The 135,696-nt window shown below is 42.9% G+C and overlaps 4 protein-coding genes across 5 annotated transcripts; 1 reads left to right on the top strand and 3 right to left on the bottom strand.

Moving 5' to 3' along the window:
• Positions 1-29,492: 29,492 nt before the first annotated feature.
• Positions 29,493-65,574, bottom strand: cfap221 (cilia and flagella associated protein 221; the record flags this gene model as incomplete). The annotated part of the gene is made up of 23 exons (XM_079734243.1): positions 29,493-30,004; positions 30,133-30,228; positions 45,531-45,637; positions 45,956-45,998; positions 47,328-47,413; positions 47,957-48,079; positions 48,373-48,480; positions 49,688-49,768; positions 51,735-51,826; positions 52,287-52,368; positions 54,446-54,541; positions 55,720-55,812; positions 56,503-56,590; positions 56,720-56,864; positions 57,147-57,252; positions 57,606-57,681; positions 60,981-61,140; positions 61,772-61,881; positions 62,216-62,316; positions 63,857-63,952; positions 64,058-64,144; positions 64,817-64,917; positions 65,451-65,574. The coding sequence occupies 23 exons, from the start codon at positions 65,572-65,574 to the stop codon at positions 29,920-29,922; spliced, it is 2,286 nt and encodes a 761-aa protein (XP_079590369.1). The 3' UTR covers positions 29,493-29,919.
• A 12,656-nt stretch (positions 65,575-78,230) lies between these two features.
• On the bottom strand, positions 78,231-80,259 carry LOC307075262 (acyl-CoA-binding protein-like). The gene is made up of 4 exons (XM_079735804.1): positions 80,229-80,259; positions 80,003-80,123; positions 79,183-79,245; positions 78,231-78,952 (listed from the first exon to the last, which is right to left on the bottom strand). The coding sequence occupies exons 1-4, from the start codon at positions 80,232-80,234 to the stop codon at positions 78,879-78,881; spliced, it is 264 nt and encodes an 87-aa protein (XP_079591930.1). The 5' UTR covers positions 80,235-80,259; the 3' UTR covers positions 78,231-78,878.
• A 351-nt stretch (positions 80,260-80,610) lies between these two features.
• Positions 80,611-96,012, bottom strand: LOC307075372 (metalloreductase STEAP3-like). 2 transcript variants are annotated; one of them, XM_079735948.1, is made up of 6 exons: positions 95,986-96,012; positions 94,935-95,169; positions 92,455-92,721; positions 91,593-92,126; positions 87,805-87,969; positions 80,611-81,755 (listed from the first exon to the last, which is right to left on the bottom strand). In XM_079735948.1, the coding sequence occupies exons 2-6, from the start codon at positions 95,157-95,159 to the stop codon at positions 81,453-81,455; spliced, it is 1,494 nt and encodes a 497-aa protein (XP_079592074.1). In that variant the 5' UTR covers positions 95,160-95,169; positions 95,986-96,012; the 3' UTR covers positions 80,611-81,452. The 2 variants fall into 2 exon arrangements, with proteins under 2 accessions (XP_079592074.1, XP_079592075.1); XM_079735949.1 differs by lacking the exon at positions 95,986-96,012 and adding an exon at positions 95,778-95,921.
• An 8,804-nt stretch (positions 96,013-104,816) lies between these two features.
• LOC307074222 (complement C1q-like protein 2) lies at positions 104,817-106,195 on the top strand (the record flags this gene model as incomplete). Its single annotated transcript, XM_079734242.1, has 2 exons — positions 104,817-105,401; positions 106,016-106,195. 2 exons carry the CDS (start codon positions 104,817-104,819, stop codon positions 106,193-106,195), a joined length of 765 nt encoding a protein of 254 aa, XP_079590368.1.
• Positions 106,196-135,696: the final 29,501 nt, after the last annotated feature.

Genomic DNA, 135,696 nt, shown 5'->3' with positions numbered 1-135,696 from the left:
AGATTGGGAGGTGAAGGAGTTAATTCCATACTATCGGATCCATCTGGAAGGCGAGGCAGCAGTCAGCCTCTGCTCGGTTATCGACCCCCTGCCTCCTATTTCAACAGGGGGAGATATGGTCCAATCAGTATCTGAGTTATAGAACAATACAGCACAGTAGAGGGGATCACTAGGTGCATTTGATTTTTGTTATTCTGAGGATTTAAAATAACTGAAAAGTCTGAAAGTCTGTTATGGTATGGATCTGGGGGCAGGATGTGTTGTGTTATTTGTTGTTATAGAAATGTTAAGGATAGTGTAGTGCTAGCAGTGGACAGAGTCTCTGCTCGATGCCCAATGTCAACAACTGTTCTTGTCACTGTAGGGAAGTCCTTGAGCACTAACCCTTACCTGTTCCTTCACTGCATGGATCTGATGTCAGCGCAAGTCGCTTGAGATAAAATTGTGGATGAATTATTCAAATAGCAGTATATACATACTATATACAGTGGGGCAAAAAAGTATTTAGTCAGCCACCAATTGTGCAAGTTCTCCCACTTAAAAAGACGAGAGAGAGGCCTGTAATTTTCATCATAGGTAAACCTCAGCTATGAGTGACAAAATGAAAATAAAAACCCAGAAAATCACATTGTCTGATTTTTTAAGAATTTATTTGCAAATTATGGTGGAAAATAAGTATTTGGTCACCTACAAACCAGCAAGATTTCTGACTATCACAGATCTGTAACTTCTTCTTCTTTAAGAGGCTGTTTACCTGTATTAATGGCACCTGTTTGAACTCCTTATCAGTATAAAAGACACCTGTCCACAACCTCAAACAGTCACACTCCAAACTCCACTATGGCCAAGACCAAAGAGCTGTCAAAGGACACCAGAAGCACAATTGTAGACCTGCACCAGGCTAGGAAGTCTGAATCTGCAATAGGTAAGCAGCTTGGTGTGAAGAAATCAACTGTGGGAGCAATTATTAGGAAATGGAATACATACAAAACCACTGATAATCTCCCTCGATCTGGGGCTCCACGCAAGATCTCACCCTGTGGGGTCAAAATGATCACAAGAACGGTGAACAAAAATCGCATAACCACACGGGGGGACCTAGTGAATGACCTCCAGAGAGCTGGGACCAAAGTAACAAAGGCTACCATCGCTAACACACTACGCCGCCAGGGACTCAAATCCTGCAGTGCCAGACGTGTCCCCCTGCTAAAGCCAGTGCATGTCCGGGCCTGTTACGCCCCCTGGTGGCTCGGAGTAGGACGCAACATAAGGGCAACAGGTTTGGGCAAGTGAGGGTGCAGTCACACAAAATCCAAGACAAAAGGTGAATTCAATATAAAGTGTTTACTTACAAAAAAAGGCAACACAGGGATCAACAAGGACTGTCAGTGACACCAAAGAAAAGAACATAACAAAACCCACCCCCCCATTGACAGGTGCTTTGCACCGGAAAAGTACAGTGGCTGGTGCTCACTCTAACCTGGGGTATTAACAACAGGTAAACCTACGTGTATGAAATATGTAAACCTCAGGGTATCTTACCTATCCTTATTGCCCCTGTGCGCACAACAAAATAATTAACAAAGGCAAAGACAAAACTAAAGTAGGCTGCTAACAACTAAAGTAATGAGGTTTAAACAAGTGTGTAATAACTAAAGACAATACACTAAACCAACAAAGAAACCAAGCACTCGCAACCACTAGTAAACACTAGCAAATACACTCCAAAAACAAGCCAACAGAGCTCAACTAAAGCTCTGCCACAGCTCAAACCAAAGCACTCCCTCCTGACAAACAAACACAGGACTATTTAAAGGGGAATGGTTGATGGGAGATCTGGAACAGGTGTGGTGATTTGGTGACTGGGACCAGGTGTGCACATCTGAGAATTTGGAGAATGAAAACAGGAGGAGGAGACAGAACAACACAAACATACTACACAAAACAGAACACAATACATGTAGGCCTATACCATGTATAACATATAAGACATACAAAACACTGTACGTAACAGGGCCCGTTTGAAGTTTGCTAGAGAGCATTTGGATGATCCAGAACAGGATTGGGAGAATGTCATATGGTCAGATAAAACCAAAATATAACTTTTTGGTAAAAACTCAACTCGTTGTGTTTGGAGGAGAAAGAATGCTGAGTTGCATCCAAAGATCACCATACCTACAGTGAAGCATGGGGGTGGAAACATCATGCTTTGGGGCTGTTTTTCTGCCAAGGGACCAGGACGTCTGATCCGTGTGACGGAAAGAATGAATGGGGCCATGTATCGTGAGATTTTGAGTGAAAGCCTCCTTCCATCAGCAAGGGCACTGAAGATGAAACGTGGCTGGGTCTTTCGGCATGACAATGACCCCAAACACAACGCCCGGGCAACGAAGGAGTGGCTTCGTAAGAAGCATTTCAAGGTCCTGGAGTGGCCTAGCCAGTCTCCAGATCTCAACCCCATAGAAAATCTTTGGAGGGAGTTGAAAGTCTGTGTTGCCCAGCGAAGGCCCAAAAACATCACTGCTCTAGAGGAGATCTGCATGGAGGAATGGGCCATAATACCAGCAGCAGTGTGTGAAAACCTTGTAGACACTTACAGAAAACGTTTGACCTCTGTCATTGCCAACAAAGGGCATGTAACAAAGTATTGAGATTACCTTTTGTTATTGACCAAATACTTATTTTCCACCATAATTTGCAAATAAATTCTTTAAAAATCAGACAATGTGATTTTCTAGATTTTTTTTTTTTCATTTTGTCTCACATAGCTGAGGTATACCTATGATGAAAATTACAGGCCTCTCTCATCTTTTTAAGTGGGAGAACTTGCACAATTGGTGGCTGACTAAATACTTTTTTGCCCCACTGTATATGCAAGACGGATTCCCCGATCCAATCAGAGAAAACATGCCCCAAACAACATTAGATAATAGCTCTTCGATATCTTCTCTACAGCACCTTTAAGTGCTGTGAGATAATTATTGTCTACCAGTACACTACAACCAAGATAAATCAATGAAAAACCCAACCAAATGGTGGTTTGGGTTTTTATTGACCTTTCCCTGAGTTACGAAACATTTGATTGCAAATATATAACTGCACCATATGAAGAAAAACTGAAACTATTGAAGATTCACTGTTATTTGCTTTTGTGAGTTTACATAGCGATGTATGCACTTAAGAAAGAAAGAAAGTGTTGTGGTTTTTGGCCAGAAATAGAGGGCAACAGGAAGGTGAAGAGGTATTTGATGGAGGTATAAATAGATGCGGTATATCTACATAACCTTCTCTCAGGTAATGAACTGCAGGAGTGCAACGGAATTAACAGAAATAAAAAGACGCTGAATAAACAGAAATAAAGTAAAGTAAAAGTAAAAATAAAGTACCATTAAAATACGTAACATAAATTAAGATTACTATTTTATATCATTGTGTACATATTCATTATCTTATTTCTTGTTTCCATATACGTATATATTTGCTAAAAAAAAATGTATAAAAAATGTTGTGTTATTATAATTGTCAGCATTATTATTGAGCATCATATAGAACAGTTTCATGTTGATTTAATATTTTAATTTACCCTTACAGTTCTGACTCTCTTTTTAACAAAATGATCCTATCTCAGGGGGCTCTTACCCCCCAGACAGATAGATAAAACGCTCCAACACGGCTAAAAAACGCATGGTTCCTTCCCCGCTAGCTAGCATGAAACAGGCTAAGCCGAGCGGCCCCCATGCCACAGAGTTCATCTGTTAAGCTCATCAGTTGAAGGCCGAAGACTGAGGTGATGTCTAGCAGGTCACAACTGGGCCTGATGGGAGGCTACATGTATCCAGAACACAGAGGGGAACCGTCAGGGCCCTCTCCTAAGATATTCTAGATATTCACATTTTATTTCATTAACTCTAACAATCAATAATCCCCAAAAAATGTTCAGTCTAAATCAACCCCTCAAACCGGCCTATTAAATTTGTGTTGGAATTTGAAGGGTTAAATGCTATGTATCTCGGTGACTGGTGGGCCCACTATAATTTCACAGAGGTCGAGTGAGCCTCTATAGCCTCTACTGCTGTAGAAAGTTTCATAAAAAGCGTGTGAGCCGTTTAGGCTGTGTAAGTCAAACGTGGCGGAATAATAATAATAAAACTAACAATTAAAATAGGTTGCCTCACACTTTGTGCTTGGCCCCTGATAAAAGTACTAATAAAAAAAGTATTAGAGAAATTGGATACTAGGGGAATACCCACTCATAAAAACATGTCAAGAACTAGGAATAGTCTTCATATTAAAGGTAATAGAAGAGTGTTTCTTGGAGGTCTATAAGTTGTTTCCATAAGATAAAAGCATTTAACTCTCCAAGGTGTTCGATCATATCGCAGCCCACTACACAGAGGTTAATGATGACACCGTCCACTGAGCTGAGGAATACATCACCCTCCTTGCAAGACTCGACTTCTATTTTGGCTTGAAAATCTTCCACGCCATTTATCGTACTCATAACCAGTGTTGGGCAAGTTATTTTAAATTAGTAACTTATTTCAAAAGTAACTCAGTTACTTTAAGTTACTCGTTACTTTCAAGGTAACTAGTTACTAGGGAAAGTAACTTTTTTTTTTTCTGAATTATCATATTAATGTGTTAATGTGGCAAAGGACCTCCCTAACTGGATAGTTAGGGAGGCTGCCAGTCCTCTGGCTTGCTTACATGTAAGTCCTATCCTACCACAAGCGCAATGCGCTACATAGTGACCTGAACGTGCCATAGCAGTGTAGTAGTGTGAGTGCAAATGAATGAAATATTTCCATTGTTTCCAACTGTTTCCAACCCTCTACAAATGCACACACCAATTATTTTGGGGTTGATGTGGCATAGTGTTCGACAAAACAACTGTAAAATTTGATCATTGTACCCAGTATCACTAGGATGAAGCAGTGGATCAACAAAACACAACATACAGTATGTTTTGAAACTTTTGATAGGCATATTTATTGTAGCCATTGAAACAGGTACAAAGTATAGTTTTGGCAGTGCAAAAATTAAACTGTGCCTCCGACCATTTAGCAACTGTAGGACTCAATAATAGTGCAAAACTGATACAATAGATGTTTACAATGTAAACACAGTGAGGTTTATCCGTTCTTTGTAACCTTAACTCAAAACAGCTAAACTCCACCAACTGGAGACCTCATAATCAATAATGATGGGCAAACTTAAAAGTATTTTCAGCCTCACAAAGAGAAACTAAATAAATAAAAAGTACTTTCAGCCTCACAAACATAGTTAATGTTTAACAAAAATAATATTTCCTCCACTCTGGCCATTTAGATAAATAAAACAACTGATGAAATCAATAATGGTGGATAAAGTGCTTTAGTAGTCTATGTTAGTATGTCTATGACTATATCCAGGGGCGCAACTGCCTACTTTTTGGGGGGTATGCAGACACATAGCAGGCGCCCCCCCCCCCCCCCCCCCCCCTTGATCTGGGCACAAATTTGACAAATTAGAGGCAGCCTTTCTAAGATGCTCTGCCAGTGTAACATCATACTGTGCTATGAGATCAAGGATACCCAGAAAATTTCCATTTCTAAGATTTCCTAACTGTGCATTTTTTCCCCTCAGTGGCAGGTTTCTTTCTGCAAGGAAGAGTATGCAGTCGATCACTCGAGTCAACAGTCTCTCTGCAATTCGCTATCAATAGTTTTACCTATGCTTCAGTATTTTTGAAAGACACTGCCAGTTATTATACCCCACCACAAGGCGCGTGTCAGCAACTCTAGCTTCACCAAAAGCTTACATGCAAAACAATAGACTCTTTTGGAGTACAGTAACCAATAGGGGTGGGAAAAATAATCGATTCTTCGATGCATCGCGATACTGTGTCGAACGATTCAGTCTGGATTCAGATTTTTTTTTTTGATTATTAATTCATCTGAATTGATTTTTTTGTATCAACTTTATAACTCTGTTTTTACTGGGTCTATTCACATAAAACTAAGATTTGCATAGAGATTGAAGCAAAACAAAATAACCACAAACAAGTTCCTTTCTTTTTCTTGTCATGATCTGTTATATTGTAGGCTCCATTCTGATCAGTACACAGCTGCAAGACAACAGTAACCTGTTGTTTTACTAGTAGTAGATTTAGCTAACCTGAAAATTTACAATCCTCCTCTTGATACACTGACATATAAAGTACTGTCTTTCAACCACTTTGAAAAGTTTTCTTTCATCCCTGCGCACTCTTTCTCCTTCCCAATCTTTCTTTTTCTATGTTGTGACCCGAGAGCTTTCTTCTATGCCTCTCCATATTGAGGTACGTGTCATCAGATGACAATACGGTTCAAATGAAAACACTCTGGCGCTCGCCTACAGGGCGCGTGCTCGATGGATTGCTCGAGGGCGCGCCCACTGGAGCGCCATGTGGGGAGGAGGGGGGAGGGAGGCGAAGGAGCGGGGGGCGCCTTATCAGTGACGGTCCTCTGTTATTGATCATCATATCATTTACACAAACGCTGTTAAATACAGAAAATGCTGACTTAAATAATTTTACTTCCATCGCTTTGGCGCCCCCTCTGGTGCGGCGCCCCTATGCGCCGCATATAGGGCATACCTACTTTTTGCGCCACTGTCTATATCAGTCTTTGTCCATACATCTCCATCATTTGTTTAGCTGTGTCTGGGTTATAGACTGTGCAATAGTCTTTGTAAAATCAAGCTTTCGTTGTTTGGCTGGAGTGGCTTCTCCTTTAGCGTCGGCGGAGCTGACGTTAGCAAGCAGCATCACCTGTGTTACCTTCAGGGTCTTTTTCAACTAGCTTGGTAGATGCGTGTTGTTTCTGAAGATGTTTCATCAGATTAGAATTGCTAGTTTTTGATGTGGCTAGAGTTTTCGAACCTCCACATAGATGACAGGTCACCAAAATATTCCTTATGTCTTTTACCGCCAGAAAGGAAAAATAATGTGCATATTTCCATGAGAAATACAACGCCTTTACTGTCGTCGACTGCCACCATTGTTTTAATTCATTTACTTGCGCGTCGCTGCGTCACATGACTCACGTCCGCTTCACGTCCACCACGGAAACTGTAGTCCTGGGTTATGCACGTGAAGTAACGAGTAACGAGCCTGTTTAAATCGCAGTAACGATTAACGCGTTACTGATTTTGACAAAGTAATTAGTTACAGTGCTCGTTACCGCAAAAGTAACGTAGTTACTGTAACGCGTTACTTAATAACGCGTTAGTCCCAACACTGCTCATAACCCTATCCAGTTCTGCCTGGCAATGTTACGCTACGTCCTGCTACGCGGCCCAACACTCCCATCTAGTGGCCGCTGGTGGCTTCTGGTCCTCATCCCCTTGACGCACCTGCCTACTTCAGTCGGGGATTTCCAGTTTGCCGGCGCCAGTTCGTCGTTTACTGCTACAAGTTAGCATCGCCCTACCAGCTGTTCCAGTCTTGCCCCGATTCCTTGCTCCCTTAGTAATCCCCTCTCCCCCTCTCTAGTTCTCCTTCTGCCTGCCTGCCTACCCGTTATCGGACCTTCGGCTGCCTGACTACCCGTCCATCGCTGAGCCCTTGCCTACCCGATCGCCCGCCCGGTACTTGACCCCCGCCTGCCGGACTACCCGTCCATCATCGAGCCGTTGCCTATCCAATCGCCCGCCCGGCACCAGACCCCCCACCTGCCTGACTACCCGCCTTGCTTGTGTCAATAAATCCCGTTGCCCTCGCCCTGTCTCCGCCTCCCTCTGTCCAGCACTTGGGTCTCCGCGTTCTGTTCCTTAACAGGCAAGAGGGAAAAAGAACAATTCAAAAGGAGAAAGAGAAGTTCGAAAGGGTCTATGAAGACTTTTTTTTTTTTAAGGCTTTTGTTTGCCCTCCACATAGCCGTTGGGCTCTAGGAAATTTCAGCATGAACTCTAAGAAATGCTGGGTTATTATATCAACCCAACCGCTGGGTTGACACTGCTGGGTCATTTTATTGGGTTACTTTTACTCATGTTGGGTAACTAAGTTCTACCCAGCTGCTGAGTTACTAGTTGGGTCAGGTTGGGTCAAATGAACTGGGTTGCAACAACCCAGTCACTGGATTACTTAAACCCAGACACTGGGCTGATAAGAATATATAAAGCTTTGACTTTCTTTGAACTGTCTTTTACATGGACTGGCAAAGGGGCAAGATCCAGGGGGAAATCTCATTAAGGTTGTTTTTTTTTTTTTTTTACTATTGTGTGCAGGGCTCTAAATTAACTTTTTTGATCACAAGCCAATGTGGCTGGTAAGTTTCTGAAGTTACCAGCCAATCAGAATTTCCACTAGCCACATTTTTTCCCGTGCAAAAAAGACAGATTATGAGAGCCACTGAATTCATTTGATCATTTTATTAACTAAAGCTTTAAATTCATCTTACAGTGAAGTTGGGAATGTATATCCAATTAAAATTAAATCCTAACCGCCAGAAGGTGGGGCTGGGGCCAGCGTTTTTAAACTTAAAACTTTAAACAACTCTAAACATGTTTTAGTGCAGATAATGTACAAAATTACACAAATGTATTATGTACAAAGAGACAGGTTAAACATCATCAGAGGCAGAGCTCTCTGAGGACTCTGACTCAGAGCCCCCATCTACATCAGTTCCATTTTTCTTCCTCACAAAGTGTGGCCGGCGTGTGCGCACACTGTCACCATGCCAGATTTCTATGGCTTTGCGTGGGTCGAAGTCTTTGATGTCCGGTGAGCACAACTGTGTTTTCAAAAGGTCAGCTAGTGTCTTCCCTTTCAGGCTTGAGCGCCAGTCACTCTTAACCTGCTTCATGACACTAAACCCCCTCTCACAGTCAGCTGTACTTGTCGGAATGGTGAGCAGGGCATCAAACAGGTGTAGGACATCAGGACACTCATGGCGCAGCATTCTGTTTACTGCAGGCCATGTCTTCTCAATGGTCCCTGTTGCAGGGTCAGACAGACAATACAAAATGAGATGTTTCGGTATGCACTTTCAGTGACTTTCAAGCACATGGAAAACAAATGCAAATTTAGTTAGTAAAAGATGGCATCACATTTGGATTGTACCTTTAACAAATGACCTACTCAAGACTATCTTTAAAGAGTCACATCAGACTTCATTTTCTTAAACTTCATTCAACAGTACCTTGGCTGAAACCTGCAGTGTAAAGTTGTGTTTTCAGAATGGTCCATTGATATGGAATCAAGTCAATATCCACTCCAGCTGTCAGTAGAAGAGGTCGGAAGTGACTAATAACCTGGTCTACATCATCATCACCAAAATCTGAGAACAAAGGGGAAAAACATTGATACAAAGTTAAAGCTGCAGCCTATAACTATTTTTGTGTTATATTTGTTATATTTATATCTGTGGAGAGGGTCTTAGAAAGCAGAGCTGCAGCACAGCAGAGAGGAAGGAGGAGGGACCTGGAGGTTGTACTTTTCTGGCTAAGTCCACTTTTTTCTCCAAACTACAGACTGCAGCTTTAAGGAGTTGTCTTAAAACATAAAATGGGAATATATTTGTTCATTACATTTTAATTATTACTGACCTGCACTTGTGTCTGTCTCTGGCCAGCACTGGAAATTTATCAGTCGCATTGCCTTCAGGACACCACTGTTTACATCGGCAAACCTAGAAGTGATGCACTGGCACATGGCATCTATGAGATCATTCTTGGACTTGTCATGCTGGTCAGGCTTTGTCGGTTTCAGAAGGACTCCCTCATAGATGTCCGTCTCCAGTGCTGCTCTCAGCTTAGGCCCGGGTCTACAGTTGTGCAGAGATGAATGGATGGATTTGATTTATTATCTATCTTTACATACATATTGTGAAAAAAGTGTGAAAACACACTAACACAACCTAAAATCAAATAATGAATTGTATGACATATGATACATATCTTATACATACATATACATAATACATACTCACCATATTTTAGATGGTGATTTTAATTAGTATTTATTGTTTTTATTTATCATTATACTGAGACCTGAGTTCTGCATTTTGTTCTTTTCATGTCTCATGGGCAGAATGAAAAAAAGTATTCTATTCTATACCTTGACTTGTACTTTTCTATGACAGCCTGAGTGGAGGACAGGCAGCTATGAGCCTCAGCCAGGGTTACTGCTGACTTCTGCAGTGACTTGGAAAGGTTGCTCAATTGAAAGATGATGTCATGGAGAAGACAGCAAAACCGTAGGACTCCGCCATCCTTTGCTATGTTAAGGAAGCCCTTGGCCTTTGCCCTCTGAACACTGACAGTGGTCTCCTCCTGGGCCTACAAACAAAACAACAGCATTAAATCACAGACAACATTTACACTGAATTCCAAATTATTATGCAAATATGATTTTAGTCTCATATTTATTTTGTTTTTCCAATGCAATTCTTGGCTTGTATTGTGTCTCCTACCTGTTTATATCACTGACAGACATGTGTTTGACATGTAAATGTATTAAGCAAGGCACAAATATTAAATTATCCACCTACACTGTTGGTTTTAGTAGGCTATAAATTATCATACCTTTTCCTGTAAGTGGCGTACAACAGCAGCATAGCCCCTGAGGAAATGGTCTAGTGCTTTGAGGAGATGTGGCAGCCACCTGGTTCCACCTACTCTGGTTGGCATCAAAGCCTTCATGTGGAGCTCCCCGAAGTGTTGCTTTAGGCTGGCCCTGTTTACTCCACTCTTGTGATACAAGGTGTAGAGTCCACTCAATAGGTCCTCAACCTTCTTGGCCATCACATTTTTCCTCACTGCATCTGAAAAGGCGAGCTCAAGTCTATGGGCCATGCAATGGATCCCCAGCACATACGATCGGTCTGCACGCAGCTTGGTAACTACACCATTGTTGACTCCTGTCATTACAGCTGCTCCATCTGTGGTGATGGCCACCAGCTTGCTCTTCCAATCAGTGCTGACTTCACTCTCCATTACATTACACACAGCTTCAGCTATGCTTGTAGCATCTGGCTTTGAAACAGCTTTTATCCCGACAAAATCTACTTTGATCTTCCCCTCACTGGCACTCCTGGCATAGACCATCTCTTCTTCAATCACTGCACTGTCCAGGGATCCGTCTGACATGACAGAGATGAACTTGACATCTGACAATCTTGCCCTCATCTTTCTCCTCACATCCTCCGCTTTGTAGTGAATGAACTCTTTTGCCTGATAGTCATTTGTGTATGTCTCTCCTATCTTCTGCCTTTCTTTCTATCAACCCTGAAATAAATAATAACCAAAAACACATACATAAAAATGCTTGTATTAGGGCAATCGTGGTGGCCACATGATATATTCATGTTAAACCTTTGCATGTTATGTGACTGATAAAGTGTGAGGCTGAACTTTAAAATAGTTACTAAAATAGTACTGTCAATATACCGTATAAAATGAAACATGTAAATAATAAAGTTAATCCACTTACTGACACATCCATGCGAAGTCGGTGAAAGGCCTGCCTTTTTTCCCGATGGCGTGGGCATTGCGAAAAAGTAGCTCCATCTTCTCGAACTCGGACGTCTTCATTAAGGCAAGGCTCCTTCCAGCTTCACTCTCTTCGATACGACACGTCTTGGCGGTTTTCGTCCTCAGGCTCTCCTGATGACTTCGGGCACTCTCATGATCCTTTACTGCTTCTACTTTGAAATTATTGGTTCCTACCACGAAATTATTCGTTTTGTGTTTTTCTTTAGCATACATTCGGCAATCCTGACAGAACATTACGCTGTTTTCGTGATCATACACGAGCCACTCACGACCAGTTAGCCATTTACAGTTAAATTTCCTTCTTTTTTTTTCGCGAGGTCCAATATCCTCCTCCTCCCCTACCTCTTTGGTAGGAATATCCTTTCTCTTGATGGCCGGCTGTCCCAACCATCGCCACATCTTGTTTGTGTTTGTGTCTGTATTTGTATTTGTACCGGCGTCTATCGTTTTTTCCAACCCAAGAGTGACCTACGCCCCCTCCCCTAGTACGGCAGCCTCGACGGATGCGTTCCCATAAAAACCGTGCTCACGCGTCTCGCGAAATACATGGTAAAGTAACTCATTTATCACCGGCCAAGCCGGCTAGTGAGTTTTTTTTAATACACGCCAAAATGAATTTTCACCCGCATTTGGCGGGTTGGCGGGTGTTAATTTAGAGCCCTGATTGTGTGTTTTATCTTAAGGAAAGAAACATAGACCTACAGTGTTGCTTTCCTTAAGATAACGTTTCTGTAATACAAAGTTTCTGTAATACGGGCCTGAAGAATAAGTCCCGGCTCCGAGGCTCCCGGTCCCCTTGGTTAAATGTCAATGGGAAATAACATGTACAAACTCTGTAAGTGGCGAAGTAAAAGCTGCGTCACGTTTTGAACTACACACTTTTTCCATCTAGTTTCCACTGGAGTTTTGGATTGTTAAAGTAGTTAACTATCATGAAGAAGCATTATGCTAACGCGATCTGCGCAGACTTAGGTCGCCACGACTCTCCAAGTCAAGGTTGCATAGCAACCGGTCTTACGTTTCCCGCCTCCGTTAACGCAGTGCCAGGGTTATACTGACCAGTCTTTAGTGGTGTATTAACCCAGAAGTGGTTGTTTTAACCCAACGTTGGGTTGATCTGTATGATATATAAGAGGTTTTTCGGTATTTTAGCGGTCTTTTTGACTCCACAAGCCGGCGAGACCTTTAAGGTTTGTTTCCTCCATCATGATTGTTTGAAGTAGGACTACAGATAAAGCATTACAAAATAATCATCGTTTTGATTTAGTTATCAAAAGACAGGATTGATTTAATTTAGGTGATTTTGACCACCCCAATATTGAATAAATAGCTGTTGATTATAATAATTACGATCAATCAATACCAATATCAATATACCATGATGTCAATTGCAATAATATAGTTAATTATAACAGTCCAGGTTTCCATTATAGCTGATACAAACGAAATTGTGTTTAGCTGTGACACCAACACCTCACAGCTAGTAGCAGCTAACTTTATCCTAGTCTATCTATAACACTAGTTATAACTGTAGGTAGCTCGCAAGCTACCTAGTTATAACTAACGTTACTTGGCCCGCTCTTTGACTAAACAAAATACATCGTTGGCTATTACAGCTTACAATCGGAACACAAAATCATAGTTAACAAAACCCCACTTACACACCGTCGAAATGTCAACAGTTTATTTTGGATTTAACATAGAAAATGTAACATTTAACATCAATACAACCCCCAGCTTTCCTCGCGAGTGCCTGGTTAGTTTACATGATGTGGGCACATCCGTCTGCGTCACACAAATACAGTGATGGGAATAACAGCGTCTGTAACGAGTAATCTAATGGATTACTATTCCCATTATAACGCCTTTAACGTTACTTCCAAAAAATGCAGCGCGTTACTATAATTGAAGCCGTTTTTCATCAGACCAACTAGTTCTCTCTCTCTCTGTTTACAGTTCTTCCTTAATGGGCAAGAGTCAATCGCATTAATGATAACGATTGGCTGAGGTAGAGTTAATCACGGTAAACCAATCAGAGGTAGAGTTGGGCGGGTGTTGTTTACACATTCGAAAGCACGCATAGTCTGACACACAACTACACAAGTGAGTCAGCGTGAAACAGGAATGCTGAGCCCAAATAATCCAAAAACAGCCTTGCCCAACACTGCACAAATATCAGTTTAGAAATGTTCAGTAGTGTCCGAACAAGATAGGTTTACACTTAAAATTCTATATGTGATTAACCATCAATTTAGACAAGTCTCATCTTCCTCCATGCCAGGCACAATACATAAACGTATATTGTATTAATGGAAACTGTTACGTTAGGCAAGGGTTAATGAAGTAGACAGAGACGGAGCTGCAAACAACGTGTTTACTCTTGAACCGCAAGTCATCTGTGTCCCCCCTAAACGGGTCCGTGCAACAACATACATATAGCTCTGCTATATTGTTTACACAACATCTCCCCCTTAAGTAATAAGTCCCTCCAACAACAAACAGGGTTCACTATTAACACTCAAACAGTTATCTCAACCTATATAACTATATATTACCTAAAGCTTAATATTGTAGGTTCCTTAGTAACACTCTTGTAAGGTATCACATAAAGCACAAAGCTGTAAACATAAACAAAACTTAAACCCTCTTACAGGTATCACATAAATCATAAAGCTGTAAACGTAAACAGAGAACTTAAACCCTCCTACAGGTATCACATAAAGCATAGAGCTGTAAACATAAACAGAGAACTTCAATCTAACAAGTGCACAACTTTCCGCTGTTTTTTCTCTTCACCAGCTCATACCACAGACCAACAGTCCTTAGAGGTCCAGACGCCGCGGCGGGCGTGAGACACGACCTGAAGAGGTCACATATGTGTTATTTGCCTCTGTATGTGTGTGGCTCTTTTGTTCCCTAGTAGTGTCAGTGGGTGTGTCTGTGTTACCTGGATTTTGGCCTGTATCAGGTGTTTCGTCTGTGTCTGGTGTTGTCTGGGGCTGTGTATTTTGTACTGGGCGCAAGTGGGTGCGATTACGCCTGAGCTGTCCTTCATCAGTGTGAATGAGGTAGGACCTAGGTGTTACCGCCTTCTGAATGACAGTGCCCTGCTTCCTCTCTCTTGTCAGCCACACGTCCTGACCTGGCTGCAGCTGTGGCAGGGAGCGAACTCTGTGACGCAAGTTGTAACGGCGTTGTTGGTCCTCCTTCGCCTGCTTTTCAGACCTTCTGAAGCTCTTGATGTTCGGCCACCGAGGACGGAGCGTTGCTGGATGTTGTGGTATGTCGGAGCGAATTTGTCTTCCCATAAGAAGTTGTGCTGGGGAGTAGCCACTCTCCAACGGTGTAGCCCGATATGTCTGTAGCGCTTTTGCTTTGTCACCTCCTCCTTTCCACAATCCTTTAACTGTGGCCACCGCCCGCTCTACCTCTCCGTTTGCCTGGGGGTATCTGGGGCTACTTGTGACATGAGTAAACCCATACTCCATGGCAAAGGACTCGAACAGTGAACAACTGTATTGCGGCCCATTGTCAGAAACAACAGTCTCTGGTGTTCCATGGCGACCAAAAACATCCTTGAGGGCAGCTACAACAGTCACAGCTGAAGCTACCTTGAGACGGGCTACCTCTATGTACCGTGAAAAATAGTCCACTACAAGAAGATATGTCTCATTTTCCCAGAAAAACAAGTCTGAGCCGACTCGTTTCCAGGGTCTATCTTGCACAGGTGTGGTCAGCAACGGTTCTCGCTGTTCTGCCCTATGCTGTGAGCATGTGCTGCAGTTTTCCACCATCTGACTGATTTGGACAGATAGTCCTGGCCACCAGACTGACTGGCGGGCCCCCGCTCTGCATTTTACGATCCCTTGGTGCCCAAAGTGGAGATTATGAAGAATCTCCCGTCTCATGTCACTTGGGATCACAATCCTTTGGCCTCTGAGAAGTAGCTGTCCAGTCAGTGTGATGTTACCCTTTTCAGGCCAGAAGGGGGCCAGCTCTGGGGGGAGCATATGTCTTTCTGGCCACCCCATCTCACAGTACCTGATCAGCTTCGCACAGACCGGGTCAGTTTTCTGTCTCTCTATAATTTCTTTCAATCTGGGCTCTGTGGCAGGAAGACTTTGAGTGACCGCATCCACAAACACGGTGACCGCAGCCTCGTTTTCGCTTTCCTCCTGTGTGAAAGTATGCTCTATAGGGGCCCTTGACAATGTGTCAGCAGTTATCAAGCTTTTACCCGGCACATGTACAATGTCATAAGTAAACCTCAGCAGCCTCAGTCTAAATCTCAGCACTCTCGGGGGAAGTTCGTCGAGAGCCTTGGTGCTTAGCAATCGCACTAGTGGCTTGTGGTCTGTCTCTAATCTGAATTTCAGTCCGATGAGATAGGAGGACAGACGCTCACATGCCCACGTAGCTGCCAGAGTTTCTTTCTCTATTTGTGCATAGTGTTTTTCGATATCAGACATACCTCTCGAGATGAACACAATGGGTCTCCATGTTCCATCTGGCTGCCGTTGAGTTAGGACCCCCCCTAGTCCAAATGATGAGGCAATGATTGGAATGAATGATTGGAATGATTAATCTTCCCTGGGTCAGGTGTCACCCCGTCCACAGTGACACAATGGCCCAGAAACATCATGCTGTCTTTTGCAAACTCACATTTTTCTCCATTTAGTGTCAGTCCCTCTTCCTTGAGTTTTCGTAGGACCTGACGCAGTCTGTCATTGTGCTGGGTCTCGTTCTCGCCATACACAAGTATGTCATCTGCGTGACACACTGCCCCTGCGCATCCTTCCAGCATCTGAAACATGCAACGCTGAAAGTGTTCGGGCGCCGAGCTGATTCCAAACGGTAGCCTATTGAATGCATACCGCCCGAACGGGGTAATGAAAGTCTGACAATGGGATCTGCCAGAAGCCCGACGTGGCATCCAGCTTTGAGAAGATTTGCGCCCCAGCGAGCATTCCCAGAGTATGATCTACGGCTGGGAGAATGTGTCTCTCTCTCAGAACCCACTTATTTAAGTGTGTTAAGTCCACGCACAGCCGTATTTTTCCATTGGGCTTGGGTATGACGACAAGGCCAGCACACCATGGTGTAGGTTGTGTCACTTTGGAAACCACCCCCATGCGTTGCATACGGTCAAGCTCTGTTCTCACCTTATCACGCAGTGGGAGAGGCACACGCCGTGGAGAAGACAGGGCGTATGGGACAGCATCCTGCTCCAATGCAATCGTGTAGGGCTCCTTTAATATTCCCAGACCCGAGAATACAGTGGGGAACTGAGCTTTGAAATCCTCCTGCTGCACTTCCACTGTATGGACACGCTTCACTAGCTTGAGAGCCATAATCGCTGGGAGACCTAAAAGAGGCTTTGTCAGTTCATCAACAACATACACTTGTTGTTTAGTTGCCTTCTCTTTACTGGTCAGGTACCCTTCAAAACATTCTTTAACGTCCAGTCGGTGATGCCCTGGTCCATACAACACCTTACTAGGCTGCCTGAGTGTTCCATGTATTTTACTGGAATAAGTGCTGCTCGGAATTGCAGTAACTGCAGCTCCTGTATCTAGTTTGAATGCAGTCTCCTCACCGTTCAGCTACAGCTCTCCCAACCATTCTTCCTCTTCACCCGAGCACACTTCTCCCAAAAACGCAAACTCCTCGTCTTCCGAACTAGTGTGCCCCTGTGTAATGTCATGCACACTCTTGGCTGACCTGCATTTATTAGCGAAATGTCCTTTTTTATGGCACTTCCTACATTCCTCATTACGGGCAGGGTAGTCTTTCCAGAGGTGTCCCTTGGCATAGCCACAGTTGCCACATTCTGTGGGCTGGCTATCCGCTGTGTCATGAAACCCTTTATGCCCTTTGATGTGTTTTTTGTGTATCGCTTCAACATGCCCTGCTGAAGACTCTGCCCCTCTCAGCACAGGCTGTTGCTTTTTTACTGCTGCACTTTGTCTGACTTTTGTCATTGCCTTAGCTAATGTCAGTTCTGCGTCTAGCTGTAGACTCTACGATAGCTTAGCATCTAGTATGCCGACCACTATTCGATCCCTTATGAGCTCTTCCCTCAGAGCCCCGAACTGACAATGTTCTGCAAGCGTGTGCACCGCTTGCAGAACAGAGACGGAAGTAGACAGAGACGGAGCTGCAAACAATGTGTTTACTCTTGAACCGCAAGTCATCTGTGTCCCCCCTAAACGGGTCCGTGCAACAACATACATATAGCTCCGCTATATTCTTTACACAACAGAAACCCAGTTGACACTATACATTTTCATGTCATTCTTTGTGGATCCTGCAGGCTTTTTACGGTTCCTGAATGGATAGTTTTGTGGCAGAAAAACTTGAAGCATGGCAGCTGGGAGAGCTCATAGACAGATTTAGAGGTAAATTAATTTTAACTAATGTAAAAATGGCATTTGCAAAACACAACAGTGTAATAAATGAACATTTATTTATTGAATAGGAACATAGTGACAATAAACAGTTATTTATCTGCAGTAAATTACAGGGCAGAGTACATTCAAACTAACCAAGAGCTGGCCGTAGGTGATAATGACCTGAAAGAGACAAACAGTACTTCACTTTCTTTGTCCTTGTGAATGTTTTGTCTTACAGATGAGGCGATAGACCAGGAAAGTTTCTCACTTTTAGACGAGGCGGCGATTCAGGCACTAATTCCCATGATTGGGCACAGGCTCAAGTTCCTGAAGTGCTTCAGAGAATTTGTGAGTATTATTAGATAAAGAGCAGTCACCCAATTTCCAAGTTACCTATGGTCCTGCTGCATGGACAGGCTATACAGGCAGGATGACACTTACTTGCTTCAAATGCAAACGTTGTATTGCTGGACATACAAAACAGCTATTTGTTCATTTACGTGCCGTTCATCACATCAATAGCTCTGCGACATACTTTCAATGTTGTGAGCAAGGTTGTGGGAGAACCTTTTCATTCATTAGGTCTTTTAGAAGACATTTGATTACACATGAGGGTGAGCATGATTTAATTGAGGTCCCTGAAGATCCAAGGGCTAGGCACTACCTGCAAGCTGAAAATGGGCCACCACTGGAGGCATCAGGTGGGGCGGGGTCATGTGAGGAGGGACCAGGTGAAGAGGGATACTGGGATGATCTTGATGAAGAAGGAATAAGTGGGAGGGTAGCGCTGTTCCTGGCGAATCTCAGATCAAGGTCAAACATAACATTCTCTCTTTTGAATTTCGTCGTCTGTAGAACTACAGACCTGATTGGTGACATTGTGGAGCGCCTCCAAAGTAAGACCATGGCTTTACTGAGTACATTAGGCCACGCACACAGTCCAGAGGTAGACAATCTCAAACAAGAATTCTTGTCTTGCTCTACTCCCTTCAAAGGCCTTGAAACGGAGTATAAGCAGATGGAGTATTTTTCCAACTGCGGCAGCTTTATTCAGCCTTTGGAGCAAAAGTTGCCTGGTCTTTCTTATGTACAGCACAGGGACACTGATTCTGGGTGTGTTAGACAGGTTGCTGTGACAGACACATATCAGCGCATTCCCTTGACACCACTTTTGAATATGATACTTACTTTGCCAGGAGTGCTCAAGGCCATGCTGTCATGGCAGCAGAGAAAGGATGAGGCTCTACAGGATTTCTTTGATGGCGAGTTCTGTAAAAGACACCCACTGTTCCTGAAAGAGATATCGATTCCACTTATTCTTTACAATGATGACTATGAGACTGTTAACCCTCTTGGGTCTAAGACTGGGACACATAAATTGGGCTTTCTCTATTTCACCATCAAAAGTTTGCCACCACAGTTGCTATCTAGCCTGAAATCACAGTTCCTTTTGGTAGTGTACAAGTCAGATGATAGCAAAACGTATGGTCTTGATGCCATCCTCAAGCCAATTGTTGAAGAACTAAAGACTTTGGAGAATCACGTAATTGTGATTAATTGTCCTGATTTTCAGGGTGTTGTTAAAATCACGATTGAACAGGTTATAGGGGATAATTTGGGCCTAAATGCCATTCTCGGCTACATCGAGAGCTTCTCTGGCCACCATTGTTGCCGCTGGTGCCATGTAGAAAAGAGTGTCTTAAAAACACAGACATCAGAAGATCTTGTACTGATGCGCAACAAAGGCAGCCACAAGAAAGATCTGGAAATACTGAACCCTTCACTCACGGGTCTAAAAAGGGACAGCTATTTAAATCAGCTGTCTTTCTACCATGTGACTGACAATGTAGCTCCAGACATAATGCACGACATCTTGGAGGGCATAGGGCCATACAAAGTGAAGTTGGTTTTGAACTCCCTTATTGAAAAGAAGCATGTGACATTAGACCAAATAAACTACAGAATCACAAGTTTTGACAATGGGTTTGCAGATCGGCGTAACAAGCCATCTGTACTCAGTAAAAATAACATGCGCAACATTGATTGGGCTATGCGTCAGTCTGCTGCCCAGACATGGTGCTTACTGAGGTTGCTGCCCCTCATGGTCGGTGACTTGGTCCCTGATGATTGTGAGGAGTGGCAGCTCCTTCTCCTGTTGCTGTCCTGTATGGAACTCATATTTTCCCCCTCGCTAACAACACCATTAACAACATATCTGGGTAAGATCATTGAGGAGCATCACACCATGCTTCTAGAACTGTTCCCCAACATCAGCCTGCGACCAAAGCACCACTTTATGTTACATTACACAACTGCCATACAAAAACTGGGCCCTTTGGAACAGTACTGGGCAATGCGGTTCGAAGCTAAACATGATTCTTTTTTAAAAGAATAAGTCATGTAACATGCAACTTCAGGAACATCTGCAGAACGATGGCCTTCAGACATCAGATGTTGCAGTGCTACAACGTCCTGTCTGGTACTATTCTGAAAGTCAATTTTGAGGTAGGGCCAGGACAAACCACATTCTTGGCATACATTGAAAGCATCAGAAAGGTCCAGTGTACCCTAGGCCCCTTTTTACTGAAGTTTTTATCCCAGCTTGGGTAATTTGCAATGGGTGTGAATACAGACCTGGCATGACCGTTTTCATGTCATGTGATACAGAGGGTGAGCCCCAGTTTAGTCTGATCCAAAGCATTCTGGTTCTGCAATCAGATGCAAAGGCATTAGTAAAGCTCATCGTTGAACAGTGGAATACTGTTGGCTTTGAAAGACATTTGTTTGCATACAGTGTAATGCACTCAGATTGTGTGGCAGCTATTGATGTTGAAGAGCTGCATGACTACCATCCACTACATGCAACAAGGTCATACAGAAAAGATGATCCGTGCCTCTACGTGTCATTAAGATACAGGCTCTTTTAGGAAGTAGACTTCCTATTTTTCCAATCATGCAACAGTATTCTTGAGAAGTTCTTCCAATCAAATCTTTTTCTTTGCATAAAAGCCCCTTTGCCTGAACATTTTTTTTTACTTGAGTATTTATCTGTAAGTATTAATGCATTTTCAACCCATTTCCAAGTCTATACAAAATTAATGTTATCAGTTCATATGTGTAACACGACTGTACTTCCTAGACTGGAAATGCCACACCAGCGTCCCTCACCCCAGTATGCCCTGATAAAACACCGGATCCTGCCGAGAATCCTTTTCCTCCCACAGATATTCCAATGGTCATACATCTTGTTCCAATGTTTGTAAGTTCCTATTCCTTAGTATGACCGATGCAATTGTTAAAATCTTATGTTATTTTTCCCATAGAGGGATCAGAGGTGGTTCAAGCTTAAGACAGAGGGGGGACTTAAGAGGTCTATTGTGAGAAATCAACACCTGTTCCATCTTCATCTGGAAGTATTGTTTTTTTAAGCAAAATCCACACACTGAGGGGTTTTTTTAGAAAACAAACAAACCAGGAACATTTCAATAGCTCAACACAAAATAAAATAACAAGTGGTTTCCCCAAATTCTCAGGAATGCTAACAGAGCTGACATCCGACTACCTTAGCAATGGATTAAAAGAAAGTGTGTTTTTACAAGTACAAAAAAGACTTGTTGCAAAGGATTTTAAGAGTTTTGCCAGTTTCCACTTCTTGCAGAACTGTGGTGTTTTTTTTGTGTTGATTTTAGGGAAACCAATTGTTGTTATAGTTGTGTTGAGCTACTGAAATGATCCTGATTTGGTAAATTTCTATCAAAAAACTCAGTGTGCGAATTTTGCTTGACAACCAACACTTCCAGAGGGGTGTCAATACTTTCTGACCTATTATTAATGGATAGCTAATTTAATTACCATAACCATACATTTTCTAAAAGGCTATGCCCTATAAATATGACTTAACATGTATGTCACACCTATCCTTCATGTCATATTTCAATGATTTACTTTCACGTCATTGAAACATGACATTGAAATAAAAAAAATAATTCTGCATTTTCTATATTATCCAGGATATACGCCAAGTGTTGTTGGAGACGATTGAGGGCAGGCCAATACTTGGGGCACTTGACAGCGGCAGCATTATCTCTCTGGCACAGAGAAGATGCATGGTGCGGATTTTGGTTTCCCACATGGTAAACAGATTTGGAGAAACGTAAGTAGAGTGAGGCGTACTTAAGCAATCACTATAACATCTGTCTATTTATCCATCCATGTACATATCTACTAACCCTATGTACATTGCATTTTGTGTTATAGGCCTACAGCAGACACCAAGATGGCCTTGGCGTCCTCTCTAATAGAGACATTTCCATCTCTCAGAGACATGTCTGAGAGTGGCTGTGTGAGTACTTGAAAAATACAGGGTCAAACAGCGTGATAGGGCTGCTAATCATGGGCACTGAACTTCTCCCCTGAATTCCTTGCAGGTCACCTGGTACTCGAAAGGAAGGCAACACCGCCCAGCTACCGGCTTCCTGGAGGAGCACCTCAGAAATATTCGGAAACGAATGCGGCGACTGAATTGATGCAGGGCCTCGGAGAGTGGAGCAGCCACCACTCCAGCGAACTATCCCAGGTAGCTGCAACTATGAATGTTTACACTGGATTATTTCTTTCATTTAAAATGACTTAATAACAGCATTTTGATACTCACTACTTTTTTTAAGACTCATCCATGCCGCTGGAGCAGGTAATGGAGATGGCCGAGTGGCTGAAGCATTATGATCAGCCACTCATCCAGGTGGAGGAGTTCATGCGGGACACAGCCCTCTACAGAGCACGATGGGTGAGGGAGAACTCTGGGAAGAGTGTCCATGATGTCCTCCAAGAGTTTCCACAACTCACCACCCCCGGGATGGTATGAAGACCAATGTTTTTCATCATTATAAAGAACCAAGTTCTGTAGAAATAAATAACAGTTTGCAAAGAATTGTGCATACAGTGCTTTTAGTGTCAAATTTACTAGATAATCTACTCCAAAACATTAACCTAACAAATTTCATGTCTCTATTACTTGGTATTATTTTACTTATTGAGACTGAGAAATTTAGAACAAGTTATTTGATTATTGACTTTATCACGCAATGCTACTTATTCTAACACAGCCGATTTATATTTCTCACCAGCACAGAGGTACGCTTTGTTTTGTTTTTTATTATGTTTGCGTGTGTTTAAGATTGCACAGGACTTTCAAGCCATCCACCCTGACTCCGCTATGCGGTTGTACCAGACGTGGACACCGCAACTGGAGGAGAAAGTCCTGAATCTGGCTGCGATTGAGAGGAAGCTTCAGGTGTCAACTGACGGATTAGGCCAAGGTAATGCATCATTTTCTCTTCTGACGTGTATACGATCTTTATTCAATCATTGCGCCGCAACCGAACTGACGGGGATATTCTCTGATATAATGAGTCTTAAAGACTGCGTCGGGTTCTCAGACTCTCTGGTACTTCCACAACAAAGACTCGTAGTGGGGGTTAACTCTGCCATGGTGGAGAAGGAATTGGGGGAAAGGAACTTTGGCTTTGACTCTCTGAAGTCCAGATTGAAACGCTACATGGAGGAGAAAGGGATTGCGTATCCGTATGGGGGACAGCTGTCCTCCCGCTGCTCCGCCGCCGGAGGGGTCCGCATACGACCGAGAGGTCGTAACAATGGAGAGTCGGAGAAATGACATGGAGCCGAAGTGAACTGACAGCTGTCTACTGAAAACATCTTTCTCGAATGCCGTCTGAGTTTGTTGTTGCTGGTGACGTAAAGCGGTTAGCCGGTGGCTCTACTACCACTACCGCTGCGCCGCCTAGGGTAGCCGATTCAGCCACGCTCTGGCCATTATTCGATTCTCTTAAAGGCCATGTACGTTCAGACAAGTGACATGGTCCGTTCGAGTAGAAAAATCGGTATAAGGCTTAATCCGAGCTAGCTGTCCCATGTAAAGGCACTGATTGACTCTGGGGTAGCCTACACTGAACATCCAAAATCTAAGGGGAACATTTAGGCTAGCCCTCATCCTGCATTCACCCGATCACACGGAGGCCAATATGTTTCACGCCCTTACGGCCTTCATTCATGAATCTCACTTCAATTAATGAAGTTAAATGAAGTTTGGGCTTGGTATCCGGACAGTTTTATGCGAATGGGGTTAGCTGCTATATGCACACACACATTGCAATCGATCGGAATAGGCTAAAAACTTACCTAGGCTCCGCGACATGATAGCCAGCCAGCTCCTACGGGTGGTAGGCTAGATCTGTTTCTTTTCTTCAAATGTTCAAATGCCTCTTCTTCTCCCTCTCATCCTTGAATTGTAACCGCAGCCGGCCATGTTCATGGAGTGTGCCCCCACCCCCGCATTGATCTTCGTCTCGTCTGATTCGCGTTTTGGCGTTTACCTTTTCGCACGTTATGAGTCACAAGCCTGGTTCAGCAGTTACAACTCTCGCACCCCTGATTTCCACCGGGGACGTAAGCGCCGCGGAACGGCTGCGCCGCGGTCACCGCTGTTGATCCCTGCCACTCTCAATGAAACCATCCCCACCGGGCGCGCTGCGGAACGTCTCAGCAGCGTCCCAGGAGCGGCGCACCGCGCCGCAGTGCAATCAATCCGCAGCACTTCTATTTTTGACGCGAGCCATTGCTGAACCCTGTCAATTTCAACCAAGCAGATCAAGCCGGGCAGGAAGTGAAAAAGTAAAAGCCATAGAGCATCCGGTCAATTTTCAAAATAAAACACAATACTCAGCTCATGTAGCCTATCACAACTTCACATCAACATTACGTCATGACCGGTGAAACCAGGTCAGTAGTCAATCAATCAAAGGGTCTCAGAGGGTCCGCAACATGGACGACGAGAGACTGATTGTCGAAGTGGAGCAACATAAAATAATTTATGAAGGTTTAGGAATATCGCGTGATGTCGTGTGAATACAGCTGGCTCGCAAGGCAGCGCTACACTGCCGTTACACGCCCGGTGGAAATTGACGCAGGGCAGAGAAACACACCGCACGACTACAAGAGTTACTTAGATGAGGCGCCAAAACACTCAATATAACTAATTAACATAAGCATCTCGGTGACGGTGTCGGGAATAATAACTCAGTAACAAAACGGTAGCACTAACCCACCCATAGAGACAAACCCCACACAATGTCTCTGACACAAAGGAGGGCGCTAGAGGTTCAACTTGCGATTGTACAAACCCTCCCCCCCCCAGGATCCCTTGCGGCACCATTGCACGGCGACGTTCGCCACAATGTGAAGCAGATTTGAAACACAAACACACACACACGCGTGCGTGCGCGCGCACACACACAAACACACACACACACAAAGCCATTGCCTCAGTCATTGCCTCAAAATCTTTTGAGGCAATCTTTTGAGGACGTTTTGTAACAATTTAACCTCAGTTAAACTCATAATACCGATAAGTATTTCATCCCAGAGGAAAGGATCAAACACATGTTGGCTAGTCTCTAAATAAATTGTTTATAACTTAATCTTTTTATCTGAGTTATAGACAACACTGTTGTAAATGTAGTAGCCTACTATATTATCCATGATTTTTCTTTTGTCCTGTCCAAGATTCTGTGACCATTATTTTCCTAGTTATTATGCTGTTGCATGTCTAAGCCAATATATGGCAGTGTGAGCTAAATAATGCAGTTCTGAGCTACTAAAGTGATGAAAGAAAAGAAGACTGTTTGGATGAAGGGAGGGTAATACTGTAATAACAAATTTGAGGTATATTCAATTTCTTTCTAAAACGAGCTAAAACGACGTCCGTTGATTGGTCGACAGAATCTCAAAAATGACCATATTTGCCCATTTCCTTTGTATTTACACAGTTACTGAAACACATTGGTTTTGAAAGTACACTATATATCAGTGTTTCCCGCAGGATTTTTTTCAGCAGCGGTGGTGTGGTCCCCGAACCCTCTCGGGGACCACACCGCATGCTCCCCCGGCGTAAATTTTTTTGTACCCTTTACATTGGAATGCATGAATCTGGTGCACTTTGAGAGAATATGCACTTAAATCCTATTCAAACAGTCCTGTGTATTACTGTAGATGGGATTATTGGTGTTGTAACTTTGCCTTTTGTGTCTTCATTTACAGATTTTTATATTTTTGTATAGTAATATTTAAACTAAAAATGCCACAACGCAAATATAATTTGCACAATTTATTTACAGATTTTTGCCTAATGCTTAAACACTAAACATGGTTGCTATCCCAAAAAGAGCGACAACACGCACACACACACATAGGCCTACAGACACACAATACTAGAGGAAAAACGGCACGGAGGTTGCGGTTTATAGATACAATAAAATGATTGGGCTCAGAGGGTTTTTAACACTGGTGGTCATGTAGCGACACATTTTAGCAACTTACTTACTCTCTCTCTCTCTGTCTGTCTCTCTCTCTCTCTGTCTGGCTCACTATTTCCTTCTTTCTTCGATCTTCCGCTTCACTCGCTACTGCTAGAATCAATGTAACTTTGCAACCGTGTAGGGTAGCCTACTGCCAACAACTGCCACACTCGCTGTGTATTTTTCTTCTTAGATGTTGGTTACGTGACGATGTGCCGCGTGCTGCGCAATTGACGTTACGCGCTGTACATTTTCTAAAAGGAGCTACGTAAAAAAAATTAAAAAAAATTAGGAGAAGGATTTTTATTGCAGCGGCGGAGAGGCGCGCCGCTGCTATGTGAACGTGGGGGAAACACTGTATATGGTATATATGGAAAATGGATAAAACAAATTGAAGACAAAGTAAAATGCGAATTTCAAAAGAAATAAATAATATTGGAATATTGTATCAACATACAAAAATACAACAAAAAAGTCAACAAGTACAACCTGTACTAGACTAATACTATTGGAGACAGACCACTATTTTGGGAGCACTAAACTATGTCGCCTCACTTTCAAGGAGGCAAATCTATCAATCACTCGTTCAGGATCTATTTTCTCCAGAACATCACTCTCAACAGACATCACTGCTAGGTGATGGAGTCTCTTTTGCTCCATGGTCCTTCTGAGCCAGGTATGGAGACGTCTTAAAGCACTGAAGGACCTTTCGCAACTGCAGCTGCTGACTGGTATGGTTATTGCAGCCTGAATAGTTGCCTTGAGAGAGGGGAACATTTATGTATCTAGCAGGTTATATACTGCAAGCATGTTCCCAACATCACCACCACCCTCTCTTCTGCGCCTCAAAAAAATTCTGGCTATCGCCACCTCTTCTGACTTAAGGTCAATGCGATAGTGAAGTGCCAGTGCTGTCAAATCTGGCTCAGAAAGGAATTTGTTAGACGTTGGACAGCACGCCATAATTCCTTCCAGCAATTCCTCATTCACATCAGAAAACCTTTTATCAATTTCTGAAATCATTCTATCTAAACAAGGAAAGAATAATTTTTGCGTTAGGTCTTCTAACCTTGAGGAATGACTAACCTCACTACCTGCCCCACGAGAAGACTCGACAACTAAGTCTTCCATCCGTTTTGCCTTCCTCTTCTGGAAAGAGGATGGCTCTGGCAATGATATGTCATTGGCCTCACATAGGGCCATAGCCTGAGCATGCAGATCAGCAGCAGTGGCATCGTTGCGTTTCTCCTTAAGGGAATCAGTCACTGCATTTTTGTAGGCCACTGCTTGGGCAAGATCAATGGTCTCCTTCTGCAGGTATCTATGCAAACCTTCTGTAACTGAGAGGAGAGACTGGAAAACAAACAGAGTTTTGCCTTCACTCCCACAGCAAGGGGTGTGTTAATAGTGGAGAGGCAGTCAATGATGGCAGGGAAGTTGGCAAGTACTGCGTTCACAGAACGCAGTTGACATGCCCAGCGTGTGTTGGATAACTGGACAAGTTCAGTTTGCTGCAACCCTAGATTTTTTTGAGTTTCTTCAAAAATGTGGTGGTTCACAAGAGAAGAATTGAAAAAAGTGTAGACATTTTCCAGCATGTCAAAAAAATCTTTGGCCTCAGAAACTGCTCTGCACGTGTGACATAAGACGAGATTTAATTAATGTGCATAACAATGCACATACATGGCTTCAGGGTGCTTCTTTCGAAAATGGGCATGTACGACCCCCAGTACCCCACTCATGACAGCTGCTCTATCATAAGTCTGTGCCACACATCTCAAGTCATCAATATTATTCACTAATAATTGATTCTCAATTGCAATGCATATTGACGCAGCATCAAAATATTTTAAGTCTGTAAGGGATAGGAGCCTTTCCCTTAGAGCACCATCTGCAACATATCTCACACAGAGTGACAGCTGTTCTGTTTTTCCGTCCCTGGCCTCATCGGCCATGATGGCATACATCTTTGATTTCCTTATCTCTCGAACAATAGTTGCTGTAACCTCTTGTGAACAACACTGTATCATTTGATTCTGAGTGTCAGATGAAAGATAGGTTGTGTTTGCTGGAGGCGTGTAGCTTTGGGCATGTCCACCAAGATGTGTGCTGGATAGATCAGTCTACCAGCCTACCCAGTGGACTGTAGCAAACGTTGCACATCTATCCGTCACACATCTAGGTGGACACGCCCACCTGTGATGTCATAAGGGGAAGATTTCCAAAACGGCTTGTAACGCTAATCACACCACACCTGGTGGCATGTCATGGGACCTTTAACACTTTAAACTTTAAACCACGCGGGAAATGGCAGGCAACACATTTCGTCATTTTCGTCCATACGTCATTTTAATCGTTAAAGACATATTTCCAAGAAAAACAAGAAATCATAAGGGCCAGTCGAAGTAGGAACGCTATCTGATCTGTTGAGGGAACATTTATTCCTCTTTTACAACCAGCCATGTGTTATCTTGGCAGAACGTTTGTAATGGGCTGGAGGGGAAAATGTAGCCTAACGGCATAGAGAAGTCCATATCAATGTTACAGCTGACATTTCTTTCTCTGACTTGAATGGAAAAAAACAACTAAACCATTCAATTAAATTAGAAAATTGTATTTCATTTAAATTTGTCAGACTACTTGCTAATGGTCATTGGCAAATAGCCCAAAAAAATCTTAAAAGAAAAGTAATTGTCCACCCTTTTAAATGTGTGCGTATTTATCTAAAAGACAATGAAAATGTTGAATGGCGAGGTGACGGCAGGTGCATTCTGGGAGCTCAAGATGAAGGGGCCATATTGGCCCCCTCCACTTGTCAATTGGAAACCAATGGCAACGGCGCCAACAACAACATCACTGATCAGGAGGATGAATTCTGGGCTTCTTTTCTTCTTTTTCTGTCCCAGAGCCTGTCGCCACGGCAATGACGACGAATCACGCAGGCAGGAAAATAGATTATCCTTCGCTGTTGTTGGAGATTAAGGAGGACTCCCGTCTCTTTCCTAACATGTCTTTTATCCAGACAAACACAACAGTAAGTGAAAAGGAAAGTTGACCTGCTCTCTGAGATGTATGTAATATATCTCTGGTTTAGCTTGAAGAATATAAAACATTGTTGTGTCAACTGAAAAGGGATTCAAATTATGTGGTCGTTCACCCCCTATAGCGGCCCGTTGTGGTTTACGCTCTAGGAGCTGGTCGGGTAAACCAAGCCACCATTTACCACCAAGATTTAGAGCAACCGTGAGGCTATTGATTGCGAACAAGCAAAGCCTTGCAGCTAAGTGGAGCCTCGGTCCCCGCAGCACGTTGTGAGGTGCTGCTGGAGGCTGAACCAGAGGTGGGAGGGGAGGGTAGGGGAGAGGTGGGAGGGTATGGGAGGGTATCGTGTAGCGGCACAGTCAGCCTCCGAAGGGAACCGTGCTAATGAACATGTTTTCTACATGCCTGGCAGTCAAATCTATTGGTTTTAATGGAAATCTTTATGGTTTATGTGTTTGTGTGTGCAGGTGTCTGTATTGCTCTAGGAGTGTGACTATGTGCCTCTTCGTATGTTTGTGTCTGTTATAATGTATGGGTTTGTGTATGTCTATGCGAGTGAGTGTTTAGTTAGGGTTAGCATCTCTGGTCCAGTCAGTGGGTCAGGTCCGGTCGCCGAGCTCTTCATCCCCCAAGAACTCTGCTCGGATCATCTCTTGCGTCAGACACACGCCCGGCTCCTCTGTACTGTGAAACACACGCACACGCACACGCACACACACACACACACACACACACACACTTGTCAAACCAATGTCTATGAAGCTGCTTTTCGGAAACAATTTAGGACTTAAGGCTTAATTAAGGGGTCTCACACTCTGTCAACCAGGGCAGGGTCAATGTCATCGGAGGGGCCAGTGAGGGGTTGGGGGACCCTCTCTGGGAACAAGTCTGTTTTCAGGTCCAAAGACCTTCAAAGCGGAAGAAGAAGAAGAAGAAGAAGAAGAAGAAGAAGAAGAAGAAGAAGAAGAAGAAGAAGAAGAAACCAATCATCAAAAAATAAAACATTGGAAGTACTATAAAGCATAGGAAAATTGACTTATTTTTTTCTTAACCACTGATAAAACAAGAATATACAAATCAGATTTTACTTCTCCCTCTCTAAGCCCTTTAGAGAAACATGAATATATGTACAACAAGGTTGCATGTTGGACTCTCCAAATCACTCAGAGGAACAAGGATATGACACTCATCTCTCTTAGAGAAACAGAGCTTTCTTTTTATGGACCAATGTTTTCTGTACTTATTTTGATACAGCAATCAAACACTAAAGTCATCAAAGTGGAATAAGAGTCATGGGGACTTCATACATGAGGTCTTCATGAAGAAGAGGATAGAACTAGAAAATGCATTTCCTGCAGAAAGTGCGGCGAGTGCTGTAGTACAAAGTGAGGTTGAAAATATTTTTTAATAAAGCCACATAGATTAAGACATAAAGAGACGTTAAATGGCTTAAATCAAGTGAAGAATTTGAACAAAATTTCAATAGTCTAAATTGAGTAAACAATGTACATGCACACCATTTAAGAAAATGTAAATGGTTAGAAACAAATAAAGTGACAGCTGAATGAAAAGCGCAAAGCATTGCTAAAAATGCAGAAATGTAAAATTAATTGAACTGAAGAATCTGAAAGGTCAAATGTATTGCCCTGCACTGTTGGTGTGTGTGTGTGTGTGTGTGTGTGTGTGTGTGTGTGTGTGTGTGTGTGTGTGTGTGTGTGTGTGTCTTTAAGAGAATAGTGAGCCGATGCGTGATTAAAAGAGGCCAAATAGAGCGAGAAAACAAGCCCAATCTGGCAACACCGGCTGAAACGTCCTCTCAAATTAGCCCAATCCGACGGGAAAAAACACCCAAATCTGGCAACACTGCTGAACGTCCTCACGCTCCAGCGTCAACGTGAATCAATGAGACTTGAAACTGAAAACGAAGCCGGTATGAAACTAAAAATGATTCTGAAGAAAGTATAAATTATTTCAAAATTCCATTGGATATTATAAGTGTGAAGATTTGTTAAATGGTTTGAACAAAGATAAACGGTTGAAAAATGATTTAGTTAGGTCGTAAACAGTTGAAGTAGCCGTCCTCCCATTGAATCCCATGTTTAAAAAAAGATAGTATTTTAAAAGTAGAATATCTTAAAAAGTATAAAATATTTTAAAAATCAGAAAAGAAGCGTGCGATTCAAAGCTATACTGAACATTTTAAAATTTGAATGGAGGTGAAAGGTGAAAAATTGAGGAAGGAGATAGGTCCCAAAGTTTGTAGAGAATAATGAAGAGGAAATAAATTTAGAATCAAACTTATGAAGAACAATAGTTGAGCGCTGCATGCAGCACTCACCTAATAAAACCTAAGAAGAACAATAGTTGAGCGCTGCATGCAGAACTCACCTAATAATGGCAGATGTTATGAGCTAAATGGATATCCGCATTTTAAAAATAAATATTCGTTTTGAAGTACGGTTTGGCAAAACATAAATATAACATAAATATATACAGAACAAAACTACAAGAATAAATGTAAAAGCTTTGATAGATAAGACGTTTTTAGTGTGTTCTTCAATAATGCAACTTTTAATGAAAAATGTATGATTTGTATTTTTATGGACAAAATTATCTCCTCAGAAAAAGAAGGTTGCAGGGTACTGCTCTCCTGAGAAGGTGCCACAGCTGCATGAGGAGGAACAGCAGCAGCAGATTACCTGGAAGAGTCAGCTAACCTTTCAGACGCTTCCCCAGAGGGGCTGCATTAAGAAATATCCCTGCACTGCAACAACATAATGCCACTAAATCGTATTGCGCCCGAAAAAACACCTTCTTAAAAAAAGGTTGGAAAACAAAAACGAATGCCGTTAATCAATTGAATCACGAGACTCAAAGATAAGTCAATGGGAAACATAAAGCAGTACCCTACACACACTACTACCCTACATACACTAGTACCTTACATACACTTACACCTTACATACAGTAGTACCCTACATACACCTATACCCTACACACACTAGTACCCTAGATACAGTAGTACCCTACATACACTAGTACCCTACACACACTAGTACCCTAGATACAGTAGTACCCTACATACAGTAGAACCCATGTGTACAAAAGTACCCTACATATTAAAGTACCCTAGATACAGTAGTACCTTACATAGAGAGGTACCCTACCTACACTAGTACATCAAGTAGAAACCCTGAATACAGAAGTACCCTAAATACAGTAGCACCCTACATACAGTAGGACCCTACATATAGAAGTACCCTAAATAGAGTAGTACCCTACATAGAGAGGTACACAACCTACACTAGTACCCTATATGCAGTAGTACCCAACATACACTAGTACCCTACACACGCTAGTACCCTGTATACAGTAGTACCCTAAATAGAGTAATACCCTACCTACACGTAGAAACCCTACACACAGAAGTACCCTAAATACAGTAGCACCATACATACAGAAGTACACTAAATACAGTAGTGCCCTACATGGAGAGGTACCCTACCTACATGAGTAACCTACATACATTAGTATCAGTACCATACTTACCCAAGTAGGTAACGCTTTATATTAAGGTCCCTGTAATAAGCCTTAGTTAATATGTAATGAGACTTTATTATATGCTTATTAACATTAATTTGTGTTAATAAGACTATCAATAAGTGTTAATAATAACATAATAAACACGTTTATTGTGAGATTATAAGACTTTTATAAGCACTTAGAAGAAACTTGTTAACTATTTATTGATTGCTTAATAACATTAATAATGGTCTATGTTTAATGAGATTCTTATAGTTTATTGAGCCTTACTAACTTACCTATTATGTCATTGTTAAACCTTTACTAAGCATTTTTTATGCTTATTAAGGTTAATAAATCCTTTATTAAACTGCCAATTATGCATTTTGCAGGTACGGGATCTAAAGTGGGAACCATGCTTATTAAGTTTAATAAGTCCTTTAATATACACTTAATAACAGTTAATGAGTACTATATATTATCAAGATTGATAAAAGGTAAAATAAAAAATACATATACCGTAAATACAATGGCAGTGAAGCACATCTTTTGAAAAATATTATTTTTTTTAATTTTAAAAACTTCAGAACGTATTCTTGAACATCAAAAATTTTCAGTTCAACTTTTGACCGTGTTAACTGGTGACCATCAGCCGAATGCATCGCTTGTTGTGGCTACGGCAGCTGTTGGAAATCGGGCAAAAAGCTGTCCTTGCGAATGCCTCTTTGATTTGATTTCAATAAAATGTCAAAAACATACCCATCTCATTCGTATTTGGAGTCTTATTGGGGGAAATTTGTCATGTAGAACCATTTTAAGCCAAAAATAAATGGAAAATGTGTGTTTTTTTAATAATAAATACGAATTCGAGCTCATACCATTTTGGGGGGGAAATATTTCAAGCTGAGATTCCATTCCGTTGTGCCGTTGAGTCAAGGACACTTTAGCTGCAGTACTAAAAGCCCAACTAGTCTTCTTGATAAGAGCATTAGGCAGCCAGATCAACTTGTGACCTGACTGTCCATGTTATGATAGACCATGGCATTTGTCTCGTTTCCAAAAAGAAGAGGCCATTACACCAATTATTCAAATCCTAATGTTTACAACCCAGCCAAAAAACTGTTATGCGCTCTTTCGGTATCATTTCGGTCGCCTGATGTGGCATAGTCTCTTGCTCTGGATAGTCTCTAAGCAAAGCAGTGAGCTCGAGAATCAATGTGACGCAAGGCAGTATCACTCTGAGAGACAACGTTTATTCAGATCAACAAAGCATGCCTACGGATCGTCCAAGGGATGATAACGCCCCTGACTAGATATTTCAGTAAAGTAGCCTATACGAGCAGAAAAGTGGCACACACGGTTAAAATAAGAATGTATACATTGTATGAAACAATCACTCATGGGGATTCATTAATAAAACGACATGGGAATGACATACATGCACATTTTCAGATATAGAAGCAGAGATTGTCCGAACACATTGATAAGTTACATGATATGGCACAAATCCCAACAAACAGAGAAACACTTTTGGAACAAACAATTGATTGCATTTATATAGCGCTTTTCTGAGTGGCCACTTACATTTAGGGCGTTTAGCAGACGGTTTTATCCAAAGCGACTTACAATAAGTACATTTGTCAGAAGAAAGAGAATCGAGAATATATCGCTGTCAGTACCCTAAAGTAAGGATGTTCATAGAACCTCTGAGATGCTACTTTCTCCAGTTTCCCTTTCCCCACAGAAACGGGTTCTGAAATGTTTTGGTAAGGTCGATATTGATTGAAGCTTACCAAAACAGTCTCCTTGGCCATTTCTATCCATTGCCGGTTGCTCGTATATTTTACTGAAATAACTAGGGCGTTATCATCCCTTGGACGATCTGGTATGCTTTGTTGATCTGAATAAACGTTGTGTCTCAGAGTGATACTGCCTTGCGTCACATTGATTCTCGAGCTCGCTGCTTTGCTTTGAGATGATCCAGAGCAAGAGACTATGCCACATCAGGCGACCAATGCCGTATTTGGGTTAATGAAGCGCACCTGTGTGTATTTAGGAGAGGAGCCACAGGTGAATAGGTAGCAGGAAGTTGTACAGTTTTTTAACCGCTCAGTGACAGCTCTTTTGATATATGTAAGAAAAGGTTTATGTTGATCCTTCATGTTTTCTTTTGCTTGAAATAAATACCGCAAAGCTGACGGACGATCCCTAACCTTTTATTTTTTTAACTGGTGTATTGCGAGCATGTCTAAAAGCCACAATCCCGAAAGAACGTGCCTATTTTTGATTAACAGCAAAAATAAGTCACGACATTTAGTTAGAAAACTATGCATTGTAGAGCTTTAGTTAAAATACTATGCTTTGTTGAGCTTTAGTTAACAAACTACGCATTGATGAGCATCAACTCTGCGGGACAAGCTCAAGACGGTGAGAGTTACAACTGCTTTCGAATGTAGTGGAGCCGTGAGTAAACCAAGCGCTGGCGATTCATGAATGGAGCGGTGGTGGTTAAAATAAAAACTAAAAACAAAAGGATCTTTTTGTCAAACAATGGAATAAATGCCTCCATTGAATGTTTTATAAAATGAAGAACTATGATGTCTATGCTTTTGGAAGTTTATATGACACAGGGAAATATATTTTCTGCATAATGAAATCAATAAAAGGAAACAATTGTTGAACGGATATTTGGATTGAAAAAATCAAGTAAATCAGTTCCTTAACGAATGACCTCAACTAAACAATTATAACCGAATTATCATGGACACGGATAGTGATAATCCTTACGTTGATGCTGCCATGGCAGATGAGAAATTAAAGTGACTCAGTGCATCACGGAGAGGAAAACTTGGCACATGCACACGCAAAATGAACAAAATAAAGATTCTACTGGTGCTTGGTGGAAATATTGATACGATAGATGAAGACGTTGCAGCATTTAAAAGGTCTCTGAAGGAATTTGAGGAAATTCATGCAAATGTTATTATCTGATGAAATAATGGAACATGAAAGAATGAACTGGTATGAGCCAAAGATCAATACATTTAGGAATTGTCTGTGGAATGGCTGTGGAAATTCTTGAAAAACAAAACGGACCCTCAATGGCATATTGGGCCACAGGACAGCATTTCTAATGCACCAAGAACCTCAGGAAAAACAAAATCAACGACTTCTTCAGTTTCCTCAGCCCACATTAAAGTGGCTGCACAAAGAGCTGCTATCCTAGCCCGGGCAGAAGGCCTTAAAGCAAAACATGAACTGGAAATGGAGGAGGCTCAATTAAAATCTAAAATGGAGTGAATGATACTGGAGATAAGCCTGGCCGAATCCGATGCAAATTGAGAGTTCTGGAAAATGGGGAGCCTTATGCAAAGCCTCCCCAATCGTATCAACCACAAACACAACATGATGCCATGAATGAATATCTGGAAAACTATGAGGGAAATCCTGACAGTGATCCCGAACCATCTCCAATTAAATTGGAGAATGCTGAAAAATGCTGAAATTGGAGCCATGGGAGGGAGGGACAATAATGACCATTTATTAACGGTAATGGAAAGACAAAATGATATTGCCAACCTATTGGTCCTTCCACACAAAGAGACCTCACTTCCTGCAAGGGAGATAAAAGTTTTTGATGGTAATCCTTTAAACTACCAAATATTTATAAGGGAATTTCAGCATGGCATTGAGGACAAGACCAGTAGTAACCAAGACAGGTTATACTACCTGGACCAATTCACCTCGGGGCCCTGCAGAGAGCTGGTTAGAAGCTGTTGGCATATGAACGACAATGTAGGGTTTGCAGAGGCTAAGACACTGCTGAAGACTAATTTTGGAGCTGAATTAAGGATAGCCAATGCATATATGGAAAAGGCCCTTACTTGGGACAACATAAAGGCTGAAGATGGAAATGCACTGCATTCTTATGCGCTCCTTCTTAGAGGCTGTTGTAATACAATGCAAGATCTGCGGGATATGGGGGAGCTTGACCTGCCCTCAAACTGGAGTCTCATTATATCAAAACTGCCTTATAAAATAAAAGAAAGATAGCAAATAAAAGCTTGTGACATTCTAGAGCAAAGCCAAAGGAGGGCAAGACTTGATGACCTTGCTGTATATATTGAAAGGCAAGCTAAACTATTACAGGATCCACTCTTTGGTGACATTCTTGAACCTCCCAAAGTAGAACATGTAAGACCATTCACTGAATCAAAACCCAGCACAATTAAGAGCAAGTAAAGCAGCTTTGCTACCACAGTAGCAATGGTGTCTGACAGCAGAGTTGAAGAAACGATACCAGAGAAGTCACCTGTTAAATACAAAATGTCTGCTGCTCCTTATGACCCATGTCCATTTTGTGCTGGCAAGCATTCGTTATCAGAATGCAAGAGGATGGATGCACAGCCACGTGAAACTAAAGTTGAGTTTCTTAAAAATAATGGATTCTGCTTTGGTTGTTTGAAAGTGTGACACATGAGTAAAAACTGTGTGAAAAGAATGACCTGTCAAACTTGGAATTGCAAACACCCTACCATTCTGCACATTAAAAGATCTCAGCCAACTACAGATGTTACTTCACCTCATAATGCACCGCAGAGACCAAAGCCTGAAGAGACATCGATCAGCAGTGCTCTCGTCACACTGGGAGAAGGTGAAGGAACTGGGGCTGGCAATGACTATATCCTGGCTATTGTGCCGGTGCAGGTAAAACTGTGCAATGGAAGTAAAAGTATACTTAACTATGTCTTCCTGGACCCGGGCAGTACAGGCACATTTTGTACAGAGAATCTAATGAGGAAGCTCAACGCTAGCGGCTGTAGAACTGAAGTCCTTCTGCAGAACATGGTTACAGAAAAAACGGTCAAGAGTTCTTCTAGGCCCAAATACTTCTAGTATATACGTCAAGAGTACTTCTAGGCCCAAATAATGGGCCTAGAAGTAAGCAATATTAATAGGATGTATACCTGAAACTGCCAAGGTATATACACAGAACAAGATTCCTATTACAAAGAGAAACATACTCCCCCAGCTGGACCTTGACAAGTGGCCTCATCTAAAGGAGATCAAGGTCAAAGAGATAAATGCTGATGTGGAACTTCTTATAGGAGTAAATGCACCAAAGACTATGGAACCATGGAAAATCATAAATTCACAAACGGATGGTCCATATGCAGTAAATACACTGCTGGGATGGGTGGTTAATGGTCCACTTAGGTCCCCTATCATGGAAGACGAACATCATGTGGCATTAGTGAATCGGATCTCAATTGTTCACCTTGAGCAACTTCTAGAGAAACAGTATGCACACGACTTCCCAGAGAAAGGATATTAGGAAAAACTGGAAATGTTAGCTGATGACTGAATGTACATGCAGATTGTATCAAGTTCTGTTACACTCAAAGACGGTCACTACAACTTACCTTTACCTCTCTGTGATCGGAAAATCATACTGCCAAATGGCTGAGCAGCGAACATTTCACCTGAAAAGGAAATTTCAAAGAGATCAAGTCTATGCTACTGAGTATAAAGGCTTCATGAGTGACATCATTGAAAAATGACATGCTGAAAAGGTTCCTCGAGAGGATCTACAACTGGAAAAGGGCAAGATATGGCATATACCACATCATGGTGTCTACCATAAACGTAAAAAATCGATCTGTGTGGTTTTTGAATGTGCATCATCCTATAAAGGCACCTCACTGAACAATGTACTCCTTCAGGGCCCAGACTTGACAAACTCGCTCATTGGAGTTCTGCTCAGATTCCGACAAGAGCCCATTGTCATTATGGCAGATATTGAGAGCATGTTTCACCAAGCACGTGTTCATGAAGTAGACACAAATCTGCTCAGCTGTCTGTGGTGGCCAGATGGAGACATTAGCAGGAATCTGGAGGAATACCGATGGAAGGGCCATCTCTTTGGTGCTGTATCCTCTCTAACCTGTGCAAACTTAGAACTGCGAAAAACTGCAGAAGACGACAGTGATCAATTTGATGGAGACATAGCTGGCAGAGTCAAGTCCAACTTCTACGTTGATGACTGCTAGAAGTCAGTAACAACAGAGAAACAAGCAATAGAACTGGTTAAAAGCCTAAGAGAAATCTTTTCTCTTGGTGGATTCCAGCTGACAAAATGGATTAGTAACAGTTGAGCTGTCCTGGCATCCATTCTTGAGGAAGACAAGGCTAAACAAGTAAAGAACTTGGATCTTGACAGGGAGAAGCTGTCTAACGAGCGAGCACTAGGGATGTTTTGAGAGTGATATCTTCAGCTTTCATGTGACTGTGAAACAGGACAGAAGCACATCCCTTACCAGAAGGAATATACTTTCTATCGTCAGCTCTGTGTATGATCCTCTTGGTCTTCTCTCCCCATTCATACTCAAAGCTAAGCAAATCCTTCAACAACTGTGCAAAGCTAAGAATGGATGGGATGAAGTTATTCCGGCGGAAATCGCAAAGCAATGGCAGGCCTGGCTTAAAGAGGTAGAACAACTGTCCAGATTTCACATTAACAGATGCCTTAAGTCCAAGAACTTTGTTCAAGTGAAAACTGCACAATTGCAAAACTTTTGTGATGTTAGTGAACAAGGCTACAGTACTGCAACTTACTTGAGGATCACAAATGACACTGAAATGCCAAAAGAACTGGGCTCCATCCTCCGTGATGACCCGGAAGTACGGAAGGAAGTTGCTGTTACCAGCATTGTTGCAATTGGACAGAAAAAACTCCTGAACCATCCTGGAACAGCCTAAAAAGAGCCGTAGGTTGGATGATGAAGTTAAAAAAAATGATCTTTCAGATGGCACAGAAAAGGAAAGGGATTTGCTTGCATGCTGGTCCATGACCAGGTCTTGACAATGTGAAGTCATTCAAAGACCAGATGCTTCTTCTCAAAATGCTTCAAAACAGGCACTAACTCTTACCCTAGAGGACATTGACAGTGCAGAAAAGGCCATTATTGGATATGAGCAGAGACTGCATTTCAAAGAAGAAATTGCCACACTGGAGAAAGGAAAACAGTGCAATAAGGGAAGCTCTCTGTGCAAACTGGATCCAATCATTGACAATGGTGTTAGAGCCATATTTTATGTTAGTTTAAAATCTATTTTATTTCAATTATTCTATTAATGAATTCCTATTTGACGTTATGTTTATGTTTTATTCTTATTTATCTAAATGTTAGATTTATGCTGTATTATTTGGAGGTATAGCCTAATGAGAGGCAGCCGGCAAAGAGGGGGTGGGGTTGCCAAGCCAGGTTAAGAATCAGGAACGGGGGCATTGAGAGGGTGGAACAGGGGGAATTGACACTGTTTTAGATCTCACGCACACGCTCATGTATCTCACGCTCACGAAAAAGCCAAATGACATGTTCTGTGGAAAAAAAGGGAAAATAAATCAACGTAAACGAAGAAGCAAGACTTTGTGTTTGATTGAACGGAGACGTGTGAGTCCAAAAGCGATCCCCTTGTAAAGTGGAAGGTTCAAAACTAAAGTTTAGAACAGGCCACAACAGATGGTATTCTAAGAGTTGAAGGAAGAACCAGTAAAATGGATATGCCCCTTGAGGTTAAACACCCAATAATCCTTCCTAAACATTCTCATGTTTCAAAGTTAATACTTACCAGTATTCACCTACATGTTGGTCATTCAGGAAGAGGACACATGCTTTCTAAGCTTCATCAGCGGTATTGGCTGTCAGGTGCAAACTCTTTGGCAAGAAGGATCATTAAAGACTGCGTTTTTTGTAGACGACTACAGGCCAAAGTAGGAGACCAGAAAAAGGCTGATCTCCCACTTGATCGAATAACACCAGATCTTCCTCCCTTCACCCATGTAGGTGTTGATTATTTTGGACCCATTGAGGTGAAACGTGCCAGTGCCCATGCCCATGTCAAGAGATGGGTAGTAATCTTTACTTGCCTGGTAACCCGAGCTGTCCATCTGAAGGTGGCTAGTTTCCTAAACACAGACACATGCATTAATGCTATCCGTCGGTTCATCTGTCATCGAGGATCAATAAAAAGTATCCGGTCAGATCAAAGCATTAACTTTATTGGAGCACAAAAGGAGTTGGCGGAGTCCATAAAATTACTGGACAATGACAAACAGCATTACTCAAAGAAGGAATTGACTGGACATTCAACCCTCCCTCAGGACCTCACCACGGCGGAGTGTGGGAGAGACTCATTCGATTGGTCAAAAAGATTCTGTACTCCATCTTAAAGGAAAAATCTGGTGTAAAACGGATCTGGGATATGTTTAGTATGATGAGTTGGGATGTTCATTTGGGAGCAAAAAGGCGCATGAATGCGCATTCTTAAGTTGGCTGTTTTTAGCCGATTCTACCAAAACGCTATAAACTTGGAACGATGGGGGCATGTGTTATGGTAAAAACTAAATCGTTATTTTGAATCACATAAAAGGCTAGAAGTAGCCCGACACTTCTTTGATAGTATAACAAGGGTCTTAACATATAAATCGAGGCATTGATAGCTTTGTAAGTGTACAGATCAGAGATGGGACAAAGTCACTGTTTGGCAAGTCCCAAGCAAGTCCCAAGTCTTAGCAGTCAAGTCCGAGTCGAGTCCCAAGTCAAGACAGGGAAAGGCAAGTCCAAGTCAAAGTCACACCAAAGCCAAGTCGAGTCCAAGTCCAAGTCCCAAACTTTTTCAAGTCTTGAACATTTCATCATGTATTTTTACTTAATAATGTCATTATTAGGCTATTGATCATAATTTCAACATATCACTCTAATGTACAGTCATTTCTTATCAACACAGTTATACTATGTTCATTGTTTCTGTCTTCAAATGTGTTATGATATGCGCATGCGCCGAAATCGTATGTTTTTAAAAGTAGCCCAATAGGGTGGGAAAACCGTCCAATCTGGCAACACTGCCTGAACGTCCTCAAAACGTAGGCCAATAGATCGGTAAAAAACGCTCAATCTGGCAACACTGCTGAACGTCCTCACCTCCAGCGTCAACGTAAATCAATGAGACCAACTGAAACAAAGCCAATATGAAACTTTTACTGTGATTCTGAAGGAAGCATAAATGATATCAAAATTCAGTTTAGATATTATTGTAGATTTGTTATATTTTTCGTACGAAGGTAAATGGTTGAACAATGATTTAGTTACGATGTCTTAAGTGTTAGAGGCTTGCCAGAAGGCTTCAATGGGACCAACTCAAAACGCCGCTGATATGAAACTAAAACAGTTATTCTGAATAAAGTATAAACAATATCGAAATTTCGTTTTGATATTAGATTTGTCTTCGCTCGCTGTTTTTTTTTCATCTTCACGGAAGTGAGTGCGTCTTGGGTGTCTAGCCCTCTAGGCGGGAAATTGGTTAGATATCTAAAACAATAAATGTTTTTGACTGAAGACATGTCGAGTCATTACAAGTCAAAGAGGCAAAGTCCGAGTCAAGTCTCAAGTCAATAGCAGTCAAGTCTAAGTCGAGTCGCAAGTCATGCGTAATTTTGTCAAGTCGAGTCTGAAGTCATCAAAATCATGACTCGAGTCTGACTCGAGTCCAAGTCATGTGACTCGAGTCCACATCTCTGGTACAGATTGTTTATTAAAAAGGACATTTTATGCACACAATACCATCAGTAGTTCACCCGTCGACGCCATCTTGTTTTTAAGACTCGATAAGTAGATTGACGAACACAGAGATTGTGCCATCCGTCAACCACAGGCAAGCTCTGTGTTCCCCAATCTACTTATCGAGTCTTAAAAACAAGATGGAGTCGACGGGTGAACTACTGATGGTATTGTGTGTATAAAATGTCCTTTTTAATAAACAATCTGTACACACAAGTTAACAATGCCTCGTTTTATATTTTAAGACCCTTATTATACTACCAAAGAAGTGTTGGGCTACTTCTAGCCTTTTAAGTTTTTTTAAAATAGCTATTTAGTTTTTACCATAACACATGCCCCCATCGTTCCAAGTTTATTGCGTTTTGGTAGAATCGGCTAAAAACAGCCAACTTAAGAATGCGTATGCATGCGCCTTTTTGCTCCCAAACGAACATCCCAACTCGTTATCAAATTAAACATATCCCAGATCCATTTTACACCGGATTTGTCCTTTAAAAGAACAAACATTGGAAGATGAATCCCTACAGACAGCCTTGTGTGAGGTTGAAGCTATCATGAATGATCAATCACAATGGTGACAAATGACCCGAACGACCTTGAACCTCTAACTCCGAATCATTTACTTCAATTGAAAACATATCCATTAATGCCCCCAGACCTTTCCAGAGAGAGGACCTATACTCACGCAGGAGGTGGAGACAGGTTCAATACCTGGCAGACGGTTCTGGAAACAATGGACCAGGGAATACGTTCCACTTATGCAGGAAAGGCACAAATGGAATAAAATCAAAAGGCATTTCACTGCTGGAGATATTGTCGTGATAATTGAAGACAATGCACCGAGGAACTCTTGGCTACTCAGACGTATAGTCAAGGCCCTTCCAGGGCCAAAGGGACTTGTACACAGTGTCTTGGTTAAAACCAAGACCAACATCATCCAAAGAACAATAACAAAGCTTTGTTTGCTACTGGAGGCAACTGACTCAGTCTTTTAAGCCCCTTTCTTTCGGTCAAGTGCACCTCTGACTGCTAGATGAGGGGCTATAAGACTTTGGTCCCTATTTTAACAGTCTGAAATGCAAGTGAGAAGCGCCAAGCGCAAGTGGCTTTGTGGGCGGTTCTATGGCGATGTCGCTAGTTTACCAGCACAAAAATGACTCTTGCGCCCGGCGCAAATCTAAAAAGGGTTGGTCTGAAGTAGCCTAATTACCCGTAGGTGTGGTTTGGGCGTAACGTGCAAAAAAACAATGAGAGTGCCAGCTCCCATCCCCTTTAAGAGCCATGAGCGCATTTGAATCTGACGAGTTGATATTTTGACAGCGCATCTGCAGTCTCCGATGAGACAGGTGCACATGAATTTCAAACTTCAAATGGCTCAGTTTATGGCCAAATAATATGGCCTAATTCACACATGGAGGTATTCTTCCACAACTTCAGAAATACTGAGTCCTCAAATAAATTTCGGCAAAGAAAACTTAACACACATATGATATGCGGTAACTGTGGTTCTATTTAATGATATACACAATACATTATAAACATCGTTTCTTATCAGTATTGTATGCATTATCGTTATTGACTTGTGTTCCTAATATGCATGTGTCCCCCCGTTAATATACACTGCCATGAACTGTATTATGCGTTAGTGTTTAGTTTGCGTGTGTTTAAACAGATGGAGCACACACGCGCCCGCATTCACTAATTCTTTTACACATACACACACGCGTGCCCGCATTTATTCATTCTTTTTAACACTCACTCACGATCAAATACTCATCAATCCTAAAAGTTATGGGCATGTACACTATGTCTGTGTCAAGAAAATATGTGTTTGCTGTACGGTGTTTGCAGATGCATTGATTTAAAAGTACAACTTATTACTGCTGTATCAGCTGTTCTTTCCCAAATAATTTACCAAGAATGTATGGCTAGGTAGATGAGATAAGCAAAGTGTATGCGGGAGGTGCACAAGCAACATGCGCCCTTAAAAAAGCATCTGAACAACGCGCCACTGACTTTAAACCAGGTATTTCCTGGTTTGTGGCGCAAGTGATTTCTGAAACTGCAAAATAGCACCAGGGAACGTTTGCGCCAGAACACGCCTCCTCCTTTCGCCGAACCGCCCCTTGGGGCGCAAGATCATTCCCTAATTTATCGACGCATGGCGTAGGAGGGAAAAGAACGCTCTGCGCAAGTTGCAAACTAGCAACGACACATGCGCCAGTGAGAAAGTCAATTGCGCCGGATGCAAAATAGGGCCCTTCATGTTCCAGACCCCAGGATTAAGATCTCTAGAAGAACAAGGACCTGACACACCCACTACTGATCTTGCTGGATTTACAAATAATGGACTAAAGTATACAATTTGCATTGGACAGATGTCCTATATTTAGTTATAATGGCTCCATGATGTATAATAATTTGAGTAATTGCTATGTAATAAGCAATTAGGGGCTGGTATGTTAGAGCCATTTTCGGTTTTATATAATGTTTCATTTATTAATTAATATGCATGATGGTTTTGGCTTGGTTATTTGAGTTAATTGTTTGTTTTATCTGTTTTCATTTAGTAAAAACATATTTTGCATTTGACATGCCGGGGATGCCGTATTTTGGTTAATGAAGCGCATCTGTTTGTATTTAGTAGGGGAGCCACAGGTGAATAGGTAGACGGGAAGTGGTACAGTTTTTTAACTGCTCAGTGACAGCTCTTTTGATATTTGTCAGAAAAGGTTGGTGTTGATCCTTCATGTTTTTTTTTGCTTTCTGTGAAATAAATACTGCGAAGCTGACGGACAATCCCTGCCTTTTATTTTTTCAATCAAAGGAGCGAGCGTGTCTTAAAGCCACAATCCCGAAAGAACGTGCTTATTTTTACTATAACAGCAAAATAAGTCACGACAGTGTGTATGGCCCCTTGTTTTGACATTTGTTTCTATGCTCTAATGTTGATTAGGATCAGCTGTGACCACTCCATGTTATCAATCACACTTGAACCATCGGGTCACTTTGACTTGAACAAGAGAAGGATGATTTTAAAAAGCGATTGATTTTTATTTATATCTGACCTTCCTGCCATCCGCTCGGCCATGGTGGAGCAAGTGGGCAGCTCGGAGAGGCGTCTCAAGGTGGTCCAATCAGAGGTCTTCCAGGTCATGACCCCCTTAATCACTTCCTGCCATTGGTTCAGCAAGTAAGAGATACGCTGTGTAATCTTACAAACCCACCGATGTAATATATATATTATACTGTGTGTGTATTTTTATAGTATTTATTTCAATTTGTTTGGTTTACATTATACAAACAAACATAAAAATACATTCACACACTCTAGTTACAAAGACATTCATATGTCCCTTGTACTCAATGTAGTATCATTTATTTTATCACTTTTTACTGTTTATGACACACTCTATGCTAATACATGTTTATGAGGTATAAAATCCGGTTCACAAAGTCTGTACTGTTGAGGAAATTTCTAAAATTAAAGTACCTTTTGGTCTGGATAGTTTTTCTTGCTCCTGTTGTCAGTAAACCTGCATGGATACAGTAGCAAAACATTATATATATAATAATATATCACAATACATACATTTATTCGATCGGCAGATCGTTTGTTTTTTATCGCCCTTAATCTATATCCACCTAACTAGCATCTTAAATAAATGTTCTGTAAGTTAGCTTTCACATACACAGGAACGGCCACATACATACAAGATAGAACAAATATTGTGCTTTCAGTCCACTATATGCAACATTAAAGCGATTTACATCCTTAAGAGCTAAATAAATATAGAACTATTATCTAATGTATTTTAATCTAAAATGGGCCATTCTTTATAATGAGAACTTTTACTTTTAAAAAAGTACTTACTTTTGTACTTTTACTTCAGTAACATTTTCAATGCAAGACTGTTAGTTGTAACAGAGTATTTGTACAGTGTGGTATTCCTTCTCTTACTTAAAGTGTTATTCCGGCTAAAATTGAACCCAGGGTCTTTTTTTCTGCATGAAAACCCATAAAATAAGCCCGAAAGACACTTTTATTCGTTGACAATTGAGTATAGAGCTTGCCCAAAGTTGCCCGGAGCAATGTAACAGCCCAAATAGCTTCCATGTTATTGGTTAGAAGCACAGCGAACTCTTCCAAATCGGCGTGGACCGGGAGTTTGCAGTTTCAGAAATCACCAAGAGAAAAATACTGTTTTCCAAGTCTGTGCCTTACCGATAGGTCCATGTTTCCAGGAAGACCACACAAGTCGATTACCGGCTACCGTAAATAATATAATAGAGGCGCCAACAAATTTAAAACAGCCGAGTATCAAGAGGGGAGATTTTTAAGTTAAATTTGTTGGCACCTCTATTATATTATTTACGGCAGCCAGTAATCAACTTGTGTGGACTTCCTGGAAACATGGACCTACCGGTAAGGCACAGACTTGGAAAACAGTAATAAACTCCCGGTACGCTAACTAAATTGTTGATGCTTTTTTATATGTGTAGGGACCCTAATCATGCTACTGCAGAGGTTTGGTGCTATTTTGAGCAATATTAGTGGTTAAAAAACGCAGATTTGAAAGCGTTCGCTGTGCCCCTAGCCAATAACATGGAAGCCATTTGGGCTGTTGCATTGCTCCGGGCAACTTTAGGCAAGCTCTGTACTCGATTATCAACGAAAAAAAGTGTCTGGAGGGCTTATTTTATGGGTTTTCATGCCGAAAAAGACCCTGGGTTTTATTTTCGCACGAATTACACTTAAAATAGAAGCTCTAACTACTTCTTATTCTTTTTTTTTAGTTCTTCTTCTAAGACTGTCCTGTGGATAAAGATGTGCGTGCCTTCTCCAGTTTCTGGATGCAGGGTACCTGGGCAGAGGACAGAGGTGGAGCTCTGCGCTGGTCTCCAGATATTGAGGGATGGGTTTGTAGATCTGCCAATCTGGCGCAGGGTTCTAAAGGCAGAGCGATAAACATATGATATACTTTATGAATAACAATGGAGGAATGACCTTCTCTGCATTTGACCAATGCTACACTAGGAGCTAGGAGCAGTCAGCTGCCTGGCTCACAGTGCTGAACCAGCTCAAGTTGTAGTGCCCTGTCCTGGGTTAGGCGCAGGTCAGGATTTTGGACTGTCATGTTTTGTGGTGTGGGAGGTAACCCTAGTCATCACCTGGAGAGCAAACAAACTCCACACAGAAAGATCCCCCTTCCCGTGGTTCGAACCCAGTACCTAGTCGCTGAGAGGCAGCAGCACTGACCACCCTGACACTGGGACACTCAATCTACACAATATATTACGATATAATGTATTATACTGTATCTATGGTAAGAACATATGCTCAGAATTATTATCAGAAAGCTTTTTTCGTGGAAGTTTTTTTTTTAGATGGTGTTGCTTGGTACTCTTTGGATGGATGGAATAATGCATGGATTGATGGATAAAAACATACAAATATTCGTATGGGTTGAGCAGGGCCTGACTGAAGGAGTGCCTCTGCAACCCGGTCTTCCTCCCCCCTGAGCTCCTCTTCTTGCTCCTCCGTCTCTCCTGGACCCTCCCTCCTCACTGAGCCAGAAGCCTGCTGGGCTTCCAGCAACTCTGGTAACAGCTCATCCTGGAGGGGGCGATCGGAGCAGTTAGGAGGCAAGGAAAGGCATGATGGGTTGGTGGATTGATGGGTGGGTGAATGGATGGATGGATGGATGAATGGATGAATGGATGAATGGATGAATGGATGGATGAATGGATAGATGGGTGAATTACTCAAAATGGCACCATTGTCGGCAAAGTAGGTTCAAGAGTAGTACTTTCAAACAGCCAAATACAGGAGGTGTAGTCCTGGATAATATGCCTCAACCAAAAGCCAAAGTGGCTCCAACATGCGGCCTGTTTTGGCCGCATGGTTACCAGTGCTCCGGAACGAAGTGGCCTGGTCAGAGAGGGAGGGACGTAGCTGTTGAAAGCCTCCCAGGACAGTGGGGGGCTGTAGCCCATCACCTTAAAGTGCTGAGGAACCTGGGCACACACACACACACACACACACACACACACACACACACACACACACACACACACACACACACACACACACACACACACACACACACACAGACATACACATACACACACACACACCATTACATCAGGAGTTTCAGAAGGAAGATAGTGGTTTGGTCTCAAATTATTATTTCAATTTGGTCATACATTATTATTTAGTTTGGGCCATACATCTCTCCGCTGTAAATAAATTTCTCCAAATTCAATCCATCTACTCACCCTGAGTCCTAAACACTGTCATTAAGTCACGGAAGAAACATAAAGAGCAACCCTGGCTTATGGCGCATTTCCACCGGAGGGTGCGGTTCAGTTCGGTTCGCCTCAGTCCGGTAGGGAGGGGGAAATATAGCCCAGCTCAGTTCCGAGGTTGCGTTTCTACTGCCGACAGTACCCTTATGGTAGATCGGATGCCGATCACTTCGGCAGCTACCTAAACATCATGACATCATAGCAGCGCGACACAGTGTAGCCTGCTCATTAAAAACAATGGAAAAGAGGAACGCAACACATTAAACCAAGAGCTACCATGGAAGTCGTCCAGCAACATTTTCAGAATGTCTCAACCTCCTTGTTCGCCCAAGCTAAAATTTTGCGCGAAATGTCCATTGTCCAGAATAATACCTCGCGGGTACTGTTTGTTTGTTTTTATCCCCATGTCGCCCGGAAGTGATGATTCTGTCAACCAATCCCTTTCAGGCGTCTCAGTACCCCAACGGAGGAGTACTGGAGACGAGTGCAAAACGAGTACGGCTCAGTCCGGGTCACGCCCATTTTTGGCGGTGGAAACGTGAACCGTGCCGCACCTTTGCGAACCGAACCGCACCCTCCGGTGGAAATGCGCCATTAGGAAGTTGCGAGTTTCATCCTCTGCCCCTTTGGTCCCAGGGTCCTTGAGCAAGACAAAAGTTGATGCATGTATACATACTCTTCCTTTGAGCTATTAGAAAATATCTCTCATTATTCAGTCTACACCATTATCCCTCACAGTGCAGGGGAACTCAGCCCTTTTATCATATACTCTCCATTCATGTTTGTGTGTTTCTGGTTTCTTGCGTGTAAAACCAGAGCCCAAGGGGTGTCTGTGTGGAATGTGTTTGTGTGTACAGTGTGTGTGTTTGTGTGTGTGTGTGTGTGTGTGTATGTGTGTGTATGTGTGCGCACTTACTTGAAGCTGGAAGAGAGGAACATGCGTTGCCATGGTGATGTCAACCAGTGCCACGGCCACTGTGGTCAAATCGCCGAGGGACTGAGAAGAGGAGAAAGCCCATTTCACAGACACACACACACATGCACCCACACACACACACACACACACACACACACAGGGCCCTATTTTAACGGTCTGAAATGCAAGTGAGAAGCGCCAAGCGCAAGTAGCTTTGTGGGCGGTTCTATGGCGATGTTGCTACATTGATTTAAAAGTACAACTTATTACTGCTGTATCAGCTTTTCTTTCCCAAATAATTTACCAAGAATGTGTGGCTAGCGAGATGAGAGAAGCAAAGTGTATGCGCGAGGTGCACAAGCAACATTATGCATGCGCCCTTAAAATAGCATCTGAACAACGCGCCACTGACTTTAAACCAGGTATTTCCTGGTTTGTGGCGCAAGTGATTTCTGAAACTGCAAAAAAACACCAAGGAATGTTTGCGCCAGAACACGCCTCGTCCTTTCGCCGAACCGCCCCTTGTGGCGCCAGATCATTCCCTAATTTACCGACGTGTGGCGCAGGAGCGAAAAGAACGCTCTGCGCCAGTTGCAAACTAGCACCGACACATGCGCCAGTGAGAAAGTCAATTGCACCGGATGCAAGATAGGGCCCACAGTGTGAAACTTACACAACATGTTTTTCCACTTGACAGTTTCTACTTAAATTAAGTATTTATACCAGTGATTACCTGACTTCTAGATGGTTTATGTTTAGAGGAATTTAAGATATTAGAACGTTATGATTCCCGGTCGCCCCTATCGGTGTGAATGTTTTAATACTTGGGATGTACATGATAAAAAACACTTTGGATCACCAAGAGAACCATCTGAATCGAATTGTATCGTGAAAATGATTCGGAAAAATTTGTTATTTTGTAAATTTTTTACTTTAAAGTCACATAGCATCATCGTGGGGTACGCTAGACCTTAATGCTTCATTTTGTGGTACATTAGGCCTTAATGCTTCATTTGGCATACGTTAGGCCTTAATGCGTAGTTTTGGGGTATGCTAGGCCTTAATGCTTACTTTTGGGGTACGCTAGGCATTAATGCTTCATTTTGTACTACGCTAGGCCTTAATGCTTCATTTTGTGGTACGCTAGCTTTAATGCATTATTTACTGGTACGCTAGGCCTTAATGCTTAATTTTGGGGTACGCTAGGCCTTATTGCTTCATTTTGGGGTACGCCAGGCCCTAATGCTTCATTCTCCTGACTTTATCTTTAAAGCTACAGCCATATATTACCACAAGGAAAAACACATTCTGAAATATTTTATGATTGGAAAATCCAAATATTAATGTCTGCAGGGTTGCAATCAAACAGGTTTCACTGAGAATCCATCGGATGCAAGGGGACCCCCTCTTTCTACTAGACTATAACAGAGATGGCTCTTTGCATTGGGACCCACTCTTTCTACTAAAAGAGCAGAGACGGATCTATCATTAGGCTGTCAGCATATATTATATATATATATATATATATATATATATTTACTATTTATTTTTATTTATATACATCAGGAGTGCTAATAGCACATCATGAGTAATTATACCTCATGGCTGGGTAGATATCTCCCTCTTTTCAGTATGCAGGACAGAGCTCAGTCCTTAATCTTGAGGATCATGTTTTAGAATAGATCATTAATTTATCAGTAAATTTATTTATTAAAGCAGCTCGAGATACAATTTCGATTTAATTATAATCACGTTATACACTGTTAAATATAAGTGTGAGAAGAGTCCTGAGTGGTCTTGAGTGACACATCCTCTACTCAACTGTTGAAGCCTTGTCCCCAATATCCAATCAAGGGCAAGAGGCGGGGACCATAACTGTCTAGCCAAAAAGCGACAGTGCAGGAAGGCAACATCCAAATGTTGAGGCAGTAAGCTTCCGGCTAAACATGTTACCGCTGTCAACTGCTACTCTCATAAAAATATATTATGAATCATTTTGGGATATTTTTGGAATTTATTGTAAGTAGAACTGAGTGTTGTTACCCACCAGATGGCCGGCCATGTTGACACAAACAGGAAAGGACAACGGAAATATTTTGTCTGGCGAGATCAGACCTTCCCCTTTCTTATTTCCCTTTACTTAAAATTGGAAAAAATACAAAATAAAGAGACACATTAAGGACATATTTACAGACAATAAGTAATGCGAGCCAAGTGGTATGTTTACTGTGATCAAATGTGAGCTAATGGGTCTACATAGCGCCGCTAATGTTTCAGATGACGCGCTGTAAACAGAACACAACACAAACATTATAAAGAGCCCCACTGTCACTACGCAGAGGCACACACTGTAAACAAAACATAACACAAACAATGTAAAAGAGCCCCACTGTCACTACGCAGAGGCAATCCCCATCAGGACTTACTGAACTCGAAACAAACCTGAAGGAATAAAAATAAAAATAGGACAAGGTTCGGTACTCCTGGCAGCGCATGAAGGTGGAAGGGGAAGCATATCATGAATCCCAAGATTCCGGGAAATACATAAACTAAAAAAATAATAATAAGAGGATAAATTAATAATCATGAAAATAAAAACCGTGTTCTTGGTTGTTGTGTGATGGCTTCTTCGTTTTCCTGAGACAAGCCAGCCGGTGGTTCATGCGGCATCGGATCACAACCTGAATGCAAGCGCCAGGAAGGAAAAATGTTCTTCAGCTACAGGGTCTCAGTGGTGTGGAAGTAACTTCAAAATGTAACATATTATTCATTACTGTTTGCTTTAATTTTAAAGTAATACGATCAGTAACAGTATGACTATGAATCTGGTACCTTGTAATATTACTTATTACGCTACTTTTGCGGTACTTTCGCAGACAAAGGCAGATGTCCGCCTCTAAAAGTGTGCAGATAATGGCGCTGCACTAATAAAGCTTCAATCCACAGATTCTACTAGATTCTACACGTCCTCAAAGGCTTTGTCTGCTTTCCTTTAAAGCTCCATAACCAGACCTGTGGACATTCATTAGTCTTAACTAATTTGTGATATTACTTAGTCACGGATAAAATGATAAATTACTGGATTATTTATTGATTCTACTGGACAGAGCCATTTCTAGGACCTGGTAGAAACATTAACCTACTTGTATATATTATTCTAACATTACTAGGCTACCACTGACCCCTAATAATAATAATTATATAATAGCAATTATAATTATAATAATTAATGATTTGATAATCAACCTAAGAAAAAGGGCAAAAAGGTACTCCATAATTTGGACATAATTTCAAACCCCAAGAACAAGGGGTTCTGTGAGATGATGTTCCAACAGCCAAATCCAAATGACATTCGAATGGATTTGATTCCCAGTGGGGCCAATGCTCGCAATGTTTAGAATGCATGCTTCCACTATATTGCATTTTTGTATCACGTTTTCCTTTTGTTGTATTTTGTTTTACACACAAGAGGTTATTCGGGCATCTATGATATGGTAGTTAGCATAGCTTAGCTTAGCGTATTAGGATTCCACCCAGAGGTTGAATGCTACCAGTTCCCATCATAAAAAGCAACAACACACAAGAATAAACACAACGTTAAAAAATAATGCCTTAAAGTTGTTAAATTCAATAGAATCCATGCACTGAAGCCCAACACACACCGGCGCCGAAGCGGCGAGTCAAAAAGAACGCCCCCATTATTTTGCGCCACCCCACTATCCTTCACGCCACTGTTCTATTCCCTAGCGTCGCCGCCCCTGAAATAGTGCTTTTTTAAAGCTGTTACATCCCGGCTTGATACAAGGTCCTATACATATGGAGATTGTTGATGCACTGGATTAATTATTCCACAATGCAAAAAGAATGAGCAATGAAAGTAAATAAAGTGTCTAAAGTGACTAAACCATAAACAAATTGCCGGACAGTACGTAAAGTATCTATGAATTAATGTGACTATCATTGTAAGCACAAACAGAGGATCATGGGCATCGGGGCCATATATGTAGTCATAAAAAAACTGGTATAACGTTATGGTAGCCTATACCGACCAAGTTTGTTGATCTGCTTCTTTCAAAACATATCACAACGGTGCTGCAGCGCTTCCTGTTGGTGGGTGGGGTGGCAATTGACGCGTGTGAAATGAGCACCGCGGTGCTTCGGCGCCGGTGTGTGGCCGGCTTTACAGTACTGCTTAAACCTCAATGATTTTTTTTTTTACTTTAGACTGCACTTGACTTGCAGTTTAGATACATAAACTGAAACCCAATACACAGACACACAAACTATATAACATGGTACCTCTATGTGTGATTTGAGTGATAGTTGGTTAGTTTAGTTAATAGTTATGAGAACAAAATGCATAAGACTGGCATATGGAGCTGGACATAATGAACTATATATTCACATATATACTCTGCATGAATAATGCGTGTGTGTGTGTGTGTGTGTGTGTGTGTGCGTGCGTGTTCCGAGGAAGACAAAAGACGGGCAAGCTGCCAATCCGAGACAAGCTGCCGCGACATTTGAGCTCGCCCTTCTTTTGTCTTCCTCGGATCCTCGGCTTTCCTGATGCAGCAACAAATCACGTCCGGGGAAAGGCACATCAAAATTAACATAATGGTAAACAAATCACATGCAGGGAAAAACACATGGTCATTTGCATGGCCATTGACAAACGGAGGTTTTTACCCATGAGGGCGGGGCGTCGGTCCGCAACCGTAACAGTGTGTGTGTGTGTGTGTGTGTGTGTGTGTGTACCTTGCGTGCGGCCTGCTGGAAGAGTCTCAGAGCCCGGAGGCTGACCAGCAGCTCGGGGCCGCAGTAGAATGTGAAGCACGGGGCACCCACCGCAGCCTGTGGTTGAGTGTTGCAATTGAGAAATGAGAAGATCACAAATGCTTGTTGTTTTATTATATATGAGTGTGTGGAAGTCCCTGCAGACTGCCTTCTACCGCCTCCTCTCTCATAGCTTCCTAAGGGAGTGGAATCAACACTGCCAGGTTCAGTGGTTCAATCCCACCTGGGAGATGGGACAGCCACGCCAAGAAATATATTCTACACATATCTAGGGTGCAGGGTCCAACATTTTTTGGTACTCAACATCGATGACGGCCAAAATACGGAGGTCATCACAAGGTTTTGGTGGACTTTGCTGTTGCTGTCGAGTCATGAAGCTCAAGGCTGCTCAAAAATACCCAATCAGGGTATGGATTGCAGATATCGGCATTCAAACAGTCCCACAACCCTGACCACCACAAGGCTATTCACACACTCGGGGAAATCTCCTATATTGCAACATGGATCACCAGGCCATGTACCATTATCACCAAACCTTACAATTATCCAACATCACCATCCTACGTCCTGTTTGGAGGAGCCAAGAGCAGTCCCCTAGGTGGCGTGTAGCAATCACATTGCAACAGAGGACAAGGTGTTTAACCAGGCGCAAAGCATGCAAGCCACTGCTAGACGGTGCTGGAGGTACTATGTGGAGGTTTACACTAAGCTTGTACGCTTCATCACGCTATGGATGGGTTACTTTAATGTTTCATCTTCCCTCAAAAGTTATTTGGTGATGTGCTCTCGAACAGCAAGAAGAAAGGAACATGAGTATCAGGAATATGGGCTCAGATCGCCAGTTTAACACATTGAGCCTACCATTGGGAGAGTGGGTAGAGATTATGTTATGTATACCTTTATATATGTTTAACTTTCTATATAATTTGAGGAATAACATTTACTTTACAATAGATACCACTGAAAAAGGCATTTAGCTTCACTTTGCTACCTCGTCAATTGGTGTAAGGTAGGGTATTCGACGAAAAACTGTTGATTTCCATTTGAAAAGCAGTCAAAATGCCGTCCGGTTACTTTCTAGCATTTTTAACGAAGATGGCCGCCAGATAAATAAGGCCCATTGAGGTTGTGTGAAGGGCCTGTGAAGCCGTTTGAGACTCCTTCTGTGAAATGGGGCTATAAAAGGTAGATGTGTCTTATCTTGGCTTGACCACGAAGTGTCCATGTTTCCTCACCTGGCGGGCGTCTCGCAAGATCCTCTTGGTGGACAATCTGGGCGGCCCCCACACAAACACATTATTTTCCTGGTGCCCAGAGTCCCACTGTATCTGCATGCAAGAGAAACAGGAAGTCAGCAACCGCTAGCTCAATGAAAGCGCAATTAGAAACTAAGTAATATTTGAAATGCTTATATACACACAAACACACACAGTCACTCACAATTCTACACTTCGAATTGCAGTAAAAGTAAATCGACCCTTGAAGACGGCCTTGATGGTTCAACCACTGTGGATGAGCCACATTGTGAAAAAAAATTAAGTAGTGGAAACCTAACATCTGTTACAACCCATCGATCAACTCCCTAGAATAAGGCTATACACAAGGGGTCAGATATGATGTTTGGATGTCATTTGGAATCAAAACTGAATCATGTTGTCAGAGCTTTATTCTCCCCAACACGGACGCATAAAGAAATGAAGTGTCAGCGGTCGCACGATTGTTTACAGGGAAGGAACAAATATGAGTGTACATTCCTAAATATCTTTTTCATACGTTTTCTGTGTGCAGTATGCATGTCTGTGAAGCCAACGAAAAAGGACTCTGTGTGTGGACAATAAAGATGTCAAATCTAATCTAAAGAATTTATAGTTTAGCTAAAGGATAAATAATATTCTGTATGTTCAGAAATTACTTTAACCTTGAAAGAAGAATCCTACTGTATTCTCATCAACAACCATTACCTTGAACAAATATTTGTCTATTCATAAATAACTTTCACCCTGAAGGATAAATCTTACCGTATATTGATGAACAGTGATCTCTCTCTCCTCTAGTATCTGCTCCCTGCTCTGCTCAGATACAGGGGTTTTGCCCAGATGCTGTTGCCTACAGAACAGAAAAATATTGCCATGTTTTCTAGGGTACGCCTTACTCGGTGCACTCAATTAATGTTACCAAAAGTAAGCACAACATTAACAAGAACAACAATGCAGAGTCTCCAATCAGTACTATCACCATCTGAGGCGGTTGGCCCTCTCCTCTGTCACGTCGCCTCGGACCTTCTTCATGAATAGGGCCTCCTTCAGCTGTCTGCTCCTCAGACCCACGATGCTGTCACAGGACATGACTATGACCAGGGAGAGGATGAGGATGTTATCAACTAGAAATCACAAGGACGTACCTGGAGAATGATATCGGGGCTGGGCTCTGAAAGTGCCATAATGAAGCTGTTTTCATACAGTGTGTGGCTGTGTGTTTCTGTATGCACAGACTAGTTTCATCCTACAGTGTGCAAAATACCACTGTGTCACGACCTGGCTTAGGCCAGCGACAAGCGTGGTGGTCTAAAAATACGGCCACTGCCTATTGGCACCATGGCAACCGACAGAGCTGACATGCAGAGAGGGAGAGGAAAAAGGAAAATGACCCCGGCCACCACGACCTTCCCGCAGGTCTCTGGATTGGAGTCTGTTGCCGTCTTTGATCAGCATCTTTGCCACTCCTGCCGTGGTGCAGATGTTCGTAGGGGAGGGGGGCTGGACAGCGGCCTTTGATCCACCAGACAGATAGAGGATGAGGGGGCAGGGGGAGGCAGGGTGAAAGGTTAATAAACGGTATATACGATTTAATTCAGTTTTCTTTTGTTTATAGAGAACGTTGCCATTTTCCAAAGACACTGTATGTTTTCCAAACCATTTTCTGAATTGGGTTTATGTATAAAGACATTTTACTGTTACTCTTCTGAAAACTGAGAGTTTTATTCTATAGTTCACAGCGTTTGTTAGCCGTATTTACATTAATTGAATTATTTCCTGATAACATTAACCGCAAGGCTTTTGGGATCATAGTTCACACAAGCGCATGCAGGCAGAAAACACAACCAGATGTGGCGAGGTGGTACCTTCAATTTGTCTGCTTTCTTGGAGGCGGTGCGTTTGATTTGAAGCACGGGGGGAACCTGAAGCACTGCACTGTTCCTGATTACAGGAGCCACACCCCGGGTCCTGTAATCAGCCGCCAACATTGCCTCGCGAGGCATCTCTCCTTCATGTGTGCTGTGGTCAGAAAACTCCATGAACCCCCTTGGACCTTAATAATTATCTTTATAAAAAGGTGAAAAGTTTGGACATAACAAACAAAATATATATGTTTTTTAGTGCTGTCAGTTTAACGCGTTATTAACGGCGTTAATGCAAACCAATTTTAACAGCGTTAATTTATTTATCGCGCGAATAACGCTCTTTTGGATTGGCAAACATTGTTTTTTTTCACTGGCTGTCTAGCAACAACTAGTCACGTTATTCACGTTTACGGAGCAGGTGAAAAACTCCTTAAAAGTGTGTGTGTGTTTGTGCGTCACTCTGTTCGAGCCCGCACGAGAGTTGAATGTTAGCTGTTAACGTCTTTCTGACCAATCGCAGTTCAAGGCCCACTTAGGCTGTACCACTTCGGGAGGGGCCGCTCAGTTACTCCCCTCTAGACGAAATCGACTTGGTTGCGACCTTGACAGTTTGTGAGTGTTGTGTCTGTTGAGTGAGAGGTTGCGGGCGCACAGCTCAGGCTGCCGGACGGAGCTGCAAGGAACTTTTATAAACTCAATATTGTTATCCCGCAGCAATCAGCCCGACAGCCCCGAAACGTTAACGTCCCACCGGGAATTCTCCCGACTCTCCCGATTACCTCTCCGCCACCGTGTGTGTGTGTGTGTGTGTGTGTGTGTGTGTGTGTGTGTGTGTGTGTGTGTGTGTGTGTGTGTGTGTGTGTTTTGTTCGAAAGTTCAGTGATTGAAACAAATAAAAGCCTGGGCTATTGAAGTTTTACGGTAGGCCTAACTGATGTCAAGTGGACCGGGTTGAATTCACTGCGGGTCTCTCTTCCTACTGCCCTTCTCAACACTCTCTGATCTCACTGAAAGGCTAGCAGCACGAAATCAAGGAATATTTAGAATAGAAAGTTACCTATGACATTAATGCGATTAGTCGCGATAAAATATTTCAATCACTTGACAGCACTAATGTTGTATATATATATATATATATATATATATATATATATATATATATATATATATATATAACGCATCTCACAAACGCAAATACACCTTTCATAAGAACACTGAAGAAGCACCTTGTGAAGTTGGCTCGCTTGTTGTGCCGCTATCCGCTTTTACAAGGTGAGTTGATCAAATTGTATACTTTTAAATACATTCTCACTGCCGTAAGCCTCAGACAACCCTTTAGTCAAACTGGAATGTTTTAACAGTACATTCAGTTGACCTTGAAGGTCCTTTATTTATTTATTCAGAATTTATTCATTAAATCTCACACGATATCAGCTTTTGAGCATGTTATTTGGCGTCCTAAAGCATAAGCTATAGAGCTGTGTCCTCCTTTACATGCTAATTCATTTATTAAAGTCATATAGCCCTTATAGCCCTTCAGCCCACTGCTAGCATCTATTCATTTTCAGTGTCATGTAACAGGAATTACCTAGAGGTATCCTCTGACATCATTTCTTATTCCATATATTCCCCTTTTTCAAGTGGTACTGACGGACTGAAACCCCTGCAAAGTTTTGTAGGCTGTGAAAAGTGTTTTTCCATATTATTTTTCCAATATCAGGCCTCGACATTAACGGTTACCTGCTTGCCTGGGTCAGGTTAACTCTCTGATCGGGCAACTTAAATGTGACATGTAGTTTCCCGTTCGGGCATGTGATTTTTTTTTTGAAAATACATTAAATATGCCTACAAAATAAACGTCCTCCTATATCGCTGGAGCGGAACTACAGCGCTATGCATCGGTTTTCAGTAAAACAGGAGAATAAGAATCATAACAATAATTTATGTTCAGTCACTTCCATATAGCCAACCGCCACACACGGAATAGAAGAAAAAGAAAAGTCACTTTTGTTATGTTCCTTCAGCCTCCGAAAACTGGCCAAGTGCCAGGTAAATGTAACGGAAATAAATAAATAAAGACAGTCCGGCTGCTATCTGTTTTAGGAACCGTCTACAAATTACACCCCACAGACTTCACGTGGAATTGTTTCAGGCAAGAAATCACAAAAAATAAATGTTTCTGATTGCTGTAGTAGTTGCCAATGACTACAGGTGATGATTTGCAGATCATTTTGCATTATAGCGAATCAGGATGCAATTAATAGTTTGAAATATTCACTCAAAATCAAAAAATCTATATTAATAAATTTTGAGGCCTAGTGTTTCTTCTGTTGAGCTAGCTGGTTTGACAGCTTTGCAGCCATAATTGTTATGTTTTGTATTTGAATAAATGATTATAATTCAACAAATACTTGTTGGTTTTATACATTTTCTTAATAGGCCTAGATTTTCCATTTTGGTCAAGTATTATTTGCTACTGGGCAATTAAATATAACAGCCACTTGCCCTTTTGGCAAGTGGCCAAAAGGGCCACATTAAAAAGCTTAATGTCAAGACCTGAATATTATTTTTCTTTGGTATAATTTATTACCACAGGACACATATCTTTACCACAATGCATATCTCATCTATCTGCCTTTCCTCGGGTTGCAGGGAACAGTGAGGGGGAGGTGGGTGGTGGTGGAGAGGGCTGTAAACATCCATTTGATGCATATCTAAACATCCTTGTCACAGCTAGTGACATAAATACAATAAATAAATATATATATATATATACATATTACATATATATTTTCTTCTTTTCGTTCCATGGATTATGAACTGTTGCCGAGATAACAGCGGCACCACAAGAGCCTCTGATTTGATGGATAGTGGCCCAACTTTTCTCCTGGGAACCGCATCCTCAATATGAGGGGGTTTAATACCCGAGGGCACCACTGCTGGGGTTTGGGCCCTGTCCACTGGGAGTTGGGCGCTGTCAACTGAGGATGGGGTCCTGTCCACTGGGGGTGGGGTCCTGTCCACTTGGGGTGGGGTCCTGTCCACTGGGGGTTGGGCCCTGTCCACTGGGGGTTGGGCCCTGTCCACTGGGGGTTGGGCCCTGTCCACCGAAAGCGTGTGCGGTGGCTCCGCACCTCAAAGACCCGTAGAGAATTCTACTGAGCTTTTGCAATCCGAAATTTTATAAAACCGTTCGTTCATTTATTGTTGTCTTTTAGTCAGAATCGATAAGAGGATGTTAATATTTTAGGAAGGCTCGATAGCCCAATATATGCTCAACACATAAGCTAGTGATTGATGTAATCGTGCGTATGTTCGAAGCAGAGTTTTGGATTTTTATAAGACTTTTATAAGATTAGAGGGTGTTATGTTTACCTGGTAGGCAGGTGAGGGGCGGAGCTCCCGGTTAGTGTACAAAGGAAGGGTTTGCTGTTGAACTGGGAGATGACCAGCTGAATGGTCACCTGAGAGGTTCCGTACTGGAGTGGACGGAAGGTCACGGTGATCGCCACCTCCCCGCTAGCCGGTATCGACCCTGGAACACGGTAGAGGTGGTGAAGTGTGGGTTTGTGTGTGTGTGTGAGAGCTAAACCACAACCTAATTATTGAGGTAGAAGGAGGCTGTGCTTGGTTAGTGCAGAGAGAAAGTTTACTTCATTATGACACACACAAAAAAATGTGTACTGTGGTCACTTCTGCTCTCAAAAATAACCACGCCTCCACTTTATTGCTGGAAAGGTCAGTTTATGTACAACCGGTGTCAATGGCATATGTGACAACAGTCCATGCTCTGTCGTTGAGATGGATAGAAGAGATGAGAGAGCAAAACACTACACCTGAAACAGCCCTCCAAAAAATTTAAATAAACCATTACAAGCCGTATCAAACCTGGGTGTGGACACTACTGGGATGTCACTAATAGAATTAGGTTTGTAATGGCAAAAACATTTGGGGCACTTAAAGGTGCATGCACACTGGCCCGATGAACACCAATACCCAATAATAACATTTTGGCCGAAGTTTGGAAAATATGCTTTCGACGTAATCCAACAACAGCCAACAATCACCAATGGGTCTGGCACACTTGCCCGAATTCCAATGTGGGTGTTTTTGGTATTTTCTTGGTGTGCCCTTATGTTATCTGTCTGAGAGTGGTGGGTTGGTACCTGCGAGGGGCTGCACCTGGAAGGCTTGGTGGGCCTGGATCACATGCACATGGAACTCAACCTCCAGGTCAGCGGGACAGCTGCAGCGGAGGGGGAGGCTGTGGCTCACACTACAGGAGGGAAGACAGATAGATAGATAGAAAGAGATAGACAGATAGAGAGAGATGGAGAGATAGAGAGAGATAGAGAGAGAGAGAGAGAGGAAGGTAGATAGGTAGACAAATATATATATAGATAGATAGATAGATAGATACGTCAATAAGTAGGTAGGCAGACAGACAGATAGAGACAGAGATTTGTTTGTGATAGAGAGAGATAAAGATAGACACACATATGCATTAATAAATACAACAAAAACAAATATGCCCGCCCCCTCACTAAAACCCTCTCTCACGCAAACACAAACACAAACACACACACACACACACACACACACACACACACCTGTGTCCCAGAGGTATGCTGGGCAGGTGGATGTGCGGGGGGATGCATAGGTCATCAATGACAGGGTAGGCATGAACTGGAATTAAAAGTGTCTCCTCGCCCTAGGGGGAGTGGGCGAACCGGGTCAGGAAGCATACGGCACAGGAGAGAGAGAGAGAGAGAGAGAGAGATGTTTAAATGTGTTTGATGGTTGAAGCAGCCCCACCTGGCCAGAGTCAGACAGGTTAGACTCTGGGGCTGGGTGAGGCTGAACAGTGTGTGCAGTGTGCTCCACTATAATCGAATCCTCTAAACAAATAGGACACTTTGGTTGAAGCAGTGGTTCTCAACTGATCTGGCCTTGGGACCCACATTTTTCATATATATGTAATTTCATTATGTCGCGACCCATTTTTATTAAAACCTAGCAAATTTATTTCTCTAAAACAATCACACATACACAATTGTAATCATGTTTTTTTACTTAAAAAACAAAACCTTTTTCATCCCTGCATACAGAGCTCTCTAGCAATGAGAAACTGATCAATCAATACTGCGTGCTGCTGATTTAGGTGAATATGAAAAAGATGAACATCATAACTGATCACACAAATATAATCTTCAAGTTGGCTTAGTAAACGGATTGTTTTTACTCAACAAGTGTTCAGTGAAGCTTTTCAGATAGTTGGGGATGTGCTTTTTTCCTGTCTCCTGTGCTTTGTTTCAAAGTCTGGGGTGATGGTTGACAGAGCTACTCTCAGATCATGTTCAGCGTCCAACCTGTTCCTCTGCTTGGACTTGAGCTGGACCAAAGTTGAGAAGCCACTTTCGCAGAGTTAGGTAGTGCTGAACTAAGTAATTAAAGTGATATATAGGCCGACACATAGGAATCATACGTCAAAACGGGCTACATTTGGCTGAATTATAAAAGGTATAAGTGGTCATTTGAAGAGCCGTTTGGGAGCCGAAAGAGCCGGCTCTTGTTGGTGAGCTGATCCAAATTATCCGGCTCACTAAAAATAACCTAAAATCTCATCTCTAATCAGATGGCCTAATCACTGGTACTATTTTTAGCTATTTTATTTTTTCTCCTACACTCCGCGACCCATTCAAAATGAGTCCGCGACCCACTTTTGGGTCGCGACCCACCAGTTGAGAAACGCTGGGTTAAAGGACAGCACATGCTCATCTTCACTGGCTATATGAGGCGCGTCCCAGAGAGGGTCAAGCTTCTTCGACACTTATAGTATAATGTCAAAGTGTGTGGCACATTTCACATACAACATTGCAAATTATAACACTCTTTATAAATTATAACAAGGAATCACAAATGGGTCGTAGCCATGGGGATAAAACGCCCCCTCATTCCTACAACTCTTAGCATAAAAGGCTTTTAGGGGTTAACTCTAGAGCAGTTTTTCCCTCCAGGGCTACTGTAGAAACATGCTTAACCATTCTTATTTTCACTGGATTAATCCCTAAATAAAACACACTTAATATTATATTAAATCTCTGCCAAGTCCGTTCCTTTCGATGCCACTAAATTCGACACACTTTACCTTTAATATATAAGGATGGACATGGGATTCATTCTGACATGACCCTAAATAATAACAGGGCAACAACAAGAAATATCAACTAACACAAACAAAAAGTGTGGACCTTGCAGTGGATGCGAAGGCAGTCGTAGAAGTAGCGCCATTGGTCAGGACAGAAGTGGACCTTGACAGTGTAGGCCAGGCCGGGGATGAGTCGGTACTAGAATCAGGGGCGGGTACAAAATTGAACAAGGATCAGATTGGCCGGGAAAGCCGTCAAATCAAAAAAGTCTTCAATTGTGGATTACTTAATAACTGAAAATACCTTTTTGGTATAGGTCGTTCGGAAGTACTTGGTTTGCGTGGTAATGATGTGGATATTAATCACCTCGGATGAGATATTGATTAATTTCTACCCGAAAAATTAGAATTATGAGACAAAGAATAAAGTGTTAAGGGAGAGAGAGAGAAGGGAGGTAAACAATTTTGTCATCCATTAAGACCAAAAACTTTCCTCCCCAACGCAGTGATGTTCCTGCACCCCAGAGAACTCTAAATTCAGAGTTAAATGAACGTGTGCTATGCACATGTATACACACTCACATCAATCTACATCATTGGTATTTACTTGATATTTACTATGATTATATGATATGATTATAGTTGACATGCCTCATACCCATTTCATAGCGTCAAGCCACTCTCACGGAAACCTTTCACAGCCTACATCATTGATAGTTCTTTATAACTTATTTGGTTGGAATTCTTGTTTAATATTTTTTATTTATTTATTTATTATTATTTTTATTTTTATTTATCTAGAACTGAGATGAAGACTCGAATCAACATGACAACGGATGATGAATTCCGGTAGAACAACTATCGACAAATACCTGTACAAATATCTGTCTAATCCAAAACGGTAACAGCTATGTATTCCTGTGGGTAAATATAACAATGGGAACGGGGTTAATCTAAAGATGAGCTATTTGGGATTGGACCAAAGAGAAATGGAAAAGGGGGTACAGATTTGGCACAACCATAACAGCTAGACTTTGCAGAAAGAAAGGGAAGGATGCCTCACCAGGAACTTTTGGTAGCCTTTTCCCAGACTGAAGCCATTAAAATGTAGGGCGGCCGGTTCTGCTTGTATCTGGCTGTTGCTCTTCATTCGACTGTATATCTCTGAAAGAATGAAAGGATATTAAAAAGAATATGCTTTGACAAAAGAATAAATCTTTATACAGATGAAGATTGCCAGTGGATTTTTGTCCATTTAGTAGGCAACAAAGACACATGAGTGACAGTCAGTGGCTATGGGGAAACTGGAAATAAAGAAAACGATCTCCAAGAAGTCATATACGATATGTATAATTTATATTGATATAGCAAAAGTCACTCAAATCAAATAAAAATATAAATCCCCTAATACTACAGATAGCAAGTATGTATTTTTTATAATCTGTCAGATGATTTTTCCATGCATAAATGACAAAAAAAATGAAGGACGTCATGAATGCTATTTCGGTTTAGATCGCAGCAAGCAGCTGTCGAGACAAAATTAAGATATGGAACAAAGATTGGCATCGATATTGCCCTAAGGCTTCCAGTTCTGCTCCAAATGTTCTCCTTATGGTGGCGGAGAAGTGAAGACGTTCCACGTTGATTAATCTCCTCATCACAGTCCTAGAAGGAAACAACACAGGGATGGCTATCACCTGAAGTGAGGAGGTGATGGGGGGCGGTGGAGGCTCTGGGGTTCCGGCTCTCCTCCACCAACTGGCCAAGGGGCACCGGAGACCCCTGTCTAAGGGCAGGGAAACTAAGGTGGGCCACTGCCATCGCCTCGGGGTCACGGCAGCTCACCCCTCCTCATTGAGGGTCAGAGTGTGTAGAGGTGCTAGGTAGGAAAAGGGAAACACAAAGAAAGAGTGTTTTGATAGTAGGATGAGAAGGGTTTAGAGGCTCAGGTTGAGTGTTTTGATGGTAGGATAAGGAGGGTTTAGTGGCTCAGGCTGAGTGTTTTGATGGTAGGATGAGGAAGGTTTAGTGGCTCAGGTTGAGTGTTTTGATGGTAGGATAAGGAAGGTTTAGTGGCTCAGGTTGAGTGTTTTGATGGTAGGATGAGGAAGGTTTAGTGGCTCAGGTTGAGTGTTTTGATGGTAGGATGAGGAAGGTTTAGTGGCTCAGGTTGAGTGTTTTGATGGTAGGATGGGGTGGGTTTAGTGGCTCAGGTTGTCCAAACTCTGTTCGATGACCATTGTACACACCATTGTACAGCCCAATTGTCATAATCAGCCCAATGTATATGTCATATTCAGCCCGTACGTTTCCGGTCTTATTTAGCCCATACATTATATCCAGCCTGTACGTATACGTTATATTCAGCCCACTGAAAACGAGGGAGGCATCTGATTGGCTACAGATAGTTCCTTGTTGAAAAAAATGTATTTGTGAATCCAGCCACGTCAGGAGTCTCAAAAATCTACCTATAAATACAGACCAGTTCACACACAAATGCAAACAAGTTTACAAGTGAAAAGCGTATTGTAAATTCAAGTTTAACAGTTTGTATATAAATGTAACAACATCCAAATACATTTTGATGAAAATTGCAGATATTTTTTAAATTAATATATTTAAAAAATTAATTATATTTATTTAAAACAAGACACATTTGTGTGTGGATCAGAAATGTGTTTGTGAAACTTATTTTTGTTTATGGATTTATTTTACATTTATACATACCGATATCCATTTGTGTGTGCATTGAAATGTATTTGTGAGAAGAGAGTAGTTGATATATAAATCACAAAATACATTTGTGAATCCTTCTCTGTGCATTCATTATTAATGAGACTGTTCTGACCCCATAGCCCATTCGTAAACGTCATATTCAGACCCTAAGTTTGACTATCCGGAATTAACATTGTAGATATCAACAACGCCATTCTGACTAGTCGTAATTACATTTTGAATAGTTGGCATTTTCATTCAAGATACCTGTAACGTAATTATGACTAGTCGAAACTACAGATAGAGTTATCTGTAATTACGTCACTGAAAACAACATTCAACTCGTCACACATCTTAAATGAAAATTGCAGATATCTGTAAATCAGTTTTGACTAGGCAGAATGAAAGTTAAAGATATCTCAAACGTCATAATATTTCAAGCCAATCTGACATAAATTTGCTAGACTGGATGTGTTGCAGATATCTGTAATTCAGTTTTGCCTAGTCAAAAATAACATTTTGGATATCCGCAACTACATTCTTCTTATCCACAATTGCCATTCATGTCTATGTGGTTTCTCATTACAGATATCCACTATTCACTATGTGAATTACGGATATCTGCAACTGAATTGTTGATATCTGTAATTCCAGTTTGAGATATCTACAATTTGATTCTGACAAGTCATAATTCCAGTTTAGTTCCCCTCAATTTAAGATATCTACATGTCCCTTTTCAAATATCTTAAATTAAGTTTTGACTAGGCGAAATGACATTGTAGATGTCTCTAAGTGGAACAAAAGATATTTACAATTCAGTTGCAGATATTCCTAATTCACATAGTGGTTATCTGCAATTGAATTGTAGATATCTGTAATGAGAAACCCCATAGCCATGAATGGCAAAAGAAATTCATGTCATTTCTCCTAGGAGGATTGTCTTTGTGGATATCTGAACTGACAATTGTGGATAGGAAGAATGTAGTTGCGGATATCCGAAACGTTCTTTTTGACTAGGCAAAACTGAATTACGGATATCTGCAACACATATCAAGTCTAGTGAATTTATGTCAAATTGGCTTGCCATAGTTAGCTCGCACACTCCAGGCTGATCACCAACGCCACGTTTATAGTCGTGATCAAACCGAAAGGAGGAAGAATCGTGCGGTGTTATGGAAGTTAAAGGACACGAAACCACAACCGACGGAGTGGCGTCAACGTAAACACTCTCGCGGCTATCTGGAAGTCAACGTAAACACTCTCGCGAGCCTCTTGGCAAGATGGTTATCTTACCTAGTTGTGTATGGTTTACAGTTGAAGACAGTGTGAACGTTTAACGGAGCATTGAAGCCCTCGGTAACAACATAACGTTAGTTCATGTGTACTTTAGCTGTAGAACTATCTAACTAACTATCTAACTCATGACTTCACGACAATAGAGTCCAGGAGCGCTTGGTTCTCGTTTGTATCCAGTGGCGTTTACCCCCTCGTCTTCAGACGCTCTCGCCGTTGCCATGGTGGCACGGCCACCTAACGCTTAGTGGTTGCCATGGTGACACACAAAGGCCCTTGAGGAGGGGGCTGAAGGGAAAGGGGGCAGGTCCATGGATTGAGTTTTGCAACGCCAATTAATGATCATTCGTTGAATAAAACGATATGAAAAGTTTCATCATGATTTTTCTGATACTAACAAACGTTGATTAATATGTGTGTATTCATCGAGGACAAAAAAGGGGACATTATGCTTAGTATTGTAGCTGTTGTAGTAGTCACGTTTTCGCAGCAGTTGTGTAAACAATGTTAATGTCATTCGATGTAGACCATTATACATTATATATATATATATATATATATATATATATATATATATATATATATATATATATATATATATATATATATATATATATATATACATATATATATAAAATACTATATTGACATCTAGTGGCAGCATTTGGAAAAACATTCTATATTTTAGAAAATAATGTTGAGGTTTCGTCTCAACTATTGATCTGTTCTTTAATTGTATTTAATGTTCGCAAAATAAGACAACAAAGTATTCGACTCCTTCTAGTGTCCAAATGTACAAACTTTTGTCAATAACTGTCATCAATAATTACACTTTCATCCATTTGAAAGTTGTTCAGACTGCATGGGAATGTGGGCCATCAGCTCTGGTTGGTGACATTGTCTCAACCTCTTGCACTGAGTTCTTCCACACCCGCACACACAAACACACACACACACACACACACACACAAACACACACACACACACACACACACACACACACACACACACACACACACACACACACACACACACACACACACACAGTAACATAGAAGGTAAGAGAAAGAAAGAGAGATGAGAACAGATTGTATTGGTTAATTATCTACCGGGGTGGACAATTTCATCTATTTGATTCCCCAACTCCTAGGGCCTCCTCAGGCACTCAGAGGAAGCCGATCAAATGACGTCCCTGATCAAATATTTACAACCAATCCATCTCGATACTTCTTCTCAAGGGGATTTTGTATATACTTGATGTTTTTTATGTGTTTATGTGTCTATGTTGGTGAATGTGGGAGTATATGACTAAGAAAATGCCTACACAAACAAACAATTAATAGTTCTTTGATTAACTCGGCAGACAGAGGGATGGAATACATAGTACTTAAGTATTAAGGAGAAGTCCCCAACAATGAACGATCGTAAGAGAACGTCCCACGCCTCAACCTCAAGGGGCCTATCTACAGCACAACCATGCAATTATCAACAGTTTTTATTAAATGGCTATTCTCAAGTAGATTATCCCCGGTATTATATCCTCTCTAAAAAGGGGCCACTACAATTTTGAATAATTGAAAGGGTGTTGCAGGTAAGATGTAAGAGCTACAATTGGACTGTAATTTTTTGGAAATGCCAAAGCCATCCGTCAGCTTTTTGTGAGTGAAATGCTCTTGTGAGAATATCTGTTCTGGTTGACTGCCTGCCTGTGCATGGGACAATTTAGATTTCAGACCACTACATGCTAATGTCCGACCAATCTGGACCAATTCCTTCCTTGATTGGCTCTGGGAATTCATTACAATCCCATGCACGCACATGCATTTATCATAGCTACAGGGGAATGCACCAGTTCTCAGTGAACGTCTTACATCTCAACCTCTTTGGTGTTCTCCGGGAACAGGAGGCTGATCGATTACCTTGTTCTTCCTGGTCACTCCGTTTGGTCTACAGTACATGCTCTTTGTCTTCCCGTCACGCTCAGCAGCCCCTCAGTGGCCTCTACAGATATGCTAAGAAAAGATTAGGAGTTTTATCGCACATCCGGTCTGGGGAAAAGCATTTTCCATTCTTTTCCCTCCCCTATGAGCTGTGATAAATAACAATACTGCAAGAACAACACTAAAGGAGAATCAATACAATATATAATATTTTATTTTGACAAAGCAATATCTAAAACATGTAACAGACACGGATGCACCTCTATCAAGAGATCCCCATATCCTGAGAACAGCTGATAGATAGCCATTTGATTTATAGAACTACAAGCATCACACTTTTTTTGTTTTGATCAATGACGCAATCACTGCGTGTCCCATGCCTTAATAAGTCATCTAACACAGGTGAACAAGACACCAGAGCTGTGTTCGAAATCGTTCCCTATTCACTCACTCACTATTCCCTGTTTAGGATATAGTGCACTATATAGGGAACGAACAAACGAGAATTAGGGCACTACGCTGAACATTTCTAAACGACTGCATTGCATTGTGATATACGGGAGTAACATGTAGGGAACATCGTATGTTCATTCAAATTTGGGGTATTTTATGTCCACTATATAGTAAATGAAATTATCCACTGAGAATTCGAACACCACTACAAAATGACGAGAACCCTATATAGTGCACCAAATCCGTGATAGGGAACGATTTCGAACACAGCTAAGGAGACGCCATCAGAAATTGTTTATCAATCGCTCGGTACCGCGCCGTATCTATAGGGCTACGCAAGTTTTGAAAAGAAAAAAAAGTTGTGAAGAGAATAAGCGCAGCTAGAGCTAAAGCCATCTTCCACTTGAGGCTAAAGCCATTCCAGGCTGATGTTATCGTTGATTACGCACGCTCACGAGATGTGTAACTAACCAGCCCAGAACCGTGAATGTCGAATCATGGATCAAATGTCCGAAAAGGACTGAGAGGGATCTTTTCCAGCGGCGAAGAGAAGCTGCTTGTGGAGGTCCATGAGGAATACAAGCATATAACAACACAAAGGGAACACCGTAACTATTAAAGGTAACCATAACATTAACATGAGTAACACCGTAACCATAACATTAACATGAGTTCCCCTGGACTGCCTATGGTCCCCCGGTGGCTAAAACTTATGTTCGGTGTAAAACGAGCACTAGCTATCCTGCTTACCTTTGAAAAAATGGAAGCTTAGACGTGCTGATTTTGAATGTGGCCCCAAAAGTCGTCATAAGAGGCCAAGTTATCTCCCCTTTCTCTGCCTTGCCCGCCCAGAGAATTTGGCCCGCCAATGAGACAACTGTTAGTGTTATGGCGCATAACACGTTGGTTTGTCTCTGGTATTTCCACAACGAGACTCGTAGTGGGGGTTATCTCAGCCATGGTTGAGAAGGAACTTTGGCTTTGACTCCCTGAAGTACATGAGGAGAAAGGGATTGTTGCCCGCGATTGTCTCCCGCCGGAGCCCCGCTGCCCCCTGCCCGCCGCCCAGCTCCAGGACTCCCGAATATTTACAGAACACAGGCTGTGTGCGCCTCGTCATTCCGATACATCCACTGTAAACAGCGCATGGTTCCTTGGCCGCAAGCTGCTCAGGGCCACACCCCCACCCTCCTCCTTGACCCGCCTCTCTCCTCCTAATTTGCATTAAAGCTACAGACACCGAAGTGGCGCGTTTGGGGAAAGCTCAATGTGCGACTGGCTCATAGTGGCTGTAATTCTGCACCATGGCTGATTTTCGGGAACGTCTTCAAATACTGTGTTAGGGGCCCACTAATATCTATATTAAAGCATCCATAAAGTAGCATGCTGTAGATAGCTGTACTGTTTAACCCTGTTTGACCCTAAAGTGTTACTGTACTATGAGTAGGTCTCGCGGGATTAACTTCACGTGATTTGGTTATGCGGATACCCGGAACTTGATACGCATGATGGTGTCAGAAGTTGGATCCTTCCTGAAAACATCACTCAGACAACCTCATCTCTAGGAACGTTAACTTTGAAGACTCGTCCGCGGTAAGCGACACCATCGAAATGGCAGATGGATTCAGGCGTCCGGATCCTCTCGTTTTCGATGAGAATGTGGCAGAGCACTGGCGCAAGTTTGAACGAGAATATAATATTTTCATTGCCGCCGCACACAGCGATAAACCTGCCTGAACAAGAGCTTATATACTCCTTAACCTCGCAGGACCGGAGGCTATAGTGAGGGAGCGGTCATTCACCTATGTGTCCACGGTACTAGGAGGAGATGAGAACGTTGTCATTCCAGCAGAATCTAGAGAGGACCCCGAGTGTCTGAAAAGAAAGTTTAAAGAAATATGCAACCCTGAATCAAACGTGATAATGGAGAGGCACAACTTCAACACCAGACACCAAAAGCCTGGCGAAACTACTAAAGCATACGTGAGTACACTGAGAAATCTGGCTAAAAACTGTCATTTTGGTGCATTGGAAAACAAACTGATAAGAGACACACTGGTCTGTGGAATAAGTAGCGACAGTGTCAGACACAAGCTTTTAAAAGAGACTGAACTAACACTGTCCAAAGCATTACGCATTTGCCAAATTAGCGAGCTCACTGAAAGACATAGCAAAACCCTCTCCATGACTAAAACTACTACAACCGCCAGTGTGGACGCTGTACAAATAAAATATAGAAACATCTACAGCAAAATGAAGTGCACTATGAACAGTGTTGGGAACGTTACTTTAAAAAATAAATTAGTTATAGTTACTCACTACTTGTTCCATAAAGTAACTGAGTTAGTAACTGAATTACTCTATAATGAAAGTAACTAGTTACCAGGGAAAGTAACTATTTGCGTTACTGTAAAAAAAGAAAGTTGCTATATGTCAAAGAATTTGGATTTTTCTGAGCAGTTTTCACTTGGCCTTAATGTGTTAAATGGTTGAACTGCCCATTCAAGGCCCTGATATACTTCCAACTGAATTTTAATTTGCTTAGTTGCAAAGGCTGTGGAACATCTGCCGAATACTACAGAAAATGCCAACTTTTCATCGGAATACTCCGGACTCGCCATTTCTGCTGCTTCATCGAATCTGTTTGGTGTGTGCATTTGCGTGTGTGTGTGTGTGTGTGTGTGTGGCGCACGTGTCCTGGCTTGTGTGTAAAAACACTGGCTCCGATTGGCTACCATAAAACATGACTCTGCCTTAGCCAATCATAATCACTTATCTCGTTGTTAACCCACCCGGTCTCCTCACTAGCAGTTTGTGTTTGGAGCCAGGGGTGCGTTCAGGTTACGCAGTTTATTCAATCAATTCATAGTAACGCACCGCATTTAACGTACAGTAACGGTAACGGCGTAGTAGCGACAGAAACAGTAATTAGTTAGATTACCCCGTTACTGAAAAAATAACGGCGTTACCTAACGCCGTTATTTTAAACGGCGTTATTACAAACACTGACTACGAAGGAAAATCCATAAATCTCCAGCTGCCGAAATTGCGGGGGAACCGATCCAGCAAAACGTGACCAGTGTCCAGCTTTTGGCCAACAGTGCCACAACTGTGATAAGCAGAACAACTTCAAAAGCCAATGTAGGTCTACCAAGTCGAGCAGACCGAACAGACAGATAAACCATCTGTATGCTGAAACGAAAACCAGCAGTGAATGTAAAGACACATTTACCATTGAAGGCTTATCCTTGCATGATGATGAGAGGAAAATTGTCAAGGAAGGACATTGTTTTGTGACTGTTAATGATAAACAGCTAAACCTGAAAGTGGATACAGGGGCGAAATGTAACGTTATGTCCTTACACACATACAAACTTTTCAGGCACACTGAAGAACTTCAAATGCCAATTAAGCAGGTCATCTTGTAGCATTTGGCGGATCTATGATCAAACCAATTGGCACAGTGACATTGCCATGCAAGCTAAATGAACAGCTGTACAACCTACAGTTTCAAGTGGTGAAAGAAAGTGTTGCCTCCATTCTTGGCCTACAGGACAGCCTACATAGGAAGCTAGTCACCGTCAGCAGTGACTGTGTTAAGGATCGCACCCTGTCGCAGAAAATTGTTAAGGAATATGCAGACCTATTCAAAGATGACATCGGTGACTTACCTGTAGCATACTCAATGAAGGTAGATCCAGAGATAACACCGGTTGTCAGCCCTCCACGTCGTATCCCAGCTGGAATGCAAAAACAATTGGAACAAGAGCTCGAAAGAATGCAAACCCTGGGAGTAATTGAACCTGTGGATGAGCCCACAGAATAGGTTTCGAATTTAGTGGCCACACATAAGGAAGGGTCGGGTGACGTGTGCATCTGCATAGAAATCCCCAGAAACCTAAACAAGGCCCTCGTGCGCCCTCACCATCCCATGCGCACGGTGGAGGAGGTGGCCGCTCAGGTGCAACCATCTTTTCCGTCCTTGATGCCAAAAGCTCTTTCTGGCAAGTCAGACTGGATGATGCCTCATCCTTCCTCACAACATTCACAACTCCGTATGGCCGATTTAAGTTCATAAAGATGCGTTCGAAATTTGTACATCCTCAGAAGTGTTTCAAAGAGCAATGGTACAAAACTTTGCAGGACATCCATGTGCAATAATCGTGGACGACATCGTCATCGGTGGCAAAGGTGAGCATGAAAAAAACATGAAAAAGGTACTGGATCGGGCCAGACAGGTGAAACTGAGACTGAATCCCAGCAAATGCAAGTTTGGACTCAACGAGGCGAGCTATGTTGGGCACACATTCACAGATAAAGGGCTAAAAGCAGATTAATACAATCTGTGAAATACCACCCCCAGAGGACAAGCCAGCTCTTCAGCGTCAACTACTTGGGCAAGTTCATTCCAAACCTAAGTGAATTAACCATACCAACCACACCGTCAGCTGCTCCACAAGGAAGTGGTGTGGAATTGGATGGAGCATCAGCAGAATCCTTTTGACAGGCTCAAGACCTGCATCAGCAGCCCACCTGTACTCCATTACTATGATGTGAGGCGACCAGTGACACTAACCTGCGATGCATCATAATATGGTTTAGGGGCTGCTTGCCTTCAAGAGGAGAATCCCGTGGCATACGCGTCTCGCACACTGACCGAGACGGAGATGATACACTCAAATAGAAAAAGAACTTCCAGCAGTGGTCTTCGCCTGCTACAAGTTCTATGACTACATCTACGGCAAGCCGGTTGTGATTGAGGCTGACCACTAGCCCTTGGTCACCATTCACAAAAAGCCATTTCACACCATCCCAGCTCGCCTGCAACGCATGATGCTACAGTTGCAAAAATTCGATCTGACTCTCACCTACAAAAAAGGAAAGCAACTCTACTTAGCTGACACCCTTTCCTGTGCACTGAGGTGCAACGTCAGCCCCCAGAGGGCAGAACGGCCAGAGTTTGAGGTGATGACAGTTCAACTAATATCCCCACAGCGTCTTGAAGAACTACGTTAAAACACTGCTGCAGACACAGTGCTGCAGAAACTCATCTGTTTCATTGAATGGGGCTGGCCAAGACGTCCATGCAGCGTACTTACAGAAGTGAGATCATTCTTCAGTTTCCGTGTTGAACTCACCGTCGAAGACAGGGTCATCATGAAAGGAAACAAGGCGGTCCTGCCCACTGCCCTGCACTCGGAATACCTGAAGGAGCTATACATGGGACACCCAGGAGTTGAATCCACAAAGAGAAGGGCAAGGGAAAGTTTTTTTTGGCCATCTTTAAATGAGGACATTTAAAGATGGCATGCGGCATCTGTAACAGCCTGAGGCCTTACCAGCAAAAAGAGCCTCTTAAACTGCACAGAGTCCCAGACCTGCCCTGGTCTTTTGTCGCCACAGACATTTTTGAATGGAAGAATCACCATTACTTGGTGCTTGTTGACTCGTACTCTGGCTGGTTTGAAATTGACTGGCTCAGCAGCCTGTCACCTGTGGTGGATTCTGAAGGGAAGGAATACAGGCGTAACCGACGCCACATCCTGCGGGGTTGGCTTAGTTCAGGAGGTAGAGCAGTTGTCTCGTAACCGAAAGGTTGCTAGTTCAAGTGTTGATGTGTCCCTGAGCAAGACAGTTAACCCTAACTGCTCCTGACGAGCTGGCTGTCGCCTTGCATGGTTGACTCTGCCGTCGGTGTGTCAATGTGTGTATTAACCGATGTAAGTCGCTTTGGATAAAAGCGTCTGCTATATGCCCTAATTGTAATCCTGCCAGTCATGGAGCCACAGCCTCCGAAGAGCACCTCATACACTGATGAATTGAACACAACAGGTCACACACTTGACCCCAATATGGCCAAAATAGAAAGGACTGAAATAACTGAACAAACACCAGCAGAACTGTATCACAGACAACTAAATCCAGAAATGTTTCCCACCAGTGCATCCCATCAAGGCTTGGGATCCGAGCAACGGGTCGTATCGCAGGCCAAAAACCGAGTTCAATTTGCCAATTCCATGTATTTCACTACGCCAAATAGAAACTACATGAACTGAGCTAGCTTCTGGCGTTTATTGAATCCAAAATCTCAGAAATAATGCTTGGTTATTTGAGTTCTGCATTATGTTTTATTCTGTTGACAATGCATTTAGTTGTTGGTTACTTTTAAGTGAACCAGATCATATTTACATTTCTATCATAAAACTGCTGTTAGTGCAGAAATGTGTGATTCTATGTTTCAGTAGCCACAGCTAAAGAAAGGGGATGTATATAGCTATAATGTTTAACTGTTTGACCCTAAAGTGTTACCGTACTATGAGTAGGTCTCGTGGGATTAACTTTACGTGATTTGGTTATGCGGATACCCGGTGTGGGTACCAGATTGACTCGGCTGCCAGATCGACTCGGGGTCCTGCGCTTACAGATGACGTATCGACACAAGCCAACGGACAAAACCCGGAAGGGTTGTTTATAAACGGGGCTCAATCATGGACATAAAAGAAAGGCTCAATCCGTTTTGGTTTTGATTTTAATTGAACGCAGCCCGTTCTTTTGCACAAACAAAGCCATTGGAAAAACATCTAAAAGCACTGATAAATGCATATGTAACCCAGTTCCTGTTAGGGACTCTTATTCTGAAGGATGAGAACGGAAATGTCTGCGTGTGGGTCGCTGTGTTGACTCTGTGTTGGGAGCGCTGGAAATAAAGTGGATCGCCCCATTCAGTGAATGGAGTTAACAGATTCTTCTTTTATATATTACCCAAGTATAGCCAACAATACATGTACATTAGATTATTATTCATAGATTAGAAAACAAAAGGAGATCTTTAATACTTGGGAATAACATGGGAATGAATGACAGCGTTTACAGGAAGTGCGTCATTATTGCGCATCTAGGACCCCGAGTCGATCTGGCAGCCGAGTCAATCCGGTACCCACACCGGAACTCGATACGCATGTATTCTCTGTGTTAGACCGTGGACATCAATAACGAAGATTCTATCTTACCATTCGGATACTTTATTGACCAAACAACACATGCCATGGGACCTTTAATAGGATGGGAGGGGACAGGCTCTGTCAGCTCAGGTTAGCGCTTTAGCATCAAGCTTCAAGTTGTGCATCACCTGCGAGGGTGAACAGTGTTTATTTCGATCCCTAATATCTGCAGTGTACCGGTGGCAAGATACTCAAACATCACCCTGAGTTGCTTTGGGCAAATTTTGATTTCAGCCCCCATTCACAGCCAGCAAGGGCCACGCAAATGTATGCATAGTTTTACCCAACACTATATATAATCTTTATTGAAGTTGGTTCCAGATGAGAACCTCAAAGTTACCTCACCAAGCTTGCTTTGAACCTTAGGAATGGTAACAAGGATCTCAAGCACCCTTAAATAGAAGCAAACATTCCCATAGATGAGATGATGAGAAGACCTCCTTAACCCCCCCCCCCTCCAAACACACACTCAGAACCCCATCTCAAACACCTCATACCCCGGATCTGTACCCCATCAACCCTGCACCATGAACCCCTCCTCACCCACCCCACCACCCATAGGTACAGCAGGAGACGCAGAGGCGGTGGAGGAGATGACGTTCAAAACGCCATTTGGGTGGTGGTCGTCACAATAGCGCCCCCACCACGGCTCGATCAGCCAAAGCTCTGGCTCTGCTCTCACTCAGGTCCTCATGCTCTCCTCGGTTCCACAGCACCCCCCGGTGGACCCTGACGTGAAGTGACCGGGCTCATGTCAAGCTCAACTCTATTTCCCTTAGAATGACTTTGACTACAGAATCCCCAAATATGGCTACTTTTGTTATCGTTATGATTATTATTTACAGAGGTGGCCTTCTTAAAAAAAAGTGTGTGTGATGCAGAATCCTTTTTACTTCCATTAGCAATGCACGGGTTATACAGATCTGTATGATTATAATCTGAAATTATATCCCTGAAACACTACAATTGACCTATGTAGACCTTCCTGCCCTATGCTAATGGGAGGGAAGGGGGGAAATCCAAGGAAGTCCAGAATAAAAAGATTTGTAGAAAAAAATCAGACTTGTAGATGGGCACGATTTATTATTGAGAAACTTTACAGTTCCGATATGATTTAATAGAGTAAATAGCTGCAACAGTTACATTACAAGTCACATAGTGCCGATTTAAGGAACTGGATCATGACTATTTCTGGGAGTTTAACCAATGATGCATTGCTTTCCCTTGTTCAGTACCTTGACCCCTAACCACATCTTCCAGCTGAAGTTTTTCCAAAAGCATTTATCTCTATGTATCGATCTATTCCAGTATAAAGTCCGTTAACTAGCTCCAGTGGGTCCGCTGATGATTCTCTACTACAATCATCTGTCCTTCTTCATCTGATATCTCAATACATGCTGGTGTGATGGAAGGCATTTAAATTGGTGCAGATAGATAGATATAGATATAGATATAGAGCTAGATAGATATATAAAATAGAGCTTGTGCCGAAAAGGTCTACTCTACAAATCACAAAGATGTAAAATACATGTTTTTTATATGAAAACCTTGTGCTTTTTAGAAAACCCATAACAGAGGTAGTACAAATGCTTGAAGTGTATTTTTTTTCATTAAAAACCCTAACTGGGCTATTTTGCAAACAACAAAATATTACAAAAAATGACATATGGATGGGTTAAGACACCACATTACATGTAGTGTAAAGATTAGTAAGGAACAGCACCTAGATGCCGTACTTGACTTTAAAATCTTCAACAGCCTTTATATAGCCTTTCATTGCTTCTTCTTTGGAAAGACCTGTTGGTTAGACACAGTGAATTCAGTTAGTTGGGAGAGACAATTCACATTAATTAAGCGTTCAATTTTGTGCCTTTAATATTCAAAAGTCGAACCAAATTTATTTAAATAGAGCATTAATCTATTCTACTCTCACAAGCACAGGATTAGGGCTACAATAAGAATCACATGAGGGAATAATATATGCGAATACACTGGAGTTTGAAAGTTGTATTTGTTAAAGTAATGACCTTTTCTGGATTTCCACGCGTCCCACTTCTTCCTCCCAACAAAGTCTAGCATCCCAGGGCGCTCTGCAAGCAACCCCAGACGTCACAAAATGTACACAGTTTGCAATATTAAACAGTTTGTATAAAATTTAAATATTCATCAGCTATTTCAAATATTCATCATCAATCATGCCTAATGCAATAGACCCATTCTATGCGAATTCGTTAAGAATAGCCCAAGTCCAACCACAAAAAAAATCCAGCATGCATGTGTTATATATAGATAGATAGATTGATAGATAGAGAGATAGATATAACTAGATAGATAAACTAGATAGATAGATATAAATAGATATAACTATACTATATAAATATATAAAACTATAAAAAACTATATATGTATATAAAATATAAATATATATATAAAACGATATTTATATAAAACGATGCATATAAAACGATATGTAACACTATATAACTACTGTGGTACACGTTAACCAACGTGTTCAAGCCACGCCCACAAATACACGTCATCGACTTCCCTAACTGGTTATTGGATGAAACCTTTGTTCGACTTTACATCAAAATAAGAACCCACGCACATTCAATTAGTACAGAACAGAGTTAAAACATGATGAACGCTTAGGGTTTCATTCACTTTTGTTCATTTAAAGAAACGGAAACAACTGGGTATAAACCGATCTCGCTTTACCCAAAGTGCCCAGAAATTATGATCATAATTGTCTTTCTCATGTGATATTGGAGGGGAGGAAACGATCACAAGGCCTAACTTTTAAACACTAAGAGTAACCAGATAATCAGTATATGGAGGGTCTCTCACCGGTGATTACATCCCCCTCGGTGGTCTGCTTGTAGAGCCCGTACAGGACCCCCAGGTCCTCGTTGCTCGGCCTCACCTTTAGGACCTTCGACTCCTCCACGGCTCTCTGGAACTCTTCCTCCTGCAAACACAACCCATTAAACACATAACAGAGGAATACATGATGTGGTTCAGGGATAGATGGTAGTATGAACCCGATTGCGAAATGAATAGAAATGTTACTGACAGACATGACGGCCAATGGACCTCTTCTCTTACCTCAGAGGGCGAGGCGCTTCATTTATAGGCTCTGGTGGTTGAACCGGTCGATCTGCATAGCACCCACCGAGAACAAGCCGTGTTTTAACATACGTGTTTGAAAGGTTATTGTTCACCTGGAGGGAGTGTTCAAACTGAACCAATGCTGTTCAAATATTGCGAGACAAAAAAGGATTTCCATGTTTTTATAACCCATTCACCACCGCCTGTGATGCCAGTACCCCAGTAGACACCAACCGATGGCACTGTTGACACCCTCGATGCTGTAAACCCCCCTACACATGATATACTGATACTATACATGGTTTTAATGAAGTGACAAGCAACAGATAGACATTTTTTATTCCGTCCATTTCCATTGTAAAATAATGTCCCATTGATACATTCGATCCAACATGGCAGCTTGAAGGAGCTTTTTTCAATATGAACAGAACAAACACATTTTGTATCACTATCTTCTTCTGCAGTTATAACTAAATAGAAAAATATGAATCAAACAAAACACATTTTCATATTTAACAGAAAGACAGAGCAAACTCTACATTTTAAAGTTTGGATTCAGCAGAAGAAGAGACCAGCTGGGATAGATTCACATTGTTGCTCCTCGTTGAACCAAAAACACAGAATTCCTGAATGTACCACAGATTAACATATTAACACCAGGGTATAATTGATTTTTTTTTAACATTTAACAATTTAAAATTTTCTCTCTCTCATCGAACAGTGTGATTCTGAACATCCCACATATGGGCAGATGTCCTGTTTTATGGGAAAAAGGAACGACATTCTCAAACAAGATAATCTTGTTTCCAAACCTATATTACCCAAATCTTGTAGCACCTCAGGAACTGAAAGGTGGCAGTATGGCACAATGGCACAAAAAAACTACAAATAAATCAGAAATGTTTTATTTTCTCCAAATTATCACAAACTAAATAAATACATACTTATTTGATTGCATAGTACAGGTATTTGGTTTTATCCCCATTCAATAATAACTAGTTTGTAATAAACTATTTAAGAATTTAAGAATATATTGAGTCATTTTTTTACTAAAACTACACCAGGTTAGTCTCCCTGTATCAGTGTGGGTTTGTGCACATCAGTAAGCACAAGCGCACGTACACACACACACACACACACACACAAACACACAGACACACAAAAACACACACCCATGGTCAACATACAGCTATACGTTGCTGATGTCCTCCAGTGAGCGTCCATTCCCCACGGCCCCGCCCTCCTCTACGGGCAGGGAGAAGCGGAGGTGCCGGCTCCTCTCCCAGCCGCGACGGATGCGTGTGAGTGGCGCCGCCAGGCAGGGCAGGCCGAGGGCCAGCCGGCTGCACAGTACGGCCAGGGGCAGGGCCAGCGCCACCATGAAGGTGGGCGGCAGGCAGAGGCGGTACTGCCCCGGGTCGAAGGCCCGGTCCCAGCCAAAGAGCAGCGTGTGGAGGGTGGCCATGGTCAGAGCCGCCAGGCCGAGCCCCGACTGGGGAGGTGAGGAGAGGAGGTATCAGAATCAGAGTTGCTTTTATTACATCTTATTGTACAACTACACAAGAGTTCAATTCTTAGGCTTGGTTCCTCAACAGCCACTTAGCAGCAACAATACAAGATAAGTAAATAAGTAAAAACATAAGTAGCAGAAGTGGTAGTGGTACCAGCCAAGGATGATTGTAGTGCAAAAATGTTGTGCAAATTACAGAAATATATATTTAAATAATCTGTTTTTGTTGTGTGTGTGTTGTTGGTTTGGGGGTAGGGATAGAGGAGAGGGTAGAGAGAGGAGAGGACGTAGGGTGGAGATAGGAGAGAGAGAGAGAGGTGCAGGAGGAAGTAGAGGGCAGAGAGGTGAGGGAGGAGATCGAGGGGAGAGTGAAGGGCGAGAAGGTGAGATGGAGACTGAGAGGAGGAGGGAGGGTAGAGTTAAGGGGACGAGAGGAGAGGAAAAAAGGAACTTGGAAGGCAAGGAAATCCGGGAGAGGAAGAGGAGAAGCAGGCAAGAAGGAAATGAGGTGGGAGGAAGAGGAGATGTCAGGATGAGCAGAGAGAAGATGTGTTTGAGGAAGAGGAGATGGGAGTGGAAAAGGTGACATAAGAGGGGCAGAGGGGAGGGAGAGGAGTGTCTGCAAGTAAAATAAATGTATGCAGGTCTCCATCCAATACTGTTATTCGAATATTAGTATTTGGTTCATCACCATTATACAACTGTAAATTAAATAGAAGGCCCAACGAGATGACAGATTTAAAAGAGCACCAGTCCAACCTCAAAGAAGGAAGTTATAGATAAATTACCTCTATATTTTGCATAGCATTCAGTTTAGTTTTCCTTGATTGGAAGACAAGTCAGTTTTAAAAGGTGTTCTCTATTAGAAGTGTTTTTACTTTATGTACCCAGCAAAGAGGTATTCATCAATATGATATTTAACCCTTGCTCCACTGCATAAGTTAAGAGTTTAACAACTGGTATTACAGCTCTGTGCTTGAACAGTTCTGCTTCAAGCCATCGATAAACCAAGTCTTCCAACTCCCCCAAGAGTAAACATTTCCACTCAGGTTTTTCAATCTGATTTGATTCTGCCAAAACTAAAAAATATCTTCAGACAGTGTGTTTTTTCACAATTTATTTGTTACCATTCGTAGTGTTGATCAGCAGAGAAATAGTTTGCCAAAGACGTTGACGTCGCTTATGGCGCGTTTCCACTGGAGGGTGCGGATCCACCCCTTGCTAAACGGCCTAGAAAGCATGTCTGAATGTCTAATCAAGTGCTACAGCCCAGGCCCACGTTCACACACGTTTCTGTTATTAGAGAAGCATCTTAAAAAGGGCGAAGGGGAGGGGGAGCTTTCTGAGAAAACTTTCTACCAGAGTAAGCGTGTTCTTTATTACCCTACGAAGTGATGACATGTACCAACATCATCCACACCTGTTTGTTGTGTCTTTATACCCGAGATTGCATTGTAAGAGAAAAATAAGCTTTGTTACACGCTGTACAGCAACTCAATAAACATAACTCAGTAGCAAAGAGCTGTGTACAATTAGTGGTAATTTTATCATCACTGATTGAATGCATAGGGTTTGGCTCTTTGGACTTACTTTGTAATCGAGGTCTTGTGTTTATATCTTTGGGAGGAGAGACGCTGCATGGACGCCCTGGTCGTCAGATTGAACTGTACTGATGTTTTTCAGTACCGGAATACATCACCAGTGTTTTATGAAAGGCTATGTCTGTGTGTGTGTGTGTGTGTGTGTGTGTGTGTGTGTGTGTGTGTGTGTGTGTGTGTGTGTGTGTGTGTGTGTGTGTGTGTGTGTGTGTGTGTGTGTGTGTGTGTGTGTGTGTGTGTGTGTGTGCGTGCGTGCGTGTGTGTGCGTGCGTGCGTGCGTGCGTGTTTCCTTCTATGTCAAAAAAAATCCATCATGACTATTAGTCGACTTAGTTGTCATACACCGTTAAGGAAATTTCAGGCACAATTTTCACAAATCTTAACCGTTGATATGTTTTGTTTGTTTCTACATTTAATTCTTGTTTTATTTGTTATACACGGTCCAAATCTCAATGATTAGGCTTACTTATAGTTCTGTGATAGATTCCACCAATTGACACACGTCAGATTTAGCATGCACTTTTTGCATGTATGTGTTAAACCCACACCACAGCAATATTTCTACCTGCTTTTAACACTTCTAAATTACAACTTTATGTTATAGCCATTCGGCTATAACACATATAGTAAAGCAACAATTTTGAAACCTGAGACGTGTTTCGTTTAATATTGTTTAGTAAGGCTATTGTTTAAGAGAAGGCTATTTTGTAATTGGCCTATTTTGTAGATTAAACAAAGTACAGAAGCTGCTCTTGAGTAGCTCCTTAAATACACAACTGCAGAGCATTTAGGGCTGGGCGATATGACGATATATATCGTGTGACGATATAAAAACGTCTATCGTTTCATATGATGCTCTATCGTTTATATCGTCTTGCCGCAAATCACACTCTATACGGTAATATTTTTCGTCATTTGGACGACGCTTTACATTCTTCCACTAGGCACGTGAAGTAGAGATGGATTTATTGATTTGTTTCCGCGAACCAGTTCGCGTCATTCAGTTCGCCAAGAGGAGTCGTTCGCGAATCGTTCGTTCGTGAATCGTTCGTTCGTTCGTTCAGTCGAGTTTCCGGTAGAGGTGAATCGAATCATACACGGTTCTCTGAGTCAGTCAGACTCAGCCCCTCGTTCGTTAGTTAGTTAGTTCGTTCAGTCGAGTTTCCAGTTCAGTCGAGTTTCTGGTAGAATCATGGAATGAACGGCTCAGACTCAACGCCTCCCTGGTTCTCATTCTCATACGTCAACATTACAACTTTAACCAAACGCAGTGGGATGGGGGGTGTAGTTGATTATTGGATGTTTGACATATCAGCAAAATAATAGACTTGATTTAGTAATGATGGTGGGTGTCCGGGTGTTTTAGGCTCCCATAAACAGAACCCTGTGCAGCCAAAGGCTAAATCTAGCTGCCAAAATTAACACTGCCTTCAAAACGAGAGCTGGTTAATTGTGAAAAATGCATTAAACTGTCATCAGACAACGCAGTTATACGCTATTGTAATGACCTCGCCGGTGACAAACCAGGTCACTGAAAACCCGTAACCAACGGCAAAAAGCCACACTAACAACAACCGATTACCCGGGCAACCCCCCAACCCGGTCCCTTCAACGTGCAAGCCCCCACCCTCCTGTTCTCCCAAGGCCCTCCCCCAGCTGACCTGATGATTCACACCCCACACTGATTGACAAGAAGAACATCCAATGCATGCACAGAGAACAACTGGCATAACGGACAACGAAATACAATGCATCACACTCTTTGAATGTCCCAGGGTCGCTACACTATAGACTCTAGAGTTTCTGGTATAAAGGCTGGGACGAATTTCAAATGATAAATATGTACACTTTATGTTGAAAGTATACTGTCGCGATGTCCATTGAAACGAATTGCGCGGTGAGTAGTCTTCACAACGAGAGCTGGTAGGTTGTGAAAAATGTGGTATAAAGGCTGGGACAAATTTCGAATTATAAATATGTACAATGCATCCTTTAAATACGTCCATGCAACAGATGGCCAATGTGAATAATAGATAGCTCGCTCACTAAGCCCATTTGTTTTTTCCCCATTAAACCTGTTGAATTCTGTCTCTCATTGACTAAAATTCAACGAGAGCGTCCTAGACTCAGTCCTAGAACAGCATACGATTGGCTGGCTCTCGTGAGTCGTGACGTCTCTCAGTCGGTCCCTCCTCACCACTCACACAGTGAGTGAACGAACTGTCAGCGATTCAGCTACTAGTGGGTCTGGGAGGAGTCGACTCTGAGAACGAACGAGGCGAACGAGACGAACGAGGCGAACGAGAGAGAGGAACCAGTTCAGTTCGTTCGTCTTAACGATTCGTTCATTCGAACTGATTCGTTCGCGACTGAGACAACACTAACGTGAAGGCAACACAAACACACATGGAGGAGAGTGAACATGAGAATTCTGAACAGGAGAAGGACTCCGACGACCAGCCAAGACAAAGTGAGCTTGTACCTAAAAGAGGGGCTACTTCTATCGCATGGACGTGGTTTGGGTTTGAAAAGTCGGACACGGACCAGAAAAACGTACTTTGTAAAGTATGCCGCAAACCGGTCCCCACACCAGACTCAAAACACCACCAACCTATTTTACCACCTACGAAAGAATCACGACAAACAGCACGGAGAGAGTCTACGGATGAAATCCAAAAAAATACAGTCGTCGAGTGCTCAAAACAAACGCCACACCGTGCAAGAAGCTTTTGCCCGCGGCACACCATATGACAAAGATTCCCGACGATGGAAGGAGATAACGGCTGCCATTGCAATTTACATCTGCAAAGACATGGCCACAATTTACACGGTCGAGAAACAGGGGTTTCGTGAGTTGGTGCGAACACTCGACCCAAGGTACACACTGCCAAGCCGAAAATACTTCACTCGAGTCCAGTTGCCTCATTTATATCAAGAGTGTTGGGCCAAAGTAGAGGAGGAAATCCACAAGGTATTGTACTACGCTACAACAACAGATATGTGGTCGAGCCGAACGACACATCCCTATATGAGCCTGACGATACACTTTGTTCGAGACTCGACACTCTGCAGTCTGTGTTTACAGACAAGCTATTTCCCAGATGACCACACGGGAGAAATTATAGCCAGAGGTCTCAGGGAAGCTCTTGAGTCGTGGGGACTGCGTGAGGATCACCTAGTCTGTGTCACCACGGATAACGCCACAAACCAACCACTATTTTAATTTAAAAATTATATTTTATAGTTACTGTATTTTATAGAGGTGCGCACTAGGGGGTGGGAAAAATCATGACCTGATTGTTTACAAAGTCAGGGGGAGTATTCTGGATTTTAAGCTTTTAAACTGGCTTTTAAATGCTCAGAAACTCAATTGACATATTTTACCATGTATGGCTGTTACTATAAAAATTCTTATTCTTGCTGAAATATATTTTTACATTGTTTTAGACACTCACCATGTCTAGATGAAGACGATGACCAAAACATTGTAAGCGTGTCCAGTCATTCAGCCAAAGTGCAAGGATGTTGTTAGTGGCATTATCCGTGGTGACACAGACTAGGTGATCCTCACGCAGTCCCCACGACTCAAGAGCTTTTTGGTTGGTTTTAATATTTTTGAAAACCAACCAAAAAGGTGTTTTCTATTTACCTTTTTATATTTATACATTCATATTTTATTTTTTGTTGCATGCATAATTTGCACAAAGTTTCTAAATAAAAGGAGAAAAATAATCATGAGTAAGTTATCTTTATTTGTAGAGTATATAATTCAAAATGTAATACGAAATAGGCCTTTCCATGTGGTCATTTTATATAAACTATTTATTTTTCATTGAATTTACAGAAAATGTGCTATATCGTGATATATATCGTTATCGGGATATGAATGACCTATATCGGGATATGATATTTTGGTCATATCGCCCAGCCCTAAGAGCAGTGCTATGCTGCTTTAGCTTTGATATCGGGGTTCCTGCTGGGCGGTCATTACTCTGCAAATGCGGGGGAAATCAGAAATAGAATCTTGTTTCTATAATAAAGCTCATTGCTTATTTGATGCAATGTATGTACTCATCTCTCTCAGTACCATTAAGATTAAAAGAAAAACTCATGGTTGCTTCATGGTTGAATGCACTTATTGTAAGTCGCTTTGAACCAAAGCGGGAGCTAAATAAATGTTATGTATTGCAACTCCACCTATCTGGGCCAGGCAGTAAACGTTGGGGAATTAAACTATCTAGTTTCAACAACAATAAAGACTATAAAACTACAATATATACATTCATATATAAACTATAATAACAATAGAAGCCCGTGCTTATCATCACAAAAAATGCGATTACTCGACACAAACCGACGCCAAATTAGTCGAGTAATTCTGGATTTTTCCCACCACTTTTGACGACCGATCTCCTGTGTGCGTTTGATCTTACCTGCACAAAGGTGAATTCACGCCAGTTCAGGGCATCGGCCACCGAGGGCAGGGAGGCGATGGCCAGCAGGGAGAGCAGACAGAGAGCCATGATGCCCGCGGAGAGGTACAGCTCCATCCTCCACACCTCATCCTCCTGCCAGGAGTCCGCCACCCCCTCCTTCACCTGGGGAGGAGAGAGGGATGGAAGAGCAAGAGAGAGAGAAAGAGGAGAGAAGAGAGAGAAGAAAAAAATAGAAAAAGAGAGAGAGAGAGAGAGAACACAGATGTCATTAAATAAATTAGATGAATTTTTTGTATTTACAATCTACGTAAAGCATTCAATTGTTCCTCTTTCTATTCAATATATCTTTCTTCCAAACTAGCCAGTGGACACACACCCAGAGCCATAACAACAATAAGGAGAATCATGAAAACTATTTCTTGATTTCCTCATAGTTTGTCATTTCCTTCTGGGTTTTTCCTATTCCTCCTCTTTTGTTTCTCTCTCAAAACAGTGAATCATAAAATGGAGACGGACCAGAGGAAGAGACGCATGAATCACATTTTGAATTGGAAACCTAACACATACGGTCATGCAGACAAACCAATGTCTTGTTCTTTTTATTCAAGACCATATAGACTTTCAATAAGGCTATTTGTGTCCATTGTGTATTTACAACATTTACAAGTTGTAAAGACATGAATAGCCTTATTATTAGTACTTGTTCCTTTTGAAATCATTTTGAAACAACTCTGAGGTCACTCAGAGTTTCATATGCATGCTGCCCTTGAAAATTTCTTCTACCTCCATTGCCTGCATTAGCAAATTAAAGAAAATCAACGCATAAACGAGCATATCAGAAAAGCCTTACCAACTGACGTAATTTGGTAAATTAGTATTCATGGCCTCACCCACCTTGGCTTGCAACGGCACACGGGAAGACACTATTGATTTTGCGGCCAGGTGAAACAGACCCCATCTCGGCAGGTAGGAGGTAACAGCAAGGTGCAAACATTTCGGAACAAGTTCCTGCCTGTGCTATTTGTGGCGATAACAAATCAACGTTGCATCTCTTGGCCAAGAAAGAAGAGTTGAGGAAGAAATGGTTGGATTGGACATTACCACTATTTCAACATTTAGTTATGCGCATATTGAATAGGCTAAAATACTGGCACCTCTTCTTTCTATGTTCAATCAACCCCCAAGGAGCCCAGTGGTGTTGGTGTGTCTCTCTCTCTCACACACATTGACATTTGCATGTCATGACTAAGAGCCAAAATCATGTCGTTCCTCTCCGCCCACCTCCTCCACCACACTAGAACAGCATTAAACAGGAGCACCAGAGCATTTTTTTTCACCTGAACAGACTCACATGGCATTCATTGCTACTAGTGACCACCACAAAATTGAGAAAAAAAACGATGCAATGACACCTTTAAGAATAATAACAACAATACAATAACAATACAATAACAAAGACAACAACAATATGAAAGCATTCGGCAGTGTTGTTGTTGAATGATGAATGAATATTTAAATATCCACTAAAGACTTGACCCCATGTTCCCTGTGGTCCCTCGTGTCCAAGGAGTTGGGGTCAGAATAGTCAAGTAAAATTGAGAGGTTCTGGGTTTATCCCCAATGTCTGCATCCTTACCTGGACACCCTAGAGCAGTGGTTCCCAACCTTTTCTCTCCAGGGCCCCCCTAATTCACTTCTGATGGAATACACGGTTTTTGACGGTTTATCGGGTTTCATTCTGATGTAAATGCTACGGCTCCGTGGTTCCGGGAGGGGGGGGCTTGGGTAGAGATGTTGATGCTGCGCTGTCTCCACAAAGACAAAGCAGCGATATCATCATGAGCCGTTCTAACTGGAGAGAAAGTGAAACCGCAAGCTGCTGATCATGTGAGAGAAGATGATGCAGTCGCATTAAATAAAGACATTGAAATATGGTGCGATCTACGAGAGAGATGCAAAGGAACTGTCCTTAGGAGGCTTTTGTCAGGATAAGAAAACAAGTGGTCAGCAAAATAAAGAATATGGTGGTGTTTTTGCACATGTAAATAGTTAATCGCGGTTGTTTAAAAGTTTTGAGTATACCCCTCCATAGTGTAATGTAGTCCCTTTCGATTGATCCTGGAAGAAATTAAATCCTTTTTCGCCCAAAACCTCTCCAAAACTTGCTTTGATATACTGTCAGCTGACATTTTTCCATATATTTTTGTTATCGAGTCTGGTTTGTTTGCCCGAGTTCGTCATGGTAACGACGGGGAGCGTGTCTTAGCGACAGGTCTATTTTCATTCGCGGGGCATGTGAGATCTAAAATAGTTATTTCAAGCTCGGATGAACTGTTACAAACTCAGGCACGGGCGCACTGCTGCTGCATTTGCTACATTCTGAAATTGCGGCACTGCTCAGACATCAATTTGCCTCTAGCCGTCAGAGGCTTCACGCCCCCCACTTGGATCTCTCGCACACCCCCAGGGGAAGCGCGCCCCCCAGGTTGGGAACCACTGCCCTAGAGCAAAGTTATGAAGATATTAGTCTTTAGCACCTGTAACTGCAGATTTTGTATGCGTACACTGAAGTCACAAATGTGTAACAGTAAATTTGAAGTCCTATATATTTATTTTGTATGTGTACTCTAAAGTCACAAATGTGTACAGTACATTTGATGTCGTAAAAACAGTACATTTGATGTCGTAAATATTTTTTCTTGTAAACACTAAATAGGGTCTACGAGTTCACAAGTCTGTGTTACAGGTGCACAATTCCTATTCTGTGCATCACAACTTCAAAGAGTCAAGCACTTGACACTTTTGCTACAATCATTGCAGCGCAGTTGGTGCAAAACACATTCACACACCCGTGTTTCAGAATCTGAGAACATGCACAAAAGTTGTGCATTTGTAAACCCAAATGTGAACTAATGCATCAGAAGTTGCACATCTGTGAAATATTTCCTCACAAATGAAATTATATTGATCGCTATGTTCAATGAGCATTTTAATGAGCGAGCACAAGTCCATCGATACAACTGCACGAATCTGCTGCTACTAGTCTCAGCTGTTGTTTTTCTTGGGGATACTTTTGCAACACTCTATGTGGTACAAGTGTAGCAAAAGTGATTCGTATCCATATGAAGCAGAGCGTCCGTGGGCGGTACAAAATTGCAGCATTAACCAATGATAGTCGCCGGCAGGGGGTGCATTTTTCAAACTACACTGGGACCATCCAAGCAAACTCTTACTTTCTGGAGTCTTGAAAGTAGGCAAGAGGGCAACCTACACGACGGAGTTGGGTATCTTACATTATGTCAAATTAAATTACTTAGTTCAACTGAATTCCCCCCAAAGTATTGCATTAACATGCCGCAAGTGTCCCTCAATGTATTTTAATGGTCTGCTTGGATGGTTTTGCACCAACTGCGCTGCAATGATTGTAGCAAATGTGTCAATTGCATGACTATTTGAAGTTGTGATGCACAGGATATGATTTATGCACCTGTAACACAGACTTGTGAACTCGTAGACACTATTTAGTGTCTACAATGAAAAAATATTAACGACTTCAAATGTACTGTTACACATTTGTGACTTTAGAGTACACATGCAAAATAAATATTTACGACTTCAAATTTACTGTTACATTTGTGACTTTAGTGTACGCATACACAATTTACAGTTAGAGGTGCTAAAGACTTTTGCTACAATAATACTTTCATACATAGATAGCCTAACCCCTACCTGAAACCACCATAGCTCAAACCCTAACTCAGCGCTCACCCACACACGGTGCTCACCTGCTTAAAGGCGTCGTTGAGCATCTTGTATCGCGCTGAGCGCCTCATGGGCAGACACAGGCTGTAGACGGCGTGCATGGCAGCACAGGCGAAGCTGCACAGCCCCAGCTGCTTCCTGCGACCCATCCAGCGGTCCAGCCAGCCGGGGAAGCGGGCGTACTTGGTGCCCCGGGACAGCTGCAGGCCCGCGGCGAGCGAGCCGGGGGCGTACACCGAGGCCAGCATGACCAGGGCCACCGCCGGCAGCGTGGTGTTCACCGTCTCCACGGGCAGTTTGTAGAAGGCGGGGGCGCGGCCCAACGCCACGAAGGGGTGCAGCACATCGCGCAGGAAGTTGTACAGGTAGAACACCACGAAGAGGCCGAGCGTGGAGAGGACCGGGACGCGCCACGATGGGAACAGCCTCAGTGGGAGGTTCTCCAAGTCCAGGGCCTGGGCCGCCAGGAGGCCTGTGTCCACCGGAGCGAAGCCCAGTGCGCGGCACAGCCCGCCCACCACTGCCTTGGCCTCCGCGCTGTCACCGCACAGCATGACCTGGAGGACGGGGAGGAGAGGAGCACCATCAGGTTACGCCCCGGGGGGGAAGAGGACCACTGTGAGTTAACGTGAGGTCACACCCAGGGGGACGCTCCAGGTGATAGAGCAGAAGAGGGCAGAAAAAGTGAGGATCACAGACAGAATTTCTTTTAGCACATCACTCTACATGGAGCATGTGGGAAGCAGTTCTCACTCAGGCCGTTCTCGGGCATCAATTCAAATTGGAACCAAACTAAATGTCTGCGTCAAACACAATTGATACAGCGTGCAACCGAAAACATCCTCTGAATTCCGGACACGCCCGGACCTCAGACCTGGACCTCACCTGTCGGTTCCCGTCCCGTGGGCTGGTCTGGAGCGCCCAAGCCGACACGGTGTTGAACCCCTTCACCACGTGGCTCTCCGGGAACATGTCTGCCAGCTGCTCGGCATGGGATGTCCTGCAGAGGTTGACCTGGACGGCGTTGCTGACATCCACCAGCACTTTGCCCGCCAGGACCTGCCTGAGGCCTGCCAGCGTGGAGTAGTGCTCGGGGAACAGCGCTACGAACACAACACCCGCCTGGCTGGCTGCCTCCTTCTGGGACGTCACCTGAGGGGAAAACGGGGCGAGACAGTGAGGATTGGGGATTGCACAAGTCTTTACTGTAAACGTATTACTTATTATAAATGTATTTATCATAAACGTACTATCATAAACTTACTACTTATTGTATGTCGTACGTCCTGGCACTTAATGTACACACCTTTGTATGTCATACTTAGTTACAGTACTTAGTTGTGTAGCATCTTATCCGTGCTATCTCTATTGTATACAGGGAATGGGTTAACCTAGCGATTGTTAGTGCTTGGCACTTGGTTCTATGAACATCTTTTCTGTACCGACAGTTATATAGTTGTTTCTCTTCCTTCTGAAAAATGTACTTATCGGAAGTCGCTTTGGATAAAAGTGCACTAAATGCCCTAAATGTAAATGTAAATGTAAACTTGTTTCACTCTTCTTTGGGTGACATCAATTATTGTCCAATTTTAAAAAAGTTTGTGTTGTCCCGGGACCAGTGCCGGCTGGTGATCAAAAATGTTGGGCACAGTAATAGACGGGTTCCACCCCCCCCCATAAAATAAATTTAATTTAATAGATTTGATTTCCTGTACTCTGGTGCATTTTGGGGATGACCACTACTATTACCTACTATTCATTCAGATTCATAGCCTACATCCTGACTTGCAGGGCCTGGACAAGCTTACACTGCACATACAGACCTACTTTATGGCCATTCCACCAGCCATTGCTATTTGACCCATTGTTATTCTGATATTGAGACAAATCATGATCACTGTCCTATAGCATCCATTTTTTGTGAGTCTCAATGTCTACTTCAAATGCAGTTAGAAATATGGGCCAGTTGCTTCATTTTGTTTATATGCCACAGGCCGAAAGACTAAGTTAATATGTGACTTACATGCTCCTTTTAAGTATAACATTGCTTGGGGAGTCCAATTCCTCCACTGAAAAGGGTGGAAAGTGCTTACAACTCCCTGCTAGTTAGCGATCTATCTCTTCTCTACATGTAGTTGTGTTGCGCGAATGCTGCTGAGAGTAGTAGCCTATTTGATTGATTCGCTGAATTGTCCAATCATGTTGTGATAACAAAAAAGAAAAGCGATACCATTGGCCTGGGGCGCACAATGGTGCGACCCGAGGGCGAATTTTCTTGCACCAATGAAAAGCTGTCTCTGCTTGATAGATAGCAAAAAGTTAGCGTGCTTACATTGACTTCAACGTGGCCGGCGCCCCTGACTTGGAGGAGGGCTTTATTTCGAATGACCAATAACTAGCCTAGCCCAAATCATTGACGTTCAGACGCATTTAAATGGTTGCTGGCAGTGACAAGTATATCACACAAATAAACGGGGATAAACGCTATGTATTTTTGTTGATTTATTTCTTATTGATAATAGTTGATTAATAGTTGGCAGATATATTCAAGTGAATATTTCACGGAGGGGCGGTGCCCTAGCGCCCTCTATTGACCCACCGCCACTGCCCGTGACCCCTATTGCTTTGACGTTCCCTGCGGGGGCATTGGAACGTAGAACCGTCAAGTCAGAAGATTTAAGGCTTAAATTTGGATTATGCAATACATTTTCTTACGCCGTATTATGTTGATGGGTCCTGGGCTGTTGGAGTTGATACCGGAGGGGGGACACTATTCTGTGGAACTGTCAAGTCAGGAGATATAAGGCCTTACTATGGGATTTTAGATCTTTGAGTGAGTGAGTATACTAGTTAGTAAGTAAGTGAGTGAATCCATGAACAAGTGAGTAAATCAGCGAATGCCGGAGGTGAATGCTGTAGGGGAAGAGAGTGATGCAGCTACTGAGGGAGTGAGTGAAAAAAACAGTCAATTTGCAAGTTCATTAGCTTTAGAGTTAGTAAATAATGCGAGTGAGTAAATGGATGAATGAGTCAACGGACCCTTTTCACAGATCAACAGTGGTGTCACTTCCTGTTCCTGTGATTGAAAATTAGCCTGTTAATTAAGTCCATCGCAGGACTAGCATGGTCAGCGTATATGAAGTTACTAGCTATATCTACTAATACTGGCTCACTGCCACTCCTACAGTGAACAAACCCATCATTGGTATGAGCAGCATATTACGCTCGCTAATAGACCCTTTTCAAAGTAGGAAAAACACTGTGGTGGCAACAGTGTTTGTCCTACTTTCAAAAGGGCCTATTAGCGAGTGAATCTGACTGTGGGGGACTGAATGGGTAAAAGAGCGAGGGAGGGTCACGCTCACCTCTGCCTCCTCAGGGAACAGCGCCCGGGAGCGTTTAGGGCTGCGGCTGCCAACCACCACCTGATACCCGGACGCCACTAGTCGCCCGCTCAACGAGCGGGAGAAGTCGCCCGTACCCAGGACACCCACCAGGGGTGTGGCGGGGTCGGAGGTCAACGCCTCCAGCGGTCTGGAGCCCACCCCTCTGCCTCGGATCAAAGGCCTCTTCATCTCCTCACGAGGCATCACATCAGGTCTACATCAGAGCAAACCAATAAATTCAGCTTTATTGATTCAACACTGCAATACAGACGACATTGCACTTTTCGTTCTTACATAGCCAGAATTAAAATAAATAGAAATGTGAATCAGACAGTGGATGATATTGAGTCAACGATCTAGAAATTAAATCGATCAACACGTAGTTATATCAACAATAATACCGACTTGATCAGGTGTCATTTATTAAAGGTAATGACCATATTGTAGTACTGTTGGGAAACGCAATAGTCATTGTTGCATTTCCCAAGTGTTTATTTGCGGTTCAATGTTGGCACATCCTCGTAATAATGATGGTGAAGTTTCTAGTAACAAACATCTTTGCAAACCATAACAATACAGAAAACTAATGTCAATAAACTTGAGACAACCGGCAGGTCTACTGGACGGATCCCAACAGTGAGGTTCTCACGGTCGTTTTTCCCGACAATAGGCGGTTTTCATTTCAAACCAATAGAGTTGTGGTGTTGTGTGTCTCCATGAACACGTCCTACACTGATCAAAGCACTGTATTACCCGATCGTCTCCTTATTAACAACCTGGTTTTATATAACGACAATAGACATATTCCATACACTTTCTTACATATAACTTGAATCGCTCTCATGTCTCCTTTACAACTTTGTTCTGTCCTTGGCTTATCTAAACTTTACCCGCTTATTGCGTCGGATCAGCTAAAGTGCATTAGAGTCGAAATCAAAAGATAATTAGGTAAAGACTCGAGGAGCATGGCTTTAACGACCCCGACAACATCGTTGTATATAAGAACAAACCCGTTTAGTTTCCCACTCACCTTCTTTTTTACAACTCTCTCTCCTTCCTTCCATGTGACTGCGCGTCTACCACGGAGGCCCCGCCCACACTGCGGAGGCTCGTATGGAATATGGAAAGCCAAGAAGGCCATAATACGGCCCTAGAAAGGCGCGGTAAAAGGACGCCGGCCGGTTTAGCCCTTTTACCCCGCCATTCTAGGGACGTATTATGACCTTCTTGGCTTTCCATAGCCGCGCGGCGGTGTGCAAGCAGAAGCAGTGTTTGGGTTTTGTAGTTTCATGGCTGGCTGTTCTCAGTCCGTTGGTTTATCTCGACACTTGAAGGATTGTGCTGCACTCACAGCGTCTGAGAAAAAGACATTTAAAAGGAACTTCTCTTGCACATTACTTAAAAAAAAGAAGTATTGTAGAGACAATAAATATAGATAACTATTTTTTATATATATATATTGTGGCGAGCAGCACGGGAAGGACGAGACGGGAGCCCAGGTTGAACAATTATGCAGTTCCGTACACCGCACGACTACGGACTGCCTTTATTAATAACCGAACGTAACAGAAACACGGGACACCTGACCAACACACACAACACTCTCACTAATGGTCCCGATCACACTACACATCATACAACAATGGAACAACACACAATTAACACACATCATCCCGAGAAATTAGCCCCAACAACAGAACAAATAAACAAAACCCCCTTTGTCAACTGACAACCCCAATTCCCAGAATTCCCGCGGCCCCGGAACATGGCGCCCACACCCGTGGTCGCCACAATATATCTTTATATATTTTTTTTAATGTATGTTATATATATATATATATATATATATATATATATATATATATATATATATCAAATAGTTGCGTGTTGCAGGTTTGGCAAAAAAGCAAGGAAGATATTCCAAAGATTTTCTCAAATATTCTATCAAATGGGTGAAATCGTTTTTTTTGTAAAATAATATTAAGATATGATACAAAACTAGAAAATGCATTTCCTGGAGATGAGGTGAGTGAGGTTAAAAATATTTTTTAATAAAGCCACATAGATTATGACATAAAGAAACGTTAAATGGCTTAAATCAAGTGAAGAATTAGAACAAAATTTCAAAAGTCTAAATGGAGTAAACAATGTAAACATGCACACCATATAAGAAATGCAAATGGTTGAAAACAATTAAAGTGACAGCTGAATGAAAAGTGCAAAGCATTGCTAAAAATTCAGAAATGTAAAATGAATTGAAATGAAAAATCTGAAACATCAAGTGTATTGCCCTGCACTGTGTGTGTGTGTGTGTGTGTGTGTGTGTGTGTGTGTGCGTGCGTGCGTGCGTGCGTGTGTGTGTGTGTACGTGCCGGTGAGTGAAGTCATCACGCTGCTGAACGTCATCACGCTCCAGCCTCACCGTAAATCAATGAGACCAACTGGAAACGAAGCCGGTATGAAACTAAACCTAGGATTCTGAATAAAGTTGAAATGATATTGAAAATTACGTTTGGATATAATTGAAGATACAAGTGTGTAGATTTGTTCAATGGTTTAAACGGGGCTAAACGGTTGAAATTTGACCGAGTAACGATGTCTTAAGTAATTTAAAGGGGACATATCATACCACCAGGTGAGTGTGATTAGCCATTACAAGCCGTTTTCAAAATGTGCAGCATTGTGACATCACAGGTGGGCGTGTCCATCTAGATGTGTGACGGATAGATGGACAACCTGTGATGTCACCATGCTGCACATTTTCAAACCTGCTTGTAATGGCTAATCACACTCACACCTGGTGGTATGATATGTCCCCTTTAAGTGTCAGAATGGGCAGACGGCTTCAATGGGACCAACTGTAGAATATGACGGTTTGAAACTAAAACTGTGATTCTGAAGGAAGTTAAAGGGTAATTCCGGTGTAAAATGGATTTTGGATATGTTTTGTATGATAATGAGTTGAAACGTTCGCTTTGGAGCACAAAAATTGTATATAGACGCTTTCTTCAGTTGGCTGTTTTTAGCCGATTCTATCAAAACGCTATAAACTTGGAACGATGGGGGCATTTGTTATGGTAAAAACTTAATCGCTATTTTAAACCACTTAAAAGGCTAAAAGTAGCCAGACACTTCTTTGGTAGTATAATAAGGGTCTTAACATATAAACGAGGCATTGAGAACTTTGTAAGTGTACAGATTGTTTATTAAAAATGACATTTTATACACACAATACCGTCAGTAGATCACCCGTCGACGCCATTTTGTTTTTAAGACTCGATAGGTAGATTGACGAACACAGAGATTGTTACATCCGTCAGCAACACGCAAGCTCTGTGTTCGCCAATCTACTTATTGAGTCTTAAAAACAAAATGGGGTCGACGGGTGATCTACTGACGGTATTGTGTGTATAAAATGTCATTTTTAATAAACAATCTGTACACTTACAAAGTTCTCAATGCCTCGTTTTATATGTTAAGACCCTTATTATACTACCAAAGAAGTGTCTGGCTACTTTTAGCCTTTTAAGTGGTTTAAAATAGCGATTAAGTTTTTACCATAACAAATGCCCCCATCGTTCCAAGTTTAAAGCGTTTTGATAGAATCGGCTAAAAACAGCCAACTGAAGAAAGCGTCTATACACAATTTGTGTGCTCCAAAGCGAACGTTTCAACTCATTATCATACAAAACATATCCAAAATCCATTTTACACCGGAATTTCCCTTTAAATGATATCGAAATTCCATTTAGATTTTATTGAAGATACAAGTGATTTGTTAAATGGTTTGAACGAAGATAAACGGCTGAAAATTGATTGAGTTACGTCTTAAACAGTTGAAGTACCAGAAGTACCCATTGACTCCCATGTTAAAAAAAGTGGAAAAAGCTGGATAATTTAAAAAGTTCAAGGAGTTGAAAAAATCTGAATAATAGCCATCATGTCGTTAAAGAGCTGAACGTTTTAATAGTTGAATGGTTTCTCTAGCTGAAAGTATGGCGGAGGCGTTGAAGACCAAAAACGGGCGGAAGAAGAATAGGAAAAATAAAGATTTCAATATCTAGAGCAGGGGTCGGCAACCCTAGGCACGCGTGCCACCACTGGCAAGGAGCAGCATAATCATTGGCACACTTAAAAAAAAAAAGAAGAAAAAAGTCTTTTTTTTGCACTTTATTCTGTTTTGGGCATTTCCTCCAAGTGCAAATATGTTTAAATTAGTTACAGAAAGCAGTGTTCTGAAATGGGATCAATTAATCGTTTTTAAACCTATGTTGTGAGTAATAGAGAAGAAAATATTTAAAATATTGTTTCAAGTGGCCTGTATGCATCGCCTTCACATGGTTTTGCAAAGCTGTACATGTCTTAAAGATATTGATGTGAATGGTTCAACATTCTCATATATTCTCGTTTTTTACATTTCTCACAGTGCAAATATGTTTCTGAATGAGTTTCTCAAAATGGTGTTTTAAGATGGGACATATGTAATTATAATTTGTAAGCCCATGTATAACAACCAAAAAAACATTTAAAATGTTGATGCATGATTGTGGACTATATGGAAATAGTACAATTCCAGGTCTTCTGGAAATGTTTTTGGTTGCTGTGTCATATTTCAGATTAATTTTTAATATATTGTTGCTTAAGACACACTCATTAACGAGAAAATGTCAAACTGGCACTGCATGTTGAAAAGGTTGCTGACCCCTGATCTAGAGTGTGAATGCTACAGTATTCACACTAATAAAGATTTAAATATCTAGAGTGTGAATGCTACAGCATTCACACTAATGCAACTTGTGAAGAACAATAGTTGAGCGCTGCATGCAGCACTCACCTAAATATGAATATTACCCTATTTGAGTGTTGGAGTAGGTTAGCATTCCCTTAACTGCGCCCCTGACATCCCTAAAATGTGTGACTTGGACAGACATTGTTTTACTGAGTTGAACAGCAGCAGTGAGAAACAAAATCTTAAAAAAACCTGCAAAAGCAGTGGTGTGGGCTAGCTGTCACCATGGTTACGTCTGCTCTGCCTGCGCCCCGCAAAAGGTTGAGCACCTCGGGCCCAAAGCACTGCTGGATCACACACACGCACGCACGTACGCACGCACGCACGCACGCACGCACACACACACACACACACACACACACACACACACACACACACACACACACACACACACACACACACAAACACAGATGTGTGCCACCATCTTTCTCCCCCATTTCTCTCTCCCCCTCATTTCTCTCCTCCTCCTCCTCTCTCTCTCTCTCGCAATCTCTCTTACTCTAAACTCTCTACCTCTTTCTACCTCTCTCTATACCTCTCTCTCTCTCTCACTCCTCATCTCAAACTCTCCCCTCATTTCTCTCTCTCTTTCTCTCTCTCTCTCTCTCTCTCTCTCTCTCTCTCCTCCCCTAGCCCCTGTCTATGTGTGTTAGCGTTGCCTTAGAGCCCACAGTAGGTGTACAATGTGGTGGAGGCCCGTTGGGAGGCCGCTGAATGTTCTTTTCTCCTTTGGATTCCCTGTGAATTCAAGGATGAAGTAGAAAATAAAAAAATAAAATGTCCAGGTTTCATATTGGAGAGACCCCTCCTTAAATGTTAACATCTTGATTATTTGTTGTTTTGGTTCAGTGTAAGAGTAGGAAACCACAGTTTCAAAAGCTCTGCTTAAAATCGTTGAAAAGAAGAACCCTCCCAAAGTGACTTGCCTCGTAGAACAATCAGGCTGTTAATCATTTAACAGATCACAAATATTCAAAGAGGTCAAAATCTGAAGTGGTATAAAACACAAATGATGCTCTATCGAAATTACACAATTATTTTGTCATTCTCTCTGATTTTCTTTCGTCTGTCATGCTGGACAGAAGGAGGCCAACGTCAGATGGGTCGCATGCATGGCTTGCAAGTTTATCAGGCTTCAACATCAACGCCCGCCAGGCGACGTGCAGGGAGACGGTTGTTCTCCCAGCGTTGTGTCCGTTCACCTCCCCTCACTGGTCATCAGGGCGGCGGGCGATATGCTGACTGGGTGAAGTGCTGAAGGTGATGTCGCGGCGGGTTGTGATGCTGCTTGTTTGCTCTCCCTGATTCATGTGCTCGAGGAAGGTTCTCTTGTTTTTAGGCTTCGTTGTCTATTGTTCAACACGTTGAAAGGTGCAAAGCAGTTTTATAGGTAAGTTATTTTGCATCCATGAAGACTAAAGAAGGATGATGACTGTGTATTAGAATGAAAGGAATACATCTTGTTATACAGCCGGTTCCCTATCTATCTCCCTAGTCCTCTTGTCCCCTATATCTCTAGCTACCTATCTCCCTAGTCCCCTAGCTCTCCTAGTTCCCAACACTATAGAGTGCAACAGTGGGGTTCCAGAAGTAAAAATCCCATTAATTTTCACCAAAGACGTTTTGATTAAAAGCCATAATGTCGTAACCATCCAAAGTATGCTTACAACGAACTGTTACATTGTGAAACGATCGTATATGCTCCTGCAGAAGCCACAAGTTAAAGAGAAAAACATATCTTATTCGCAATATCTTTGAAACCACTACACTACCCATAATCCTTAAGTCTGACACGACAAATTTGATTGGTAGAGCTTGCCGTTACCAGGAAACGTTTACCCTCACCGGCAAAAGTCAAGCCGGGGATGACTGCTACTGCTACTGAACTCGATCGCTTAGCGCAGCCACCAGGATTTTGATTAATGAAAAGTTAGAGATTTGTTGTAAAAGCTGTGGAGGAAATGAGCTCTACATGTTGAAAAATATTTTGATATATATGTATATCAAATTATCTTTTGCCCCGAATCAATCGTTTTATGGTCACGACTACCCTGGCGAATGATTGGCTTCGTTTCAGGCCTTAAACTCTTTATATCACGATTTTACAAAAAGTCAACGGTGAAGATAAATGGGAAATTTACTTCCGGACCCAGAGCTGTTCAAAAAGGGGGAGGTTACTGTTACGCTCTATTGATCTATACTTCAACCGAGCTCCCTAGTTTGAAAAATGCACCCCTGCCGGCGACTGTCATTGGTTACTGCTGCAATTTTGTCCCGCCCACGGACGCTCTGCCTCATACGGATACAAATCACTTTTGCTACACATAGACAAAAATGCCACCTAGACGTGTTGCAAAACTACCTGCAAAAAAACCCACAGCCGAGACTTGCAGGAGCAGATTCGAGCAGTTGTAATGATGGACTTGTTCTCGCTCATTAAAATGCTGAATCAACATAGCATTCTATATCGTTTTATTTATGAGGAATTTTTTCACAGATGTGCAACTTCTGATGCATTAGTTCACATTTGGGTTTACGAATGCACACATTTTGTGCATGTTCTCAGATTATGAAACATGGGTGTGCGAATGTGTTTTGCACCAACTGCGCTGCAATGATTGTAGCAAAGGTGTCAATTGCATGACTCTTTGAAGTTGTGATGCACAGGATAGGATTTGTGCTCCTGTAACACAGACTTGTGAACTCGTAGACCAGGGGCGTCACTAGGTTTTAAGGACAGGGGGGGCTTAGCCCCCAGGAGATGCACAGAATGTGAGCGAACGTTTAATTTCACAAACAGCTAACAAAAACTGAGAAATTACAACCTAGGTTGCAGGGAAAACGTGGATTTCAGTGATGTGGGCGTGCTCTATATGAACAAGTGGAATGGACTCGATAACGATGCACTGACTCTGACTCTACCGCTTCCATAAGGGAAACTAAGATTTATGATCACATTTAAGTTAATAATAACTGGTTATACGATTATTTATCTAAACTCAAATTCTCGCCACATTATATTGAATTTGTCGGCACTTTTTTGTAAAAAAATAAATAAATAAATAAAAAAATATAAATGAACATAAAATCATTTAGGGGGCTTAAGAATATTTTAGGGGGGCTGAAGCCCCCCTAAAATACGCCTAATGACGCTACTGTCGTAGACCCTATTTAGTGTTAACAATGAAAAAATATTTACGACTTCATATGTAGTGTTACACATTTGTGACTTTAGAGTACACATGCAAAATAAATATTTACAACTTCAAATTTACTGTTACACATTTGTGACTTTAGTGTACGCATACAAAATCTGCAGTTACAGGTGCTAAAGACTTTTGCTACAATAATACCTTCATAGAAGTTACCCTACTATTGTCGACCTGTGAAAAGGGTCCATGTTTATGTGAGCTCCACTTTCAACCAGGCAATCAGCAAGCAGAGTTAAACCTGAAGTAGGCAGTTGAGATGACCCAGCATTGGGGTGGTGTTGCTGGAGTTGGTGGTGGTTGGGTGTGTGTGTGTCTGTGGGTGGGGGGGGGAGGGGGGTTGTGGGTGTGTGTGTGTGTGTGTGTGTGTGTGTGTGTGTGTGTGTGTGGTCAATTTTGGCTGGGGTGGGGGGAGTTGGTTGGCAACCGGCATGGGTTTGTCTATTGTGGCTGTTGGAGTACAGATAAGCTTTTGGTTCTATGTATGTGTTTGTGTGGGTGTGTGTGTGTGTGTGTGTGTGTGTGTGTGTGTGTGTGTGTGTGTGTGTGTGTTTTTGTGTGTGTATTTGTGTATGTGTGTCAGATGAGAATGGAGCGTGTGTCTGAGTGTCTGTGTTGTCTGTGTCTGTAGATTCCCAAACATACATCCAAATACCCTCTCACCCTAGAAATATGAAATTTCTCTCTCTCTCCCCCCTTCTCTCTCTCTCCCTCTCTTTCTGTCCATCTCGCTAGTGTGATGAGCTCTAAAATCCGTGCTAAAGGCTAGCGCCAGACATTTGATTCCAGGTTCTGAGGAATGGTCACGCTCTGCCTCACACCATTTGCCAACAGCAGTCGGGGATTTCAACTTTTTCAAGTACAAATCAATAATTTCCTTCTCTTCTCATAGAGATAGAGGGGAAGGCCTTTTTTAAACAACTGATTTTAACCCTTTTTGGTGTATTGGTACATATTTACCAGCAAAAAAATCTATCTATCTATCTATCTATCTATCTATCTATCTATCTATCTATCTATCTATCTATCTATCTATCTATCTATCTATCTATCTATCTATCTATCTATATATTTGCAGATCTATTGATCGATTTATATGTCGATGCATCTTACTCTAGCTGTCTATCCATGTGTCAGTCTGTCTTAAAATACTTTCTTAATACCTGTCTATCGATCGACTATGATAGACTTTCATTCTGTACATATACCTATCTGTCTGTTTGCCTGCCTGTCTGTCTGTCTGTCTGTCTGTCTGTCTGTCTGCCTGCCTGCCTGTCGTTTTTTCCGTATGGAGAAATACGCAATGGTGAAATGATTGAGGACGTCATTTAAGGTTGTGTAAATAATGCAAGTGATAATCCAAATTGTTGATTGGTTTGTTTTCATCTATATCTATGCCACTTTTCTCAGGTCCGGACCATTGTTTTCTGACAATTTCAACTTTTCATATTCGTTCGTGACTAACATTTTACATTGTCTATAATTTAGCCCATATATCATATTTTTTTGTTGTACATTTGTCACTTATCACCATTTCAACCTCACGCCCTTCCGGAGAGCGCGTATCGTCGGGTCAGCGCATCATCTCCCACCACGCGCTCCGACTTCCTCCAGAGGACCGATGATGAGAAGGAGGAGGCACGTCACCCGAGGCGCGCTCAAAACACTAAGTAGGATTTAGATTACTCGTGCGTAATTGATGTATCTTTTGTTTACCCATTTCTAAACCCCCAACACCCCCCCCCCCCCCCATCTTCATCTTCCACGATTCCGCCGGTAAGGACACCGACGGACTTATTGTCTCGCCTTCGACCCGTGCGGCGGAGGCAGCGCGTTGTGCTTGCGGTCTCCGCGTCGATCGTCATGGCGCTGGCCGGGATCATCGTCATCCCGCTAGTGCTGCTCCAGAGCCAGGACAGCTTGGCGCGCTACTACGAGATGATGGGCACGTGTCGGATGGTGTGTGAACCCTACAGCCCCGGGCCGGCCGGATCCACCGCAGCGGCGCTCCCTCAGGAGGCGAACGGCGTCCTGCCGCCACCAGTGGCGCACGGTAGCCGCGGGGGACCCGGCCGCGCAGGGAAACCTGGACTGAGGGGACCCCCCGGTGAACCGGGATCCCCGGGTGCCAGGGGTCCACCCGGGGACAGAGCAGGAGGGCTGGCGAGCGAGGACGTCATGGGGGGCGCACGCAGCGGCGGAGCGGGCGGCAACGCCACCGCGCCGGCCGGGGTCAGGAGCGCGTTCTACGTAGGCCTCAAGAACCCGCACGAGGGCTACGAGGTGCTGCGGTTCGACGACATCATCACCAACCTGGGGAACCTGTATGACGCGCGAACGGGCAAGTTCAACTGTCACGTTTCGGGCGTTTACTTCTTCAGCTACCATGTGCTGATGAGGGGGGGAGACGGCACGAGCATGTGGGCGGACCTGTGCAGGAACGGACAGGTAGGCCAAAAGGTTTTGGAGAGTTTTGATTCGGATCTTGAATGCGGTATTACACGCCGCCACTCCAAGCTGCGAGATTCATGCGTAACTATAATGTCGTATATCTTTGTCCAATAAATCACAACATATCTATTCTATCCTATACCATTTTACGTATTCCCTATTGTACTCTATTATAGTAGGCTATATTCCCTTTGGTTTGATTTGATCATATGCGTTTATATTATTTGCCATGATATATACTTTTACTTAACTCTACTATGCTCATTTCAGCTCTACTACATGTTACTCTATTCTACTTTAGTCGTTATACTTGGCTGTATTCTACTCTAGACTGTTCTACTGTCTTCTCCACTATTTTTATTTAGCGAATGCAAAGTCCTTTAGCCAAGCAGTTGCCTCTTCATCTGCTGTATGAAGGGTGACAAGTCCTCCTTTAAGTCTTTGTAGAGGGCATGCTTCAATGATGTGATGCATTGTTTGCTGTTCTCCACTCTGTTGTACCATCTTAGATCAAAATCGACTTTATTCTACAGTATTTTATTATACTATGTTCTACTCTACTCTGTTCTGCTATACTCTCTGCTTTATCTCCTCTACTCCTCTCTCCCCAGGTGCGTGCCAGCGCCATCGCACAGGACGCCGACCAGAATTACGACTACGCCAGCAACAGCGCCGTGCTCCACCTGGACCCTGGAGACGAGGTCTACGTGAAGCTGGACGGGGGAAAAGCACACGGAGGCAACAACAACAAGTACAGCACCTTCTCAGGGTTTATCCTGTACCCCGACTGAAGGAACACTTTGTGTACCACGTTGATCAACCGTTGACCAGTGGATGTCTGTGGTGATGCGTTCAAGTAGAGTTCCACTGATATCTGAATGTGGAATGTCCTGTATCTGTTAGTTTAAATGTTCAATTGAGGAGATAATATATAATATACATCATACATATAATCATAACCTATCATCTACATATTTAGTCCTCTATGTCCAAATAAAGTTTTGTTTGTCAGGAAGTGTTGCTTTTCAGGGTACATTATTCAACATGTCACGAATACTTAAAACTTAAAAAAGTATGATGTCACTAGCATTCCTGCTAGCCTGCTAACTCATCTGCTCGCATGCAGTTCATGTTTCCGGATACAGCTAACTGGTTTTGCTTTGTGTGATGTGATTAACTCAAGATTTCAAAGGATGGATGATATGAATTGTGTTTTTGCCTGATTATGTTGTTGCTGGAAGTCTGTAACTTATGGAATCCTGAAAATAAACAACTTTATATATATATAAAGGGAAGATTTAGGCTTTGGTAAAAAACATGGTTGATATTTTTTCTTTGGTCTATGATCTATGATCTATGAACTATGATCCACCCATCCATCTCTCGTTGATAAATTACTTTATAATAAATTTCCAGGCAAGTGCCTTTCTTTCCCCTTTCTTCTCTTTTAAGTAAGTCAAGACATGCCAATTGTGAGATGACAACAACCCCATTTCAGAAAATGTTGCTTTGGTTTCCTCAGGCTAAATCCATTCTCCAAGGCCCCCTGAATCCAGACGGACAGACTGTACCTCAACTTAATCCACGTCCACCCCCCAGACACACACACATCCCCTGGGACCTCTATGTGTGTAGGAGGGGTAAAGAGGCTCCAAATAGCCAAGTCATTGTGCAGTGATCTGTGACCAAGCGCCCTCGGCCTGAGAGACCCCTCATGCACAACACAATGCTTCCAAAGGTTAGCAAACTCCCCTCAACACACAAACATCTTAGAGAGGTAAGACGTTATGTTTTTAAGCATAACGGCTCTGCCATCGACAAACGCGCAGGTAAGAACACACACGCACGCGCACACACTGCAGCGACACTCGCCCAGGTAAGACGTTATATTTTTAAACATAACGGCTCCGCCATCGACACAGGCGCCCAGGTAAGAGCCCACATGCACACACCGCAGCGACACACTCACCCAGGTAAGACATTATGTTTTTAAACATAACGGCTCTGCCATCGACATACTCTCCCAGGTAAGAAGTTCTGTCTATGGACTGTAGAAATTGCGATAAAAAAAGGAAAGAGACAATTATCTCACCTCGACAAGCAATGGCAGGTCGTTCATTTTGTCATATAAAAACTGTTTAATTCAAACATCGCTCCGACCGGCATATCAACACACAAGTGACCTGATCTTAAAGAGACAGTGTCCCTATAACACAACGAAAACATGTCAATAACACATTATGGTGAATTATGTCTATAGAGTCCACCACAAGACTACACTTTGTTGCTCAAATGTAATATTACCCTCCTCCTTGAGCCTCCCGAAATGTCTTACGATATTGATGTCCCCCTTCCCCCTGCAGACTTTTTTAGTTGTTTTATTTTTCTTTTGTTTTGTGTGTATGCTATGGGTGATTGTAGGCTACTGCTGCCTGTCTTGGCCAGGACACTGGAAGAGATGTTTAATCTAAATTATGATTATTATTTTCAACTAACCGATAGCAGTTGCCTTGGATTTTAAAATGTAAATTCACTTTTCAGCCCTGAAAACAGCTATTTAAAGCTATTTAATAATTGATTTGCATGCATAGTATACTACACTTTCCATTGAACAATTACCCCTGTCACCATAAATTGACTAGTTTTATAATGTGATCAAATGCTCACACACTAATAATAATAGTAATAATAATAATATATTTAATTTAGAGGCGCCTTTCAAGTCACCCAAGGTCACCTTACGAAGTATGAAAAAAAACAAGACTTTGTAATAAAAACAAGTGAAGTGCATATTGTCCAGTTAAAAGGTGTATGCCAGTTTGAACAGGTGAGTTTTGAGTTGTGACTTGAAAGTTGTGATGGTGTCTGACTGTCTTATGTGTGGGGGGAGGGAGTTCCAAAGCCTGGGTGCTGAGCAGCTGACGGATCGGGCACCCATGGTACTGAGGCATGATGTGGGGATGGTTAGTAGTCCAGCAGAGGTTGAGCGAAGGGAGCGGGAGGGAGTGTAGTCGTGGAGGAGGACGCAGAGGTAAGTGGGGGCTAGGTTGTCGAGAGCTTGGTAGGTGAGGGCGAGGTTTTTGTAGTGGATGCAGTATTGTACTTTGAGCCAGTGAAGTTAGATGAGAACAGGGGTGATGTGGTCAGCTGAATTGGTGCGGGTGATGATCCGGGCGGCCGAGTTCTGAATGATTTGCAGTCTGTTGATGAGTTTGGTGAGGAGGGCATTGCAGTAGTCGATGCGTGATGTGACAAATGAGTGAACCAGGATTTCAGTGCTGGATTGGGACAGTGATAGGCGGAGTCTGGAGATGTTGCGGAGGTGGAAGAATGCAGTCCGGGTGATGTTTCGAATATTGGGTGCAAATGAGAGGGTGTTGTCCAGAATGACGCCGAGGCTCTTGACCTGGGAGGAGAAGGGTACAGGGAATCCGTCGACGATGATGTGTGGAGCTGGGGTGTGTTGTGATTTGGTGAGGGTGGATTTGGAGCCATTGAGCAGGGCCTCGGTTTTATTGCCGTTTAGTTTGAGGAAGCTCCTGCTCATCCAGCTCCGGATGTCGTCAAGGCAGATGATGAGGGAGGTGGGAGGGATAGCAGCGGTGGGTTTGGAGGAGATGTAGACCTGTGTGTCATCGGCGTAGCAGTGAAAATAGACCCCATGGCGACAGAGGATTGTGCCCAGGGGGAGGAGGCAAATGGTGAAGAGAAGTGGACTGAAGACTGACCCCTGGGGGACACCCAGTGAAACACCCAAACACCGAGAATTGTTGGTTCCTTAGTTGTATGAATTGTTGACGGTCAGTGAGGTATAATGTGAACCAGGAGAGTGTGGCACCAGTGATCCCAATGCCAGCCAGACGGTCCAGGAGCAGAAGGTGGGAGATGGTGTCAAATACTGCGCTGAGGTCGGGGAGAATAAGAATGGTGAGTAGTCCAGAGTCAGCAGGAGGAAGGCCGAGCTCTCTGAGTGGCCAACGACGTGCGTCGCGACATAGGTTGCATTGGTCGCGGCGTAGGTCGCATTGGTCGCTGTGTTGGTCGCTCGTCTGGCTGCTTTCAGTCGCTGTGGTCGCCGGTTGGCTTGGTCGCTCAAAGTCTATGGGCGGTCGTTAATCAGTTAATTTGCATATTATTAACGTTTTTTTTTGTGACAGTTGAAGTACTGGAAAGCCATGCTCTCTGGCGAAAGCTACCAACAGCTCTTTATTGCTAATATTATTTTAATATTTTTCTATTGAATTACAGTTTAAAATGATGAAATCGTTGCTCTATCAGTATCAATAAAATATATTAGTTGTAATTTGGGGTGTATTCAAATAATGTATTTTATATATTTACATATAGCCTATTTGTTTTGTTAAATGTCATTAAGCCTAATAAGGTGTTTTATGTACAAAGTTCTTTGTTATAGAGTGATATAGTTAGATATAAGTGTAAAGTTTTGAAGTCAATCCCTCAGTGGTGACGGTGGAAGTGACGCTAATTTAGAAATCAAGAGTTCCGGTGTTCGATTCTCTCCACGGTCAGCTACATTTTTGCCCTGTTTAGTATGATTGATAACAAAATGATAACATTTTAGTATGATTTAGTACGATTGTATGATAATTATACAACGTAATGACGGGCTGCGACGCCTGGCTGGTATCGGCTGGCTGGCTGCGACGACAGGCCAGTCACGGCTGGCCGCTGGCTGCGGCTGGCTGCTGGCTCTGGCAGGCTGACCGACTAGGTCGCGACCATAAAAGTGTTGCAACCCTTTTTGCGGCAAATAGGTCGCAACCATCCAGATGTGTGGCTGAATGAGCGACCTGTGGCAGCCAGCCATTGTCACCATGGCTGCTACCATAACCAAAAGCCTATGTTATCAGTTACCATTTCATTGAACATAATAAATACACATGCGTCAGTATAATAAAAATGTACACACAATAATATATAGCTTAGATATCGATAGACCAATACGCCTTTTTATAATATATATGAATAAATAGGCCTTTTGGTCTATCCATCTATATTTAATTAATTTTAAATGAACTTTGTAATACACTGATGTGTACGAATTTGTAATGATTAAATTGTATAACCTATTGGTTTGTTAAACGTCAAAGACTGATAAAATATCGTATGAAGAAAGTTACAGGAGAATATATAGATTACACAGCGGTGCAAGCAGTAGTGATGCTAGGTAAGTAATCAAGAGGTTGCCCGTTTGATTTTTTCCACACTCGTTTTTGCCCTTTTAGTCCAACTTATTGATTCATTCGGCCTCTTCAATTTTACCATTTTAGTATGATTTAGTACGATAGTATGATAAGTATGTGTTAGCCGCTGGCTGTTGGCTGCTGGCCACTGGCTGCTGGCTGCGGCTGGCTGCTGGCTCTGGCAGGCTGACTGACTAGGTCGTGACCATAAAAGCGTTGCGACCCTTTTGGAAGCAAATAGGTCGCAACCAGAGGTATGGCTGAATGAGAGACCAAAGCAGCCAGTCACAGTCACCATGGCTGCTGTAAAAAGCAGCTGTAGCAGGCTGCTTTCAGTCGCAACCTAAAGCCTATGTTATCAGTTAACATCTCATTGTACAGAATAAATATATGTGCGTCAGTATAATAAAAACATAGGCCTACATAAAATAATATATTGGTTAGATATACAGTATATAGGCCACGATAGGCGTGTTTATTATAATGAGTAATACAGTGATGGATTATATATTAATAGTTGATTAACAATTGTATGACAGTTTACAGTTGTTTTGTCATCTGTGTTGATGTGCCCACTGATACAATTGGCCACTCCTACATAATGAGCATTTCAATGCCTTACAAATCAGCCCCCTCCCCACTAAAGCTATATATTATTGTGTGTACGTTTTTATTATACTGACGCACATATATTTATTCTGTTCAATGTGATGTTAACTGATAACATAGGCTTTTGGTTGTGCTAGCAGCCATGGGGACAATGGCTGGCTGCCACAGGTCGCTCATTCAGCCATACCTCTGGTTGGTTGCAACCTATTTGCCGCCAAAAGGGTCGCAACGCTTTTATGGTTGCAACCTTAAAGCCTGCCAGAGCCAGCCGCAGCCGGCAGGCAGCCAGCCGTGGCTGGCCAGCCGATACCAGCCAGGCGTCGCAGCCCGTCATTACGTTGTATGATTATCATACCATTGTAGTGAGTGTAACATAATTCACCTACAGTATTTTGTTATGTGTTGTTCTTTACACTGTGTTAGGCATGTCGTTTACTGTCTCGGTGTTTCAGGGATCACTGTCCCTTTAAGGATTACGAGCATCTCATGATGTGGAGCCCGAGGCGGGATATGTTCACTTGCAGCACGTTTTGGATTCCTGTTTTCTCTAACGAAATAAACGAGTCACACAACTGTGTGCTGAACGTGCAAAATTGTATCTTTCATTCAATGCAATTTCCACACTGGTGACCCCGACGTTAGTCTGCTGGGCGTATCCAGGGACACGACACGACCATGACCGCGAACGCTGTTACTCTCAAGCTCCCCGAATTCTGGGAATCGTCGGCGTCGGCATGGTTCGCCCAGACCGAAGCGCAGTTCGCGTTGCGGGAGATCACTGCGGATACGACGAGGTACTACTACGTTGTGTCAGCTCTTGGAAATTCGACAGCATCCAGAGTGGTGAGCCTCCTTAAAAATCCTCCCGCAAGGGAAATGTATGCGGCACTCAAAGCCAACCTGTTAAAGACGTTTGAACTGTCGGACGCTGAGAGAGCCAGCAGGCTTTTCTCACTTCAGGGGCTCGGTGACAGTAAACCGTCTGAGCTCATGGACCGTATGCTGGATCTCATGGGTGAGCACGAACCCGATTTTCTTTTTGTTCAGCTTTTCCTGCGTCAGCTGCCTTCCCAAGTGAGGGCTGCTTTAGCCAACACCATGATCACTGACTGTCGGAGGCTGGCTGAAGAGGCTGATAAATTTTTCCTGGCGGGTCAAGGGCACTGTGTGGCTGCGATTTTTCCCGCGCACGTCGCTCCTGTGACACTGGACGACTCCACGCTCATCGCTGCCACCACTTCTCGTCGGCAGCTGTCTTCTGACCCCCAGCAGTCTTCCGGCCCGCAGCAGTCTTCAGGCATGTGTTTCTACCATGCAAAGTTTGGACCGAAGGCTCTTAAATGCCGTCCGCCATGCAGTTACGGCGGGTTGGGAAACGCCAGGGCCGGCGCTCGGTAGTGGCCATGAGCGTCGGCCGTGCTGGCAGGCTGCTTTTCATCCGCGACAGCATCTCCGGACGGCGATTCCTGTGCGACACGGGAGCACAGAGGAGCGTCCTGCCTGCTTCCCGTTTGGACATGGTGACCGACGGCCACGGCCCCCCTATGGAAGCTGCTAATGGTAGCCCCATCCGTACCTATGGAACGAGGTACATTGAATTGTGTTTCGGAGGCCACCGGTTTGGCTGGGACTTTGTTACAGCAAAAGTCTCCGTTCCCCTCCTCGGCGCCGATTTTTTGTGTGCGCATGGACTGTTGGTAGATGTAAAGAACCGCCGTTTGATTGACGCCGTCACGTTTTGTTCCTATGCGTGCACGCTCAGCAGGGCTGACTCCATACGACTGTCTAGCATGCTCTCCACCTCAGATGACTTCCACCGTCTGCTTGCTGGTTTCCCAGCCCTCACTCAGCCTACTTTCTCTGCGTCTGCCGTGAAGCATGGTGTGGAGCACCATCTCGCCACTACTGGTCCACCCGTCTACGCCCGTGCTCGGCACCTCGACCCGACCAAGCTTGCCGTTGCAAAGGCTGAGTTTGCAAACATGGAGCGCCTGGGTATAGTCCGCTGGTCCGACAGCCCGTGGGCCTCACCCCTCCACATAATCTCCAAACCCGGCGGCGGCTGGCGCCCGTGTGGCGACTACCGGCGGCTAAATGAGGCAACGACGCCTGACCGGTACCCAGTGCCGAATATTCAGGATTTTTCGACCCACCTGGCTTGTATGGGGATTTTTTCCAAGGTGGCACTTTTCCGGGGATATCATCAGGTGCCTGTACACCCACTAGACGTTCCCAAAACAGCAGTGATCACGCCGTTTGGTCTGTTTGAGTTCCTGCGGATGCCGTTTGGCCTTAAAAACGCAGCTCAATCTTTTCAAGCTGCCTTTTCTTTTTGTGTACTTGGATGACATCCTAGTGGCAAGCACGTTTCCTGGGACACAGAGTCACTAAGGACGGTGCAGCCCCTCTCCCATCAAAGGTGGAGGCGGTCGCACAGTTCCCACGCCCGCTGGTTCCTTTTGGAGGTCCGTAGGAGAGCCCGTCGGACCTGTTAGCAGGTCCTTTTACACTGTCTCACGAACTGTAGCGCCGACGGGACACTCACATCCCTCTCCTCCTCAGGAAACAAAGGTGGCTGAAATCCAAACTGGCACTGGAATGGAGACATGCCAGTAGACGTGGACTGGAGTGTGTTGTGGACGTACTCAGCCCACGGCAGCCGGGAACTCCAGGATGAGGGGTTGTCAGCCACTAGACTCCTCAGGGATGCGTCCAGCTCCTGGTTGACCCTCTCCGTTTGCCCATTGGATTTGGGATGGAACCCGGATGTGAGGCTGGCCGTGGCTCCAATGAGTTTACAGAAGGCTCGCCACACCCGGGAGGAAAACTGAGGACCCCTGTCGGACATAATGTCCTGGGGAAGCCCATAGACTCGGAAAACATGTTCAAACATTAGTTTAGCAGTTTGGAGAGCAGAGGGTAACTTTGGCAAGGCAATAAAGTGACAGGACTTAGAGAACCTGTCTACCACTACTAAAATTACCTTCAGAGGAGGGAAGGCTAGTAATGAAATCCACTGACAGGTGTGACCATGGACGACCAGGAACAGGGAGAGGGTGGAGAAGACCTTGAGGACGTTGATGCTGTGTCTTACTACGAACACAGACGGTGCATGCTGCCACAAACGACTTGACACCCTTCTCTATCTCCGGCCACCAGAAACGTCTCTTCAAAAACTCCAGAGTCCTTTGATTGCCAGGATGTACTGCCAGGCATGAAGAGTGCCCCCACTGTAATACTTTGGACCTCACCTTCTGGTGAACAAAAAGACGGTCTGATGGACCCGTTCCAGGTCCTGGATCCTGCTGAAGAGCCCTCCTGACCTCAGTCTCAATGCCCCAGTGGATAGGAGCCACAATCCTGGAACTGGGGATAACGGGACACTTGTCTTCCTCAGCGCCGAGGGCCTCAAACTGTCTAGATAGGGCATCTGGTTTCTGGTTCTTGGTGCCTGATCGGAATGAGATGGTGAAGTTAAACCGGGGAAAAAAAGGTGCCCACCGAGCCTGGCGGGGATTCAATCTCTTGGCCTGCTTCAAATACTCTATATATCGGGCCTCAGTGGGAGATAGGCGATGAGAGTAAAATGCACAAGGGTGCAACTTCCTATCGGAGATATGCTGGGAAAGAATTGCACCAACCCCCACATTGGATGCATCCACCTCTACAACAAAAGGCAGAGAGGGATCTGGCGGTGCAAGGATAGGTGCAGACGAAAAACGCTCCTTGAGTAGTCTGAACGCCCCTTCAGCCTGAGGAGTCCATATGAACGGCACACCGCCCTTAGTGAGGGCAGTGATTGACGCAGCCACAGTGCCAAAGTTCCTGATGAATTTCCTGTAGAAATTGGCAAATCCCAATAACCGCTGCACCTCTTTGACAGACCTAGGGGATGCCCAGTCCCTTATAGCCTGAGTCTTCACCGGATCCATTTGAACACGACCCTCCTTCAAGATGAACCCTAGAAAAGTCACCTCAGACACATGGAATTCACATTTCTCCGGCTTAACAAACAGTTGGTTCTTCAGCAGCCTCAGTAAAACTTGCCAGACATGGTGACGGTGATCTGAAAGTGACTTAGAAAAAATCAAAATATCGTCAAGGTAAACAAAAACAAAGTGGTTAATCATATCTCTGAGAGCATCATTTATAAGGGCTTGGAAAACTGCAGGTGCATTAGTAAGACCAAAGGGCATAACTTGATACTCGTAGTGCCCTGTTGGAGTGTTGAAAGTGGTCTCCCATTCATCGCCCCCGCGGACGCAAATGAGATGATACGCATTTCACAAGTCGAGTTTGGTGAAGACCTTGGCACCCTGGAGCAAATCAAAGGCAGTAGACATTAGTGGCACGGATAGCGATCACGGATGGTGATCTTGTTAAGGGCCCGGTAGTCTATGCAGGGTCGAAGCCCTCCATTCTTCTTGCCCACAAAGAAGAATCCAGCCCCGGCTGGAGAGGTGGAGGGTCGAATAGATCCAGTAGCCAGGGCTTCTTTAATGTATTTGTCCATGGCCTCACGTTCTGGCAAAGGCAGGGAGAAGATATGCCCACAGGAAGGACTGGTGCCAGGCAAAAGCTCAATGCTACAGTCATAGGACCTGTGAGGGGGCAACGTAGATGCTCTTGCCTTTCTAAAGACTTCTTTCATGTCCAAATATTCAACAGGAACTTGAGATAGCTCCAAGGCATCAACAGGTTCCACTAGTGGTCGGGCAGAACTTGGCAGGAGACAAGTGGCATGGCAAGTGGGTCCCCACTCAACAACAGTTCCAGTTGCCCAATCAATACAGGGATTGTGCCGATTCAGCCAGGGAAAACCAAGAATCACAGGGAACCCGGGTGAGTCAATCAGGTAGAGGGAAATTTCCTCCCGGTGAATGTCTGACTCGAGTCTCAGGGGGGGGGTGGCAGCAGTCACTCTTCCTTTACCTAGGGAGCGATCATCAAGAGCAGAGATAATGAGGGGAGGATTAACTGCAATCTGAGGAACCTGTAGACGTCGGGCTACACTAATGTCCATAAAATTTCCGGCAGCGCCGGAGTCCATGAAGGCCTGAAAGTGTGTTGCTGCTCTCCCCATGATAGACATACAGGTAAGAATACTCCTGCACCTGGGGAGTCGGGAGAGAATGTTGCCCCAGTCACGATTCTCCCTAATCTTGACGGGGCTGACCATTTCCCGGGCAGTCAGGACAAGAGGCTTGGAGGTGGCCTGCCTTACCACAGTAATAGCATAGCCCCTCCCTTCTACGGCGATCCTTTTCAGCTTGAGAGAGTTGGGTTCCTCCGATTTGCATGGGCTCAGGATCCCTGGACGACGTGGGAGCAGGACTCCAGGATGGAGCCGGAACATCAGCCGACCTTCGGGCGTGAGGTTGGATACGGTGGCGCTCACGCAGGTGGTTGTCTAGCTGGATAGCCAGGGTGACCAATGTGTCAAAGTCATTGGGTGTCTCCACGGTAGCCAATCCATCCTTCGAGGCATCAGACAATCCATCGTAGAAGACTGAGATTAGGGCTTGCTCGCCCCACCCACTATCAGCTGCCAGGGTTCTGAAAGTAATTGCATAGTCAGCAGCATTGTCTAGTCCTTGTCGAAGTTTAAGGAGTCTTTTGGCTGCCTCCTGGCCCACTGCTGATCGGTTGAAGACACACAAACTTTCCTTCTTTGAAATTCGTATAATTAGAGCAGATAGCGCCCTGTTGACCCCAGATAGCAGTCGCCCAGGCCAGAGCCTTGTCAGTTACTAGGGTGTTTAAGTAAGCTTTTTGGGATCGATCACCCAGATAACTTGAGGGCTGTAGCTCAAATGCCAAATCACATTGTGTCAAAAAGCCTCTGCACCCACCTGGATTTCCATTAAATCTCTGCGGCGCAGGCAGTCTTGGTTCATGACCAGGTGGTGCAGGAGATGGTGCCAGAGTCGGGTTGGGAGCCGGTGCTGGAGAAGGTAGATTCCTGATTCTCCGCACTTCTGCCAGTATATATTTTAGAGCTTGGTCATGTTGCTGGACACGTTGCTGCAGATTGGGCAAGGCTTGGGCATGGGTGTCCATTGTAGCTCTGAAGCTGTTGAGGGTAGCCATGAGGCGCTCGATATCCGATAAATCCTGGGGGGCAGAAAGAAAAAAAGGGAAGGGTATGGACTCAAGTGCAGAGAGGGTTAACTGAAGTGTTGTTTATTATAATGAAGTCTTTGGGCAAAAACACAGAAGATCACAAAATTCCAAAGCGAGGGCAAAATCCAAAAAGGGCAAAAAGTCCAACAGAGAAGGCAAAAGGTAAACCCAAAAACAGGTAAATCTTCGTCAAAAAGACAAAAGTTCTAAACGTCATACCAGAATGCCAAATCCAAGTGGGGAGTCCAGAGAGCAGGCAAGCGGTCAAAACACAGAGAAGCAATAGTTATGTCCTATACAAGACTTAGCTTGGGTCAGAGTACAAACGTGGCACACCAAAGACTAAGCACTGAACATAGGCAAAAGCAGGGCTTACAGTTTTTTTCAATTGCTTGAATACATTTTGCATAACTTGGCTCACTGTTTCAAAACTCAACACACAAGCAAATAAGACACAACACTAAGAAATATACCATTCACATCTATGTCAAATTGAAACTGTTCTATCGAAACCTAACAATCCTTTGTCAAAATGTCATTCTGATGACAAAATGATACACACTTGTATCATATGAATACACTTTCAGATCAGCAGCAACACACTAGTCTACTTCATATAAAACACTGTAGTCTTCCATATTCACTGTTTTTATTCAGTTCCACAGAGGGCACGTTTTCACAACAACCAAAAAATCTAATACTGAATACTGTACATTGCAATACAGTACTGTACAGTTCAATAAATTCAGTTAAAGCTAAAATATAACAAATATTTACCAAAAATACACAACTGTACTGTGCATAAACACAGAAAAACACGGCAATTGTGCATGGGTGGGCTTATGGATCCTCGAATTGTGTGCCGAATCCATCCATGGATTGACCTTACCTCAATCTCTCCGCAGGCCTGTTCCATTGCCTGCAGAAGAGGCATGCGGGCATGTGGTTGGCAGTCATATACACTACATCCTCAAGCCGAAAAAAAACCTTCTATAGGGTGTAGAATTGGCGAGTATACGACTTCAAATTGTTTATGGTTGGTGTACCAGTTCCGGACCAAATTGCACAATTGCCCTTTGGCCTTTTTGTAGCTGGCTGATAGGTGTTCAGTTTTGTAAGTAAGTGTTTTGAGGTGTGTATTTAAGTATTTTCAATTACCCAATGCGTTTAGTATTTTGAATAGATGTGTTCTCCCAATGATATACTGAGATGTCATTTTTGAACTAAGTGTCTTATGTTTGAAATAGTGTGTAGTGTGCAGGAGCAAGTGTGTTGCAGAAAGGAGCAAGTGTGTTGCAGAATAGCAACTGAAGTGCAAAGCACCGCTTTTGCTTAAGGTATGGTTACATGTGTTTAAGGTATTCACCCCTTGCTAGTGAAGTCACGCAAAACTCGCGCGAATTATGAACTCCATGACGGACGGCGGAAGTATCGGAAAAGCTATGCTGTAGTCGGCGGACGGCAAGCAAAATAGACATTCTCTGGTACGTGTTCGTTCGTTCGTTCGTGTACCATGGTTATTTCTTGTTGTGCAGTTGGCTGTGCCAATAGGCAGGGTAAAGACAATGTTTCGTTTTACCGGATACCATTCGATGGGGAGAGAAGGCAGCGATGGGTTGCTGCTATAAGCAGAAAGGACTGGCAGCCCTCCAAGTACTCGAGGATTTGCAGCGAACATTTTTTACAAGGTGGAGATTATTAGATTATTATAGATTAGATTATTTTTACTTGAATGTTATTGTGATGTTATTGTTTACTGCAGCAGTGACACCATAAATGCCTTAATTACTATGCTGTGTCTAAGTGTTAAAATCTAATAGGCTACAGCGAAAATAATCACAGTTAAGAAGATGGCTAGAAGTTACAATTAGGCCTATGTGTGGTTACTACTGATCATATACACACAACGTGTGATAGAATTAATGACTGCATTTCCCAGAGCTGGGAGGCGTTTAGGCATCAATTAGAAAGTTGCATTGCATTGGCACACCCATGAACAACGGTATGTGGGTAGCCTCGACCGACCCTTTCCTCTAAAAACATAAGCTACGTGTTATAGACAACACAAAATAAACCCTAGATTGATGTCTTACCTTTGCCATTATGAGGTACCTCCCCCTGCCGTGAGTGTAGCATTGCGTAGCTGTAACCCAGCCAGCTACAAAGAACTGGTAGGCATCCAGACTTTTAAAGGCCTTTAGATCAGCTCCAGTGTATGGGGATACCCCATTTACCACATAGTGATACAAGTCGTGTGGACTGAAGTCGGGCAGGCTAGGCGATTGGATGAGGTCCATGAAAACGGAGGGAGGAAGAAGGTAAGGGTCTGTATCTAATCCGGCGATCTTCAATTTATCTAAATACCGATCTTTGTGAGCACCTACCAGATGCCCTACCTCCAACGATAACGGCACAACAACGATAGAATCCATAAATAATATTATTATTAATAATGTATTTAACAGTGTTATTTAAATATCTATCTATATATATATTTAATGGTGTTATTTAAACTTCCTGCTCGTCTACTACACTCATCTGCTGGTGATTTTGCCGTCCGTCATGGCGTCGTCACGTGGTCATGGTCACGTGCTTGCAAGGGGTGAATAGTAACAAAAACTTGTGTTACTTTGGTCCAAGCATGTGTCTATAGTGTTCAAGCAATTGAAAAAAACTGTAAATACATTGCTTAATTGGTCATGTGACAGGAGCAACAAGACACAGGTGACAGGAGTAATGGCAATGCAAGGAAACAGAAAATACTTAAATAACACATGCACGCCACTAGATGCCGCCAAAGTCCAAAGTGCAAAAAACATTATTCAAAACCATGACAGGGTCAGCACCAGGTTTTTCCAGGATGGGTGTGATGGCAGCCAGTTTGAGAATGGGGGGTACAGTACCAGTTGTGAGGGAGGAGTTAATTATGTTGGTGATCATGGGGGAAATGGATGGCAGACATGCTTTGACAAGGGAGGTGGGAAGAGGATCGAGCTTACAGGTGGTGGTAATGGCTTTATGGATGAGTTCCGCGATGGTGTGTTCTGATACTAGGGTGAAGTCAGAGAGGGAGCTGATGTGAGGTTAGACGGTGGTTATCATCCAGGTTGGATCGTTTGAGGGGGTGCAGGATGAGGCCAGTTGTTGGCGAATGATGTTGATTTTAGAGCTAAAGATGTCCAAGAAGGCAGTGTACTGGTTGGTGGAAATGTCTGGAGGGAGGGTTACAGGAGGCTGAAGTAAGTGACTGACTATTGCGAAAAGGACTCTGTTTTTACCTGTAACAGTGTTGATAATGTCGGAGTATTATGAAGATATGGCAGTGGTGAGGGCGTTCTTGTAGTTATGGAGGTTGTCCAAGTACATTTGGCTGTGTACAGTGAGTCCAGTCTTTTTGTAGAGTCGCTCCAGTCAACGGCCAGTGGCTTTGAGCTGGCGGAGCTAAGGGGTGAACCAAGGAGCGGTATGAGTGAATGAGACTGAGCGGGTTTTCAAGGGAGCCAGGGTGGTGAGGGAAGAGGAGAGGCAGTTATTGTAATGAGTCACCAGGTCAGTCAGGGAGGATGCTGGTGGAGGACTGGGGTAGGAGCTGATCAGGGTGGAGAAATCTGTAGTGACGATATGTTTGATGTTTCTGAAGGAGATGCTCCGTTGTTCCTTGGCTTTGTGAAGTTGGGTGTGAATGTCAAAAAGTACAGCTTTGTGGTCAGAAATGGGGAAATCAGTGACATCAAGGTTAGTGGGAGTGATGTCAGTACAGCAGATTAAATCCAGTATGTGACCTTTGTTATGGGTTGGGAGGTTGACATGTTGTGTGATACCAGGACAGTCCAGAAGTGATGTGAAGTCGTTAGCAAAGATACTGGATGGGTTGTCGATGTGGATGTTGAAATCACAGAGGAGGATAACAGTGGGGGACATTGCACATACAGATGTTAGTAGTGTTGAGAATTCATTGAGAAAATGTCTAGGTTGTGGTCAACAATAAAATCAGCAATCAACAGAGCCTTATTACTGAGGGATCTGGTGTTCAACAGACAGAGTTTCAGACAGGTGAGTGGAGTGTAAATGGTTGATTTGAGCAGGGGAGACAGTACACTGTGATTGACAGGATTGACTGGACGGGCAGTGCGAGGAGGGCGGCGGGGCCCAGTGGACCACAAGGAGCAGATGTTTGTGCTGCTGTTGTTTTGAGTGTACTGAAAGTTCCAACCAGTACCTCAGTGGACGTACCTTGGTCGTTTGAAACTGTAGTGGGACGCAAGCTGAGGTGGGGGGGTCTTTGAGAAGGTCCGGAGGCGTAACAACTTTGTTAACGAGTAACGAAGCGGCAGAGATGCAGAGGCAAACATAGCGCAATCCAAAGGAACAGGTTAAAAATCCTCAATGTGAAATCGGCACCGATGTAATCCAGCGGTAGATGATCCAGGTGATTATGGTGAAGCCACAGAGCAAGCCCAGCGGAGGCAGCTGGAGTGGAGCGTGCCGGTTGTAGCTTCGCTGGAGATGGGGAAGCCAGTTGGATGGTGCCGGGGATTAGCAGCAGGCTAGCCGGCCAGCAGGTAAACACTGTCGGGTAGCGGTGTAGCAGGGAGGCGGCGTCCTCCGTGTTGACAGCAGTCCGCGGGCGCAAGAGAGCAGGCACGGGTGTGCTTCGGACCGGCTTTTTAAATTTAGTTTTGCATTTAGGTCTCTGCTCTCCTACTTGTGTTCCTCTTATACACTTACTTTTTATTATTATTATTATTATTATTATTATTATTATTATTATTATTATTATTATATTTATTTTAATTTTTTATAATTTAAGTCTCAGCTTTCCTACTTGTGTTTCTCATATGCTTTTACTTTCTCTTATATTGCACTGCTGGAGGAGCCCAAGAATTTCATTGCCAGCGACTGCTCTGTAATAGGGTGTATGGGGGTGTATGTGTTTAGACACACAGGCTCTAGGCCTTGATGTTGTGTCATGCAGGTTATTGATTCTGGCACTTGGCTCATTCGTCTTAGTACCTAATAAATACAATAAGAGAAAATAACTACTGTGTAAAGTCACCTTGACATCACAGAGTACAACATGACTGCATAGGACAATACAGATTCAGGAAGCAACATCTGTTTTCCAGTCATACTTTTATTGAACATTTATTGAATCACTGATTAGTTCTACATAACAATGATTGTTATACAGTAAATAGATGGCTGGTACTACAGCAAACAGATGAGGAGAATGGTGAGATTACTCGTTTTCCATTACAAGTGGACTGTAATACACTGTTACTATATGGTAGAGATGATCTAAACATGCAACATAGTTTAAAGTTACTTAGAAGTTACTTATAAGGTTTTGTGGTGATAGTAGTAGGCTACTCATCTTCTGAGGATCTTATATATATATATATATATTGTGGCAACCCGGTTCCTAAATGTCTGGTCTCATGGCAAGTACCACGCTCTGGGTCCAGGTTTAAGCCGCAGTCGGCGTTTATTTACAGAAAATAGATCAAGTCAAGAACAACAATGCTGAGCTAGGGTCTCCGTGAGCCTCGTAGTCTCTGGGGCCTCAGAGGACTGCTTCTCGTCGGTCTTACTCCCTGTTCCCCGGAGTGAGTCCTCCGCTGCCTTTTGAGAGGTCTGCCCGCACGTGTCCTCCCTCCGGCCAGGTGTCCCCCATCTGGCTGATGAGGGTGAGGGGTGTGGTGCTCTCTGCCGCTGGCTAGTGGATGGCGGCGATACACGCCCTCCACCACTAGCCCCCGGATCCTCCTGGTGGGGAACGGGTTGTCACAATATATATATATATATATATATATATATATCATAACATCCTCCGAAGATGTATATATGACATGAGATCGTCCTCAACAAACGGTGTACCTTAGCCTAAAGCGTTCTCCACTTCGTTGGGCATAGTGGCAAAATTCCCACAGGTGCACCTAGGTAGTAGAGATGTTATAAGTTATAACGGTGTATTTTGACGGACAAAAGTAGTCCAAAATATGCCATGTCGGGACATAAAAAGCTTGTTATGGACGCTTGAATAGTACGAGTAGTCTACTAGCCGCAAGCTAAGTCAGAAAAGCTGGGCTAAATACATGATAAATCGCGTGTGTGTATAATAGCATAAACAAAAACTTACCATTGTGAAATGTCCTGGTCCATTCTACGACTAACATCGCGCTCGTCATAAGCGTCGTCAGCTCTATTATTGCTTTCAGGGTCCGACTCAAATTGGTAAGGTAGCACTGAAGCCATAGTAGACATAGTGACAGAGTGCCTGAAGAGACGTCAGCACCCTGTCAGCACCAAGATTCTAAATGCCTCAAAATTCTAAGCAACAGGGTGTTTCACATAGGGGTTGTGCTAGACAACCCTTTATTGTTGTAAATCAATTCTATGAGGTCAAACAAATTAAATAATAAACAGTTAAAAAGGGCATAATAGGGCCCCTTTAAGGGAATCTCGTTACCAGCTGTTACCAGACATTCAGTGTTATTGGATGTGTTTTATTAAAACACATCCAATACCACTGAATGTCCAGCTGGCACAATACCCCAAAAACAGTGGTTACCGCCGATATATTACTCATAGACTACTGTTAGATTTAAACAGCAAAGAAAGAGAGACATGTTAAAAATCAACAACAAAAACATTTATTGCAGCAATTTAAAATTCCAAAAATACATGCGCAGCCTAAATGTACCGATCAACCGCCAACGTCACAAGGCAACCCTATCACAAGGCATGTAATAAAATCAAATTATTACATTGCTCTTGTGTGGTAGGTCGTTTTCGAGCTGCACTTGCTCTCTCCCTCTGATTTTAATTTCACCATCGTGGTTAAAATGTCCTCACAGTGATCAATGACAGAAGTCATAAATGAATCATGCTGAGACCAGCGGGTGTTGGAGAATTCCTGCAGACGTTTTTTGCTGCGATTGCTGCCATAAAGCATCAGGTGCTTCGGTGAGGCTGTGATGAAGTTCACTATTTCTTGGGCCGTGTCTAAACAGTTACGAACATCCCTGACCTTAGTGGAGTCTACAATTGCCAAGTTGAGTGTGTGGTTTCTGCAGTGAACATAGATTGCTGCAATACGTGCCTGAACACCGCACGCTTTCCCGCCTACATTGCCTGCACCATCATACCGCTGCCCAACAATATGGGCAGGATCTAGACCAAGCCCTCCTAATTGGGTCAGCAATAGCCATGTCAATGCCTAGCTTCTGCGTTTGAATGATAATGAATGAATAGAACGTTGCACTTTTTATGTTTACACCATAGATTCTAGACTACAGAGCAGGGGCAGAGCCAGACTTTGTGTACATCCGGGGCTTAGCCTGTGGGGGGTCTGGTGGTCCTCCCCCCAAATTTTTTGAATTTCTAAGATGCCATTTTCTGCATTCTATTCCATTTTGGGGTGACCCGCTGGACATTGGGAAATCCTAAATCCCTTCTAATTCATAGCCTACATTTTAAGTTTCAGGGCCTGCGCAAGACAACACTATTTGATAGAAAGAAACAATCACTTAACTATTGACTTCTAGAGAATATTATGTAAACTACAATTCAATACAAATTTGAGACTAACTTTCAGTAGATTCAAAGTAGGATTGCAGAGATGGATTGTTTTTTTGTATTTTAGAAGTGGTATGCCTCCTGTGCTTAGCCAACAATAGGCCAGTGTTAACCCTAAATGCATTCAGCAGCTGCTGAATGCCGCTGCTGAATGCAATTCAGTGCGACTGAATTTTTTATTTTTACACGTTAAACAGGGAAGGGGCGCGTCAACGAATCCGGAATCTGTAGCAGGCCAATTTGTGTGAGAAGGAAAGGAAATGGCCACTGTTGGTGGCTATGTCTGGAGGGGGAGGGTCCTAGAGATTAAATATCGAGCGGGCGAAAACGTTTCTGTGAGAAGGAGAAAGATTTCACAACCTGCTACATGTGGTTGAACAATTTGCAAAATACTGACTCGTTCTTCCGACCTGCGGCTAGTGTGCCAGTGCCAGAGGGTTGCACGGGTCTAATTTTGCAAACCCGCACCCGCCCGTACACGCAATACTTAAAACCGCAACCGATCCGTGTTCCGATAGTAGCGCAAATTACATTCCGCACCCGACCCGACCCGCTATAAATTGATAATGACGCTGACCCGCACTCAAAGGAAAATTAGACACATTAGACGGAACGCCGGGGAATTACACTATGTGGTGTTTGGCCTGGTGCTTTAGATTGCATAGATTTACATATCCAGCACCGGAGTAGTGAATCGCAAAACCTGCTTCCCCGTGGGTACCCGAACCCGGTCAGGACTTCATGTGCCATAAAGGGCTTATCACATGGGAGGCGTTCGTCGCGCCTGCTGCATTCTCAATGGAGAGACGAGCGGGCAGAGAGGAGTCGCAGCGTCCGGTCGCTACCATGCTCGTCGAAAGCATGCGCGCACACGTGGAAGCATTTGGTATAGATGGGAGTCACAATAAAATGTGACACTGTATTTGAAACCGCACATTGTAATTTCTGCATCTATTATCTGAATATTTATTAGTAATACAGGGGAAAAAATGAGAAAATCAAATTGGAATGTTGATTTACGGTGTGTGCCCTTGAAATTTCTGGTTGTGCCCCTACAATTTTCAGTTAGGGTCCACAGTGCTCCTAGTAAAAAAAGTTAGTCTGGAGCCCTGAAGTTCAAGGCACATTTGCATAATTATCTGGTCTCACTAGATACCTTGAATCTGTTCGTTGTTATGTCGTATTTGGAAGCTCAATCTGTAGATTTTTTCCAAAAAATCGGACCAGAAGTAACCATTTAAAGGGTTATTTTTCAAAATGTTCTTCCGGGGGGCATGCCCCCGGACCCCCCTAGTGTTGCTAGGTTACCAACTCACAGCACCACTGCTACAAAAACATCAAGGGAAACCGCTGAATAGGCCCATGATTTTGTAGAAAGAATGTTGTTGCATGACATTTTCCACTAGATGGCAATGAAGAAGCTTAAAAAAGATCCAGGGCTTTTGAAATGAGATTCGGGGCTTCAGTACCGAAAGCCACCCCCCCGCTCTGCGCCCAGTGTTGTGCCTGAACGCGTTCACTGAACGAAAGTTCATGAACTCGTTCATATTTTGGGCGAACGTGAACTGAACGTACTGTATTACTGCCTGATGAACGTTACTGTGAACTCGTTCATTCTGGTGTCAGTGAACGGCACGCTCACTCGGTTTAACTTCGTTCAATGGGGGGGTTATTTCTCTATCAACACGGCGGATGCGCGCGCAGATCGCCGTGTTGTTTGACCGGTTGCCATGGTAATCTCCGTGCGGTTCATTTGCAGTTGAGGTGTTGCCAGTTTACTGTTACATTAAACTGTAATCAGAAAAGGTGGTTATATGCTATAGACCCTAAAGTATCTGTCATATAAAGGCTGGGACGAATTTCATATTATAAATATGTACACTTTATTTTGAAAGTATAGACCGGTGCGATTCCCATTGAAACGAATGGCGCGGTGATTGTTCTTCAAAACGAGAGCTGTTAAATTGTGGAAAATGAATTAAACTGTAATCAGACAAAGCGGTTATATGCTATAGACCCTAGAGTATTTGTGGTATAAAGGCTCAGACGAATTTCGAATTATAAATATGTACAATCCATAACGTTAGCTCTCTGGCTCATAGCTCAGCGGAGTAGAATACCTCCTAGACTCATTGCTTGTTGGCCGGAAACGGAAAGGGGGGCTGTTCACGTTTGGTTGTAGTCTTTTCGCTCGGTTCTCCGTCTCATCAGTAGGGCTAGAACCGAGCGAAAAGACTACAATCAAACGTGAACACCCCCCCTTTCCGTTTCCGCCAACGAGCAATGAGTCTTCCAACAGAAATCAATGGGATTTACAAAATGCGCTAAATGTGCAATAAAACACGATAGAAACTGTATTTCACTACGATACTTGATTCAACCACTCTATATCATCCTAGACAAACCACAAAGGGGGCTCAATGTTCAAAATACCAGAAAAAATGAAAAGCTCACAGCAACATATTGAAAAAAAGAACTATGAACTAGTTCACTTTTTGGAACTGTGAACTTAGTTCAAAATTTTGAATTATGAACGTTTAACTGAACTAGTTCATTTTAAAATTTGTGAACTGAACTTTGAACTAGTTCACGAAGAAAGTGAACTTTCCCAACACTGTCTGCGCCTGCTAGAGAATGTGCGCAATCAATGAAACCTATGCGGAATCAGAGAAAGTCTGCTCTCTTTGCTGCGCAAAGCATGTTTCAGAAATTAGCACATTAAGATAAATGTAGTTGTCACAGAGACGCAAGCTATTCATTTTTTTGTAATATGGAATTATTTCATGGGGGAATATGCCAACAAAAAAAATCACTCGGTGCATTCAGGATTAGGACTGATATAGCATATGTCGACATAGGCCTTATCAATTGTATAGTAATATTTTTAGCATTCATATAATTGTAGACATTCTATTCTTTTCGTAGGCTACTCTGCTGTAGGCTTTCATGGGGAGATATTTTTTTGCTGCCACAAAATATACAGTTTAATCTAACAACATTGCTGCGTCTCTCCCTCTTACAGAGCCCATTTCAGCACCGTGTCAGTGAACAGTTACAAGCCTACGAACGTCGTTAGTGGACGCGCGTTCATGTTAAGAGGAGTTTTGGGAAACGCACAGAAATATTTTACAAACGTTTGACAGATCATTTGTGAGAATGTTCGTACGAGTGTGGATCCAGCGTTGTGGGGAAACTGGGCGCTGTCAGGCTTTACTTGATCGGTGTTTCAGAGAAGTTCCATCTGTTGGCAACAAGTGTAGGCTACCATCAGAAGGCTCCGCCAAGCCTAGTCCTCACGATTTTGTCATAAATGTACATATATGAAGTACAAAAAGCGTATATTTTTACTAAGGGTCTAAGATTAAACGATGCAAATTAAATAATTAAATGAATTGCTATCTATTGTTATTTTGGATATTTTCTCAACATATTTTTATACAAATCTATGTCTTCCAATGAACCCGGTAATCAGCAGCCCATTGGTACGGGCGATCCGATTTCGCCTCCGAAGTACGTCATAATTCTTGGCGTTGGCTTATTTTTGTAATTCCCTTTATGCCAGAGAAAGTAGGCCCAACAATTGACTCTTTATGTAATAAATATGTTTTACAATTTCCCTAGGAACCAAATATAACTTGTTAATTAAAGCTGCAAGCAGCATTTTACGGGTGCCAAGCCTTTAGCCGACCAATAAGACCCTGTTGACCATTAAGACCCTAACAGACCATTAAGACCCTGACGCAGACCATGAAGACCCTGTCAGACCATTAAGACTGTGAGGCAGACCATTAAGACCCTGACGAAGACAATTAAGACCTCTTTTGTTTGCATACGGTTGACAATGCTGGAATAGCATAGGCTTTGATCTGTTGATGGGCGAACAAAATTTCATGACCGTACGTCAAAAGGCTGAGGAGTTATGATTCTTTAAAGTTTTCAATTGATTGCTTTATCGCTTGATCGCCCCTATAGTCCTATTCTGATGAACTTTAGCCTGGTTAACCTTGACCTATGCTTCTTTAAATACATCAAGTTTGGTGATGATTGGCTCACGGTAACCCAGCCTTTAGTTACCTTAATCATTGATTGGGCTAATTTGGACATTTCGTTCGTCATTTCGTTACAGGTTCTGGGTTTCCTATGCACATTTTCTCAACATGAGGGGAAACAAATGTCTGCAGGATTTCATGACTGTAGAAGAAAAAGGTCAGATAATATGTCCGTCCAAAGTCTGCATTTTCAGTTAATTGATATAGCTCCCCCTATCGCCCGATCTGGGTACAATTTGGAGAGGTTGCATTTTCAGTTAATTGTTTTACCGCTCCCTATATGGATCAAATTTGGCGGGGTTCATCTTGACCCATGTGCCTTTGACTACACCAAGTTTGATGGGGATTGGTTTAAGTTAACCTTGCCATTTGACATTAAGTTAATTTTGGACGATTTTGTGCCTCTGGCGGCCATGTTGTTATGTCAATCAAGTTAATTTTACTTAAGCAGTTGGAACTTTGGTCCCCAACAGCCAATAAATTGGTCCTGCTCAAATACAACATTCCTTCTATGAACTGTGCTGATTTTACTTACAGGCCGAACTTCTTCAACAGTTATACATATAAAGCAAGGCTTTAGAAGGTTGGCATTTTATAGTTTAAACCAACTACTGACCTGTAATATACAGGAAATGGTGCGAAGCAATGAAGACACAAGTGCTCAGTTCGTCATCCAAGTTGTGTCTGAGGACGCGGGCGGAAGTGCTCCCATCTGACAACAACCCGGAACGCAACTACTTAAGTGTCAACAGTTCCACCTGGGTGCTGCTTACATTTTAAGTTCCTCTCAACACAAATTATGAGGAATAAATTAATGTACTGGTCTCATACATTTCTAAAAATTGTTTGAAGCCCTTAAATTCAGAGAAAATTACCTTTTGCTAATATAAATAAAATAATCAGTTTTGAGAGTACCACAAATGCGAGTGTGCGTATGTGCGTCCATCTGTTTAAACACACGCAAACTAAACACGTACTGCATAATACAGTCCATGGCAATGTATATTAACGGGGGGACACATGCATATTAGGAACACAAGTCGATAACGATAATGCATACAATACTGGTAAGAAACAATGTTTGTTATTGTATTGCATATATCATTAAATAGAACCACAGTTACCGCATATCATAGGTGTGTTAAGTTTTCCTTGCCGAAATTTATTTGAGGTGAATTCCATGTGTGAATTAGACCATATTATTTGGCCATAAACTGAGCCATTTGAAGTTTGAAATTCATGTGGTCATGCATCTGTCTCATCGGAGACTGCAAACGCGCAAAATATCAACTCGTCAGATTCAAATGCGCTCATGGCTCTTAAAGGGGATGGGAGATTGCACTCTCATTGGTTTATTGCAAGTTACGCCCAAACTACACCTACGTGTTATTAGGCTACTTCAGACCAACCCTTTTTAGGTTTGTGCCGGGCGCAAGAGTCATTTATCCGCCGGTTAAATAGCATTGCCATAAAACCGCCCACAAAGCTACTTGCGTTTGGCGCTTCTCACTTTTGTTTCAGACCGTTAAAATAGGGCCCGTCGACACACCAACATAGATTGTGTTTACAGGACACTCAAGACAATCGGATAATTGGCTTAGTCCGACTATGATTAGATTACTAAAATGCATGTATACACCTTAGTCTAACTAAAATCCAATCAAATTGGGCTACTGATAGTCGGGTTAAGACCCCTAGATTATTAGATTGATAGTCGCATTAAGTGTGCATGTATATGTTCAATTTGATTGGAATTGGATTTTGCATTCTGCGCATGCTCGAGATATTTTCTCGGGGCCCTGATTCGGAAATATAAGGAGACGATAGTCGTGTTGTTGTAGCCGTCGGAAAACGAGAAACGGCGATTTATTTAAAAAGGTGGCGAAGAAGATGGAGGAAGCCGGTGTCGTGCCAATGTAGTTACCCCCTATAAGAAGTGTATCATCATCAACATGCATTCAGTTGACACTACGCTTCTGTTACGAGAGTAGTGTATATGTGTGTGCGAGAATGAGGAGAGCGAGTGGTAGCGTGTGTCCGTTTAGTAAATGAACGAGTCTGTTTTTTTCTGTGCAAACGTGTACTATAATGTTAGTGGAACTACATATAAAGTACCCAGCCTGTCAAGAATCGGTGGCTGCTTCATTCCGACCTATAAGCAGACCCACTGCCGGTCAAAGTCAAGGGTGTTACCCCTGATAGAACATCGGCCCTGGAGGGAACGTCTCTCCTGTGCTCCTCGACTACGGTCTGGTAGCCGACAGCAGGAAAGGTGTAACACTTCGATTTCAACCAAGGCTGAATTAAAAGTACATGTTTTTCTAAATGGTGGTTATCAATGAGGTTGTAAAGAAGTAACTTCTGGCACATCTGTCAAAATAAAAGTTACGATCTTTATTCATTCTTTGCGCCGCTGCCGAACTGACAGGGATATTCTCTGATATTATAAATCTTAAAGACTGAGTCGGGTTCTCAGACTCTCTGGTACTTCGGCAACAAGTAAAGACTCGTAGTGGGGGTTATCTCGGCCATGGTGGAGAAGGAAATGCGACATGCAGGAGAAAGGCATTGTTGCCGTATGCAGACTCATGGAGGAACTGCTCCGCTGTCGCCGGAGGAGTCTGCATAAGACCGAGAGGTCGGAACAATGGAGCATTGGAGAAATGACATGGACCCGAAATGAACTGTGTACTGAAAATATCTTCCTCGAATGCCGCCTGAGTTTGTTGTTGCTAGTGACGTAAAGAGGTCAGCCGTTGGCTCTATTAGTTGAAATGGGTACAGTGCCACCTACCGTACCGGAGCATGAAATGCTTCGGCCAATGCAACAATTTTCTCAGGGTATACTCGGACAATTGCAGTTGTCCGATTGAGGAGCATAGTCAAACTATGGCTTTAATCGGATTAAGACGTGCATGTAAACGTACACAGTGCGTTTACATGACACTCAAGAAAATCTAATTATTGGGTTAGTCCAACTCTGATTTGATTATTAAAATGCATGTATACACCTTAGTCGAACTAATATCCAATTGAATTGGGTTTCTCATAGTCGGATTAAGACCCCTAGATTATTCGATTGATAGTCGCATTAAACGTGCATGTTAGTTTGGTGTGGCCGAACTGACGGGGATATTCTGGCCCGGCCACGGAGTTAAGATCTGAATCTTAGCCCCGGCTTGATGATTCAGAGTTTGATTATGGGAGCAGAGGGTTTATTATTTTTTTTAATTAATGGACGTCGGACTAGTGGGCTGTAAATGTTTCTAATTTGGCTTCCTTGAACTTCAACGTGTATTGCTGATTGCCATTTAGCATAGCTTGCTTCTTGCTAAGCAATAACCAACCTGGCTTGCAGTGTTTAACATTACTTTGCTAGCCCAGAATCACTGTATATTAATGTTAAAGGCACCATGACAAAAATTATCAATGGATCCCTTGATTAAGTTTAAGTAGTCCTGCATATAAAAAGGAAAGACAATATTAGCTTTGCCTACCTGAATCATCTGTGTTCCGAACTGAATCATCGTCTGCTTCTTCTCAACTGAAGCAGTTCACGTTAGTAGATTGTTGGGCACGGTTTATTTAATATTTTATGTCTCACTTACACGGTGTCACGTAGGCTACATGTTTTTTTACGGAAGAATCACACCCCTGGGTCTGTATCTAAGGGCTGTGGTCTGTATCTAAGGGGAGGGTCTGTATCTAAGGGCTGTGGTCTGTATCTAAGGACTGTGGTCTGTATCTAAGGGTAGGGTCTGTATCTAAGGGCTGTGGTCTGTATCTAAGGGCTGTGTTCCTAAGGGCTGTGGTCTGTATCTAAGGACTGTGGTCTGTATCTAAGAATTGGGGAAAGGTTAACGAAAGCTCCTTCATTGCGAAACATACACACACACACAGCATATATCTCTTATCAGGGGGAACCTCCATATGTATGTCGACAAACATTTCCCAGCGGAGCGGGGAGGCGAACGCGCAACCCCGATCCCCTGCCTCAACCAAGAGCCTACAACACAGGGACACTGCAACGGCAGGGACCTCCTGGAGTCCTGCTATCAATTGAGGTTTAGGTCGTGCCATATCACCACCACATCCTATCACATGCTACACCTACAATGCCATGCGTGCATTCTCCTCACGGGGGGACCCCTGAGGAGAATGCACGCACGCCATTGTAGGTGGTCCCTACAATGCCGTGCTCACACAGCTTTTGGCCGTGATAATATATATTATATGATATAGATATCTATGTATAATATGATATTATTTAGATATAGAGCTCCAGGACTCCGGTGTGTTCTAGAATATTTAGAGAACACGGCTAAAGATACATACCCACTGTAAACAGAGCGCATGGTACCATGGCTGCAAGCTGCTCAGGGCAACACCCCCACCCTCCTCCTTGACCCACCTCTCTCCTCCTTATTTGCATTAAAGCTACAGACACCGAAACGGCGCATTTGGGGAAAGCTCAATGTGCGACTGGATCGGAGTAGTTGTAATTCTGCACTACGGCTGAATTTCAGGAACGTCTTCAAATACTGTGTTTTGGGCCTACTAATATCTATATTAAAGCATTCATAAAGTAGCATGCCATGGGACCTTTAAGTGTTATTCTCAGGCAACATATGACAATCATTCACCATCCAAGGAAACGTAAACTCGTGCCTAGAAAGGCAGTTTCACGAAAAGCTAGCGTCCCATAACTGCGGTCCTAGGGCTGTGTTCCTATAACTGCAGTCCCATAACTCTGTTCCTCGTACACTGCATATCATAACATAACTATGACACGACAACCAGTGATTTTCAAGGTGAGAAAGGCCTATAAGATTTCCCATGTAAATGAATCAATCGATGAATTGAAAATGAACCAAACAATGACATAAGTATGACACGGCAACCAGTGTTTTTCAAGGTGAGAAAGGCCTATAACATTTCCCATGTTAATGAATCAATGAATCGATGAATTGAAAATGAACCAAACAGTAAAAGTGTATTTCTTAGTGTTGACCACTAGATGTCGACAGAACTCCATCCCAGCAGCTCTGACCGAGAGATGGCAGCCCGGCCCTTCCTCTTTGAGCCACTAAGTGTCGTGAGTGGGCCGTCCATCCCCGACACAGCAGTACAATGTCATTAGTTTACCAGTATAGGCCTCCCTTCTTGACTGCATAATTGTATCAAACAATTCGGAATGATGCTGATTAAAATAGCTTATGAGATAAAAATAGCGAATACTTTTTTTGTTCACTACTACACAGAACAGCTAAATAAGCAGGTCGATAAGCTCCCTAATTATAGCATAGGTTTATTGAAAATGTGTTTTTATAAATTTTATTTAAGGGTTGGCTGCATATCATCTCAATCATTTCACTTTTAAGGTTAAATCAAGATTAAAAAAAATCTACCACTTTATTTTAAGACGTAAGAGTAACATTGCCATCTACCGCGCTGTATATTAACATGTTTGACATTCATTAATTCATTCATTCATCTGCTAAAACATGCTGGATACGGAAACATATCATACAACTAATCAATTAACTAATTCCAACTTAGACAACTATAATTAATGACACATTATTCTGAAGTATTATTGGAACATTTTGGCCGAACAATACAGATTACAGGCCTAATACAAAAGATACCATATATTTTGCTCTGGGCTTGTACAGTAAGAATTGGAGCATTCTGAACATGAAACCAATTTTCTGAATAGCTAAAGAATGGCTGAAACGCTTAAGTTAAGCTAAGCTTTTGTGAAAACGTTGGATGTGTGTGTGTGTGTGTGTGTGTGTGTGTGTGTGTGTGTGTGTGTGTGTGTGTGTGTGTGTGTGTGTGTGTGCGTGTGTGTGTGTGTGTGTGTGTGTGTGCGTGTGTGTATGTGTGTGTGCGCGCGTGGGGGGGGGGGGCATATGTGCAAGTGCATTTATGGGTTTATGTGTGTACGAACACACATACATAGCAGGGTACGCAATGAAAAATAAACTGTCACAGCGAATCCAGTGGGTGCATTTTGTCATCCATTACAACAGCAACACACCGGGCCACGCGACCGCGGACGGCTGAATGAATCAAGCCCAAAATACACCGGCGCCGCTGCGCTGTTGAGATTATGTTTCGAAAGCAGCAGATAAACCGGTAGGCTACCATAACGTTATAGCAGTTGTTGTCTGACTACATATATGGGCCTGATGCCCATGATCCTCTGTTTCTTACAATGATAGTCACTTTAATTCATAGTCACTTTATGTACTGTCTGGCACTTTGATTACGTTTGTCTCTTTATTTACTGTCATTGCTCATTATTTTTTGCATTGTGGAATTATTAATCTACTTCATCAACAACCTCCATATGTACAGTATGGAGCCGGGATGTGCAAAACAGCTTTTAAAAAACGCTTTTCAGGGGCGGCGAGGCTATGCAATAGGACAGTGGCGTGAAGGATCGCGGGACGGCGCGCCGACGAACGCTGTCGCGCGCCGTTCGCCGCCAGTGTATTTTAGGCTTGAAGCCCAAATCACACCGGCGCCGAACGGTGCGCGTCAAACCAACCGGCCCCATTATTTCCAACTTACAACCCCACACCGGCTAGTCGCGCGCCAGCACTTGGCGGCGCGCTGCCCCGCTATCCTTCACGCCACTGTCCTATTCCCTAGCGCCGCGGCCCCGGAAAAGCGTTATTTTTTATTTTTAAAGCTGTTTGGTACATCCTGGCATGATAAAAG

The sequence above is a fragment of the Pollachius pollachius genome, assembly GCF_949987615.1.
Source record: "Pollachius pollachius genome assembly, chromosome: 4".
Lineage (NCBI taxonomy): Eukaryota > Metazoa > Chordata > Actinopteri > Gadiformes > Gadidae > Pollachius > Pollachius pollachius.
The sequence above is the reverse complement of the archived record's forward strand: the minus strand, read 5'-3'. Positions and strand labels throughout refer to the sequence as shown.

What these genes read in the sequence shown, in the direction of transcription:
- LOC307075262 (XM_079735804.1), bottom strand. An exon ending in CGAGGGGGATGTAATCACCG is followed by an intron (nt 79,246 to 80,002) that starts GTGAGAGACCCT and finishes GGTTGCTTGCAG; the next exon opens with AGCGCCCTGGGATGCTAGAC. An exon ending in CGCGTGGAAATCCAGAAAAG is followed by an intron (nt 78,953 to 79,182) that starts GTCATTACTTTA and finishes TCTAACCAACAG; the next exon opens with GTCTTTCCAAAGAAGAAGCA.
- LOC307075372 (XM_079735948.1), bottom strand. Translation starts at nt 95,159, where the DNA reads ATGCCTCGTGAGGAGATGAAGAGGCCTTTGATCCGAGGCAGAGGGGTG. An exon ending in TGTTCCCTGAGGAGGCAGAG is followed by an intron (nt 92,722 to 94,934) that starts GTGAGCGTGACC and finishes TTTTCCCCTCAG; the next exon opens with GTGACGTCCCAGAAGGAGGC. An exon ending in GTGAATTCACCTTTGTGCAG is followed by an intron (nt 81,756 to 87,804) that starts GTAAGATCAAAC and finishes TCACCTCCCCAG; the next exon opens with TCGGGGCTCGGCCTGGCGGC.